The following is a 128,675-nucleotide window of genomic DNA, read 5'->3' as shown; positions in this document are numbered from 1 at the left end:
CCTCCAGGAGCCCTCTCAAGCTCAGCACTCCGGTTAGAGAAGCGGGCCTGAAAGTTAAATCACAGAGCCCCAGAAGACCTCAGTGTCAATTAGCTGGTGGTAGTAGTAGCTTAAATCCACACCAGAGACAGTACTTGTGGCTGTAGCTATTAGTGCAGTATCAGAAACAGCACAACTGGCCCCTTCTCTTACTTATATAATGAATTTTGCTACTTTAAAAGCCAAGTTGTTTCCATACATACACACATGACTAATCTGAATGTCATCCCACACATAAATATCACAACATGACCATCTGAAGGGAATGACATGCCTAAGAGATTTAGGAGCACAAGTCCCTTTGAACACCAATGGAACTCATGCTCCTAAACCTCTTAGGTACTTATGAAAATCTGTCCCTTAAGTTACGTTAACTTTTTCATTGTAGAATTATATCAAATTCCCATTAAATTCAAGGGAAGTTGTTTCAATGATTGCCGATCAGTTGCTAGGCAATTTTAAGTGAATCCACCACCTAAGATCACTATCGTGCAATAATTAATCACAGAAGTACCTCCACTGAAATTAATGAAATGAATAACATGAGTAATGACCACTTGTGTGAATGAGAATTGCAGGAGTGTTGCCAATTCTTGTGATTTCATTGTGAGTCTTGTGATATTTGGTGTTTTCGTTAATGCCCCAGCTCCTGGAGCCATGTGATTAGGAGGGCATCTCAGCTTTACTTAAAATATAATTAAATAAATTTCTGGCTCTTATGGTTGTGGAGAAAAGCTTGAAAATGCGACCTTAAAGGCTCAAACACCAGAAGGAAAATAAAAAAGACCTCAACTTATTGTATTTTTTCCAAGGCCTGACTTGCAATGTTTGAATATTTGGGGTTAGTAATACTGTGATTAACCATACATTTTGACTAAGAATGCTCAAAAATTTATTTATTTAGTTAAAAATTTATTTCAGTTTCTAGATTTGGGACTGGTGCCATTGCTTAATTCAGGGATTTCTTCTCTAATGTTTCATACAGTGTCTTATTATATTCCCATAACAACCACTCCTCCCCCCGCCCCCAAAAAAAAAGCCTGAGTCACTCATCAGGCAAAGTTTCTTAATAAACACATTTCCTAAAATGCTTTTTTGGTTTCAAAACATCACTCTTTCACAAGAAAACACTGCTAGAAAGGTCAGTTTTAACTAGTTTTCCATGAAGTGTCCTTGGTTAGGTTGCAATACAGCTATTAGAGAAATAATGTTTCCTTTCCAGGCACAACCATGGTGGACGGAATAGGGGGAGGGGAAACATGTCATTCTCTGCTTTCCCTCCTCACATACAATAATTTGCTTGCCTCGTGTCCAGGAGGGAAAGAAATTCTCTCTGTAAGCATAACGTCCTCGTACTGGAAATCTCCATTCTATGGCCCCATGCAATAAACAATTCTATTTCCCACATTCACCCTAACCTGGATGCTGCCATGCGGGGAGGGGACACAGAGCTGGAGGATCCACTGGGGGACATAGAACATGGGTCGGGGGAGGGAGAGGGAGACAACAATGGGACATAGAGCATGAGGGGGAGGGGGAAGTATCCTGGGGCCCTCTACCTACTCAACTGACATAGGCAGGAGTAGCCCCAGGGCTGGGGCTAGGGTGGAGCTGTGAAGAGAATCAGGGAGGAACCCAGTTGCCTAATAGTCCCCCTGTCTCTGCTGGGTGTAGAATAGAATTTGACACTCATTTGCTGGATAGAGTTTGTAATGAATGTGCACACCAGCTCTGGGGGCTAGACATGCAGGAAAGGAGCATGACCACTTGTGACCTGTTGCATCCCACAAGCTTTTTGACAAGCTCAGGTGCTATGTTGTTCTGGCCATGGTAGATCCCCCTTGTGATTTCAGTGGCATGTTAGATTCTGCCTCTCATTCTGTCCTACATGACTAGGAACGGTTAAAACAATTGTCACATTGCACCTTAGAGATGGCTGCATTTCAATGATTCCTTACTTCAGTGAGAGCTTCAAACACACAGCAAGGACAGAATTTGGCCCACAGTTTGTAGTCTGCTTATGGTGAGGCCAATATATGCATTGAAGGTCCCCTGAAGGAGTACATAGCCTCAATGATATGAATCTCAAAAGTGAACAGTGATTTCATTTACAGCTTCCTTCACACATGTTTTTAGTGTCAATCAGTTGTAGCTTTAACTGGATATAATAAGTTTTATAGTTTTGTTCCATTGCTCTTGATCCAGGATACGTCTAATATCTTGGTTTGAGGGCTTCTTCACTGCTAGGTATTTAGAGGTACTGGCTGATTAAATTTCCATCCATCTGCATCTCTTTCCTTTTTCCCCATGAAACATATCAAGAAATTTGGAAGAAATATATTGCCGTCATGATTTAGGGCTTGTCTACATGGGGAAATATCCTGGAACAGTTATTCAGTACTTTGGAAGTGGATTAAGCTAAGCCACGCCAGGGCACTCAGTGTGGAATAAGAGTGCCCATACAGGGAGTTAGTGCAGAATAGCTATTGCGCTTGGAAACTGACACCCTGGCTCATTTCACAATACCTTCCCCATGAAGATAAACCCTTAGAGAAATCACATCCCCCAGCTCATCCTGTTCAGAGGAGACTCTTGTGGGAAGAACGGATATAGCAATAGTCATGTCTTCTGAGATACTTGCATCAAATTTTAATTTTTGCTCAAAGTGAATTTGGTCATCATCTGCATCTTTGATCTTTAACACAGATCAACATTTTCAAAATTGGGTGCCTTAACTCTGGCAGCTAAATCCAGACTGAGTACCTAAATCAGATTACTAATTAGAAACTGTGAAAGAGATCTGCTCTCATTGTTCACAGCTTTTGTGTCTTTCTGGACTCCTGTATGTTAGTGGATATCCCAAAAGTCCCACTACTATCTTTGAATGGCCAAGAATTTCCCCCCTCCCCACCTATTGGAAACCAGATCTAGCTATAGTAATTCATATACTCACAGCCTCCAGCCTCGATCATTACAGCTCATTAGATCTAGGACAGAGGTCACACCCCCTGAAAGGACTCCATTTACTACAACTTGCAGCAGCCCCTCCAAGGTCATCGCAAACCTATCACCCTAGTGCTCAGATATATGTGCCCTGTTGAATCCAGAGTACAGTTCAAGGTCTCAGCCTTTACATTCAAAGACCACCACGGAGGATGAAATAAAACAAGATGTCCCTTACACCTTGTATGCTCCGGTTACCTGCATGTTTTCTTGAGCTGTCAGACATTACATGGATGAAATCCTGGCCCCACTGAAGTCATTGAGAGTTTTGCCATTGTCTTCGATGTGGCCAGGATTTCAACCCAGAAATTCATTTACAGATGGAGAGAAAGGGTGTCTTTTACTCAAGGGCACCCTTTTGTATAGCCTCGTCCACTGCATAAGAACAGAACCTTTTGCTACCCGTGAGACTTATTCTTGTCACGTTGTGATAGCTACTGTGCTGTTTAAGTGGCATCTGTGGTTCCTAAGACCTATATGAGTCATTCCTACATTGATGACTATTGCCAACTGGTAGGATTCCTCAGTGCTCATGCACAAAATCTCACTGATCCCATCACTGTTCACCAAAATGTCATCATAGCTGACTTGGTCCTCAGTTGCACAGTCCCTGGAAGGGCCTCTCTCAGAGGCTGGGCCGCATGCTTACAGATAACAGATGTCCAGCAAGGGACACATGAAATTTCAGTTTGACAGAAGTGGCTTATGCGCCAGAGGACATATAAATTATCAATCTGCTACTAGGAAATCCCCCTCCTGCTACATACCCACGTGCTCACCAGCTGGAGCATATTAAAAGCTGGAGGAGGAAAAACTCAACCCTGGTGTAATTCCACTGGAGTCAATGGAGTTACACCAGGGATGAATTTGGCCCAATGCTTTTTTATATGCCAAGACACTGCAAAGCTGTCACAGAAGAGGCAAATATTATGATAAATCCTCAGCCGAAGGCTTGCAGCAGGAGAATCACTTAGCAGCACAGTTTACTATGAGTTCATATTAAACTATTTTGGGAAATGAAGCCCAGCATTACTCACTCATCATGTGGCTGCTGGGACAAGGTGCTGCTGCCCTTGTCATCACAAAGAATGTGGGTTACACAGCTCCTCAAGAAGGTTCATTTTGCTTAAAGGCATTGGTATGTTTGATGGATCTTGGGGTACCTAGGACTGTGAGTCACCTTGTTACCCCCTGCCTCCAGCATGAGGGAGTTTTGCTGGTGGGAACTAGATGTTAGCTCCAGGGCCAGCTCCAGGCACCAGCGAAGGAAGCAGGTGCCGGGGGCGGCCAATAGAAAGGGGTGGCACGTCCGGGTCTGCGGCGGCAATTTGGCGGTGGGTCCTTCAGTCCCTCTCTTTCTCTTCGGTGGCATTTCGGTGGCACCTCAATCGGGTTTTTCTTTTTTCTCTCTCTTTTTTCTTTTTTCTCACCGCTTGGGATGGCAAAAAAGCTGGAGCCGGCCCTGGTTAGCTCCTTAACACCACCAGCCTGTTAGCTACAACCACTCTCCTCTGGATTAACAATATGTGCGCCTCAGTCCCTGATGCCCTTTGAAGCGTTGCTACAGAAGCGAGAAACATCTGTTAGCCCTAGTGGGTTAGTCTAGAAGTCTGCCGACCCTTACCACATTGTTCAGGAAGGACTCCTACAAAGAGAACTCTCCTTTTCAAGTAACAGCAACGCTTTCATATTTGTACTTCACTTTCTGTTATTAAGAGTGTGGTATTACTTCTCCATCTCCAAGAATAAACATAATCGAGACAAGAAAAAGCTCTTGGCTACACACTGAAAAATACTATTACACACACTAACAGCAGAGCTGTGCAGATCCTGTGGTTTCCCTTTACAGGGGTCTGTGTCCATTTTTTTTTCTGGTTTTGATCCTTGAGGAGTCACATAGCCAATGTTTTGGTTTGAGTTTGGATTAACTCAAAATCTCAAAGTGAAACTCAGTCAAAATTAGAGCATTTCACCTCAAGAAACTTGCAAATTTCATCAGATTTTGATGCACCCCCATAAATCAGCCCTGTTCTCTCAAAACTGCACAAACTACCTCCAAAGGGCCAGATTTTTAAGATACTTGGCTCATAAATATGCAGATAGATGCCTAAGGGAGTTTACAAAAAAGTGCTTAGTTGCTTAACTCTCATTGTGGGAGGTTGGCACTTTAGAAAATCCCACTACACCTATCTGCATCTTTAGGCACCAAAATACATTAAAAAAAACTAGCCGTGTGTGCGTCAGGTAACTTTTTGAAAAACCTGGTCTGGATTTACAGGTTTAGCAAACCCTGAAAGCTGTGACTTATATGAACTTTCATGCTCGGCTGTGACTATTTTGCACAGTTCTGGTTGCTTCATTCACACTATCAAGATATCACACAGGACAAACCTACAGGGCGAAACTCAGCCCATTCAAGTCAGTTGCATTTTCCTGTGCTGGAGCTAAATTTGACATGCAAAACAGTACTGTAAATACAAAAGGAGCTATGTTTTGCTTTTATTATATAGTTGACTGGGGCGAGTTGAAAATTTGCCATCAAAACTGTAATTTAAGTCAAACGAAAATGTTCATGAAAAGCGTCTGCTTTCAACAGAAAATTTAGATTTTTTTTGGTCATACCTCCCCTCCCCCACAAACACCTGAAAACGGAAATATTTCAGTTTGGACATGCAGTTGCAGTGTCTCATGGGAGTTGTAGTTCAGTTGCCTTGTGTCTCCATTGTTTTCCATGGAAAATGCACAGAAAATAATTTATTTCATTGTCAAAACTTTCCAAGAAAAAGTCTATTTTCCAATCAGCTCTGTTGGATACGTCACTTAAACATTCACAATACTTTTAATGTCACCATCCTAGTTCCTCTGCAGCACCCCCTGGAGGTGTGACAGGTTATGTACTCACTTGGTTTCTGGTCACTCAAACTGTGGCAGTTGGTCACCCAGGAACTGAATATGAGCCCCCTGGCTGAGTTCCTCTGGAGTTTACCCCTTCCAGGGTATGAGGAAAGAAAGAAAAGAGCAAAGACACTGGAAAAAAGAAAAGGAAACAAATAGCCAGTCACAGACAGACAAGCCACTGGCCTCTCTTCCTTCTGAGGGGCCTTGGGCAAGCCACAATCCAGCTCGGTGGCCACAAAGAGCCTGCCTTCATTTCAGGGAACTTCGACCATCCATAGGAAAGGAAGCAGGCTCTGCTGCCTTTCACCAGGCCTGCTCCCTAGGCACCAGGAAGATAAACACACTGTCCTGCTGTCACAGCTGCCTCCTACTGACTACTACCCTTTTGAACTCTTCATCCACTCTTGACATAATGTGCAGGGGTGGCAGTAATCCCCTTCTTGGCTACTGTGGGGTTTGTACACCAACCACACTTAAAGGTCTGAAGCATGACACGCTCACAGGAGACAATGGACCTTGCAGGACCTTGCAGGGCCAGATCCACCACTGATGTAAAGAGGCCTCGCTGCATTAAAGTGAAGTTAGTTTACAATAGCCAAGCTACAAAGGCCTTATGCAAAACCCACTGACATTAATAGAAAGGCTCCTGTTGACTTCACTGGCATTTAGACCAGGTCCTACATGCTGTACAGGTGCGTAGGAAACCTAATTGACAGCTACATGGAATGAAACTGTTGAAAATGAAGTCTCTTACCTGAGAGTGAGCATCTTAAGGAAAAAAAAACAAGTAATGAATGGAAAAGCCAGGACAAAGTTTATGAATAAGGGACAGGAGTGCATAATGTTTTATTCATAGTGCAAAATCATACATTTGGGTCAATGTATTTTCCTTTGCATGGTTATTGCTGAAAAAACATGACAAAGAGGATTCGATAAAGCCTTGATGCAGCACCAGAGACAGTAGGTTCCAAATACAGCATATCATTAAAAAAAGATCTAGCACACCTCACCCTAACTCACTGTTTTCCTGTCCTTGAGTGCCGTTCTTCTTTCACTTATGCACAGACTATCTCCGTTTTTCAATATGAAAAGTGTTATTATGCCAGGCTCCTCCAGTTGCGTGCCATTGGTGTTCAGCTGCCAGTGCTTCTGCACTCATACTGCTGCTTCCGAGGGACCGAAATTCACCCAGGATGCAGAGCCAGCCCAGGGTTCTCCTCCCCACTTACTGCTCACCAGGGACTGTGCAGACAGTGGCTACACTTAAGCGTTCCCGTGCACTCCCTCTGTGATACAGAACATGACTGCTCTAGAAATTAGAGATAGAGCTAAACCAAAACCCCAGAGCCAAGAACCCCTACACTTAAGTGAAGGTAAGAGCTGGTTCTAAACTTTACAGCACAAGCCCCTCTCTAGTGGAAATGACTGGGATGTCACAAAGGATTCTGGCTTCAAATGAGAAACAGATGAATTATTAAGGAATAAAGATCACAGGTTATATTCTGCTCTCTGTTACACTTGCACAAGACCATTGATCTGAAGGGGTTGCAAAGGGGTAACTTAGAGCATCTGTTTTAATTCAAGTCTCCTTAGCTCTGTTGACATTTTTTAAAAATGCTGCGCATAGCCCAGAAGGACTGCACTGTTGCTCCCGTGCTGGGCTGCCTCAAGGCGTGCTTACCTTCACTAGCAGAATGCATTACAGGCTGTAGCACTGTGTGGCAATTTACATCCATATTGGTGACGTGAAAACAGGAGGGGATACCCCTGATTTGGGTTTGAGATATGTCACCTGCAACCAGACAGACGTAACATGGCAAAGGTGACAGCATGATAGCACAGGGCAGCCACAGTTCAGGTGCACCATTTCTTGTTCCATTTCCATGACCCTTCACCTGCAGCCAGATAGAGCAGGAAACTGCCATATTGGTGATGAGACTTTTCAAGCTACAGAGTTTTCTCACATGATGTTAAAATGTTGCAACAGCTCCCAGGTCCCGTTTGATTCCACAGTGATATTACAATATTTCAGTGATGTCACAACTGTGTTTCTGGGTTCTCTCCTGCTGAAAGGCGAATATGTTTCTGAATACTGGCTAGCGAGGAAACTAACTGCTATTATTTTTGTGTTGCAATAGTGCCTAAGGACCACTATCATTGGCCAGGACCCTCTATGTTACGTGCTGTTCAAACACATATGAAACTGAGGCACTTATTCATTCACATAGTAAACAAAATACTGTAAACTGAGGCACTTATTTGTTCACACAGTGCCTACCACAATACAAATAAGGTTTATTAAAAATAGTAACTGAAACAGAGCAACATTTTAAACTTGATGCCTAATGTTAGACACATGAATCCATACTGAGGCACCTACGTAAGAGTGGGGGGGAATTATCAGAGGTGCTGAGAGTAAACTGTGATTCAGGAGTTCTGGGAAGAGACAATAGAAGTTTATTTCTTGACTCCTGTCTGTTGGTGCGATATTCACTCAACAACATCTACCGTCACCATCTGGTCAAGTTCAAGTTTACTTTATTTCTCAATGCTACATGCTGCATGTATTTTGGCATCACACTGGGATCTCTCTCAATATGATGTTTATCCTTAATGCATCCCAGTCCATTAAACACCTCATCATAGTCTTTATTACATTTTGAATAGATCACCCCTAAATACCATTTAAGTCTATGGAAGCTGCAAGCACTCAGAACATCCGAAAAATCAGGTCCCCTGTTTAAATAGCTAAACTAGATTTGGGTATCCAACTTGAGGCACTCAAATTTGAGAAGTCTGGCCTAAGTCACACGGGAAGTCTGTAGTGGAGCTGGGAATGGAATCTAGATGGTCTATCTTCCCATATGATGCTTTAGATACAAGAGCATTCTGCTTTACAATGACAGATTTTATGTGAATTTTCAATCTTACTTCAAGCTTTAATAAGTGATTTTCTTTTTATGCCTTGGAATCACATGCATCAGATTCCATCTTCTAGTCTAAGATTCTGTATAATAAAATGCACTCTACATCGCTTTGTAAGGGGCCACCTAACTGTGCATTTGTGTATAAAGGCCAATTTTGCCAAATGGGAATGTACTGGGAAGTTCTCTATCCCCCCCAAAAGTGAAAGGGGTACCTACCTGATTTCCATGCAGGCTCTGCTTAATGGTTCTAAATGCGTCTCTGATTTCTCACTCATTGAGCTGTTGCACCACGTGACAGAGTGAGGGTTTCATAAATCAATGGGCATCGTGGCCCAGGAGTTTACAGTCCTCTTACTACATTTAGAGTCAGAAGGTCTGAAACTAGAGAACAGTGAACACCAAGCCTTTATGCACCTGCTTGGGGTGTCACTCTGTAGAGAAATCAAAACCACCGCCAGCTGGCTCAGAAACACAGCCACAGCTCTCTTGTGGGACTGTTGCTGAGGATAACAAGGCTGTAAGATTTTCAGCAGAGTGAGGTTAAGCACTGGCAAGCTGGTACTTCACTGAGAAGAAATGTGAGGTCTCCCAGTTGAGGGAGGCCCATGTATAGTAAAGGATTAATCTGTAGTGATCTCCTAGGGAACAAAGATAGCCACATGACTACCTTAGCTATATTCTTTGTAGGAAAAGGGCACTGCTAGCAAAACTTAAATGTAATGTGTGAATCTTCTTCCCTCAGCTATCACTATGCAAACTCAATTACGTCCCGTAACTCCAGTAACCTGTGTAACAGGACGCAGTGCATGGTTCGGTGTTGGCTTGCATGTCAGTGTTACTGTAGGGGATGGAGAAAGTGTGAAAGTAAATGAAAGATGGTTCTCTCCCAAATTATACCAATTAAGTGAAAATGTTTCAGGGTAAGGGGCTCTGTGGGGACTGAACTGACTTTAGCTTTGAAGTGATTCTCTTACAGCAGAATTGTATTCTCTGAGACCAAGACTCACCATATACTTGTAAAGCCTAAGTTATTGGACTTTTGTGTAAGGAACCGTCCCCCAACCCCAGATAGCCACATGCAGGCCATAGGGCTGAAATAGCTGTTCCTTTCTCTGTACTTCCACAATAGAAGGAAAGAGATTGGGCAGTTGTAGTTTGTGTGACCGATGCCCCTATTTTCCCATATGGGCCAGTCTCTCTGGCTGGACTACAACTCCCATAATACACCCCCAATAGTGACTCCAATGAGCCACCACGTGCCACAGTCAGAGGGGAGACTGCATTGTAGCATGGGAGATGTAGTCTGGCCAGAGAGCCCAAGCGACAAGAGAGACTGGGGGCTTGAGGCACCTGAACTACAGTACCATTAAATATAATGAAATAATTCAAAGTCTGACATAATCTCAGCTCAAAATGAGAAGATTAAGAAGGACTTGACAGAATTATTCAGCATTATGAATGGCTGCCGCCTGTGGGGGGTACCTCAGGGCGGGGGCTTGGGGACAGGGGAGGGCGCAAGGTGGAAGTTTCACCTAGGGCACGAAACATCCTTGCACCGGCCCTGCTTACAAGGGGTTTGCATATTTCACTAACGTCTCAGGTAATGACCACGGTCAAACATAGGACCCGGAATTAGATAGGTCAATGACCACATCCACTATGACAGATCCTGTAACTTAAAAAACCCAGCACAATATATAGCAAGAGAGTGTTACAAGAATAATGGAAGTCTTAGATTCTATCTCTAGGCTCCCGACAAAGTTGATATTTGTCTAGCGTTATAATTTAAAAAGAGTTGAAATACTATGTTGAAATAAGAGTTTGGGCCAGGCTGCTGAGTTCAGACGCAAAGCCAATAATGTCCAGATTTGAGATATTATTTTGGTTTGGGCCCATTTTTCATTAACATATTTTAAAAAATATATGTTTTTCTTTATTGACATGTCAAGAAAAAAAAAGGCAAAATACAGACTAATGCCTCCCCCCCTACACTACAAGCTAGATGTTTCAGTAAGACAGCACTTGGTATTCCTGATAGCAGGAATAACACCTTGCAGGCAATATGCACAAAGCGCATAGGGTGAGATTTTCATTGACCCCTCTCTGCTCCCATTGAAGTCTGTGATGCATCTACTACTGACTCCAATGGGAGCAGCGTTACACTACCACTGGTTGCTTTTGAAAATCCACCCTCAACTTTTTGTTATACCTGCTGACTTTGGAGGTTAAACGGTAAGTGGGAAGCTGCATTACATAGCTCATCAGAAGAAGAAGAATGGGAAGCGTTATGACAGAGTGTTAGAAATACATCCAATTGATTATCACTATGCTTTTTCAAAAAGAAATTTTTAAATAGACTTTACCGGACATCACAGCATCTCCATAAAGCAGATTTAGCTAAGCATATTAACAGCAGAAGAGGCCGTCAACCATCAGCGACGTTTTAGGAACAATCCAGAGTTTTGGCTGAAATACTTTTAAAGACCCAAGATTTCATGTGGCACTAAATCATAATCCTGTTACTTGAAATAAGAACATAAGAATGGACAAACCTGGTCAGACCAAAGGTCCATTTAGCCCAGTATCCTGTCTTCCGACAGTGGCTAAAGGCAGGTGCCCTAGAGGGAATGAACAGAACAGGTAATCATCAAGTGATCCATCCCCTGTTGCCCATTCCCAGCTTCTAGTAAACAGAAGGTAGGGACACTATCCCTGCCCATCCTGGCTAATAGCCTATCCTTCATGAATTTATCTAGTTCTTTTTTGAACCTGTTATAGTCTTGGCCTTCACAACACCGTTTGGCAATGAGTTCCATAGGTTCACTGTGCATTGTATGAAGAAATACTTCCTTTTGTTTGTTTGAAACCTGCTGTCTATTAATTTCATTTGGTGGCCCCTACTTCTTGTGTTATGAGAAAGTGTAAATAACACTTCCTTATTTACTTTCTCTGCATCAGTCATGTTTAATGGACCTCAAACATATCCCTCCTTAGTCTTCTCTTTTCCAAGCTGAAAAGTCCAAGTCTTATTAATCTCTCCTCATATGGCAGCTGTTCCATACCCCTAATAATTTTTGTCGCCCTTTTCTGAATCTTTTCCAATTCCAATTGATCTTTTTTGAGATGGGGCGACCATATCTGCACGCAGTATTCAAGATGTGGGCGTACTATGGATTTAAATAGAGGCATTATGATATTTTCTGTCTGATTACCTATCCCTTTCTTAATGATTCCCAACATTCTGTTCACTTGTTTGACTGCTGCTGCATGTTGAGTGGATATTTCAGAGAACTATCCACTGTGACTCCAAGATCTCTTTCTTGAGTGGTAACAGCTAATTTAAACCCCACAATTTTTTATGTTTATTTGGGATTACGTTTTCCAATGTGTGTTACTTTGCATTTATCAACATTGAATTTAATCTGTCATTTTGTTGCCAGTCATCAAGTTTTGAGAGATCTTTTTGTAGCTCTTCGCAGTCTGCCTGGAACTTAACTATCTTGAGTAGTTTTGTATCATTTGCAAATTTTGCCACCTCGGTGTTTACCCATTTTTCTAGATCATTTATGAATCTGTTAAATTGGACTGGGCCCCGTATAGATCCCTGGGGGGACATCATTATTTACTTCTCTCCATTCTGAAAACTGACCATTTATTTCTACCCTTCGTTTCCTATCTTTTAACCAGTTACCTATCCATGAGAGAACCTTCCCTCTTACCCCATAACTGCTTACTTTGCTTAAGAGTCTTTGGTGAGGGACCTTGTCAAAGGCTTTCTGGAAATCTAAATCTTTGCAGACATGATCAAAGAGAGAACCAGTGAGAGGTGGAGAGACTGACAGACCTTTCAAGTATGGAAAAAATTCAGTTGTATGAGATTTAATCATTAATTTAATCACGCCTTTCAATATTTCTCTTGCTTTTACTAATTATCGATTATTTGTGTTGGAGAAAAATCATGGCTCATCTTCGTTGTGGACTTGATCCTGCACTGAAGTTTTGCATCATATTCTCAAACGGTGGAAACTGGCCTTAGGTCTATGGACTTTGATCGCCACCAGCTGAGGGTCTGGCTATGATGAAAAATAATGTTAAAAATCAGAAGGTTATTGATTGCACTGCAGGAGAAGCAAAAGGAGAAGCTAAGTCCACAATGGAGGAATCTCGTATTCAGACAGAAATATCTATACATCTATTTGATGTTTGGTATGCACCTATCACCCAATGTGGAAGCATGACCTAAAATAAAAGCAATCACCACCTCTCAGGATTTATTCCCATGAACAGATTGGTTGAAATACTTTTAAAACTCAAGATTTCACATGGTTCAGAGTTTACAATAAATACTTTAATTAATGTAAGTAGAAGAAAATAAATTATTTATCTGTTAACTTGTGTTCACCCCAGTCTATCTGTTTGTAGCAAACCTGTTGTCTTGTCATACAACTGAGATTGTAAACTGTTTGGGGCAGGGACCATTTCTTCATTATACATGTGGACAGTGCTTAGCACAATAGGACCATAATCCCTGATTGGGATCTCCTGTTGCTAAGGTAATACAAATATTAAATCATCATCATCAATATGCCTTACCCTGTGCTCTGTAGGATGGCAAGCCTATTCTAAATGAAGTCAATGACAAAACTCCCATCAACTTAAATGGTGCAAAATCAGGCCTCAAAGTCAGTAAGTTTGGGTTCTAAGGATATGTCTACACAAGGATAAAAAACCCATGGCTAGCCTGGGTCAGCTGACTTGGGCTCACGGGGCTCGGGCTGCAGGGCTGAAAGATTACGGTGTTGTCGTATCCTAACAGGCCATCAGAGGGAGTCTGCTCCACAGCTAGGGACCTTCCACTGAAAACACTCTGTACCTCCAATCCCCTAGAACATACATCTAGGGACTCTCAGGAAAACATCTTAGCAGATCTCACATGGTAGTGCATAGGGATAGAAGCACAGTGTAAAACAGCCAAGAATCAAACAACATGGCTTTAGAGATTAAAATGATCAGTCCCCTCAACAGCACCAGGAAGAGCATAAGAGAAAAGACATCTACTATAATCAATCAAAGCAGATTTAAATAAAAAATGCCCAAAGTCTTAGATGACCAATAACATCCCAAAGATAACACACAGCCTAAAAATTGTTCATCTAAACTATTCAGCAAAAACTCAAGAATACTGAATTTCTTTGCAGAAATCAAGATCGGTTTGCAAATGATTCATGAACAGAAAAAAGGGGTAAATTTTTATTGCCAATGTCTAATTCAGCATGCTCCAGTAGTGATGAAGTATCCTCGCCAACCCTTTCCCCATCTTGTCTTTATAGGCACTGATTCTGCAAAAGATCCTGCATATGCTTAACTTAGTGCACTGTAAATACTCCAACTGACTTCCAGTAAGTCTTTACTGGAACTGTAAGTTCCTCTGAACAGGGACTGTCTACTATATTTGTGTTTAATATCGAGTACAATGGGACCCCAATCTTGGCTGGGAACTCTAGGTACCATTGTAAAAAAATAATAGGAATCTGATGTGTGTGTCTGGAAAAATCTGTAAAACTAGTAGCCTTTGGTTCACATGTGCATTATTTTCTATTCAAATTTAACAAATATATTATCTCCTTTCATTTTAAGGAAATGTTAAAAGCCTTAATTAATAAAAAGGAGGGTCACATGAGAGGCTAGGAGTAATATGGTCACTCTAAAAATATAAAGGCTTTACCAAATAACACATTTCTGCAGCCTATGCCAGTGGACTTCAAGCCCCTATAAAAATCTTGGCTACAAAACCAAACTCTACTGACTGAGCAGGTCCTGAGGGTGAAATCCTGCCCTGGGTTAACATGAAGGTGCAACACTGAAGTCCTCCAACTAGAGCTGGAGTAGGATGTCAGTGATGTATATAGGGATGCTGACTCTCCGGGCATTTGTGTTTATTTTTTTGTAAATTCTGCCTTAACTCTGAATTTCTTAGTTCCCCAAGGTTTGTTTTAGTTTTTCAAATAACTTTAATATTCGGTTCACTGATATGTACTTTCAACTTTAACCCCCACTTTAAAAAGTGCTTCATCTGAAGAATTTTACTCCTAAGTAATGTTGCAAAGCCAAACAAGTGCCAAAAACATTGTTGTACTACCACACACCATCTTGTATCTCTTTCTGTCTCTCACACACACACACACACGAAGCTCTGGCTGCTTTAACTCCACTTCTCTGTCAGGGGAAATTCCACTGAATTCCATATGTTTATTGCAAGAACTACTGTCAATGCATAACTGAAGTTGAGAAACCAAGTATGCGAAAGCCTGGAAATTCCAAAAATCACCGCACAACATTAACTTAGACCCAATATTATTGCACATCCCTTGATTGCTCCCCGGCCTCCTAGTGATCTGTGAGGAAAAACTAACCAATCGTTGTGGTGCTGCTGTGACAGTCTACAGCAGAATCCTTGGTGACTGAAAACTCCTGGAGTAAAGGCAGCAGTAAGTGTGTGGTGCTGTTGCCCTATTTTACTGAATATGGACCACAAAACTGACATATAGACCAACCCCTCCCCACTGCCCTTTTTTTTTTTTAAATAAGAAAAACATAATTATTGCCTCTCCTAAGGAATGCGTGTTGGCCTGGAAAAGGAAGATTCCTCTCTTCTTCCTTTACTCATTTATCTTCTGAGGGCATCTTCCCCTTCTGAATCTAATTCTTCTGTGTCTCTGTCTCCCCCCAACACCTTTCTTCTCCTCACTAAGTTCCTGAGCCTTCCAGTTGTGCCTTTTGCTTTTTTGCAACAAAAACAATATGAAGAAACGACACAGACACATAGGGTTGCCAGTTTTGGATGGATGTATTCCTGGAAGTTTCATCACATGACATATTCTTTAATTAGAGATTCATCTTTAATTCCTGGAGATTCCAGGACAATCTTGGAGTTGACAACCCTACTAGAGGAACAGTGGCTCCTAAATAACCATGTTGTTTTTTATACACACACATACACATACACACACATACGTAACCCTTCTGCCCCTCTGAGTTGGTAGCAACAAGGGCCGGGTTCAGTATCCAGGGGTTCCGTTTCAATAACACAATGCAAAACCGGCTCGAGCCCCCACCCAGTGACCTGGGACAATTACATACCACCCCCCTGGGCACCTCTAGGAGGCAATACTTCCCCACTCACAAGCACGGAGTCTGAGTGTAGCAAAATCCTTTTAATAAAGGAGGGAAACAATGCGGCATCACATTGGAGAAACACCACAAACAGGATGATAACACAAACCATAAGCAAAAAAACCCCCATCTTCAAGTATGTTTGGCAATGTCCTTTCCCCCTTAGGGTCTTAAGTCCAATCACCTCAAAGTCCAACAACCTGAAAGTCTCTGGTCAGTGCCACCCCAGAGTTCAAAAGTTTATCTGCAGAGTTTTATCCCTCCCAGCCTGGTTGGAAATGGGAGGGGGTGCACACACAGGGTGTTAAGGGGCACCTTACGTGGGCCAGGGCCAACTGCTCCGCCTCTGTGGAGTTCTGCTGCAGCCTTCACCACAACGAGCTCCACTCCACCAGCTGTGCCGCTCCTCCAGCCGACCCGTGAGCAGCTCCAGCTGTCCCCACAAACCACTCCACTCTGCTCAGTGTTCCATGGGCTGCTCCAATATGCTGCAAACTGCTCCGCTCTGCCAGTCGCTTAGCAATAGATCTTCAGGCTCCCCCACTAGTTAACACAGCACTCAGTGATCTCAGCTCAGAAAGCTTAGCTCTTTTAGTGATTTCAGCTTGTAATAGGGGAGCCCTGGTGCTGGTGCACCATTGGCCCAACGTGAATTCAACTCAACAGCCTCTAGATGGACTCCTAATGGAATCAAAATTAGCTCTGCTCTTCAACAGTGGAGAGAGGAGGCTGTGCAATTGGTGTTCCAGGCCCTCAAAAGGGGCCCATGCAGTCAGGTCCACACACCAGTCCCCAACCTCTCTCAATTCACTGGGTTTTGGCACTCATGTCCCTTGTCTAGCAAGTGCCACTTAAGTGATGTTGAGACATCTCTGTCATAAAGCAGTCTCATAGTTCCTCATTCACATAATCACTTTATTCCTCCTGCCCCAATAACAAAGAAATTGGGGATCCCAGAGCTGTCAAAATAACCATCCCAGGCTGCCGTGGGCTATGCTAGGTCGGGTGGGTGTGCCACTGCAAATACCTGAAATTCCTTTCCACATTCCCGATAAGTCACCACCAGATGCCAGGATAGAGCTCATCCTGACTCTGCTCTCTCTCTCTCTCCCTCTCTCTCTCTTTCTCACACACACACACACGGCCGGTGCAACCATTTAGGCGACCTAGGAGGTCACCTAGGCACTAGGATTTTGGGGGGCGGCATTTTCTTCTGCAGCAACCGCGGAGGCCGGATCTTCAGCCGCCCTGGTCCCCGTCGGCATTTAGGTGGAGGGAGCTGGGGCAGGGGAGCGTGGGAAGGGCCGCCTGCAGCAAGTAAGGGGGGGAGTGGCACGTAGGGGAACTCTCAGCCCCAGCTCACCCCTGCCCCACCTTCTCCATGAGCATGCCATGGCTGCTTCACTTCTCCCACCTCCCAGGCTTGCGGCACCGAAGCTGATTGGCGCCACAAGCCTGGGAGGCGGGAGAAGTGAAGCAGCGATGGGGTGCTCAGGGAGGGGATAGAGCAGGAGTGAGCTGGGGTGGAGAGGTGCCTCAGGGTGGAGGGGGGGTGCCTCAGGGCGGGGGCTCAAGGACAGGGGAGGGCACAAGGTGTAAGTTTCGCCTAGGGTGCAAAACATCCTTGCACCAGCCCTGTGTGCGCGGGCACACACACACACTCTCTCTCTCTCTTTCTCTCTCTCTCTCTGCTCTGCTCTGCCTGGCTTCTGCTAGCTCCAAAACTAAAAAACACAGTGAGTGCCACTAGATGTCTCACAAACTATTTAAAGGGATACTACTCTATTTGTATACATTGCAACCCTGACTCCTCAAAGACCTTTCTTGTCCTTTCCTGATATCCTGCATCCTCCCCCAAATTCCCCTTGTTTCTCTCTTCCTCCCCTTTCTCTCTGCTTTCTCTTGTGCCTTAGGTTTCACCCTTACCCCCTCCTGTCTACCTTTATGGCAAACTGCTATAGAACTAACAAGAAAACAGTGACCTTTCTATAGGTGTTCAAACCACACTTAGAGTTTAAAAATATTTATTAGGATGGCTAAAAACACCTATAAAAAGGACCACATTCACTACTGAAATCTCAGAGGTGTAGCCGTGTTAGCCTGGATCTGTAAAAAGTGACAAAGAGTACTGTGGCACCTTATAGACTAACAGACGTATTGGAGCATAAGCTTTTGTGGGTGAATACCAACTTCATCAGATGCATTGAAATCTACAACTCTTAGAGCAATTTGTCTGGAACCCTAGTGCTCTGTTTTCCTCCCTTTCAGATTTTCCCATTCTTTATTCTATATTATTGATATTATTGACATAGTAGTACCAAAGGAGCCCCAGTCATGGACCAGGACCCCATTGGCCAGAGGAAGTACAATCACAACAAAAAGGCGGCCCCCTGCTTTTGCTGAGGTTTTTCCAGTATCTGTGCTCTGAATCCAAACCTCACGTATTCCCCTACTCCTCCATCTAGCCCCTTTGAGCTCTTCACTCTATAAGATGCTTCAGGACTGCTACTGCCCCTGCTAGTTCTCCGTGGATAGGTAGTACTTTCCTTCCTTCCCTGACCAGCGCTTTAGCACGTTCACGACAAGTGACTCCTGGTCTACAGTAGGCACACAAGGTGGGGGATGTGGGAAGAGCCCAGATATTCGGTAGTTGCAGTTCAAATAGTTCTTTAGGCCTATACTTTCAAAATTTTTCACTAATCTTGGGGTCCTCAATTTTTCAGGGCCCATCTTCAGGAAGTGAAGATACAATGAAGTAAATTAAAAAAAATGAGGCACCTAAAATTAGCGGCCATTTTTGAAAATTTTGAGACTAAACTTTCTAATCCGTACTGCTGGCATGGTTGGGACACACGCAAATGCTGGGCATCTGCACACACAAATAAATATTCAATAAATAAAAATTGGGTGCATATGTAGGTGTTGTATTGAGGTCTCTTGAAAATGTGCTTTGTTTTTCAATATAGATTTGGCTAATAAGAAGAAATCACTGAGATAGTCATGCCTAGATTTAACATGTATATTTCATAAAATGAATACATCAGCTGTTGCCTGAATTGACCATGCTGTTGCTGAGATTATAATGAAATACACTTGGTCCTCTAGAGCACAAATTGAGAAACTTCCCCTGATAGCTGTTAATCTTTCACTTTCCCAAAGCTTGTACGGGTTCAAGAGTCTATTTGCAGGATATGACACTGCTTTCTCAGTTTGCTGCAACCAATCTGGAGAACTGACAGTCTCCTTGATAAACAAGACCAGCTTTCAGTTCACAGGTTCAAACATCTCGTGCTCTAGCAGATGTACATACTAAGCAAAAGAAAAGTGCTCTCTGAACAGGTGGCATATTTCAGCTACTCACCAGGGATTATGACAAGAGAGAGAGAAGGAGAAAAAGAGAGGACCAAGTTGAAAGAAAATCCAGTGTCAATGACAAACATATGTATTACTAGTGTATTTACCTTGGGCTGGGGTAAAGGCTGGCAATTCGTGCTGTACGGGGTCAGGTTATTGTTTTGGAAAGGCATTCGACCATTGTAGTCCACTCTCTTTGCTCAAAAGGAATTCTAAAGGGATTTGCTTTCTCTTGTTTCATGAGCCCCACATTTTCGTACTGACCTAAGTGGACGCACACCAGCTGGCCATGTCCATCACTGCAGCCACGTCTGAGAATTCCTGATTATAGTTAGATCCCATACACTCCTCAGCAGAGACAGTCATTAACTGAGGCACTTTGTAACAAACTATGGTTTAAAATGAAACCGGCCGGGAAATCAGTGCACTTTGCCTAAAGGAGCCTTGTATGATTCTGGATTAACCATGAAAGACTTAATGAACATTCCACTCGTACATATCTTCACCCTGGCGGCCTTCAGCTTAGCTGAAAAACTTCCAAAAGGTTTGTTTAAACAGCCTTCATCTTCTCTTAGCTTTTGTGACTGGTTAAGGAGTTTTTATAAGGAGAGGTGAGACTTGTAAATCGGGACCCTAGTGTCATTTCTGAAAACTGTATAAATGCACTGCTTTCAGTTTCACTAGTCTTGTCATTTCTTTATTGTCTTTAGAGGATAATGATGAAATAATCCTGCATTTCTACCTAAGGCTGAAGGGGGTTTATTTACAGATAGCACTTAGTGTCACTGTAAAGAGCAAGGATGTTCTTTGGGTCCAGTTTGCATAGGATGGGTGTTTGTCATGTCAAAGGAAGCTACTAAGACTTAGCTACTGATGGGTATACTATGTGTTAGGATTGAAAGATATATGATATTCTGGTGCATCTATGTATGTATATGTATAAATCATATTTGTATATATAATTCATATATGTGTATATATAAAATGCCTACATAATGCGTATATACACACACCACAATAAGTAGCCAATCTGAGATTCTAAAAATCAGTTCAGAAAATTCCGTGAGATGCAAATGCAACTTTTGTAATGGGACCTGAAGATTTACCATATGGGAACCCAACTGTCAGCTAGGCTAATGTGACTTTATTTTTTCATATTGATTATTTGGACCGGATCAAAATATACCATAAACTACACTGTCTCTGGAAAAAGAAATTTAACCCAAGAGGAAGCGGCTAGTCACCTATTATGCCAATAGCTCTGCCCAAGTCAAGATGAATACCTATAACCAGTGATGAGACTGTTTTGCTTGCTTTCCAAATGTGTTGACACAGAAATTGGCACCAAGGTTTTGTATTAAGGCAGCAATACTAGATAAGTCTTGGGAAGAGCATGGTAGATAGTAGCAAGACTGTGGAGACAAGAAAATAAAACAAGATAGAAATTATTTTTCTGATACCATCATGCGATGGAGACATCTGCCCTTTCATGAAACATTTGCATTGGATTTTCTTTTTAAGAAAGATAAACATCATGTTCATGTCAATTGTCATGTTTCACGAGTGAGTCTGAACATGTGAATGCAACCAAGTGTGCTGAAAAGACCACAAAATAATATCTTTGATAGGTTTTGCAGCAAAGCTGGACCAGCAATGGTCAGAAATGCACACAAGTGCGGTTCATAGTTAGAGAAATTTCACTATTTCCAAGAGTCTACAGTGCTGGAATGGGGGTAAATTTTATTTTTCTGTTTCATTCGTTCACTTAAAAAAGTTTAATTTAAAAATAAACAACCCAGTACTCACAGATGGACTGAACTTAGAACAGGGTCCACTATCTTCTCACTGTAAGTAATGAACACTAGAAACTTTTAATATTGACTGTGAATCCTTTTACTACTTCCTAAACTCACCTTGATGCCCAGGAAAATGGCACCTGAATGGCCTTAAGGATGGAGAAGTTATATGTCTGATGAGGCTATCTAAAGTTATAATGTTATCTAAAAATGTCAGAAGCATAGTCTTGACTGACCTGTGTGCTGCAGCACACAAAAGTGTTGGCTGGTTTCTCAAACCTAGGCATGAGGTACTGTGCATTTTTCTCAATTAATTTAAACATTGGCAATGTGGACACCATTTGATTTCATGTGATTTTCTGGCTGGGAAAGCACTGGTTCTCATCAACACCAGGAGTTTTTTTTATGTTAATCTCTAAATAAGCACCCGTCACTGCCATTTTGGGGATCTCTCTCTGGACAGAAACAAAATGGTGGCACGGCCTACAAATTAGTGTGTCACAAAAACACACCAAGTACTTCTTGGACCTGTGTCCTCCTTTTCTCTCATTCTAGCAAAATAAAGCTCTCTCAATCTTCTCTATTATCCCAACATTAAATTTTAATATGGGAAAATAAAAAGATAGGAAGGTAAGTGCAGGATACCCCCAGTTATTAACATTATTGTTATAAAGGCTTAGAAAGCAACAGAGGGCACTGTTAACAAGTTTTCTTTTAACTCTTTTTCTGATAGTCGTTTGGAGGCTATTCCCTATACATTTAGGGGTTAATTCTGCCCTGAGAGTTATGCCATTAATCTGAATGGGAGCTGGATTAGGCCCATAAAGCAGAATAGTGCTAGTGCCAATGGTAATTTATCCACTTGTAAAAAGGTAAAATAAAGCTCTTTAATTGTGCCTACTGTATCTGTTTACTACCTAATTCTTAGGGGATCTTGTTTTGCCTGATGAGCAAAGTACTATCAATAAAACATCCAGTAGATCAGCTGTTACTCCATTCTCCCTTAACATAGCTACATTTATCTCATGAATACAGTCCGTATGCAGTATACAGGATGCATTTTAGTTAATTCATTAATTAAAGTAGCTTGAGATCAAAATGCATCATTCCCCAGGTCTAGGCACGCCAATATCATTTAAAATATCGCATACAAGAAAGCCATTGCAACCAACCCATCCCATAATAGGACCCAGCCATAAAATCTGATTCACAAAATAACGAAGTCCTCTTTAACATGAACAGACTTAGGGCAGAAAACGGACTAGCAACAGTAAATGACTTCAAAAAGTGCCTCTAGTGTGTGTTTTCTAACATTTCAATACAATCATTTTCTTAACGCCTTTTTCAATAGGACCTGGAGTGAAATCCTGGCTTCACTGAAATCAGTGATAAAACTCACATTGACCTCAACAGGGCCAGGATTTTACCCCAGCTGTAACCCTTGTGAACAATGAGGAAAAGACTTCTTAGGCAGTAATAAGCAAACATCCTGCATCCTTTAAAGCAGTGATAACCTGATGCAACTATCTTGTTTCTTTTAGCTGCAGAATTATGATTTGTTTTTCACATATATGTAATTACTGATCACTAGGAGCAGTTTGCAGTCATATTGAAAAGAAATTTTACCAGCGTAAACATGTTTTAGGAGCAATTTTCAAAAATACTGTACAATAATATGAACTTGAAAGGTATAGTTAGCATGAAGGGCCTGATTCTCCTCAATTTTACTCCAGTTGGACTCCATAACGCCAATGGAGTCCTAAGTTACACCCAGGTAAGTGAGAAAAGAATCAGGCACAAATTCAATACTATACCATCTAAATGTCTCATTTGGGCCTCACATTGCCATACATTTTCGGTACATTTTAGTGCTCAGGAATATTTCAGATTGATTGTATTGGCTAGAGAGGAAGCAGACATAGTGCAGGCAAGATTTTTTCCACCAAGAGACATCAAAATGTACCAGACATCTCTGCAGTAAACACAGTATGTCTATTTAGTAATTTATGTATGGGCACGGTAATTTTCTTTGTACTGTTTAAAGGTCACTGGGATTTCTCTTGTTGCTCCTTCACGTTCACTGCAGTATTTCACAGAGAAGCAGATGGCTAGTTCAAATATATGCACAGCTGTCAATGAAATCCAGTGTACCAAGTACTGGATGTGTGTCTCTACCAGTCATACGTTAAGAGTTACTGGTTGTGTATCTTTGGTTGCTGGGATCACCGCAGGGATGGAAAATAGTTATGAGAGGTGCCTTTTGTTCTCTACCAATTATGCTTCAGCTTTTACCATGCGGCTTGGAAAATACCTTTCTAAAGATAAAGCAGCATTTCAGTTGATGATGGGTGCCCGATAATAAATGTAAGATAAAGTTATTTATTATCTGCATCACACTGGGCACTAGCTGATTAAGGAAAAAGAAACAAGAAGTTGTGTATCAGTCAGGCTGTGGTATTGCTGTATCTCAGGGGCATTTATAAATTATCCCTATGTCAGTAATAGTATTACACATTTTTTTAAAAATAAAGAAATACAATAGAACTGAAACAGTCTGCATTAATGACAAGGATCATTTTTGGCATCAGTGGCCCATCGCCTTATACACTCACACAGGGGTGTCAAGGAGCCCCCTTATTCCCATGTAGATCCAGCATTGCTGGTCCATGCACAGATGAGCATCTGCTGCTGGGGGGCACTAGGTCCCCTTGTGCAGGCAGGTAGTGGGCAAAGCCTAGGATCTGCCCCCGACCCTGCAACATGCCAACCACTGCTGCTGAGGGGGCGTGGAGAGGGAAGCAGGAACTGAACTGTGACTCTTTGAATCACACCAGATTTGGGGTAACTTCATGGTCTATCCCTTAGAGAGTTTAAGAAAAAAACATGACAAAGAAACCAGGAAATAAATGCCTATGGGAACCTCTGTTCAACTGTGCTAGTGCAGGAGGCCCAGTGTGTATTGGAAGAGTGTGCAGACTTGCGAGTGCTGGGGGTGCAGAGAATTGCCAGCTCCACTGTCAGGCTATGGGTGGCCTAGTTCCATGTCAGAGAATTGCTGAATTCCAGGGAAGGGGTCAGGAGGTGACCCCACTTACATTGGCCCTACACAGAAGCAGAGTCCCATTGGTTTGTGCCTGTGAAGTCAACAGGTGTTTGATGAATTAGCAGTCATTGCTCAGAAGAAACCCAGGATTGAAATTGCATGTTATCACCCCTTCTTTCTGTAGCTCCCCTTATCAACACTCCTCTGGAAACCGTGGACGCACTAGTAGAAGAGGTCACTAAATTCATGTGTGTAGTGGACTCCTACCCCGAGCCAGAGATTACCTGGACACGTAACAACATTCCCATCAGGTAAGTATGAAATACTACGACAGCTCAAGGGGATGCAGATTAGTCTAGAATCAAACCCATTTACAGAACAGGGATGACATTTCTCTGATGAAAGTGACTGTTGCAAGGCTTTATTCATTTGCATTTTGCAAAGTACTTTGTGAACCTTGCATGGAAAATGTCCTGTAATACAAAGTATTATTATTCTTGCCTTGTGAACAAAGTAATAGATTAAAACAAGGTTTCTTTGTATTGTACACTGTCACACATTACTCACTACCTGCCAAAGCATCATCTAAAGAAGTACTGATGTGCTGTGCTTTGGAAACTGTTCATTTCAGGTTGGTAGGGAATATTACTGTTGTTGCTAGGGTTACATTTTGCAGACAATCTCTTGCAAAGGTAAAAGATAGTTCATCCACTTTTAACCTTGGATCAGGCAAATTCCTTTACATTCTCTGTTTCACATTCTTGATCCTCTCTTGCTTCTCTTTCAGCAATGGGAAATTTCATTTTGTTGTGTATAACAAGTGAGATCTGTTTTAATTGTGTGATTTGTACATTACTCAGGGTCTGCTCCAGGATGACTTCTGAGAAACACTCAGGAGACTCCAGACAGGTCATTACTGCAGGCAAATTTAACTACTAGTGCAACCATTTTAGAATATTAAATAAAAGCCCTATCAATTTGTATAAAACTTCATATGTATATCCACACAGAAGATTTTAGAATTCATGCTTCAGTGACTGTAGGAGAACTAACCTCTTTAGCTTAAATCTCAATCCTGCAAGAACTATACTAAAGCCCCAAACTCTGTGCTAAGCAGCTTGCAGAACAGGGGTCTAAACCCTCATGGATGGAATCTCCAGAGCAAGATCTCCACCTGTCTTCTAGTTCCTTCTCCATCAGTAAAACTAGCATTGAAGGGAGAAACAGCTTGTGGGATGCCATTTATCCATTAGGACTGGGGTCACATCACCCCCAACCCTTACAGGTCCACATACCTTCTCTGAGAGTACGCAGAAAAGCAGACCCATTTCAAGCCCACTAAGTGGTACACTATCTCCTCCTCCAATAACCCAAATCACCTTCCCAAAAGGTGTATCACTTTGATATTAAATATTAGCTCCCCATTAGACAGAGCATGCCTGTTTTACACCACTGCCAAAAAAACCTCTAAAAGTCTATTTTTATGGAACCAAGTACATCGGTTGCTTTGTTTTTCTCATGGTGTTTCTGCAGGATAAAAAAAAATAACTTTCCCCAGAGCAGTCCTGACATTCATGGTCTGGGCTTGTGGATACAAAGTTTTGGCATGAAGACAGCATTATATAAACTGAAACTATTTCAACTAGACTCCAAACACAGGGAGGGAGAAATATTTGCTAAATGGAAAAGAACTAAATAAATGGATTTAAAAAAAAATAAAATGTCACAGAGTCTAATTGTTAAAAGCAATAAATATTAATTATTTTATTTTTGAAATCTTCTTCCCTTGCCAGGGTTCAAGGACACTAGAGAGACAGATAACTTCGAAACAAAACAATATGTAAACAATTGAATACAACAGGAACAATGCCAGAATAAGGACTGATGAGATTAGATTGCATGCAGCTCCTTATATATTCCTTGTTTTCCAGGGTCACTGAACGTATGACACACATAGTGGAGTTTTCAACCTTTAATTAGCTGCTGGCCGATTAACTCTAGGTAGCTAATACATTTGTAAAGTACAATATAAAGCCACAAATGTTTGCTTTAGGACCTGCAGTATCAACTTCAACTATGCAGACATTACTTGGGGTATCATCTCCAACAGAAAACTCTACAGACTAGGTCGTAGGTTGGAATACTGAATAACAGGAATCCACTGCTTCGCACCCTGTGTGGTTGTTTACACCTGTGTGAGTGCAGAATGCCCCCATTCTGATTTTGTAATATTTTCCCACTCCCATTGCTCATGTGTAAACGATGATACAAGGTGCAAAGCAGTGGAGAGCTATGCCCCGTGCTTCTAGAGCACTTTCACTCCAAGAATCAGGATGGGCTTTACAAACTGCACTGAATTAAGTCTCACAGCAATCCTGTGTGGTAAGGAAGTGTCATTATTTCCTTTCTATACGTAAGGAAGGTGAAGCACTGAGCAGATAAGGTTAAGTTTTTGAAAGACATTGCCTTAATTATCAGAGGCTAACTCTGCAACAACTGGGGCCTGATTATCAGACATACTGTTGAGTATCCAGTGGCGTTGTGGCTACTCAGGACCTCTGAAAATCATGTCCTTGAAAATTAGGGCCTAATGCCCACATCCTCCAAGGCATTTAGGTGCCTTCAGTTGATTTCAAATGGGAGTTAGGTGCCTAAAAATCTTTGAGGATCTAGGCCTATGTGACATAGGAAGTCAATAACAGGCATATATAACCAGATCTCCTGACTCTTATTCCTGTGCTTTAGCCATAAAAACCATCCTTCCTGAGGACCACTTTGGGTTTGTATCTTTCACCCTACTTTGTGAACTCCTACATTTTCCTAGGGAGAACTAGGAAAGGCAACTAATCGACATCCTGAGACCATGTACTGGCAGCTATGACACATCAGTGTGTGCTAGATGGGTTTATTTAAAATGCGGTTACACAGAACAGCTGAGCATAAAAACTTTCCATTTGCTCACCTTCTGTTTCATTGTCCAACCTAAGCAGTAGTGTGGAAGATCTCCTATTACTCAGACAGCCAAGATAGTTTTATAACACTGCCAGAGCAGTTCTGGTAACATGTCTAGTTCTCAGTAAATCCACTGAAGTGTAGCTACTCACAACATGAGTCTGGCCAGCACACAGATCATACTGCAAAGCTTAGTTTGATGAAATTGCTATCCTTGAAAAACACTGCTTTAGCCTAACAACATCTTCCACTATGGCTGGCACAGTCTCCAAAACATATACACTAAATCACACACCTATTCTACAATGCATCTGTATTGACTGCATCAGACTCTGTTCTTTTTCTGCTTTGTACTGTACCATCCCATACGGAGGCAGCTTGGGCCCACTGATTTTAAGCCCTCATGATAAGGTTTTGATTTACTTGCTCAACACAGCTCTCCGGGTGTACTGCATCACGTGAACTAATGGCACTCTGTGAGTGATTAATAAAAATAAGTACAAAAATCTGTGATGTACCATTGTTCTGTGACAGCCAGAAGAGATGCAGTAAAAGGAAAAATTATCAAAAATAAATGATTCATATATTATTTATTCATATGATTATATTATATTTAGGGCTGTCGATTATTGCAGTTAACTCATGCAATTAACTCGAAAAAATTAACTGTGATTAAAAAAATTAATCGCGATTAATCGCACTATTAAACAACAGAACACCAACTGACATTTATTAAATAGTTTTGGATGTTTTTCTACATTTTCAAATATATTGATTTCCATTACAACACAGACAACAAAGTGTACAGTGCTCACTTTATATTATTATTTTTATTATAAATATTTGCACTGTAAAAATGATAAAAGAAAGAGTATTTTTCAATTCACCTCATACAAGTACTGTAGTGCCATCTCTTTATCGTGGAAGTGTAACTTACAAATGTAGATTTTTGTGTTACATAACTGCACTTGAAAACAAAACCATGTAAAACTTTAGAGCCTACAAGTCCACTTAGGTCTACTTCTTGTTCAGCCAGTTGCTAAGACAAACAAATTTGTTTACATTTATGGGAGATACTGCTGACTGCTTATTTACAATGTCACCTGAAAGTGAGAACAGTCATTTGCATGGCACTTTTGTAGCCGGCGTTGCAAGGTATTTACGTGCCAGATAAGCTAAACATTCATTTGCCCCTTCATGCTTCAGCCACCATCCCAGAGAACATGCTTCTATGTTGATGATGCTCATTAAAAAAATGTGTTAATTCAATTTGTGACTGAACTCCTTGGGGGAGGATTGTATGTCTCCTGTTCAGTTTTACCCAAATTCTGCCATATATTGCATGTTATAGCAGTCTCAGATGATGACCCAGCACATTCATTTTAAGAACACTTTCACTGCAGATTTGATAAAACACAAAGAAGGTACTGTGAGGTACTGCAAGGCCAGATGGCTACAGTAAAGGAGTGAGGAACAGGTATGTTAATCTCAGGCTAAACAAATCCCTGGTACCATGGTAGTCAAATGGCAGTTGCTCCAGGTTAATCAAGATACCTGGGGCCAATTAAGATCCTTCTAGAAGGCAATGGAGATAGCTAGATTGACTTGGACACCTGAAGCCAATTAAAGGCTGGCTTGAACTAGTTAAAAGCCTCTCAGTCAGGTGTGGGTATCAGGAGTTATAGGAGGGAGCTGTGCTGTTGGAGGAATGAAGCAGTAAGAAATCCATATCAAGTGCAAGGAAGGAGGCCTTGAGGTAATGGTGAAGGAGATATTGAGTGGGGGCTGCTGTGGGGAAGTGGCCCAGGGAATTATACATGTCCTATTTCCAAAAAGTCAGCTACCATAGCTGCTAATTTTAGGGTCCCTGGGCTGGAGCCTGGAGTAGAGGGTGGGCCTGGGCTCCCCCCTCCCCTCCCTGATTAATCACTGAGATTAGAAGACAATGGAGACTGTGTGAGGGAGGGTTGCTTCTCCTCACCTCCCTTGTTGGCTTATGATGCAAATGGCTCAGTAAGCCGTGACCCTTGCCTTTAGAGAGAGAAGGGCTACATGGAGGGTCACAGTGAGCCTCTGATGCTAGCAAAATCCGCCAGGAAACGCAGGACCCACGGAGTCAAGGACAGTACTTTGTCACAGTACCAATGTGAGATTTCTAAAGATAGCTATAACACTCGACTCAAGGTTTAAGAATCTGAAGTGCCTTCCAAAATCTGAGAGGGACAAGGTGTGGAGAATGCTTTCAAATGTCTTAAAAGAGCAACACTCTGAGGCAGAAACTGCAGAATATGAACCACCAAAAAAGAAAATCAACCTTCTGCTGGTGGCATCATCTGACTCAGATGATGAAAATGAATATGTGTTGGTCTGCTCTGCTTTGGATCATTATTGAGTAGAACCTAACATCAGCAAGGACGCATATATTTTGGAATGGTGGTTGAAGCATAAAGTGACATGAATCTTTAGCACATCTGGCACATAAATATCTTCTGACGCCGGCTACAAGAGTGCCATGCGAATGCCTGTTATCACTTTCAGGTGACATTGTAAACAAGACGTGGGCAGCATTATCTCCTGCAAATTGAAACCAACTTGTTTGTCTGAGCGATTGGCTGAAGTAGGACAGAGTGGACTTGTAGGTTCTAAAGTTTTACATTGTCTTATTTTAAATGCAGGGTTTTTTGTACATAATTCTACATTTGTAAGTTCAACTTTCATGACAAAGAGATTGCACTACAGCACTTGTATTAAGCGAATTGAAATTCCATTTCTTTTGTTTTTTACAGTGCAAATATTTTTAATAAAAATATAAAGTGATCACTGTACACTGTATTGTGTTGTAATTGAAATCAATATATTTGAAAATGTAGAAAACATTCAAAAATATTTAAATAAAGGATATTCTATTCTTGTTTAACAGTGCGATTAATGATGATTAATTTGTGTAATCGCATGACTAATAGTTTAATTTTTTTAGTCGCTTGACAGCCCTAATTAATTATATTATATATGCAGTGACAACCATCCCAATTGTGTCTTCTGCATGCTACTGGTAATTTTGGTTTATATTTTGCTTCCATTTAGATTCTTATCCTGAACCTATTGAAATAAATGGCAAAGCTTACAATGCCAACAGTAAGATCAGGCTCTTACACAGCTACAAACTGAGGATCAAATCTTGATCCCTTTGAAATCTATAGTAAAACTCCCATTGCCTTCAGTGGGGTCCAAAGTTCACTCCTGGACTTCACTCACTTCAACAGAGTTAGTCTGGATTTACACAGGTGCAACTGAGAGCAGATATGGCTCCTTATGCTTAAAGGTGGTTTAGAGCAGGGGTGGGCAAACTTTTTGAGCCAAGGGCCACATCTGGGTGGGGAAATTGTATGCAGGGCTGGGGCAGGGCGTTGAGGTGTGGGAGGGGGTGCGGTGTGCAGGAAGGGGCTCAGGGCAAGGAATTGGGGCAGAGGAGGGGTGCGGCGGGGGCTCAAGGAAGGGGGTTGGGGTGTAGGAGGGGTGCGGGCTGTACGAGGGGGCTCAGGGTGCAGGAGCGGTACGAGGTGTATGAGGGGGCTCAGGGCAGGGGGTTGGGGTGCAGGAGGGGTGCAGGGAATCCTGCAGGCAAGATCCAAAGCCCTGAGGGGCTGCATCTGGTCTGCAGGCTGTAGTTTGCCCACCCCTGGTTTAGGGTATCTAACTTCACTTTGGAAAGCTGAGCCTATAGAATCTTAAATGGTGAATTTAGACATGATGCAGAATGTTTTACCACTAAAAGAAAACAGGGCAAATAAGGCTTTGGGGGATTGAACCTGCTTGGCAGAAGAACCCCTGATTTCAGTAACATTTGTCAGGAGCAAAAGGCTATTTTCATGAACACAGTTGTAAAAGGTCACAGATGTAAAAGTCATAAACTGATGGAAATAGGATATTGGATGCAAGCCGGAGAAATCTTGCACCATTAAAATGATTGCAAAGTTTGTTATATTTTTCCAGTTTTGCAAGGAAAACCACAAAACAGCCCCTTCCTCTCCCCTAGGAATTTTTCATTGCTACACAGTACTTAATCTAGCAGGCCACTTTGTCCTTCCAAAACATAGAAATCTTCACAGCTGTGTGGTGGCCTTAGGAATTTTCTTTCTTTCTCTTAGGTCGGTGGGCCAGATCGTGCTGTCATTTAAGTTATAACCACATTCAGATATTATAGTCCTTATTAGAGATGGACGGTAAAAAAAATTTCCCATGAAAAATTACTGTATTTTTTTCCTCTGGTTCAAAACAAAAGAAAAACTCTTTTGGATGCCAGAAACCGTTTGGTTGCTTGGCTTTTTCTTGCTCAAAACCTGAACGTTTTTGACAAAACAAACATTGTTTCACAAAAATTTCCATTTAGTTGAAAAGACATTGTCCAAAAAAAGTTGTGATGAAAATTTTTCAACGAGGTGTGGGTCGTATACAGACAAATCCTCATCGAAGTCAAATGCACCTCAACTGCACTCAAAATATGTCTCCGTCTGGTGAAGACTACTGGAGATTCAGGTGGATGCAAGGTTCTGTGCTTGTATATCCCTTTTCAGGATACTAGTCCTAGATACACAACGCCTATATTTCACAGTGATTGACATTATATAAATACCACAGATTAGACAGAAGAGTGTTCAGAACTGCCACTAAATCGGTACTGTATCATTACACTCAGATGTTTCACCATTTTAGGAACCGTGAGGCAAAGCTAAACTTGAAGTGGCTTAGATGACTTAGAATGAGTTCAGATTTATACTGCACACCTTGCACTCTTACCAGCATGTCACTGTATCCTGCAGGCTGTTTGATACACGATACAGCATACAAGAGAAGGGGCAGCTTCTGACCATTCGCAGCGTAGAGGACAGCGATGATGGCGTATACTGCTGCTCAGCGGACAATGGAGTTGGAGTGCCTGCAAGAAGCTGTGGGGCTTTACAGGTGAAAATGAGTAAGTGAGAGGAGCCCTTTCAAAGCAATTAAACTGAGTGGATGATAAAGGCTGATCTCTCCATTTGAATTAGCCGACACTTAAGACTCCATTCTGCTGCTTGTTGAAAAAAAAACACTTTTCTTTGCACTATACAGACAATTTACACAAGATGCCCTTTCTATTTCTGCATATCTGTACGCACACCTCTGGTTTTACATGGGGTTTCTACATCTGGCAAATGTAGCCAGTGTTTCTTGTATACAAGTGGGTCTTTACTTATGCATATGTGTTGACCATGTTTTTTGTTCTGACCAGCCAATCCCTAATGAGTTCCCCAGCTATTTTTTGACAGAAAATAAAAGAAATCCTTAGAGTACTTGGACAGGAAATGTGAGAGAAAAACAATTAGCTGCTCAAGCTTCAAGCACCAAAGGAAATTTCCATGCTATGTTCCCTGTGACTCTCAGAACCGTGAGGTAGGGTAGGTTTATCTTTCCTGACTGACAACCATGGAAGACTGTTCTAATGTTTCACAGATCAAAAAGGCTATCCCCCTAAGCTGACATTTTCACTGTGGAGCTCATCTAGGAACTTGCAGAAGACTATTAGTCTTAAAATCCACCCCCAGTGGAGGGAATGATGCCCCTACCACTGTGGTGCATCTCCCCAACACAACAGCAATGTGATGACAGTCCTTCCACGCACTACAGATGGGGACAGGAGTGCCCCTATTCCCCACTGAATGGCGTAACCCAACATTCCCCAGGCCCCATGACGGCAGGTTAGATTTTTTTTAAAAACTGACTTCAAAGAAATCCAAGCAGCTGCCCCCATTTCAGCAACTTTTGTGTTATTCAGTAGGCTGGTCCTTGTTTATCATTTCCCTTCATACTGGCATGTGCATTCACATTCCGCCACATCCCACTGACAAAAAAATCTGAAGCAACTTATTACAGTAAATACCTGAAATATATTGTACTCATGGAACAATTGTGCCTGCAATGTTCTAGTCTGAAGAAACAATATCAGATAAAAAAAAGTCATGGACCAAAGCTTTAGCTAGTGTAAAGGGGGAGTAGAGAGGAAGAGTCTCTTTGAGAGTTGGGGTGAGAAACTGGCAACTTAGAGGAGAAAAGAGATTGGAAGGAAGAGTCTGTACGCACGAGGCAGTGTTTGCTGTGAGATCATAGAGTCTTGCTACAGTTAGTCATGTCTACCACCAGGAACTACTCCAGTCCCCAAGTTAGATGAATTTGGTGACTTTTCTAAGCAGAATACAGCCAAACCGACCAAATGGTTTGGAGGCCTTGAAATATGTATCGAATAGTGCCCAAAGGAGTTTCAGTCAAAGTCACTATCTTTTATTTTTGAAAAAAGTATGTTGGTTAGATGCAAACCGGGCACCGAGAGGTGAAATCCCAACTGGTTAATCACTTTGTAGGAAACCCATCCACTGCTATTAAAAATAATCACATAAATGTGAGAATGAGACCCAGACATGCCAACTAGTGAAGCCTCAGGAGAGGCTACACAACATACAGTCATATTCTTCAATTTCCTGTTCTTCTTTTATGTATAGGATCAGACACACTCTCACACCTAATAGGCCAAGAGTCCTTCCACTAAGTGTCTGCTACCGGATGCTTTAGAAGAGGAAGGTATAAAGCTTCAGAATAAACCTAACTGTGCAGTGCTGTGAAAATGTCTTCCTGACCCTATTGGGAGATCAGTTTATGCCCTGAAGCACAAGGATTGCTAGCCCTTGCAACAGACAGTGCGTCTAACTATTGTAACTGCGATGCTATTCTTATTCATACAGGGCCGCATTTTGGCTCTTGCAGTGAGAAGCACACTGTGGGAGGACTGGGAGGGAGGTGTGATGCCAAAGTGGCAGTGCCTTAAAGCATTTTGCCCAAGCGCAGCAGTACACAGAGAGGGAGAACTGTGAAGAAGCCCACTGAACAGTGGTACTTACGGTGAAAGGCACAGCATGCGTTCTCCCTGTCACTGCCTCTGTGTGCCACAGGGCCTCAGAGCCCTTTAAGATGACAAACCTTAACTAGCCAAACACTCCATCACTCAAGGGCAGGCTGGGGATATAGTTTGGCTACCTCTGGTGTCGGCATGCTTGGAGGGAAGACAAAGTACTCCCGTCTTTGCTGTCCCTCACAAGGACATCCATGCAGGGGCAGCCAGCCACACTTCCATAAGCACATCCTCCTTTCTGAATTTACTATGGTCTCATTTGTCTTATTATTTAATGTTAGCATTAGCTTATTAATGCCATTGGTATACATGGGGCCAAATATCCTTCAGCCCTGAGTTCCACAAGATAATTATATGGCACTCCCAAGTATGTTCTGTTTGAGTACTATATGCTGTTTGAGCACAGCATATCCCAGAATCTCACAGGGACTTTTCACTTGATTTCAATGGAATTTCGGAGATTAACTAAATAACTTAAGGATCTGGCTCTGATTTATTCAGTGTGGCCTTATTCTCCCACCCTTGTTCACCTTGAGTGGCACTATGCCCATGTTCCAGTCTAAGTGGCTATTTGTGTAGTGAGATACTACTCCACATGAGTAAGAGGAGCAGAATCTGCCTTTATGTGAGGGATGAAAAAAACCCTTTGTAAAGCAATAAAGTAGCCCCTCTTAGCAATGCCGTGCATCAGTCCTTCAAGTGCTGATCCTTTAAACACAATCTTCCCTTGTATTTTAGTAACCAGATTTATTTCAGAGCGTCGTACTATGTGAGGACAGACTTTCTTATCCACCATCTCAAAAAGTCTTGAGCATTGCTCTATATGTGTAGCTGTCCCTTCTTCATAACCGGGGCCTGGTTCCTGTGAATACTTATACACTTGAAAAACCATGTTGAACTTAGGGGGAATACTCAGATGCTTACAGTGATTTACGTGTTTGCAAAATCAAAAGCTAGATTCATAACTGCTAGTACATATACAAGTCTGAATGGGCATGTGAGAGTTAATGGGCTGGATCCTGAAGACTCTCTGCATGCAAACAACACATTAACATTAACAGGAGTTTTAGGTGTGGGATAGTTGCAAAATTGGGCTCCAGGTTTGCTAACTGTTGGTCTAATCCAGGGCCTATTGACATCAATGGGAGAGTTTCCTTTGACATCCATCGGCACTGGATTATAGCCAGTATGAGGAAAATAAATATCTTTGAAACCATTTTATTATTTAGAATTAAATAAAAATCCCCCCAGAGAACGTGGAAGACAAATCTTTAAATGTTTTAGAAAAACTGACACTAAGATTTTTTTTCAAAACTTAACATTTCCAAGGTTGAATTTACCTTCCAGGAACACAAATCTAAATTTACCCAAGTTCATCTTTCAGTTGCTCTGGGTTTTATCAGGCCCGCCGACAGCAATTCCGGGCCCCAGGGGAGAACAGTCAATGGGCCCCCACGCACACACAAGCCACTGCCTCACAGATGCAGTCCGCCTGACATTTGGGCAGTGCTGCGCCTGTGCTGGCTGGTGCTCAGCAAGCTGCCGGCTGCGCTGCTGGGTGCACTCTTCTGGCACAGCCAGGGCTTCCACATGCTCGCCTGGTAGGGTTGCCAACTGTCTCACTGCGAAAACCCTTGCCCCACCCCTGCCCTGCCCCATCCTGCCCCTTCTCTGAGGCCCCGCACCCTGCTCACTCCATCCCCCCTCCCTCTGTTGCTCGCTGTCCCCCACCCTCACTTACTTTCACCAGGCTGTGGCAGGGGGTTGGAGTGTGGGCTCTGGGAGGGAGTTTGGGTGTGGGAGGGGGTGCGGGCTCTGGGAGGGAGTTTGGGTGCATGTGGGGTGAGGGGTCAGGCTCTGGGAGGTAATTTGAGTGTGGGAGGGGGTGCAGGGTATAGGATCTGTGAAGGAGTTTGGGTATGGGAGTGGGTCAGGGTGCTTACCTCAGGCGGCTCCCGAAAGTGACCGGTACACCCCTCTGACAGCGGCTCCTAGGCGGGGGGCCCAGGAGGTCTCCACCCACTGCGTCCGCAAGCACTGCCCCCGCAGCTCCCATTAGCCGCAGTTCCTGGCCAATGTGAGCAGCGGAGTTGGCGCTTGGGGCTGGGCAGTGCAACAGAGACCCCCTGCCCACTCTAGGGGCTGTAGGGCCGTTCTGGCTGCTTCCTGGATCAGCGCGGAGTGAGGGCAGGCAATTGCCCCCTTTGCCCCCCTCATCAGCGGGCCTGCTCAGATTATTCCAATGTTAATACTTCTGTCATACACCCTTCTTCTTGGATTATAGATGGACCTGATCTAAAATTGCATTTGGACTCACTGAGGAAGTCTGAATCTAGATCCAAACTTCCACAGTAAATGCTCTCTTTACAACGGACAAAGCAAAAACCCTAAAGATAAATATTCTTGAGCACGGGAGAGAGTGCTGTCTGGATCTCTGCCCAAGATGACTAATTCAGATCAGTGTCCAATTTCACTCTTTCTGAAAATGAATAATTTATATTAGGGTATCTGATTTGGTGTCATTTACCTGAATTTAACATTTTAGGGTGTAGGTATAGTTTATAATTATTTCTTTCAATGGAATTATATGGCCTATTAAGAACTCTCTTGGTTCTTCTGTCATTTAGGCCCAGATCTTCCAAGACTTTAAACACCTAAATATCTTTGAGAGCTGGGCTGTGGTGACAGCAGTACAGACTTTGTACAGAGATGCAAACAGAAGTTTTTTGATCATAAAGAATAGTATTGAGTGTATCTGAACAATGTCTTGTCCGCTGTTCAGATTTAATTTTGGTCTTTTTTGTTTTAGAACCTAAAATAACTCGTCCTCCTGTAAATGTAAAAATAATAGAAGGATTAAAGGCTGTTCTTCCTTGTGCTACCATGGGGAATCCCAAACCTTCTGTCTCTTGGATCAAGGGAGAAACCGTTCTAAAGGTGAGTAGGGAATGAAATGAAAATATCACCTGTATGTAAAAATATGATGACACAATCAGTCCAAGTATTTGTAAATTCTATTAGAGAAGCATTTAAAGAGACACAGATGTCATGTAGAAAATGTCAAAACAAGATTTTTGTTCAGGGGTAATTCTACCTGTATAGAATTTTTTTTTCTGAATTTCTCTCTCTCATTTTTAATTAATAGTAGATCTGAACTAATATAGCCCCAAAAGAGTTTGTGAATATAATTGTGAATAAAACATACCACTCTGCTTTGCAGATATTCATTCACAAGGCTTTTGACGTTATTATTCACTTATTTGTAAAAAATTGGGTGCGTGAATGGTTTGAACAGTACGAACTGAACTTACTGGACTGGAAGCTCCAGCTCTAAATTCCTTAATTCATAGGACTTTACAACTAAGTCTTGTTCAAAGGTGAACATTCACTTCTAGCACGGTTAAAAGGAGTTTTGGAATTCACTTAACAAATCCTGTAGGAGACGCTAGGTTTGTAAATAAAAGTTTCTAATTGTTTGACGCAACAAGTCAAAGTATATTCATTTTTCCATTTCCCAACTCCCACCCTCCCATTTCTGGCAGGAAAATGCTCGGATTGCTGTTCTGGAATCAGGGAGTCTAAGGATCCATAATGTTCAAAGAGAAGATGCAGGACATTATCGCTGTGTAGCAAAGAACAGCCTGGGCACAGCCTATTCGAAACCTGTCACAATGGATGTGGAAGGTGAGTGACCCCCAGACCCAGACTATCAGCATTTAAAGATCTTTCAAGATATACACGATCCAATTTCCAGTTAAATAAATGGGACCTACATTTTGTTATTCAAAAGGATATGTTAAAGGGAGTGCAAAAGCCTAGAGAAGGGTAAGCAAAAAAAAAACGCAGGTTGAGAGCATTGGCTCTGTGTCCATGAGTGAAGGAAAAGCAAAGGAAACACAAACCAGCAAGTATGTTTTTCCATTGCTTGCTGATGGTAAAAGTGATGGTTTATGAGGGCCAACTCCTGCAGACCTTTTGATTTCAGTGGGAATTTTGGCTATGTAAAGACTACAGGATTTGCCTTACAGAGAAATAGGTAATTGATTTATCTCCCTTTTCTTTGTTTAGCCATTCCCATGTGTTGGTTTGTAAAGTCTCACGGTGGTTTTACCCTATATCTTTCAAGCTTGGCCATTGGTCGGTAATGTTGGGGCTCCAGATTGATTCCAGAAAGCAGGCTGCTGGAAAGTGCTCACTCAGAGCTGTCATCAGTTCAAAATGTTGCAGCATTGCTTCTGAACTTACTATAGAGGATTGCAGCATGATTATTACTGCCATTTCCATCCTTTTCCCCTGTTTTTTATTGAATTGGTCAAGTCTTCAGGAATACAGAACAGTTCTCTTCAAGGAACAGTTCTTCGTATATTTTCCTCCTGCTCAGTTGGACACTGGATTGATTTTGTTTGTGGTGTTTAGTTACTCATATACAGGGTGTTTTCCCTCTGGTATAAATTATCACCAATTTCAGCGTGCTGAGAGCAAACATTCTGATTTCTTGGATATTATAACGAAAGTTAGGTCGAGCAGTGCTTTATGGTAGTCAGTGGTGGAAGAAGGATTAATCCAATGGATGTGCCAATCTGCATTTCCCATTCTGAATGGAACCCCCGTGCTGCAAAGGGGCCGTCCATTTTCCCAGTAACTCTAGTTTTGGTGCTGCATGGTTTTGATCAGTGCAGGGTATATCATGGTTTTCATCAGGGCAGGCTATATTTAGCCTTATGATGACATTTTCCCATATATAGGGTGCAATCCTACTCCCAAACTCCCACTGACTTCATTGGGAGCAGGATGTGGTCCATTGCACTGAATTACAAGTTAATGTAGGTTTGTTGTTTGCTTAGCAAACACATTTGTAATATCGTGATTTTTCAATCCCTTTAATATTTCACCGGACCAGTTGCTTGTATATCAGAAGATCTTGCAGAACACTGAATCAGAGATAAAAGTGTTATGTTATAACTAGAGATCCAGACTGCTGCAGGGTTCATATCTGGAGGTTTGGTCTGAAACCATTACAGACATGTGGCCTCCCAACACATTTGGATCTAGGTCTAAATTGCTCTAGTGTTTGGGTCTGTTTGGTTTGGGCCCATTGTAGAGATGAAGTCCGTGAGGTCCTATGAAGAGTTAATTGATTCCAGGAACACAGTGAACTTCCCTTACAGAGCAGGACCAGACTGCTTTAAATTTTAAAGCTCCAGGACCATAGGATCCAACTGCAGAGTCTGAATCTGGGCTGGAACTGCATCAAAATTTGAGGTGCTTGGATTAGTATTTTGTTTTGTGCCTGTTAATTCAACCAGTGGAGAATTAATCAACAAAATCACATTGCAAAGAACTCTGCATGCATGCATCCATTCTCTAAAACAAGAAAAATGAGTGCTTATTTAATTAATGAAATCTCAGTGCACATGCACAAACTATTCCTTCCTATTCCATGAATGTACGTTATACTAAACAAAGCAATGCAGTTCACTATTCTTGCTTTGGTTCTTCTGACTAGGTACCCATATAATATACCTCATTTCAGGTTGCCAGCATACTACTTGGATAAAACCAAACACCCTGCCCCACACCTCCTCTGAGGTCCTGCCCCTGCCCCGCCTCTTCTCCTAGACCACGCCCTTGCTCATTCCACCCCCCCCCAGTCACTCTCTCTCCCCACCCTCATTCACTCACTCATTTTCACCTGGCTGTGGCAGGGATTTGGGGTGTGTGTGTGTGTGTGGGGGGGGTGAGGGCTCTGGTTGGGGGTGTGTGGCCTCTGGAGTGGGGCTGGGAATGAGGGATTTGGGGCATAGGAGGGGCTGGGGCTGAGGGGTTCAGAATGCAGGAGGGGGCTCCGGGCTGGGGCAGGGGGTTGGGGTGTGAGCACTCTGGCTGGGGGTGTGGGCTCCAGTGTGGGGCTGAGAAAGAGGGATTTGAGGTGCAGGAGGGGCTCCAGGCTGGGACCAAGGGGTTTGGAGGGTGAGAGGGGAATCAGGGCTGGAGTAGGGGGCTGGGGTGCAGATGGAGTGGAGGCTCCGGCTGGGGGTGTGGGCTCTAGGGTAGAGCTGGGGATGAGAGCTTCGGAGTGCACAAGAGTGCTCTGGGCTGGGACTGAGAGGTTCAGGGTGTGGGAGGGGGATCAGTGCTGGGGAAAGGGGTTGGGGCACGGGAGGGGCTCAGAGGTGTAGGCTTCAGGCGACACTTACCTCAAGCAGCTCCCGGAAGCAGCAGCATGTCCCTACTCTGGCTCCTAGGCAGAGGTGTGGTCCAGGCAGCTCTGTGCGCTGCCCTGTCTGTGGGTGCTGCCCTCAAAGCTCCCAGTGGCCATGTTTCCCACCCAATGGGAGCTGCAGAGCTGGCGCTTGGGGCGGGGGAAGTGCGCGTAGCCCCCTGACTGCCTCTACACATAGGAGCCAGAGGGCAGACATGCCGCTGCTTCCGGGAGCTGTGTGGAGCCAAGGTAGGCAGGGAGCCTGCCTTAGCCCTGCTGCGCTGCCGACCAGACTTTTACTGGCCCAGTCAGCACCGGCCGCCAGGGTCCCTTTTCGACTAGGCATTCCGGTCAAAAACCGAACACCTGGCAACCCTATTTCAGGCAAAATCTGAAAGTAAAAATTCTGCAGTGCATAAGAATCTGTTTCTCCTTCCAGTGTTTGGGTGTAACTCCAGCAAACTTAAACAAGAGTTGCGTGTGCATAGACCACACCCCTCAAGCATTCAGTTGACTGATTTATAGCCTGGTATAGACACTAGTTGTCACTATTTTTAGTATTTTCCTCAGATGTCACAATTTTAAAATAGCTCTAGGTGAATAATAATCTAAAATGGCATGGTGCGGGCAATCAGTCCTCAACTAGGTCATTTGGGTGTATTCACTGCAGTCCATTGGAGCTTATGTAAGAAAACTGATGAAAATACTTCTTCTAAATTACCTTTCCTTAACAGAAATAAAATAGTTTTTCTTAGCTGATATCTTGATATAACCATTCACTGAAATTACTGGACTGTATATTATTCATTAATATTAAAATGTAGTTACTGAGAATGATTGGAATACTATTAACAGTTAATCCCAGAGCAAATGCACATTCCGAAAGTAATACAAATATGTTTAATACCATGCTAAATATAGATCATGTAGGTCCTGATTTTGAAAAGAGGCTCCCTTGAACTTCTAATTTTATGGGTTCAGTCTTGGGCTTGCAATTAGTTTCAGGCACAGCTCGCAAAATATAAATTTCTAATTGCTTGAGGGATTAATCTCATGCCCACTGAATTCAATGGGAATATTCATTGCTTAAAAGTTAGGCACATCCTTAAGTACCCCACGGAATCAGCACCAAGGAACAATATTAGGTTCTCAAAGTTGCAGAAAACTTTTAGTGCGCGATGGCTGAAGAATTAAAGCTTACTTAAAACACTATGTTCTTTGCACTTTGGAGGCTTGAGCTGATGTGAATTTAGAGCCTGATTCTGCCCCCATTGGAATGAATGACAATGACAAAGTCTCATTGACTGCAATAGTCCAGGATAGAATTGGTCAAAAAAATGCCAATCATTTTTTGCAAGAAATGTAAAAATAAAACCCCCTCTCTTTTTTAAAATAACCTATGGACGTTTTTCTGTTTCTTGACAAAAACCTGAACCTCAACCCCCCACCCAATTTTGGTTTCTAGTTTTTTGTCAGCCTCCCTCCCCCAAAATAATGATTCTCCCCATGTTAATTTTTTTGCCTATTTTCATCAAAAATATTTCAGTGAAAAAAATCAATCAGCTCTAGAGTAGGATAAGGGCCTGGATGAAGTAGAGTTCCTCTGAAGCCCTTCCTCGTTCCGTCTGTGCCTTACTGCGTAGCCTGTGCATAGTCAGTGCAACCAACTTTTATTTTGCAGGTGAAATATTCCCTCTTGAAGTCAATAGGAGTTTTGCCATTCATTTCAATGGGGCCAGCATTTCACCCATATTTTTTATAAAAAGGATTAAAAAACGCAGATCATTTGCACTGTGCTTGCAAGAACTCCCCACCCCAAAAGCAAAGGCAAGTCAAAACCAGTTTTCACTAGAACACATGAAGGTATTTTTACTTTCTAAGGACTTGCTTGCTGTCAAATATCAGCTTTCTTCCCCCAGACATTTCAGCACTAGACAGATTCAAGAAATGTTTGAAGATAAAAAGTCTGTGTTTTTTTAAATTTATTTTTCTTATTTTCAAAACTGGATGTACAGTTTTCACTCAAACTTTTGAAAAAAATTTACCTGCTTTCTGAATCCAGCCCCCCCAGGATCAAGCTCCCATTAAGTTATTGAACCACTAAATACAGAGCCTTAGAATGGAAATGCTTATGGAACCTTAACAATAGCTTTTGATACTTCTCCAACTACAGTATAAATATATTTAGATATATAATGAATGTATTGTTTTCAGCAGCAGAATAAAGTAATGTATATATAATAAAATATAACATGTTACATTTCCTGCACATAGCTTGAAAACCATGATTCAAGCACTAACTGCAATTTATTTCATTGGGCCAGATTCTGCAGTCATTTACACTAGCATAAATCCAAACTAGTTCCATTGAAATAAATGGAGATATTCCAGCTTTAAATTAATGCAAGTGAAAGCAGAATTTGGCTCACTGACTTGAGATTAAATTAATTGCGCTAATTTTATTTGAAGAATTTCACAAATTTTGAAATTAATCCTAGTTTATAGAACAGGGTGAATAATAGGGAAGAATGTTAACTGAATAGAACATGAGGTTTTGGATCCACGCGCGGTCCTGCATTACCATGCATTCCAATGAAGGTAATTAAATTTGGGATCCATGGGTGGTTCTCGGCTATAAGCGAATTCGCGCTATACAGGCACACGTTCTAGCAAGAGTCCACTGTAATTTTTTTGAAAAATACCATGAAATTTGACAAATAAGTAATTCCACAAACATTATTCTACTGGCTCTGATATTCCTGGGGATGTTGTGCCATCAATATTAGTGTACAGCCATACAGCCGGTTCATCATAATACAATTCAGCAGCTTTCATAATAGTTGGAGATTGATTAATGATAAACAATGATGGAATTCCCATGGAACTGCATGGTACATCCACAAGAACACGCAGGATTGTAATTGTGAATCATGCTGATACAATGAATGATCACATTCAGATCTAAAGGCTACAGCTGGAACACTGAGTACAGGAATGCAAATCAGTTCACTAAAGTAGGGCTTGCAAATTCAAATGCCCTCCAACTTGAAGGAAAACATCTAAATGCGACAAAAACTGCATGGATGGGTTTGAACAAAGGAGATACAGGAATTGATCTTCATCGGGCGGAGAAGGAACACAAGTACAAGCATTTGTTAGGAGAGTGTTGGAAGTAACAATGCTAGATAAGCTGAAATAGTAACTAGACGGCCTTAAACTATTTTTACAATTCGAGCATGGCCAGTAGTAATAAAATAACACTGCAAGGGGACTGGAATATGGTTGTCTCTCTCTTTAGAGACATCATGGCAGGGACAGTAGAGGTGGTCCTAAAGAAGAATCTCAGTTTTAAACAGCCCAAAACTTTGAGGGCCTCTACATGCATACGCAGGCATTGTGTCCTTGCGTGCATGGCTTTCTCATTTATATCAGTGCAGATCAAGGGCAGGGCATGGCCCTCGGTTGTGTCAAGAACGCAATCCTTCACCCTATTCTGAGAATTACATAAATGTGGAGCTTGCATAGGCAAAAAATAAATAAATACCAAAAATGCAACATTCATCTGCCTTTTCCTTTATTTGTTGTGCAGCCTGGATGTGACAAATGCAATAGAAGTATTTGCAGACTGTGTGTGCTGTATTCTCAATGACTGCACTGTTAATATTTGCAGTGATACTTTTCCAGGCATCAGTCCTACTTTGCTGATGAAGCTCATAGTGTTGGTCCAGAAAAAAACATGATGGTGGAGCACAGTGCTGGCCAATATTGTTGCAGACAGTTGAAAACATCTGCACACACCTTCTGTGTCCTAAAGGCCGATCTTGTGAGCATGCATTTTGTATTGTTTAATAGGGTGCATGTTCTTAAGAAGGTGATTGTAACAATGATATTCACTACAGCTGGGATATACCAGATGTATTAGATAGGCAGGATCAGCTAAAAGTCATGGGCCAAATTCATGCCTGGTGAAAGTCCATTGAAATCACTGGAGATCCACCAAGGATGAATGTAACCCTTTCTATGAAAAGCATGCATTGAAGTTTGCCAGCAAAAATATTTTTATGAAGACTTTCCACCTTATGTTCTGTTTATGTTTTAAAACAAGATACTGATAGTTGATATTCATAGAATACATGGCATCTGCAGTAAATAATAGCAGATGTGGCAACACCAAAATGGAGTAGTGCAGTTACTTCGGTGGATTCAGGCTAGGGCCCCATGTTGTGACAGAGCCTCCTGCTCCTAAATTGTTGCCATCTTCTGCTTTCAGTAGACGATAGTATCTGTTGCCACTCAGCACCATGCTCCCTGCTCTTTCTGATCTGTGTGTGTCTCAGAGACTTTTCATCATTGGTTCTCAGCCCAAAAGACCCAGGGACAGACTGTGGCCTCTGATGAGATTGTTTTGCTCTGCCCTGGTGCCACAAAGAAACCTTAAAGCTGCCAATACACCGCAGCACAGAAGATCTCCAGCTGGTGCAGAGTGGCATAGTCATCCTACGTATGTCAGAGTATGCTACATTTCAACAGTTCCCATCTGATCTAATGGTCCCCAGAGATTGCAGCAAGCCAGAATACAATTGGGTAGCCCAAAGGCTGCTTTAATTTACACCACAAACCAAACTAGCTCCATCTGCCCTGGGTATCAGGGGGCGCTATGGTGGCAAATATCCTCCTTTCCTTCCCTCACCCTGGGACCCATGCCGCATGGACCAAAGGATCAGGATCACAGAGTTGTAGGGGCTGTTGGACTTTTTTTCTTTCCCAGGCCATGGATGGAGAGGAAGGATTCTCTTGGTCCCACACAATGTAGGGAGAGGTAAACAGAAAGAGCCACAGGAACCTTCTTTATATTTTTGCAAGGATGTTATAGGCCAGGCTATTTGAGTTGATCCAAGCCTCATTTGGGTTTAATCCATTCCTGGCTGCAAAATCATTTTAATCCCATATTTCTGGAATTAACGGTGCAGCCACATGTTCAAATAAATTCAACAAATTAAAAAAACCAAACCTCTTGGTCATTTTAATCTTTAAAAATGATGAGTCATCCACAGAGCTGCAGGATTTGAACCTAATGCATTATCTAGAATGATAGAGATAGCCATTTAGCTAGTGCGTCTGCTAAATACACATTCAGAACAGCCATACTTGAATTTGACGTGGCTGCAGTTACATTGTTTGAGTATCACTTCCTGTACAGATTCAAAATCCTCTAGGGAAAAGGAAGTACCTCTTTAGACACCCGGAGAAGGTATAAAGAGGAGATGGTGCAAGTACTCTGCCCTTGTGCTCTATATCTTTCACTCTAAAAATAAATTCCCAACATAAAAAAAACAAAAGCCTAAGGTCTCAATACCGTGTTGAAGTAGCTGTTTACAGAAGTATCTATCGATCTATCTATCAAGCCTGCTGTTGTATTTTTATATTGGGCCAATTTATTTTTACAGTATATAATGAGCACTGCCTGTGAAGAGAGTATTTCCTTGAAAACAGATTAATGTGTAAAATCCCTGAAAGACATATCCGTGCTCATCCAAACTGCCTCCCATAGTTTCTCGGGTGCCAAAAGCCCTACCTGTCTCCCATCTATCTGCCAAAACCTCCGGCGTTCGCCCTTCACATACAGCGCAGCTGTGCGGTTTCAGTACAACACACTGGGTATTAAAATTATAGGGAAAGTTCCAGTAAACAGAATTTAATATCACATGAAATAGAACAAGGAACACTGTGCCAATTCTGTTATTCACATTTGTATTTAATTCAATAAAAGCCTCCATTTTTTTCATTTATCAGATAGAATCTCCCACCCGTGGGACCACAGTGCTGCAGAATCCAGGGGCCTTGCCACAGAATTATTTCAGGGTTACCATAGAGCACGTGGGGCTGTGGTTACTGTTCTAGAACCATTGTTCATAGGGTGGCATGACATGCAGGGCTTGTCTACGCTTATAAAATGCTGCAGTGGCACCACGGTAGTGCTTCAGTGAAGACGCTACTTACGCTGATGTGACGGCTTCTGCCATCGGTGTAGGTATTCCACCTCCCTGAAAGGCAGTAGCTGGGTTGACAGGAGAATTCTCCATTGACCTACACCAAGGGTTAGGTTGGTTCAACTGAGTTGCTATGCGATGTGGATTTTTCACACCCCTGAGCAACGTAGTTATGCTGACCTAATTTCCTAGTATAGACCAGGCTTTGGTGATGAGCAGAACTCGCTAGGATCAGAGGTGTAGTTCAGCTGGAACAAGTACTCAAAAGGTCCAGGGGCCAGACTGAAAACCCAATGGAGACTTCAGGAGGACTTTGTGTCTTAGATTGCAAAGTTCTTCGGGGCAGGGGCTGTGATTGTACAGCATCTAGCACAATGGGGTCCTGAGTTTGTAGGTGCTACGATAATACAAATAATTAATACTATTAATAGGAATCAGGCTCTAGCTGTGTTCCTGAATTTCTTTGATCTTGAAGGATTGGGCTGAAAATCTCATGAGAACAGGCTATTTCCGGTCAGGCTGAAAATGTTTCATTCTGCAGGATGGGCGAAGTTCAGGTCCACTCAGACATGATCCAAGCAGATTCATTCATCCCTAATTCAGAATGGTCCAAATCCTGCTGCTATTTGATATGACAAAAGGCAAACCAATCAATGCACCAGGAGGAGCCGTATGCCTCACATCCAGTTACTTGGAGGATATTTGTTTTAAAGTTCCATCCCTTGCAGACAGAAGCCCTTTGCTGCCTGCAATTTATTGCTTATTTATAGCTACTAAAATAGTGCTCTGCCACAGCCCACAGAAATGTTCCCCCACAAGCCACTTGTGAGACCTGCATTGCCCTTAAAAATAGGAAGGGCTTACTATGCGAATCATTCCTTCAGGGAGGATGATCAGCAAGAAGCTTAAATGTAGATTTAAAAAAAATTACTCTATTTCTATATCTGCAGAGAATTTTCCCCCTTCATTAACCAAGAGAGTTGAGAACTTGCAGATACAACAGAAAGTCACCTTTCAATTTGACAAGCAGGTTGAGGACACATGTTGTAACAATGTTAGTTTGTCTCCTTTCCTTTCTGGTCTCAGAAAAGCTGAGAGTCTGGTGTATTTTACAAATTTGCATTATAGATAAGTTGGCTGACAAGAAATTACAGTCACAAATAAGCGTGAAAAAGATGCATGTTGGGAGTGCAGATAATTGTGTGTGTACAATATGGTTGCAGGAGCAGAATGCATGACAGGATTTTCAGATGAGAGTGGTTCAGAGGGCCACCTGCAAGTCTGTATTGAGGACATAAAGTGCAGCCCATGACACTCTTCCTTTGCCCAATTTCTGTGTGATCACTGCACTCTGTTCTCTTCTGTGCCACACAGCAGTGGGGACCATAGTGACTAGGAAGAGGAATTTTCTACTAGAGGCAGTATGGATGTGGCTTCTATTGGGGGTTCTCATTCAAGGTTCTTAGCCTAGCGATCTGTCTTTCTTTACATATTAATACGGGCCCCATCACTGTAGTAACTGAGCACCTCACAATCTTTAATGTGTTTATCCTCACAACACCCGTGGGAGGCAGGGAACTGCTATTATCCTCGTTTTACAGATGGGGAACTGAGGCACAGAGAGGCTAAGTGACCTGCCCAAAGTCACACAGGAAACCAGTGGCAGAGCAAGGAAGTGAACATAGGTCTCCCACATCCCAGGCTAGTGCCCTAATCTCTAGGTCATCCTTTTCTGGCTGTTTAGAAGCTTTGTCCTGATAATATTTGTCTGGGCCAAAAGGTACATTCTTCACCCAGTGCTCTTAACCCCTGCTGACCTGAGACACAAAACTGTGAATCAAGCATCATCATAATGAATGACCAATCGTCACCAGTCATTAAAAGGTAACAACTGAAATAAATTCTAGTTGAGAAAGCTGTCCGTCCCTAGAGCACAGCTACTCCCTAGGCCCCTTGGCAAGCCCTATGTATGAAGTATAAACATGGCAATAAAAAGGATAGAAGCATCCCTTCACTCCTGGACCCACTCCAGGCCCTCCCTCAGAGTTGTATGACAGTGATATTTATTAATATAGGAAACAAGCGAGTATCAGGATGGGTCAGGTATGGCATGTTCAGCTACATACATGGTGCACTTCTTATAAACATGCCACAGCCGTTAACTGGAGAAACCATCACCATTGTAGCCCAAGCTACTTTCTAAAGGATAATGTCTAGCTTAGAAAGGTCCAGCTGCAGCCCTGGATCTTATTTCAGGCTATTAACACCAGGCCTTTATGAATCCCCCACACACTGCAGTGAGCCAAGCTAAGAATTGCTCTTATAGTTTCTTCAAAGAAATACTAAGCTCACAGGGTTATACATTGGCTCTGAATGTGCACATATGGCTCCCACTAAAGCCAATACAGGGCTGCATGTTCACTTCCAAAGCTAGACTATGGATCTCAATGTGTTTCTCATGTTGCTGTTATTTTTTCCAGTGTGCCACTGGGATTGCACTTGAATGGTATTTCTGCTGATCTGGGCCTTTACAGCTCATTTAGTACCCAAGCAATGAATTAATAGCATCCCATCAACAGAACCCACTACAAGCATATGTTCATTTCTTTGTACCTTTTATTTTCCCATACTCTGCAAAGTGCTTCCAGCTAGAAAAAAAGTCAGTGTTCAGGAATTATCCACTTCTCAAAGGGGAGATGGTGGCAAGAGGAAGAACTAATTTTTAATCAGAAGGACAGATAAAGTTGACGGGAGTGTATCGTGCTAAATAAACTGATCATGCCAGCACAAATACCACCTGTATCTTGCACAGGTTCACTTTTTGTCTGTTGCCAAAAAGAAAAAGAACGACCTATGTTCCAAAGGGACATTCAATAAGAGATCAGACCCCAAGAGTAATGCAAAAAGCGCTTTCTCATGAAATAATGATCTTATTTTACTTCCTTTATCCTCTTTCTTTGATCAAATGCACTGGAGATGATAGAAAAGACTTAAAGTGTTGGAAAAACATTTATCATCTTTGGAGGAGGATTATAAAGGCACAATTCACCTTCTCTTATGACATTTGATTATTATTATTATGATTTGCATTGCATAGTGGCTATAGGCCCTGCCCCGTTGTACTAGAAATTGTATGTCTCAGTTTCAGGGTAATTGCACTTGTATTTCCCCCCTGTGGTTCCTGAAGGGCATCCACTTATGGTTTCTGGCTCCTCAGCCATCATCTCTCTTGAATGGAGACCCACGTCTTTCTCCCTCCTGGCAGGTTTTAAGGCTGCCTAACACTGGGGCCTGGTCTACACTGTGAGGAGAGGGGGGTCCATCTTAGATATGCAACTTCAGCTATGAGAATAGTGTAGCTGAAGTAGACGTATCTTAGATCGACTTAGATTGACTTACTTTGCGTCCTCGCGGCGCGGGATCGATGGCCGCCACTCCCCCATCGACTCTGCTTCCATCTCTCACCCTGGTGGAGTTCCGGAATCGACGGGGAGCGCGTTTGGGGATCAATGTATCGTGTCTAGATGAGATGCGATACATCGATCCCCAATAGATTGATCACTACCCACTGATTCAGCGGGTAGTGTAGATATACCCTGTGATATCCCCAGCAAGCCAGTCCAACTGAAGGTCAACACTGTGCTTTGCTTTCTGTCTGAGGGCTCTGACCAGTGTATTGCAACAGTTGAAAGTTACCACACAGCTCGTTCCGTAGCAAGCACATTGATTCTTAAGGTAAAAGCATTACAGAGAAAACGTATTAAGAACAATAAAAGAGCCTACATGCATGCTAGAAGCTTACCAGAGCCCACCTCAGCTTCAACTGAGGGGTAGTAGGTGTCACTCTTTCCACTTCCACAGCTGGGTTTGCCCACTTGGTTACAAGTTCATGTCAGTTTTTAGATCAGGAAACAACCCTGACTGGACAGTTCAGCTGTTTCTTAATACAGTTTGGGCCTTTAATCTCCAGTTTATAGGACCAGATAATTAATCACTCCAGTTGATGGCGCTCTCCTCAGGCCCTAGATACAAAAAAGGCTGTGCTTTTGTATAATCAGAGTTATGGAATTTGAATTAACTGTTCCTCAGGGATTCCTCCCACTTAACACTTATTGTCCCAAAACTCCATGCCTCTCTGACACATTTCAGTATAGTCTTGTGAGTCCTGAGAAGTGTAAGGAGTTCAGATCTGTCACACTGTACAAACAGATAGTAAGACGCAATCTATGCCCTAAAGCCCTCACAATGTAAATAGACAAGATTCATAGATTTTAAGGCCAAAAGGAACCATTAAGATCAAGTCTGACATCCTGTATGACACAGATCAGAGAACGACAGAGCCTTGGGGCACCTTACAGACTATCAGAAGTATTGGAGCATAAGCTTTTGTGGGTGAATACATATGTTTGACGAAGTGGGTATTCACCCACAAAAGCTTATGCTCCAATACTTCTGATAGTCTGTAAGGTGCCACAGGACTCTTTGTCGCTTTTTACAGATCCAGACTAAACACGGCTACCCCTCTGATACTTTAGATCAGAGAACCTTACCCAATAATTTCAGCATCAAACCCATACATTATTTTTGAGCAAGGGAATGTTTTTAAAAAAAAGACATCCAAGACAGAGAAAGGAAAGGAGAAAGTATTATTATCTCCATTGTACAGATGAGGAACGGAGGCAGGGAGAGAGTAAGTGATTTAAGATCACGTGTGAAGTCCATGGGAACTTAACCCAGATCTCCTGATTCCCACTCTATACCCTCACCAAAGCACTAGCTCTGCCAAAACTTCCACTGTCTTTAGTAACAGTTTTGACTGTGTATGGAATGGCAGGGAAGCAGGCCCTTAAAGACAAGCTACCAAAATGGAGAGAGCTTTAAAAATATACCACAAACAAACACATTTCATAGCCAGTTACATATCTTTCATACTATCCTTATTACTGTTAGAACAAATCAGATATATTCCTATGTAAAGAAGGACTTTCCGTTTCTCCTCTTAGTGTTCCTTCAGCAAAGTTTTTTTTTTCTGCCTCCAGTTTTGTGCATGCAAAAACTTGCAAGTACATTTTCTAGTTATGGGCAAGTTTTCAAAAGAAGGTGCCTGAAGTTAGGCCACTAAATCCATACCTAGGCATCTGAATAAGTAGCCTGATCTCCAGAAGTGCTGTGCACCCAGCTCACACTAATTTCAAGGGCTGTACTGGGTGGGAGCGCAATACCTTTGAAAATTAGGCCACTTATTTTTCGAACGATGTGTGGATTTAGGTGCCAGGTTTGAAAATTTTGCCCTAGACATCTCCAGGCCAAAGAATGCACCTGCAATTATTTATAACCATAAAATGTTTCCTTTAATTACGTACAGGCACAAAACTGGGAGCACGAAACCTGAGGTGTAGTTCAAAATAAGGCCCACAGTGGTGAGAGCAAAACTGTTTCCATGGCAATAAACTAGGGAGTTAGAATAGAATATAACCAGAAGAATATGACTCCATTCCAGGGCAAAGCAGCAGATGGATTGATGGAGAAAATCTTTATATTTCTTAACCTGTAAGTGCCTTGGGGCAGGGGCTCTGTCTATATTTCTTCAGCGCAGATTCGATCCTGACTGGGGTCTCTGAGCATGACTGAAATACACAGACGAGGACAGATTTTCAAAAGGGCTCAGCACGGAGCAGCTTCACTTGGGTGCCTAAGTGGGAGCTGTTGTGAAAATCTAGCGTAATCAATAATGAACACTATTCGATATACCTCAGTCCAGATCACAGGGGACACATCACTGCTATTGGAAGTAACCGGCACCCCCGTTGGCAGCAGGGATGAATTTTTCCTATTGTATTGGTGGAGAATCTGGCACTGCCTGTCCCCATGCTGTACTAGGACTGTCGTTAAATAGAGGGGAATTCAATCTCCAAGCCTGTTAATCCTCTTGCTCGCTCGCTCACGCGCACACACACACACACACCCCTACCTCCCTCTACCAAAAAGCTCTTCATTAATAAGAAAGAAAATGTTTGCCCCCACCACTGAAGACATAACCTCCAGTTGGGACCCCATGTTCTAAAAAATGGGATCTACATTAACAGATTTGCCAAGCTGGGGGTGCTAATTTGAGGACCTTTCATATTTATTTAAAAAATGGAAAATACTGAATTCCTTCCTTGTATTAACTAGAAATGAAATCTGGCCAGTCATAAACCAGGCCAGCACACCAAGCTTCATCCCAAGCCCCTAATAAATGTCCGCATTTATTCCACTGCTAAATGAAGTACTGTATCACTGCAGGCTTACTAGGAGACATCTGTTCGTAGGCCAGTTGCTCTCATTTCTGAGACTGAAGTAACATCATCTAGTCTGAACAGTAGGATTTTAATTCAGCCACAAAACTTTTTATGTCACGAAAAAATTAAAACACATTCTCCCAAATCTGAATGACTAAACTCCTTGTGGGTGACTTTCCTTATCCTTTTGATTAGTTCAGTTTGTTTTCAAGTGGGACACCTGATCCCTCAATCCTTTAAAACAGAACACTCCTATTGTCACAAATTGGAGTTTTGCATGAGCAAGGGCTACCGGATCCATCCCTTTGCTAATCTAGGGCTTGATTGGTTTCAGGTTTCAGTCTGCAACCATGAGGGCTAAAAACTTTCACTTATTGTAAAAAAAAAAAAAAAAAAAAAAAAAAAAAAGTAAGCTGGGAGTCTTATGTAATCACTTGATTCCAGCAGCTGGGGCTTTAAGAAAAACATCAACAATCATGAGACTCAGGATAAAATCACAAGAGGTGGCAACATGGTGGCTTTTAATTTGGATGACTAACTAAAGATTTAGGAGCCTAACTTTAGGCACTGATTTTTTTAAAATCTTGGCCTATGTCCACATATTTTCCACCAGTCTTTTCATACCCAAAGTGCAATAAATAGATTGAAATCACCTCCTTTCCACTGAGGACTTTTCCAGATTTTGGTTTTGTTTGTGCTTGCCACACAAGATGCTTCATAAAAGCATACAAATATTGTGCAAAGTCAGTCGCTCTTCTTGACTATAAGAAGTACAGTCATCTAGATCCCGATCATATTCATTAATTCTTTCTAAGGAATTTAAACTGAGATGGGTCAGAGACAATGAGACCTGGGGTTAGATTTTTCTTGAAAGGTCAGCTATGTAAACTATGACATTTTTACCCTCTGACATTTCCAATTAATCTGCATGAAATCCCAATAATTCTCCAAATACCATGTCTGAATAAACATTATACATTATGCTGCATCGGCATGCATCACCACGCCTGCAGAACTGCATGTAATCATTAATCTCATGCCAATCCCCAGAACTGGTCAAGTGAAGCACAATCACTACAGCTGACACTAGGGGAGTAGATCCCACTCAGTCCAAATGGATTTTTCAGTAAAGTGTGATCAGAGGTGGACTCTGATTTAACATGAATCATATGGATTCCATATGGAATTTGCTTGCTCTCTTTCTCTCTTACACACACCCTACCACCAATAATGTCATGCAGCCAGTCAGAGTATAGGGTTTCATTAATTAGTGTTGCCAGCTCTCACGATTTTATCATGCGTCTTGTGATATTTGGTGTTTTTCCTACAGTCTCAGCTCCTGGAGGCAAGCGACTATGTGAGAATATATGAGACTCTCAGCTTTCATTTATTTAAAAAGTAAGTTTCTTACTTTTTAAAGTAAGCCTTCCCGGTTGTGAAACAAAGCTTGAAAAATGTGACACAAGCACACCTGAAATAGACAGGAAATAAAAAGAATCCAAATGTATTATTTTTATTAAAAATCTCACACTTTTAAAGATTGATCTCATGATTTTGTGGCTCCTGACCTCATAGTTTATGAATATTTAGGGTTGGCGGTAGTGTAGACTGTACTGTCATTATGCAAATTGGACCCCCCTGAGTCAATCAGGATGTGTGGCGTTGTGTATGGATACAGTCTGGCGTCAGTAGCGGTACAACATCCCTTGGAGATGAATAGTAGACAATTCCATTTCTGTGCAGGAAGAAGGGATAAAACCACAGCATACTCATCCAGAGGAATAAGCCTTCAGCTTCTAAGCTAGTATCTAATATCAAAGCATGTTTTTTCTTAGCAAGGTAATAGCTTTTCAAAATAACCGTATTCTAGGGAGAATGCCAAGATTTATGGATAGTAGGACAAACTGCATCACTTTAATATCTGATTGCATGTTAAATGCGCCAGCGTGCAAAGGAATTTCTCCACTGTGAAGAGACTTTTGCATCTGATGAAGTGGATATTCACCCATGAAAGCTCATGCTCCATTATGTTAGTTAGTCTATAAGGTGTCACAGAACTCTTTGCCGCTTTTACAGATCCAGACTAACATGGCTACCCCTCTGATATTTGTATCACACACAGATTGCCATGGAATCCTAAAAACACCTGATGATATATAAAGCTGCAATTACCATAGCCTTGGGAGGATTTGATTTTTAATAGGTCAATGTCGATAAATGCCAATTTCATACTATACACACACAAACTGACAAAAAATATTTCCATAAATGATAATCTACTCTTACAGATAGGCAAAGTAAGAAAAACGCTGCTTGAGAACTTATTCAAGTTTGACTTAAAGATATTTACACTGTATATTTTGACGTGATGTTTTAACAATTATTAGATCTATAAAGCGATTTAATTAATCAGGATTAATCACACAATTGTGTGTTAAACAATAATAGAATACTGTTTATTTAAGTATTTTGGATGTTTTCTAAATTGAAATCAATATATTTCAAAATGTAATCACAGAATACACAGTGTACAGTGCTCACTTTGAATTCATTTTTAATTAAAAATATTTGCATTGTAAAAAACAAAAGAAATAGTATTTTTCAATTCACCTAATACAAATACTGTAGTGCAATCTCTTTATCATGAAAGTTGAACTTACAAATGGAGAATTATGTGCAAAAATAACTGCATTCACAAATAAAGCAATGTAAAACTTTAGACTCTACAAGTCCATTCAGTTCTACTTCTTGCTCAACCAATCAATCAGACAAACAAGTTTGGTTACATTTTCAGGAGATAATGCTACTTGCTTCTTGTTTACAATGTCACCTGAAAGTGAGAACAGATATTCACATGGCACTGTTGTAGCCAGAGTCACAAGATATTTACGCACCAGATGCGCTAAAGATTCTTATGTCCCTTCATGCTTCAACCACCATTCCAAAGGACATGCGTCCATGCTGATGATGGGTTCTGCTCAATAACAATCCAAAGCAGTGTGGACCAGCACATGTTCATTTTCATCATCTGAGTCAGATGTCACCAGCAGATTTTCTTTTTTCGTGGTTTGGGTTCTGCAGTTTCTGCATCAGAGTGTTGCTCTTTTAAGACTTCTGAAAGCATGATCCACACCTTGTCCCTCTCAGATTTTGGATGGCACTTCATTTTCTTAAACCTTCGGTTGAGTGATGTAGCTATCTTTAGAAATCTTTATGTTTTGTCAAATCTGCAGTGAAAGTGTTCTTAAATCAAACAACATATGCGGGGTCATCATCCTAGACTACCATAACACAAAATATATGGTAGAATGCTGGTAAAACCATGGAGGAGGAGACATACAATTCTCCTCCAAAGAGTTTATCACAATTTATTTAATGCATTTTTTTAAACGAGCATCATCAGCATGGAAGCATGTCCTCTGGAATGGTGGTCAAAGCATGAAGAGGCATATACATGTTTGGCATATCTGGCACATAAATACCTTGCAATGCTGGCTACAAAAGAGCCATGCAAATGTCTTTTCTCACTTTCAAGTGACATTGTAAATAAGAAGTGGGCCGCATTATCTCCCGTAAACAAACTTATTTGTCTTAGCAATTCACTGAACAAGAAGTAGGACTGAGTGGACTTGTAGGCTCTAAAGTTTTACATTGTTTTGGTTTTGAGTGCAGTCATGTAACAAAACAAAAAAAATCTACATTTGTAAGTTACTGTAGAGCAATCTTTTTTATCATGAAAGTGTATCTGTATGAGGTGAATTGAAAATACTATTTCTTTTGTTTGTCATTTTTAAAATGCAAATATTTGTAATCAAAGTAATATAAAGTGAGCACTATACACTTTGTATTGTGCGTTGTAACTGAAATCAATATGTTTGAAAATGTAGAAAAACATCCACAAATATTTAATACATTTCAATTGGTATTCTAGTGTTTAATAGTGTGATTAAAACTGCGATTAATCGCAATTAATTTTTTTGAGTTAATCACGTGAGTTAACTGAAATTAATCGACAGCCCAAAAAATTATAAAGCTTTAACTTTTTTAATCTCTGTGGATACACTGTCATTAAATAATTGTCTGACACCCCCCTCATAATTTCCCACAACTGTAAAAATTTAAATCTATAAAAATGTTAAAAAGTGCTTAAAAACTATTTTGCACAACTGTGAAAATTTAAATCAATAGAAATCTTAACAAATCATTAAAAATAAACATCAATATTATCCATCAAAATTATATATAAAAACCTGAATTCTGCCAAGCCTCCATAACCAGAGCAAAATGTAAATAGCTAACTTAGGTCCTGTGAAACTAGGTGAAACCCGTGTAGAACAAGTGCTCATTTCTATATACAGCGCAAACACCAGGTTCAAGGCTATAGGAAGATAATGTGTTAAAATTACCTTCCCAAGACAATGAATAAGGAAATCCTTTTCACGCCAATGCTAGTCTTGTAAGTATGTGGTCTTTCAGAAGAAAAGACCCCTACATCACTCACTGAACAGAGTTTGTAGAAGATGGAGACACACCAGCGACTCTATAGTAAAGGCCCAGACCGTTGGGGTATGTCTACATGACAGCTGGGAGCAAGTCTCCTTGCCCAGGTAGTAAGACTTGTACAAGCCAGGCTTAAGCTAGTGTGCTAAAAATAGCAATCTGGCCATTCTAGCTCAAGAGGAAGCTCAGGCTCTCAATCCCACTCAGGTACGTAGGCTTGAGAGCCCAAGCTCCAGCCTGAGTCAGAATATCCACATTGCTATTTTTAGCACGCCAGCTTGAACCCAACTAGCACTAGCTCAAGCCCCGCTAGCAAGAGTCTGTCTACCTGGGCTGGGAGATTCACTCACCATTACAGTGTAGACATACCCTTGTTGGCCCACGACCACATGCATAAGACTAGGAGAGTGTCCAAGTCTCCTGTGTATAGTGACAACTTCTTGCTAGTGGAAGAGAAAGAGCAAGGAAGAGATGAAGCCTTGGCCTCATCTTCCCACGTCCATGAAGATTAGCAGAGCTGGCTCACAGTCCTCCTGTCTGACTACGCCATTGGGAGGGCTGGCTCCAAGCTTTCCTGAGCTCTGCCTAGGGCAGGGGGTTTTTCCTCCAGCCCCTAATGCAACCCAGAGCATACTTGCTATTATCAAGACCTTAGATCATTTTCAAAACACTACGAATTCAGAGTTATGTGTCCATCAACCCCATCTCAACAGTAGCAGAGTTTGCAAGGGCGGCAAGCACAGGCTGAATGCACTGGAATCTCCACAAATTCCATGCCGGTCTCTTTCTCTGCTGAGCTCAGGGGGGTTCACATAAGGAGCAGACATTTCAGGGAATAACTGGAATATCCAGAGCTATTATAGTAAATAATGTTTAAAAATAAACAAGAAGGGCTGTAAACCTCATGCTTCAGGGCATAAGCCAGACTCTTACTATGGGGGACTAGGAGAAAACTTTCCCTGAGGGCATGTTATCCCATAATTGACTTATGTGGGGATTCTGGCACCTTACTGCTGGCCACTGTCAGTGGCAGGATACTGAGCTAGATGGTCTGATCCAGTCTGTAATCTTGTGTGCCAGTGCTCCCAGAGTCTGAAATGTCTGCAGGCTCGATCCATGTGTGACATTCCTTCATGGTGAGAGAGTGTGTCACTGATTTCCCTCTCTGGGTCCTTCAGTCAGTGGCAGCAGCGTGGGGAGGAAGCAGGAACCTATTCCAGCTCACCTCAAAGCAAAGGGATCTGGGAGGAACTAGGGGCCTCATAACAACTCCCCCCATAACAAGTATTCAGGAAACCAGTAGGGACCAGGGTATTGGAAGGAGCCAGGAGATGCTGGGATGGGTGTGTGGGCAGAGTCTGGCAGAGGGATTGTTGGGGAAGAGGGAGGAGAAAATTGGCTCTCTTAGGGGTAGGAGGAGGAAGGACTTGCAGAAGGCGGGAGTAGGGAGTCTGCACAGTTGGTGGGGAACATTCTCTCATTTTGTCCTTTTCCCCTTTGGCCTCCCCCATTGCCCCTTCCCATTAGCTGTGTCCTACACAGTCTGTTTCTCTCTGCCTCAGGAATACCCAGGGTTGTGAGGCTACTCACCACCCCCTGCCCTTATCCAACAAACACTCACAGAATTACCAGGCCTGCTGTTCCCAAAAGAACAGAACATACCAGCTTGTCAGATTCAATTCAGGACCAGCACTTTGCTTAACACCACAGCACTGGGATATGTTTATAGTGAATATACAATGAAGTTTATGTCAAAGATTAGAGATTCAGGAGATGGTGAGTGAGGATAATGGAAACAAATGGTTAAATATAAAACAAAATCATAACACGCTTTCTAGAGACTAAACTTAACTAGCAGGTTAACCTTCTGTCTAAAAAAGTTTGTCTCACCCAAAGTCCTTTGCAGCATTTTCAATCAAGGCGGGCTGAGACTCCACTTTCATGAATGCAAGCATACTGTCTGGTTACTTCCGTGGTGCTGGATGACAGAGTCTTCTTTGCCTTCTAGTAACACCACCAAAGTTCATTGTCTGTACTATTAGACAGGATAACCCCCATGGCTTGTTTTTTCCTGTGAGCGCCTCTCTCAGTGAGGTCACATCTCTCCGTTAACATCTGACTTTGTACGTAAATGTGCCTTTGCTGTGCTAGCTTACAATTCTTCACTTACATCCTGATGGAGAGACACATATTTACTACCTCTTTTCTGGAGGAACCAGACTCAGGCATGTCACCTTTTGATGACCTGTTCTTAACTTATATGCTTAAGAACATAATTTTCTGGTACAGACAGGTAACTCCTTGAAGAGTGCATGTACATACATTTCACAATGAGACTGGTGACCAGTGTGACACTGGCTTTCATTGGAGACCTCATGTGGCATTCTCTGGTGAACTGGAATGTACGTACCAGAACCGGGAGATATCTGTACCCCTCTGCACCCCCTTGTCAGTTGACATTAAGAGTTTTTTGGATCATAATGGCAGGAGAGAACTTGGTGTTATTAGGGGTAGAAGGTGGACATAGGGCAGGCTTCTGGGAGAGGGATGGGAGTCTGGGGTGTGTAAGGTTGTTGGGGAACTTTATCTCATACTGTGAATCCTACTCTACTAAAAGCACCCTAAGTTAATGATTTCATGCCATCAGTTTTTAAGCAGAAGTCCCTGATGATTTCAGTGGAGATTTTTGTTTAAAACCTGATAGTATGACATGGCTTCCTATGAGCAGTTCTTTACCCATGGGTTCCTTGATGCCTATTGGAGTGATCTTCAAAATGTTCTAAATTTTGGGCCCAAACTCAAAATATTTCAACTGGGAAACATCTCAGGAGCCCATTCTCCTCTCTGGGCCGGGCTCCCCAGACAAACTACCTCTCCCATTATGCACCAGGCTCAGGGACCCCCATGATGCACTGCCTCCCCTCGCCAAGAGAGGTGCCCGTGGTGCATCAGGAGAGACTCGTCTGATGAGGGAGCCTGGCCAATCAAGGAGAATGGGATCATGAGGCAATGAGGTGGTATTTCAGCATCTAAATATTTCAGTTTTTATTTTTTGCCAAAAAAGGTAAAAAAAATTACTGCAGAAAAATTCCCATTTTGTGACCACTAGCTGACTGGGTGTGGACAGGGTATGGAGCAGTTTGGGGCCAGAGACACAGCTCATGACTGCCCTTGGATCCATCTGGTCTGACCCTGCTTTCCCATAGAACCTTGACCTCCACAAGTTCTGCCTCTCAGTGCAATGCTAGCCACTCCTCCCTTGGGGGATGATATGATGGGAGTGGAGGATTTCAGGAGCTGGGGATCTTCTGTGGTAAAACCTTATCTCTGAGGTTCCCAGTACAATTCTGTCTGAACTTTAATGAAAGGCACCTCCCCCACGCCTTGTTAATGGTGTGCATGACTGATTTCTCCTGGTCCCTTGGGCAATAGCTTAAAATAGTTTTCACTATTGGTAGATGAGCGATCAGATTACGCCATGCAGAAACATAGCTTGTTGTGCATTTATTGCAAATTGCCCCACATCAATGCACTGTACCCTGTATTCCACTACATCAAACTCTGCCCTCCAAATTCTTGCGCATGCACTCGCCTCTGCAGTTTGTTGGAGTTGCCCACAAAAATCTGAAAGCAAAATTTGGCTAGTATTGTGTAGTGTGTATAAAGATGAGAGTCTTGTGGGAAAAAAAGGTATCTCATTTACTAGTGAATCTATGCAATGTTTTTATTCACTGCAGGGCTTGGACTGCCACCTCTTTCAAGATTTACTGAAGAGGGAGAGTATCTGAGCTTCATCTTTAAATAGTCACTTAACTAGTACCTCTGTCTTCTTAACAGTTTTTGCCAGAATCCTGAAGGCTCCTGAATCCCACAATGTCACCTTTGGGTCTGTGGTGACTCTGCGGTGCACGGCAACAGGCATTCCCATTCCCACTGTCACATGGCTTGAAAATGGAAAAGCTGTAAGTGCCCCTTTTATACCTCTGACTAATGAGGGCTGGCATCAGGAAGAAGTATGATCTAATGCAGGGGTCGGCAACCTTTCAGCAGTGGTGTGCCGAGTCTTCATGTATGCACTCTAATTTAAGGCTTCGCTTGCCGGTAATACATTTTAACATATTTTAGAAGTCTCTCTCTAAGTCTATAATATATAACCAAACTACTGTTATATGTAAAGTAAACAAGGTTTTCAAAATGTTTCAGAAGCTTTATTTAAAATTAAATTAAAATTCACATCTTACTAGTTTAGTGTGATCCTTGCCCTTGCTTTTCCTTGCTGAGTTTTCCAATGTCTGGTGGCATGTATTTGGATACTTCAAGCTGCACACAGGCTTCTGAGTTATAAGCTGATAACCGGCTGGCAGGAGGTCAGCGGCTGGAACCCCAGATTGGCAGCTGAGATGAGTGGAACTGGAGGCTGGTAGGGCTGAGCAGGGCCGGAAGCCTGGACCCTGTCTGGCAGGGGGCCTGCATTGGAAGCAAGGTGAGTGGGGCTGTGGCGGGGACTCCAGCTGGTAAGGGGCCAGCAGTTGGAACCCCAGAGAGGCAGCAGGCTGAGCAGGTCAGCTGACCCAGTTCTGGGGTTTCAGTGGTGGGCTGAGCATCTCTGCCAGCCCACCTCTGGGGTTTCAGCCACCGGCTCCTGCCAGCCAGGGTCTCAGACCACTGCTAGCCTGGGGTTCCTTCACCCACGCCAGCAGCGGGTGCTGAGTGGGACCCCGGCTGGCAAGGGGCCCACAGTGGGAACCCCAGAGCAGTGGCGGGCTGAGCAGTTCAGCCTGCCACCACTCTGGGGTTTCGGCCGCCAGCTCCTGCCAGCTGGGGTCTCAGCCCACTGCTGGCCTGAGCAAAGGAACCCAGGCCGGCAGCAGGCACTGAGTGGGACCGGCGGTGGGAGTGGGTAAGGAACCATCTGCTCTCCATTACCCCACTGCTTAGAGATGCAAGGGCAGAATATTGCCTTAACTGCTTTTGTCAGTTGGCTACTTGTATATCATCTTACCACTAGTCAAATGGCCTTTTCTATACATCCTCAATTCCTTTAATTATCTCTAGTAGCCCTGGAGGAAGACCTTTAGGGACACTTTACTTTTCACCCTCACATTCTTTTCTGTTGATACCCTCTATCCATTGGGTTCGGTATGTGCAGATTTCGTTATCTGCAGGGGCACATGTTAGAGTACCCAAAGTGGATGAGCATAGCACACAAGGAAGCTTGCTTGAGGTCCTAATGAAAATCAGACTCCTTCCACATTCAGTTTTTGGACCATATAGCACAACTGTTTTTTATAGCTGGCTTTAACATCATTTTGCAAGGACAAATGTTATTAGAATCTATTTCCAACAGTATATCTTTCTGGTGGCGTAAGCTCTGTGTTATGACCTAGAGAGGTAGGCAGCATCTTCGCCTGTCTGTGGAATGTTAGCAGATGCTGGACCTTGCTGATCAGTTTTCTGTTGGAGGAGAAATCAATAAGTGGAGTCTGGGTATTTCTTAGTGCAACTTGTTAATTTTACACTATATATAACAGCCCTTGAAAGCAGGTGGTCACAAACACCAGGCAAAGCAATCTTCTCTTTCAGGAATCGCAGCTCAAATGCCAAGCCCTGGTTCCTATGAAAGAAATTTGTCCTAAGGATTAACAAGAGTTACAGAGATTAAGACAGAGAGTAAACTCTCCTGCTGCTTGCAACCCTCCACCAAAAGCTACTAATATCACAAAACTAGCAACAATGCGTCCAAGACTGACAGGGACCACATGCTAAGAAAAAGATCTTGTAAGACCATGTGGAACAGCACTAACTGATGACTCCTACATTATCTTTCTAGTTGTGGCATTTTCGGGGCATTATACTCCCATGGGCTTGCCTTGTGGTTCATGCATTCAGTGCGAATCACATGCTGTCCTCATCAGTCACATACACTCTCCAGATTTCTGTGTTGTGTTCTCCTGGGTGCTGGGCAATGTGTGTTCTTATCTTCTTTCATAGCCACTCTCTGCTGCTCTTATGTCTGAGATCATGCTGTTATGGAGGAGCAGTAGAACCGCTGAGAAAACAACCACAGAATTCTCTGCCTTCTTTGAAGGAGCCTTCTGAAAAGCAAGATCTCCTTCCCCTTATCACTAAATAGGCCTCAATATATCAACGGAGCTCTCAGCACAGGATCCTAAATGCTTGTTGTTGGTAGTATCAGTATCTTCTCCCACCTCAACTTCCAGTTCCTTTGCTTGACCTGGTGATTTACTAGTGCCTTTGTTCGGTGTAGATCCAGTCACTACAAACTTATCCCAGAAAAAGGAGGGCCTGACCAACACACCTGGCCTCCAGCCAAGGACTGAACTTTGTATACTCAATCCATTTCTTAATTGGGCATTGTTTGGGCTGGGGTCAGATTCGCTTCAGCCTCTGTCTCCAAGGCAAAATCAGTCCCAAGAGGAATGCCTTCCCGACCACATAGCTTTAAATATGGTAAGGAGACCTTTCTTTAATGAGTGCTTGCCTCTAGTAAAGTTAAATCAGGAAACAGGTGGAATCGAGCACATGTATTTAAAGACTGACTTGCAAGCAAGCAACAGCGAGTAATTTGAGGATGTGATCCCTGCAGTGTCTGTGTTGTTATAGTCTCTGAATGCTGACCTGTAATTGTCCTGAAGTTTAAAGAGGATGAAAGCAGTGTACTGTAGTCATTAAACTGCCATGGAACAGAAAGATGAAAGTTTCTCTAAACAGCAGCTGTCTTGACTTCCCAACGAACAAACAAAAATACTGTTCCAATTCTGTTTCCCCTCGTTAGTCATTGCAAGACATCACGGGACTGAACTTTAGTTTTCTGTTGTACGGCAAGGGAGAATTAAGATAAACACAAAGATATGGTAAAAGCCTCTTCTTTCTTAGATTCCAAAATGGAATTTTAAAAAGTTAAAGAAAATCCTGGGGGGTAGGGGGAAAGTAAGCAATTTCTTTAACAAGTAAAGGGAATCAATACATTTAATGAAGACCATCTGAGGTTCCAAGTAGAAAAATTAACAGCCAATTTCTAAGGTCCAAAAATACAATTACCTGAAATTTTCAAGAGCTACATCAGAAAGACAATGTGGGCGAGGAAATATATTTTTTGGACCAACTTTTGTTGGCAAGAGAGTCAAGCGTTCAAGCTTACACAGAGCACTTCAGATCTGGCCCACAGACTTTGGTCCAATAAAAGCTATTACCTCACCCACCTGGTCTCTCTACTGTCCTGGGACCAACATGACTACAACAAACACAGCAGAAGCTACCTCAGGCTCACTCAGGCTGTTTTACATAATGCAAATGACAGTTTGTTATGCTCTTGCTGTTTGCAAGCAAAGTTAAAGAGGGATCGTTATCACACAAAGAGGCCTTGAGCTGAAATTGGCCATTGGATTATTTTCCCCTGTTCCTGAAAGTTCTATCAACTGACCTGGCAAGCAAAGCATTTTGCACTGTGTGATCCAGGCTGAGAAGGAACAGTCCTGACTCACTGCTCTCAGATTTCCTTTCTGAGGCCTATTACGCTGAGTAAAACTCCACAGAAGATCCCAGACTTGCCTCAGACCCTTTAATGTTTTGGCACTCATTGGATACACAGGAAGAAGAGTGTAGAGGAAGGGAGGGAGGCTTATATCAAGACATATGAGACTGTGATGCATGGATCAGAAGTTTCAGTGAAAAATAAAGTGACCGACAGGCTCCATGCTTGCAGAGAAGCTAACAGAACGGTCTAACAAAGAAGTCTGAAATGTAAGAGAAGAATTTCAAGGAAGAAATCTTATCAAAGCCCAGTCAGTCTGGTGTACTAGCTCGACTATTATTGAACCTGGTTGAAATCCTGAAGAAATTCCTTTTTCATACCAGCAATAATGATTGTAGTTTTGTATCCAAAGAAGTGGAGGCAGGACAAAAACTCTCTGTACTCAATTATCTAATCATGAACAAAGGTAAAAGTTTAAGAATGAATGCATTCCTTTCCTCCGAAGCTGATGTCATGGACGTAAGGGACAGGGATGTCTTTTGGTTCTGTGTTTGTTCATCTCCTAGCACAATGGGGTCCTGGTCCAGAATTTGGGCCCCTAGCCGCTACCGCAGTAAAAATAGATAATGATAATGATAATGATGATAATAGTATGCATCTGTGTGATAGGGCTTAACCCCCATCATCTGCAAGGCTAGCAATGCACCTTATTAGTCATGCTTTGCTCCTGGGAAGGTGAGTAGCTAACTGGCTCATGGCCAAAGGGGACAGAGCTAAGCCCTAATAAATAAACCGAAGGAGTTTGGTTCAGGGAGGAGGAAGAGATGGCAGATGAGACAGGTCTCTCGGAGTGAGAGAAGCCATGGGCTAGGGTGCACAGACAGACAACAGGGCAGCACAGGTTCCTGCAAAGGGAGCCCTGAGATGGTGTCTGTAAGCACAGAAGACTTGAGTAGCCCAAGAGGGCAGAAAGAACTATTCACTTTCGTTTGGGCTTGTTTATAACACCCCAGAAGGGGTCGGAACTTAGGTGACTTGGACGAAGGGCTGAGACACACAAGACCAGGATCAGAGGCAGGTGACCAGCAGGAGGCACTAGAGCTGAAGATAGCAGCTACATCCTGCACCAATGCAAGGGGGTGCTCTGGGGGTGGGTAAGCTTTGCTGCAGTCCTCCTTTCTGCCGATTTCAAACACTGGTACAACACGCAACCAAACTGAATGTGTGTGACCCAACTGAGTTTCAATAGTATTGTGCTATTTGGAAGACACACATTTAGATAAAGCTGTTGCCAGGTATTTTCTACAGGCAAGACTTCCGACTGGGATGACAGGAATTCTTGAACCAGAACTGATTCCTGTTAATAGAAATCTCACTCCTAACATCACACTGGATAACTGATACTAAAAATTATTCCTGCCGTGTGGCAGTAGCCATTCTAAATATGGCCCAACATCTTCCCTGGCCCCGTTGCCTCTCTCCAGTTTGATTCTGGCTCCAGAGACCTCCTCACTTGCTCCTTCCTGCTTCCTGACTCCCTCCCCATAGCAGCTTTCAGTAACCTGTGCATATATGGGTATACACCAGAAACAGAGCCACTAGCCATTAGCCAATGGATCCTAAAAACATGGATGCCGCACACCCTGAATCAAAATGGATCCAAACTTGGTTTGAAGTTTGTCATTTTTCACTTGATTTAAAAACAATATGGTACAAAATCTGACAGACTAGATCTACAAGCAATAAAAAGAAGCCATAAGCCTGTCTTAACCACCCAGCTAAATGAGTTTACAGCTGCTTTTTGTCACTGGAGTATCCCAAAGTATCCGGATCCTGATAGTGAATCTGCCTCAAAATGCCAGCTGTAAAGAAGAGATTTTCCTGATGATCCAGTGCTGATCTACGGACCTCAGAAATCAGCACAGATTAGGGAGGCTGGGCAGATTCTGATAAAATAAGAACCAACTCAAAATCTGAACCCAAACACCTCAACCTTTAAAGAGTCATTTAATTCTTCAGGCCAACTCTAGAAATGCAAGTGCTAACAATGCACAAGGATGGGAGAAATCCTGGCGTCATTGATGTTGATGGCAAATTTCCCAATGGTTTCAATGGGACCAGGATTTCACCCACAGTGTTTCCATCCTGACTGCAGTCGAGAGCTATTAGGAATTTCCCAAGTAAGTCTTTTCTCATGGGATATCCAATTGAAGAGTAAAGTTCAATGGGAGTTGAGGGTAATGGATCATAATTTTGCACATGGAAGTGTTCAGATAGCATAACTTAGCTTTGAATAAGCATTTACACTAGAATACACAACCTCCTGAGATTCAGGAATTAGCAGCATATATTCTACCGTGTGGTACTTGTTACTCTAAGCATGGGCATTGTCCCATTGTCTTCAGTAGGACTACTCCTGTCTTTCATGTTAGACGTGTGCCTAAGTACCTTGCTGAATTGGGGCCCGTGAAAAGATATTCCAGATCACTAGCCCTAATCCCCATTGTCAGGTAGCTAGACTAGGATCCAGAAATGACCCTCACTTGAATTATTTCTGATGGTTTGACGCTGTCTCTGGCTCTCAGTGGTGGAACAAGCTAACTGCTCAGCATTAACTTTGTGATGTGACTCTGCAGACGCTATAATGGACCGTCATCTATAATTGCAGTGAGCGTCAGTGCTGTACCAACAAGAAAAGACTGAGCATAAAATTATCGCCGCCTAAAATCACATTGTTCCCAGCTCACTCATGGATTTCGGAAATGGGCAAAGAAAAGCACCAAATCTGAACTCTTTCACATTACTGGGCGGTGCAAAGAAAAAAGTCTATCAGACCTTTTATAACTTTGGAGCCAGAGCACTTGTTCTATTCAAACACTGCCTTAAAGCCTGGGACTACCTTGAAAAGTGTAAAAATGGTTTGTGAAAATTTGAGATCTTGACTTCTTGTCCTAATTTGGGACAGGAAAATTTTCAAAATCTGTAAAATTTGAACCATTTTCCATCCAGCCCTAATCCTTGGCTGTCACATTTGAAGAAATGCAGTGAATTCAAATTTGCTCAGTTTACCAGTAACAAGTTTTTTTCCCCCTACCAGTGAGCCCTGCAATCTCAAAGCCATGCAATGTTCTTTGTGGCTCATGTATCATCATCAATAAAGACAGATCCTGGACCAGATGCTCAACTCAATTACAAAACTCAATATTACCCTGTGAAGTTGTAGTTTAGTTAATAGTTATTGATGTAGCATGAAACAGAAAGGAATCAGACTTCCCACTGCGTTGGCTTTGCACCGCTAACAGGGATAAAATATGCTAGGCTCTGTTTTTAGAAAGTGTGGAAAACCCACCTTCTGAAAAAGAGACTCATTAAAGATGTCTCACATTGAGCATCCCAAAATAGAAGCACCCAAAATCGCCAGTGATTTGAAAATCCAGACTATTAAAACTTGCTTTTGTTCGTAAAGTCAGCTGTTATGAAGGTGCCATTTTTATGCAGTCCCTTTTCTGACCGTGCCATAGTTTAACTCACTGCCATTTTAATCCACCTGGTTCAGCTTTGTTTGTTATTTTAAAAATTGTCTTAAAAAAAAAACAGCAAAAAACCCTCAACCAACCCCCAATCCATTCTTCTATTCTTTGATCTTTTAGGTTTCTGCAGGATCTATAGTCGAAAGCGTGAAAGACAGAGTGATCGACTCCCGACTGCAAGCGTACATCACCAGGCCAGGCTTGTTCACTTGCATTGCCACCAACAAACACAGCAAAACCTTTGGCACTGCAAAAGCTGCAGCAACTATCAGTGTGTCAGGTATGCTGAAAAGAAGAAGCATTTACTGAGCATCTTGCAACCCAGCATTAACTTTCTCCTGTCAGGAGGACGGAGTAGGGGAAGCAGCTTTGGAGGATGTGAGGGGCTCTACCTTAGTAATAATTTACAGTGGGTTAAATTTGACCACAAGTGCATCTCCCTGCTGGGTTATTTCCTTATATATCGTTATGCGTCAGCAATTGGCACAGCTGTCATTTCCTGCTTACTTGCCGTTGTCTTGCATGCTGGGTCCCAGAAGTGCTATGTAAGCTCATCCTTGTGGAGGAAGCCACAGTATTAATATCACCTATTTCTGTTTGTTAACTGAACTGTGTTCTGGTAGGGAGACCTCCTGTGCTGGGAGCTGGTATGATAAAGCAAGGAGGAACTGTTGATTATTGCAGGATAAACGGAGGGCCCAATTCATTCCTGCACTAGCACAGTTAGTGACCAAAAGAAGATAGTTTGCCCCTCCTCTAGTCAGGAGTTGGTTTGTTTTCCCATCATCCCCAAAAGACCTAGAGCTTCTTACCGGAGAACGCTTGATGGAGGAATTACCGTAAGTCCTGAGTAAAGGGCAGTTTGTAGCTGTACTGCCCAAGGAAAAAGGCAGTTCCAATTCACTCCATGGTTTCCCCTGGCTCCAGGAGGGAAGTGATCTGTGTCAGTCCCTTATTAGGAGCAAATTATGTCTTCCTCTGCCAGTTCAGCTGCGCTTGCTGGCATATTGAGGGGGGTAAAGATAGTGCTCCAGTCATTCCTGAGCCCCGCTCGTTAACTCTGCCCAGCTGTGGATGCTCTTCCCCACATGCTGTGCTGGTATCCTGCATGGGCACGTAGGGTGAGCACAATTTAATTTTTAAGACCACAGGTGCTGACTCCGTGGGTGCTCCAGGGCTGCAGCACCCATGGGAAAAAATAGTGAGTGCTTAGCATCCACTGGCAGCTGTGCCAATCAGCTCCTCCCCCTCCCTCCCAGCACCTACGGCAGATGCTGTTCAGCGATGTGCAGGAGGAGCTGGGGGGAGGGGATGGAGTGAGGGTATGGTGCACTTGGGGGATGGGGAAGAACGGGGCGGGAGGACGTGGGACGAGGATGGAGTGGGGAGAAGGAAGGGGGTGGGAAGAGGTGGGGCAGAGCCTTGGGGGAAGGGGTGGAGTAGGGGGTGAGACCTGGGACGGAGCAGAGGTCAAGCATCCCCCAGGAAATTAGAAAGTCGATACCTCTGTTCAAGGTGCTACATTATGTGGCCACCAACTGCTGATCTGCTGGCCTTTCTAGAACAAGCGTCGTTGGCAGTTGGATCACCATGATCCATTCCAGCAAGAATTTCACAGAAAACACCTTCCTGTTCCTAATTCATTCTCCTTCCTCTTTTCCCAAAACACACCCAGGAAGGAAAGTCTTGGCCTCCCTCTCCCTTAGAAAATACAAATCAATGACAAAAGAGAATGGCAGGACATTTCCTGTATGAACCTTTAAGTTTTGCATTCAAGAAGAATGGGAAAAAGGTCACTGACAAACTTTTCTCTTTCTCTCCCAAACCTGGCTCCTGTTGCGGCTGGCTCATGTGCCTTTCCAACAGAATGGAGGTAAGTATGTCTGTTGAGGTGTTTGTTTGGGCCAGGGAGGCTGTGAGAGGAGATGAATTATGAACAAAGAGAGTTTTGTTCTATATTACCTAAACTAATGGATAAAGTGTATTGACAGCAAGAAGTAAGACCAGCATCTTGAGGTCCTCGTATGTGTTACACTGTTCTTACTATATAGGTAGTTACTGGGAACTGGCTTCTAAACAAATTCAACTGTTTCTAATAGAGCAAATATACTCTGAACCAAATTCTGTTCTTAGTTACACACTGTGGCTCATGAAATTTGGATACTGGCAGTGGCTTGCCACTGTTTCACTTGTAGGGTGACCAGACAGCAAGTGTGAAAAATCAGGATAGGGGGTGGAGGAGTAATAGGAACCTATAAGAAAAAGACCCCCAAATTAGGACTGTCCCTATAAAATCAGGACATCTGGTCACCCTACTTACTTAGGGTATGTTTACACTGCACACTCCTTATGGCAGCATGTAGAGTACATACATTTCATGCCCCCTCTAGCATGGGTATAAATAGTAGTGTGGATGATGAGGAATGCATAAGTGAATAGAGTAAAGACACACCTGATGACTCTCTAGATGTCCAAGCAGTGCCTCCTCTGTCTACACTGCTATTTCAGTGTCCTGCTGATGGAGTCTTTCCTGGATACAGGGAAAGGCTCCAGCAGGGAACAGTGGGGAAGGCTTCAGTAGCTTTCTCACTGCAGGGAAAGACTCTAGCAGTGGGGAAAGGCCTTGGCAGGGGGAGGCCTTGGAAAAGACTCTGGCAGTTCTCTCACTGCCGGAGCCTTTCCCCGCTGCTTGCTCACCTGCCACTGTCTTTCACTGCAATATGCATGCAGCTTGCTTTACATGGTGACTTGCAGCTACGTGCATCCTACATGTTGCCGCCATCAGTGGTGTGAAGCGTAGGCAGAGCCTTAGTAATCTTGAGCAAGACGCTTAACATGTCTATGCTGTCTCAGTTGCCCCATCTGTAAAATGGGAATGACAAGCTATAGCTATGAGCAAACTATTGACCTCTATCACAATTAATTTACCATTTATTAAAATATCTAGTTATTAAACCATCTATTAAACCATTCAGTAAATCTTTAAATGGAACCTTAATATAAAGTGACTGAAATTGCTGTGGTATACTCATCCCAGTTAAAACCAAGGAGTATAGAAAGTAATAGGAGAACCTCATTTGAGATTTCCCCTCTGATTTCCAGAATGAAAATTTTTTGAACCTATTTGGTTCAGCCTTTTTAAATTCCTTCATCACATCTGACTGAAACCTATTTAGGTTCCTCTGCCACTGACCACAGACTTGGACAAGTTATTCATAACTGATCATTTATTCTGTGAATTCAGCCCTCGTATTCTTTTCACTAGTCATCTATGAGCAGAGTTCAGTTTTTAGAATTTGTCATTCAGTGCCATTTGATGCAGATTTTAGGTGTGCATCTTTTAGTCCGTGTCTCCACAAAAATTCTTTGCAGCAAGTGCTCCTTTCAGCATTTGCTGTTCAGAATTCACTTGAGTTTTAAGATGACTGCACATACACATTCTTCTGAGGTCTCTGAACACAAGGAAAACATGACAGTGGCACTGATTGTTGCTATCAAGCTATTCCTGTGGGCCGCCTGCCATAACAGTAGCTGGTTTCACAGCTGACCAGTGCAATCCTATGCATGCATTTATTGCTTCCAACTTTCTCTGGCTAAGGGTGTGGAGGACATCCCTCACCCATGGAACAGTAAAATAATAACATTTTATAAAAATTAATACAAGTGTTCCAAGAAGGAGCTGACTCTGCCATGTTTCTCATTATGACAAGCATTGCTTCAGTGTAGTTGCTGACATCACAGCACTGATTAGGAAACTACCCTCCGTAACATCTTTCTTGGAGGGGCAACAGCTTACCAGCAGGTGGCGTATTCATAGGCTGAGGCTGACTGACACAAGCAGAAGTCTTCTGGTCAGTCCATGGGGCGTGCATAGGAATGGAGTGGTGGCAACATTCAGTGCTTCCATCGTGTCACTGCCATAACTCATTACTTACTTTTCTTTTAGCAATTTTTTTTAAAAAGCTTGATATTGACCCCATAGCCATGCAGTTAGAAATGTAACAGAGCCAGAAAATGTCATTATATTGCTATGAGAATATCATCTGAAAATCATTGAAATTAGGGTCGTAAAAGGCTTATGCATTTGTCTTGTTTATTCCCTTGTCAGCTGTACTGACAATGGGTAATTTGTGGAGTGGAAAGAAATAAAAGGAAAATATACAAATAGCTCCACTGGCTTTTCCAAATGGTTAGCATGTTGCAAATTGAAGCGCACTGACCTCTGTTAAACTGACTGAATGAGCAACTGGGACAGCTGCAGCCAGGCCCCATCCCTCTGCATTTTGAATGCTGTCTGGTTAAAGTCAAGGCAGATGCTCCCAGATGCGTGCTCGTACACTCCTCCTGCGGTGTAACCACTCTTCACTGGATGACTCATGGGGGTGTGGATGTCTTCATGTGAAAACAGAACTCCACATGCTTGCAGTCCCTGACAGCAATCCCAGCCTAGCTGGCAGCTGCTCAATTAGTTCCCTTTAAATAAAGCTGTTTGTAATAATAATTATAAACCCCATAAATTGTCATGCTTTCTTACTATACTTATTCTGCACTAGGCCAGCCCTTTCTGCTGCTTGTAATCCACACTGGAACGCAGGACTGCATCAGAGAGAGAAAACACATTTTTCCTGACCTGAGAAAATATTGGACCAGGGTTTGGTTTGAATGTTGGGCTATGGTTGAGATTGGTTCTTACCATACCCAAATCACTTTGCCTAGGCCTAATTGGAACTTCTGTACTAGGGCTTTTATGTGTAACCCATATGCCTAATAGGGAGATAGCTCTTTAAGAGACTCACTAGGGGGGAGGTAGGAGTGAGTTGTGTCTGGGTCATTGTTGCTAGGCAGATTAAGCACCCCGCATCCACAAGCTTCTGGAATTGGATGTGGCAGTTTTGGGTCTGCTCCAATAGGTCCCCTAGCAACAATGACCCAGACACAACTCACTCCTACCCCGCCCCCAGTGAGTCTCTTAAAGAGCTATCTCCCTATTAGGCATATGGGTTACGCATGCACAGATGTCTCCTGCAGTACACTGCACTCATGCTCCAGACAGAGTGGAAATCTTATGTAAGTTGCACCTGGGTCCAAGTTTGGATAGCACCTGATTGTTTTAATGGTCATATTTGTGCTACATGAAATTGCAAGCCCATAAGCAAGAATTTTTAATGAATCAGTAAACTCAGGGTTGTACCGTACGCACTGGAGAATTGCTAACATAGTTCCTGTTTTTAAGAAAGGGAGAAAAAGTGATCCGAGTAACTATAGGCCTGTTAGTTTGACATCAGTAGTATGCAAGGTCTTGGAAAAACTTCTGAAGGAGAAAGTAGTTAAGGACATTGAGGTCAATGGTAATTGGGACAAAATACAACATGGTTTACAAAAGGTAGATTGTGCCAAACCAATCTGATCTCCTTCTTTGAGAAGGTAACAGATTTTTTAGACAAAGCAAATGCAGTGGATCTAATTTACCTCGATTTCAGTAAGGCATTTGATACGGTTCCACATGGGGAATTATTAGCTACATTGGAAAAGATGGGGATCAATATGAAAATTGAAAGGTGGATATGGAATTGGTTAAAGGGGAGACAACAACAGGTCATACTGAAAGGTGAACTGTCAGGCTGGAGGGAGGTTACTAGTGAAGTTCCTCAGGGATCGGTTTTGGGACCAATCTTATTTAATCTTTTTATTACTGACCTTGGCACAAAAAGTGGGAATGTGCTAATAAAGTTTGTGGATGACACAAAGCTGGGAGGTATTGCCAATACAGAGAAGTACTGGGATAGCCTACAAGAAGATCTGGATGACCTTGTAAACTGAAAGAATAGTAATAGTATAAAATTTAATAGTGAAAAGTGCAAGGTCATGCATTTAGGGATTAACAACAAGAATTCTGGTTATAAATTTGGGACATATCAGTTGGAAGTAACAGAGGAGGAGAAGGACCTCAGAGTATTGGTTGATCACAGGATGACTACGAGCCACCAGTGTGATATGGCCGTTAAAAAAGCTAATGTGGTTTTGGGATGCATCAGGCGAGGTATTTCCAGTAAAGATAAGGAGGTGTTAGTACTGTTATACAAGGCACTGGTGAGACCTCATCTGGAATATATACAGTTCTGGTCTCCCATGTTTAAGAAGTACGAATTCAAACTTGAACAGGTTCAGAGACAGGCTACTAGGATGATCCAAGGAATGGAAAACCTGCCTTATGAAAGGAGAGTCAAAGAGCTTGGCTTGTTTAGCCTAACCAAAAGAAGGCTGAGGGGAGATATGATTGCTCTGTATAAATGTATCAGAGGGATAAATATCAGGGAGGGAGAGGAATTATTTAAGCTTAGTACCAACGAGGACACAAAGATAAACAGATATAAACTGGACACAAGGATATTTAGACTTGAAATTAGATGAATTTTTCTAACCATCAGAGGAGTGAAGTTCTGGAACAGTCTTCCAAGAGGAGTAGTGGGGGCAAAAGACATATCTGGCTTCAAGACTAAGCTCGATAAGTTTATGGAGGGGATGGTATGATGGGATAGCCTAATTTTGGCAATTAATTGATCTTTGATTATTAGCAGGTAAATATGCCCAATGGTCTGTGATGAGATGTTAGATGGGGTGGGATCTGAGTTACTACGGATAATTCTTTCCTGGGTGCTGGCTGGTGAGTCTTGCTTACATGCTCAGGGTTTAACTGATCGCCAGATTTGGAGTCAGAGAGGAATTTTCCTCCAGGGCAGATTGGCAGAGGCCCTGGAGGTTTTTCATCTTTCTTTGCAGCATGGGGCATGGGTCACTTGCTGGAGGATTCTCTGCACCTTGAGGTCTTTAAACCGTGATTTGAGGACTTCAATGATTCAGACATAGGTTAGAGGTTTGTTACAGTAGTAGCTGGGTGAGATTCTGTGGCCTGCATTGTGCAGGTCAGACTAGATGATCATAATGATCCCTTCTGACCTTAAAGTCTATGAGTCTATGCAGTCTTCACTGTCTAATTAGTCTTATAAATACTGTCTTACTGATGAAACTATGCACTTCAGCACAGATTACCGCTGTACACTTACTCCTGTGTACATTCCCCCCACCAGCAAACTGTACAAGGGTGATACAGGCTACTGCAGCACATACAGAGGTGAGGTGTGTAGTGCTATCTTGGTGAAGGATGCTCTTGTTTTCTTCAACTCCTCCTATGCTGACCCAGAGGAGACCCAAGAGCTGCTTGTTCATACTGCCTGGACTGAACTGAAAACGGTGAGTTCATTCTGCCACCCAGCTGCTGAGTCTCTGCTGTGTAACTACATCTTCCAGGAGTGCAATCCCTCCGGAGTTGGACCGGCTCCAAAGCCTGTGTGCAGGTAAAAAACATTGACCATCTGGGTGGATTTCAGAGAGGGCGGGGGGAATTTGTCCAGACAAGAAGTGGGGATTGTAAGGAAGAACAAGAAAATTACCTTTTTAATGTTTAAAATGGTAAACGTGTATGGCATTTTTCTTTGCCCCAGTTTCAGCTTTGTTCATCTGCTCATGGAGGTTCTGAACCCACCCCACTGAACAGAATCACAAAGCTTACTTAGACTGCAGTGAGGATAGGTGCACAAGAGGTTTAATGAATGAATGAGTTAATGTCTGTAAAGTGATCTGAAGAGGAATCGTGCTATATTATGTAAATGCTAGGTATTTTATTAGCATTGGGTCACATCATGAAGTCATTGTTCAAAGTAAGGACAGAGTGTGGGCTGCAGGATTTGGCTAACCCAGTAACAAACATAAATAATTATTTTAACCATGTAAAGAAAAACATCAAAACACAGTACAACAGGTATGACAGCACAAATGCCAACATATGTATTTGCATGGTCTGATGGATAACTGTGCATAAGTGCCCATTGGTGCATCCATGCTAATGCAGGTGTACTTGTTTGTTCATATAGCACATTGGTTGTTTGGGGTAAAGTGATAATGACTCCCACTTCAAAATGAACATTTATCAGAGCAGTGTGCCAATCCTGAAGTCTTGCCTCAACCAAATCTCTGATTGGCAGAAATGGCAAATAGAGGGGTCAGGACTGGATCCACTGAACTCAAACCAAAACAGAGTCAAGTGGTCTCTCTAATCACTGTTACCTCTATAGTTATATAGGGGTCCACTATCCCACTCAATGAGACAGCCTACCAAAATCATTCACCTCTTTCAGTGCAACTCCATCAGCATCTCTAAAAACAAGTCGTTTAGGGGGAGTCCCAGTATGAATTATGATGATGTAGTATGCATTAAATTTGGTGAATATACTGTATACTAGATTTGCCAATCCACACAGCAGTCTCAGCCTATTTTCAGTTTATGTGACAGTATTTATATCCAAGCCAATCACAATGTATTTGTCAAGCAAGGCTTTCCAAGGTGCTGTATTAAATATTACACCTACTGCATCCCTTGCCCCACCATCCACAAGTGGCCCTCTATGGACGGAGTTCCTAGTGACTCAGTGGAAGTTCTGTGCCTAGAGGGCTTGAAAAATTATGGGCCATAGCCTAAGCTGCATAAGCCAACCTAGTTCCTGCACCAACTGAGGCTCTGGCCCCGTGGGCCTAAGGGTTTGTACAAGAATTCAAGATTAATAGATTTGTCTGGAATGATCTATTTAAAAATCCCAGCTGCTTATTGCCAATGGTTTCATTATCACTCTGTAGATACATGCACAATTTATATATATGTTCCATTATTTCAATATGGATTGAAGTCAGACAATGACAATTTCTGCGACTACTCCCTCTTCCTCTTTTAAAGATCAAAGAGCAGTACCACAATGATTTTCTCCATAACTTCAACACTAGTACTACTTCTGCGGTTTTTGATTTCTGAAATGTAATTGTCAATGGTTCCGAGCCCTTGGATGCATTTCAGGTGGTCTTGTTGATTTGTATATATTAATTTTTCCAGTTATATTGTCTGCTCTTTATCAGCAGCTTCTTATCTTTCTATAGCAATTGGCCAGACCTCACCACTTTTCAAATCTCATTAAATTCCATTTTTAAATAAGAAATTCGGTAGCTCAGACATTTTAAAACAAATTTCACCAGCCTACTCTTTTATTAAGAGACCACTTTCTCTCTAGTATTTTTTTTACCATATTTTTTTTCAAATACCTTTCTTATTCCCTTGACTTTTTTTGGTGAGCATTAGCTGACTTGTTTAGACTGCTTGGAAAATCTCACCCTTACTATTCTGATCATTCTCTTTGTCATGAATGTTAGCAGTTGTCATGCTTCTGTGCTGACTCATAGGTCATTCTAAAACCATAAACCCCAAATCCAATACACAATATATTTTCATAGGATTAGGTTCCCTTGGGACTATATGATCATCACTGATACCCGTTCAGAACAAGTAGGTAGTCTTGGTTTAATGTTTGTTTACCAGGTACAGGTACTTACCTTGTAGTTTACAAAAGGGATGACTTGTTTAAAAAAACAAAGAAAAACAGTGAACACCATGAATCACAAGGAATCTCACATTCTTTCCAATTGACTCTGGAGTCCCTGGATAAGAAGCACTGGGAGAAATGGTGAATTGCCATATTTTGAGGGAAAGTAACTTCTCATCTTATGTAGTTATTGATTGGCTCCATCCTTCTCCTTGTATTGCTGGCTGGGTATGACAACAGCTCAGGCAGGAGAAGAATGAGTTAATTCCTTTTGAGATACTGCTGCTCTTAGTACTTAGTGGATCAGGCAGCAAGTAACATTTGTATGTTAAAAAATAATCTGGAATGACCAGGTGGCATCTCTTCTTCTTCTCTTAAATAAGGTTCTGTTTTTCCTAGTCCGAATGGTCAGTAAGAGGTTACTGGCCCACCTGTTCTCCTGCTGATTTTGTGTATCTTTCATTTACATTACACAAGGATTCTACTAATGGTCTGAAGTCATCTCTTTTTATATATGACCTCATCAAGCTCATGCTCCTCAGAATTAGGTTTTGTACAAAGGACTGCTTACATGGCCCCATCACCATAGCATCAGAGAACTTCAGAAACCTGAATGATTTTAGCCTCACAATACCCCTCAACAGGGATGTTCATCCCCATTTCACAGGCACAAATAGCTTAATCAACTTGCTCAGGGACACGCGAGATGTTTGTGGTAGAAGCAGGTCTTGAACCTGCATCTCCCAAATCTCTGCCCAGTTCCCCAAGATCATCAATATTCCCCAGTTTAGGATGCGTATCTCACTCCTGTGGAATGTGCTGTTCAGTTAAAATTGATATGCCTGGCTGAACTTGCTGCTTATGGGAGTTAGCAAGGAGACAGCGCTGGCTAAAGGCAAGCACAATGTAGGCAGGCTCGGTGCATTCTTCTTACACAGCTCTGCTCCTAAATAGAGCCTTGACAGCACACTCATTGCAGCTGCAGAAGAGCAGCTGCCCCATCCCTTGGTAAAATATACTCCACCTCAGCCGTGCTATCACTGAACGGTTGTGACTCCACAGGGGCAGAACGTTTTATAAAGATTCGCAATGATCCCAGCTATTATTAACATTAATTCTCACTGAGTAGTGGGGAAACTGGTAGCAATAAAATTGTGTCAAATTGCAATGTGGTGCTTTAGGTTACATATTTCCAGGGGTGACTGATTCAGTTACTATCATCATCTGCCAACTGCTCAACTCCTAATGATGCCAAAGCCTGTGCTGGTTTTGAATAGTAGGCAAGCCTGTCCCACAGACTTGGCCACGTCTGCCAAAATCATCTCCACTTGTAACCGCAAAGATTGTATTCCGGCCCAGGTTTCCAAAAAAAATAAAATAAAAAAATGAATGGCTGATAATTAACTAATTACCAACCCCAAAATCTTTCCCAATATTCTGGGTATGACAGGAAAAAACTGTCTGCTTTATAAGAAAACCAAAACTGACAGCACGCTATTCCTGAAACAACTGAAAATGTTAATGAATTTCAATAATTTATTTATCAAATCACTTTCAAAGAAACACCTGGGATGAAAAACATCAGGCAGTCCCCTTTTTATCTATTATTTAACATTTCTATTGACTTAGCACCTAGAGATCTCATCCATGTTGGTGTTTCATTGGACTAGGTGCTATAGAAAGGTCTCCGCCCCCAAGAGATTACAGTGAAAAAGACAAGACATAGCAGGTGGAGGAGACAATCAAGGAGACCAGAGTGGGGAGATAAGATTAAAAAAAAATAGGATGTGCACAATTCTCAGCCAATCAGGAGTAGCAATGGCAGGTGAACATCTAGTATCAGATTGCAGCTTTTGTCTGCATTACGGCAGAGAGGTGAGTTTTGAGGAGGGGCAGAAGAGGTTAAGGTGACCCACAGGCATGACATGTTGTCATTAGTTGGTGTGAACCCATGATATAGAACAATATGCTTTGAACAGAGTGCTGCTTCACAAAAAAAATGCAGCTTCAAGGATTTCCCTCAAGCAAATTGTTATATTTCATGCAATGTTTCCGTTACAGTTTATGAGCTGGATTCACAGCTCATATAAATCAGCGTGGCCTCACGGAAATCAGTGGAGCCACGCCGATTTCCATGAGCTAAGGATCTGTCTGCATAACTTTTGCACACCATTGTTAATGCAGTGTTTATCAGCAAGCCATTGACTGTGTATTTCACTGTTCTTTGTAAAATAATGTAGAGAGCATTGCCTTGCGGTAAAGGATCTCTACTGCTTTAAGGAATGGCTCTCACTGGAGGAGAATTCCCAGAAAGGGATTTACAAACCAGGATTAATGCTGCTCGCTCTACCTGAATGCAACAGACTTCCCAGCCTGCACCAGGACCCCAAGGCCTGCACCAGGATTCCATATTTCGGTAACTGAGAATTCTGCTTGCTGCTGTGCTAAATGTAGTCAAGGCTTAGCAAGAGTTTGGGGAAGAGGGGAAGGCCTGAGGCCAGTGAGTGATCAGGACCAAAGTGTGGACCAGATTATGCCCTAAGAATGTAGCTCTATTCTTTGCCAGGGAAAGGGGGATTATCAGACAACATGTCAATCCTGCCCCCTTTCTTTGGGCTCCATGGTGGATTCTCCAGAGTTTGGGGGATCTGTGGATTGGATGAGGGAGAATGAATCCCCCTTGCACCCAGCAGTCAACCCAAATACACCCAGGGGCTTTAATAGCTTTCCTAAGAAAACCCTCTCTGCAGGGGAGCCCCTTTAAAGAGGGATAACAGGGGCAGGAGGAGGCTGGGAAGTCCTTGGCAGTGTGACTCCAAGGGAGAGTGACCAGCTAAAAGAATCCCCTCAAAACACTGGAGACACATAGGGTACACTGGATTTGGCCCGTGGTACCTTTAAGCATTTATTAGACTGTAGCATGTCAAAGCCCTCTGACAAGGAAGAAGACGATTGTAAAATATAAAATTTACAAATAAAATAGCAAAGAATCCTGTGGCACCTTATAGACTAACAGACGTTTTGGAGCATGAGCTTTCGTGGGTGAATACCCACTTCCTCAGATGCATGTGACATGCATCTGAGGAAGTGGGTATTCACCCACGAAAGCTCATGCTCCAAAACGTCTGTTAGTCTATAAGGTGCCACAGGATTCTTTGCTGCTTTTACAGATCCAGACTAACACGGCTACCCTCTGATACTTGACACAAATAAAATAAGAACTGGTAGGAAATCAGCTTCCCAGGTATCAGTCTATGTAGTTGGAAGAGGCTCTTGAAGTAAATTGCAGCCTTGTAACATCTTTAGTTCTATTTTACCCTGCGCTTGAAATGCCATATTCCGTGCATTAAAGAATGAAAGGAACAACAGTTTGTTTATTTGGTCTGATTCCAACGTACAACCCACCCAAAAAACAACCACCCTATTTTAGAACCACCGGTCTCAAAACCAATCCAGTTGCTAAAACCAGTTTCGTTAATGATAGTGTTGCCACTTTGAAGAACTGGTGTATTCACAGAAAAATTCCCCGGAGCGCTTCTGGGAAAGAATGTTTTCCCACAACATGTGAGAGGACTGATAGTAGCTGCACCATTGAACAAAGATTTCAGTTAGAACATCTGTTGCTTACTTGTTGTTTGTCTTTTTTTCCCCTCCAGATTTTGAGACAGAAAATACAACCAGTAAGTAGATTTCCTTGGAGTTTAGAACTAGAGTCCTTGACTTGGTCTAGTTGTTTAAGATGCCATGTTGCCAACTCTCATGGTATTTGGGAGGAGAGCGGGGTTCTTTCAGCTCCAACTACCTACTGGAATCAGGTTATTACCTGAAAATCTCAGTTTTCATAAAAAAAAAAGCTCTCAGGCTTGGGGAGAAAATGTGATCCCCAAAACTTTTCAACTTCAAGAGGCAAATAAAAAGAACCAACAAAATTCATTTTTAGAATCTTGTGATTTTTTTAAAGCCAATCTCATGATTTTGGGGGGCCTTGACTCATGCTTTTTTAACACTTGAGGGGGTTGGTAAATCCAAAGATGTTTCATGTTTCAAATATGTGCAATATACTTTTTCTTTATGATGAGGCAAGATTTTGCAGCATGACGACTCTGACTGTTCATTCCTTCTGTGGAGCTTTTGATTTGATAAATTGTAATGGTCTGGCCTTTGCATAGGCTGAAATGTGTGTATGCAACTCCTCAGTATGATGCCAAGAGCTCTTCATAAAGACTGTGAGTTAAACTCACTGCTTTGACTGTTTGCCATTCCCATAGACAGCTAAACTGAGCCAGGAGGAAGAATGAATGTGGAAGGGCAAAGGAGAGGAAGGGAGAAAAAAGGAGCTGTAGAAGAGTGGAGGGAGAGAGAAAGAGAGAGAGAATAAAAGAAAACAAAACCAAACCCAGAGGCATAATCTCTTGTACTTTTGCTTCCACCCTTGGGAGGTGCTCAGATACTACAGTGCTGGGCACCCAATGCAAACAGAAGAAAAATTTGGGAGGCAAAAATTGGCTTTTCCAGATAATATTCTCTCTCCCCCCACCCTTCTTTTGGCTTTCAAAAGCAGCCATCCAAATCCCCAGAGCCCTTCCCTATCATAGTGTTCTGTGAGACACAGCTTAATTCATTACAGCTGCTCCAGTTGTGCTGCCTTGACACAAATCTTGCATTTAAGGCATTCAGCTGTAGTCCTTCCCCTGATCAGAGAAGAAGGGGTGCATTCTCTGTATATATATATATCTATATCTATCTATCTATCTATATATGAGAGCATTAACCCTTTCTTAATCATTTTTGGGTCAGAGGTTTTAAATGCTGTGGCAGCTCAGAAGAGAGACTGTGTAAAAATGCTGCCTGTATCAATGGCATTTTACCAAAGGACACCTTATTCAGCTGATATCCTGCCCCCCTTCCCATGTCCATTCAGTCATATCTGCTGGCTTTAGGGACAAAAGGAAGATTTTAGTACATTTTTATTACAATATGATTGCCAATCCATACAGCTATGGGAGAGTGAGCTGGAGTGTGTTCCAACTCATGCATAATCAACAGAGCTACTATTAACTAAATCCCAAATACAGAACCTCTGTTACTCCTTGCTCCTTCCTATGGGAGGCCTGTCATGTGAGTGGCACCTTTGTTTCCCAGTTTCTCATCACCCTTAGACAGAAAGCAGGGGCTACTTTTTTGGTAATTGTTTCCAACTCCAAAAGGTCACTAGAAAGTGTCTCACAGCCATTATATGGCTGTTTATTTCAGACATGTGGTGTGAGTACCAAATCAGAGAGCATGGGTCACTGTGCACGGCTTTTATTTTTGTCAAGAAACAGGCTAATGCTTTACTGGCATCTGGATGCCAGATCTGTCATTAGACAAGTTTCAGATATTATTTACCTTGCCTTTGAAAGGAAAACTCCTAAAATATTCATTCTGTGCTGCCAGGACATTGTCGTTGTAGGGTCTGATGTGTGTTTTCTTTCCTCTGCCAAGTGTGTAATGCAGGGAGCCCTGTATGAAGTGTTCAGAGACTATAGAAAAGAAATTATAGTAATTGAGGCGTGGAATGCAAGCGATTAAGGGATACATGATCATCTACAATGTGTTTGATTTACTCTAGTAGCACTACTTCCATTGGTTCTTTTGAACTTGTACTGTAAATGTCCACTCTAAATATTTACACCTGCAACCTAGATCTGCATGAAGTACATTTATCCTACAGATGAGGAATGGGTAAAATCTGTTCAGACAAACTAAAAGGCCAAACCTTTTGCCTCAAACTCAAACTGAAGCCCAAACAAATCTTTCCTGAAGTTCAAAACTGTTAGTGTAACTTGTCACCCTGTTTCCTAATGTTGTCCCTTCTTGGCACTCCTGGTGTCTGGCCAGCAATGGAAGAAATGATGCTGAAATAGTGTGTGAGGGGTAATCCTTGTGGCACTTCCAGCCATCCCAGAAGCAGCTAGTTTAGGAAACCTTGCACTTAAGCCTATTCTCACAAGATTTCCTGCTCAGTTTTTCTCCAGCGTGAATAAGCTTTGGATGTCTATCTGAATTGTATTCATTCTTTATTCTTAGTATCACTGTGTGCAGGCACCACCTACAGTGTCTAGGCACTGCACACACACACTATGCCCCGAAGAGCTTACACTCTCATAAGACAAGCACCACATGTTGGTTAGAGAAGATGGACACAGTCACAGAGCCTGATTCTCCCCTCTGAAACCAGTGTAGACACTCTGCTGCCACCCTGCCTCTCCAGGGACTTGTGGGGACCTCTATTCCTAGTCCCAAAGGGAAAGACTGCCCTAGGTCACTGCCAGTCTAAGAGGGTGTGAGGCTGATCCACAGGGGTCCTGTGTTATGGTCTCCGATTGGCATGATCTGGCCCTGGAATTTAGAATAGTTTCAGTGACTATTAGGGGGGCTTGTGCACCTTAATCCCTTACGTATTTTTGAAAATTTTCCCCTTCATTCCTTAGAACCAACTCATTCTAATCAGATCGGCAAACCTTTTGATGTACAGGATGGTATTTAATTGTACAGTTCTAAAAGCTGTCCCTCCTTTTAACCTCAATTTTACAGGAAACAAGGAATAACTAATTTTACATTTCATGCAGCTTTGCTGACTAGATCTGCATATGAAACAACTAGAAAGATACTCCTAAGATGTTTAGAGGGGTTCTGTGCTGCATTTTCTGTAACAGGAGGAGTAAATTGGATGGATGAGATGGACAGAATGCCTAGACTGAAATCTGAACTCATGTCACAATGGTGTAAACCTGGAATAACTCCACTAGCTCCTTTGGAGTTACATTAGATTTATCTTTGTGAAACTGAGTTCAAAATCTATTCAATGGTGTGAACAGAAGTCTAGATAGTCTCTTGATGGCAGACTAGCTGTCTGGACACCTTAATGTTCTCAAGGATGTTTTTTTGCATCTGATCTGCTGGTGTGGTCATTTATTCCTATTTTATGAAAGTTTTTCCATTTTTGATTCACTGTGCCGCAGTCCATTGTCTCACTTCACTTGTTTAAATGGCCTTTTCCCACAGCAACTTGCTACAAAGGGAATGGCAGGTTCTACCAGGGTTCTGTCAATGTCACAACCTCAGGCATTCCTTGCCAGAAGTGGAGTGAACAGGTGAGCATCAGTTTATTCAGATCTACAGTCGGGGTTGGATCTATAGTCTAATGCTGGGATATCCAGAGGAGTCTTACAGAAACTCAGTGGAAGTTGAGCCGCTGCTCTGGAAAATCCTCTGAAAATCCCAGCCTAAGTATACTACCCTGTGTGTACAAGTCCACAGAGGAGTGGGGGCAAAGATGGCATCTGAGGAGCCAGCTATGTGCTAGGCATCTCCCTTGTATTAGAGCAACCTGAAAACTGGCTTAAACAGTGCCAAATGCCAATGACCCCAAAGGGGTATTATGGCAGTTGCAGATCAACTGGGTAGATCTTCCTCGGTCCCTCGACCAGCATCAAAAAAAGGAGGATGGTGGCACAGAAGCCGCAAGCTGGCTTCACACTGCTGAAGAATCTGTCTTCACTGGGGCAATCATTCCCTGCCTGGCACCTCAGGCCTAGTGAAGGAATCCCCCAGAAGCACAGTAGACACATGATAAAGGAGCCCATCTATTTAAGCAATTGTATTTTCCTGTAATATGTACTGGTAAGTAGAATAAAATCCCACCTATTGAAAACGATACCGAGATGGCCAGCAAATTACTCAGGCCCTGTTTAGATGCTTAATTCTCATTGAAATCCATGGAAGCTAAGTGCCTAAATAGCTTGGGAGATCGGGGCGTCAGAGGCAGAAAGCTAGGGAAAGCATGGTTAAAAGGTCAGGTGTGTTAGCATTTCACCCTCATGGCTGCTCCCTCGCAAGATGCAGATGTCACATGTTTCTTGGGAAGCTGTTGCAGACTTGCAACCATCAGCTGTTTCTAAAAACAGGAAGAAGTGCACTCTAAAAACACTAAAGCTAACGAATTCCTTCCCACCAGGTACCCCATTTGCACAGAAGGACCCCTCAGGTTTTCCCAGAGCTGTCAAATGCAGAGAACTCTTGTCGTAATCCAGGAGGGGAAAATGAACGTCCCTGGTGTTACACAAAGGACCATTCTGTAAACTGGGAATACTGCAGTGTGCCTCTTTGTGGAGAGGGTAAGGGACAGCAGCTGACAACCTCTCACAGCAGCTGTTAGTTTTAGAACATTAAACGTTGATCCACAAAACTGTTCAGGACCATCATATCCCAATAGTTACCCTGATAGTTCTGACAGTCGTGCCAGTTTCTTTGGACTTCAGTGGAAACAGGATTTGGCCTTAATGTTCAGAGTGCTTTACAAACTAGCACGTTCTCATAACATCCTGATTGGTAGAGAAGGGGAGATGAAGATAGAAAAGAAGTAAAGTGACTTCTTGCCCAAGGCCGTGGGAAGTCCAGGTCAGAGGCAGGATTCGAATTTAGAAGTTCCTGCCTCCCAGCTTGGCGCCCAGGCATGCATTTCTCTTATTCATGGATGTCTGGATTTTAAGTGGCCATCACAGAAATAAGTGCTGAGGTATATTTTGATCAATACAAAGGCCCTTTTCACTACTTCCATTTTCACTATGCAGAATCAGAAGCATTGTAAGGCTCTAGTGAACCAAAGCTATGTCACTATAGCTGCACTTGAAAAGGAATGAAGGGAACAGCCTGACTTAGCTTTACTTTTAGTCTCGGCCATTACACGTACAAACCAACAGATTGCTAGCATAGCCCTGAAAGAGCTAAACCAATGCTTATATTTCTATTCATGATGCTTTTTGAAAGAGATACTTAAACTAAAAAGAAATTTAAAGACATTTGTACCTATCATATTTTTTCCACCACTTCTATTACTTTGATTCTTACCAAAGTTATTGGCATAAAAAGGGGGTTTCTTCCTTCCAAATGGCCTTCTCCTGTATGATCCAGCTGTGAAGTCATACTGCTGAATTTGTAGACATCACAATAATTACCATGACAACTGGGTGACATCAGAAGTATCCTTTAACAAAAAGTTCTGTAGAATTTAAGAGGGATGGAATCATTGTTTTTGTTTTCATTGCAGTATCCATATCACCAGGAACAAAAAAACCAAGTGTAGAGACTCCCAATCTCCCTTCCTCTTTCTCCCCTACCTACTCCATGACTGTCATCATTTCCATCATCTCCAGCTTTGCATTGATAGTGATTCTCATTATCATTGCTCTTGTTTGCTGCCGAAGACGAAGACAATGGAAAAACAAAAAGAGGTAAGCCCTAGAGATCTATAAATAAAGCCATGTAGGATTTGTTCCAGAAAATACGGGGCTTGGAATGGACATTCCAGTACTCACTAAGTTCAAATGTCTGTTTCAACATTTAAGGACAATAGGGCAAAGGGAAATATTAGATTGGAAACTCTTTGGGACAGTGATGTGTCTTTATATGTCTGTTCATTATTTAGCACCCTGGGGCTCCAATCCTAACTGGACCCTCTGGGCACTATTAATACATTAACAACAACAAATAATGCAGGCCAAAAATTCTCATGTTCTTCCTCGAGACCTAGAAATCAGGACAAAATGTTAGTGCTTGTCTAGTGCTTCAGCTTTCCATCACATTTCCAGTTGAGGATAGCAATGTTTCATTTTGAATTCTTATCACACTAAACCAAGGAACTGGTGACTTATATCCCATACGACTAAGAGAATCATATGAACAGTAGCAAAGTTCACGATTACATAGGATCTCCTATAACCTGAGAGATCACTTGACAAAGACATCTGGAAACGTGTGTGCAATTAACATTCTGAACAACAAACAATTGTTCTCAGGCAATTAATAGATTCGAGAATAAGTTCAAGTTTAGTTTAGAATGTAAGGATCTACTATCCAAGGCCATTACTAGACAATCTAGATGTAGGAAACTTTCCTCCTTGGGGAGATATTTAGACATTGTTAAAAATTGAATGGTCAAAGGGAATTAAAAAGGAGCAACTCCAGCCCCATCCACTTCCAATAAAACAAAAACAAAACAAAAGGAGACTCAATGACATTTCTTCTGTCCCCAGGCATTATGCTACAAATTCTTAATGGTGAGAAATTAGTCAATATATAAGAAGTTATCTGGACATGAATGTGGTTGAAAATAATATTTGTGGGTTTTCTCCCTCCTCAAACCCCTCATGCCCTTAAAGCAAATTCCTTAGCCCCAACCCGACTGTTTGTGGTTAACAGCCTGCACTGTTTGTGGAACAGGCCAGAAAAGAATTTTTCCAGCCACTAGATTCCTTCAATTGTCAAAAACTGAAAGAACGCTGGGTTTTGAAAAGTGTAACTTTGCAGAGTGCTCTGCTGAGGGGTGAGACTAATGGTTGCAGGGTATCATTACTTTTTGCTGTAGGTTGTCCTGTGGTAGATCTCCTTTCTCCATATTGTTGCCCCAGATTACTGACTGAGGCCCTGCAAACTCTTAATCACATGACTAATCCTGGTTCACATGTGTAGTTCCATTGCAGCTGCTCACGGAAGGACTACTCCTGTACCCAATGGCCTGCTGGATTGGCCCCTGACCTGACAGACCAACCTACTTAGCCTAGATCCCTGGAAATAACAGGCAAAATGGAAATGTTCCAGAAACAACAATACAATGTCATGAGACACACAGTAGTGCACAACTGTTAAGAAGGGGGCAGGTAGCAAAATGCCCAGGCAGGCGCATTGTACACTTGGCAGGCACATATCCCCATGTTAAGGGGCACCACATTCACCCATTTGAGACTTCCCACATGGTGGGAGCAAAGAGGCAGAACATGTATTCAGGGCATGCTATGGCCTGGCAGCCATTTTCGTAGAGGATCACTGCTCCAGCAGCAGGGCAGGTGGGCTGTCTGTGTATAGTGTGAAGAGGCCCTGTGGATAGTCTTTCTGCACCTCCCTTTTCCAGCCTTGCAGAGCCAAATCTCAAAATGTTCACTTCTGACATAGTACCCTACATGCGCTAACCCACTGATTATGTCCTTATCCATCATTTCAGGGAGTCACAAGCACCAGCGCTAACCACTCTTCCATCAGAGCTCCTATTGGACAGACTTCATCCTAACCCCATGTATCAGCGCATACCCCTTCTCCTGAATCCTAAATTACTGAGCCTGGAATACCCAAGAAACAATATTGAATACGTGAGAGATATTGGAGAAGGAGCATTTGGAAGGGTCTTTCAAGCAAGGTAAGTGTCCTGCTAGCAAGTGCTCCTTAATATTGATACCCGGAAGACATTAACATCTGGCTAGAGTTCTGGTAGCAGGAAAATGTTTGTTCATTTATTCCAGCTGACATGGAGAAATTAATTGTTCTAACCAGAATGAAATATGCGTGAAAGCATGACAAAACTAATTATAAAAACTAGGCTAATTTACTCCTGTTTCCCATTTTCAATTGGTAAATTTGGTAAAACATTGTCACAAACATTCATAGTCATCTTCTATATATTAGACAGTGTCTCACTTAATCCTGTTAATCCAGCTGAATGTGGCAGCTAAATTTATGGTGCATTCAGGAAAATAAGGATGTTGCTTGTTTTTACTGAGACTAGTTCATTGCGAATTTTTCAGATTTTCCCAGGATTTCATGTTTGTTTAAGATGTTGGTACATGGTAGCCAGCATTTAAAAATAAAAATAAATAAATAAATAAATAAATAATAATCAAAAAACCCCCAAACAACAACATTTGCTGGTGGTTACGCCACTTCTGCTATCTGTGATCCTGCAGTGAGCCCCTGATCCTGCAAAAAATACACTTATTTGCTTAGAGGGTCCTTATTCCTGAAATTGACAAACAGTTTTTCCTATTTGCCAGCCAACTGGGTCATGGGCCATCCGGCCTAGTGGTCAGAGGAGGAGTCAGGCCTAGTGGTCAGAGTCCAAATGCCCAAGAGAGTCAGAGTCAGGAATCGGAGCAGAGGGTCAGAACCAGAATCAGAGTCTAAATGCCAGAGCCAAGGATCAAGACAGAACTGGAGTCAGGAATCAGAGCCAAGGCTCAGAAATGGGTTACCAGGAATCAGCGAAAGCAGGAGCAGGGCTGGTTCTGAGGCAGGGACAGGGTGGAAACAAGGCTGGGTGCAGGGCAGGATGTAGACTGGAGCCGTGGAAGAGTAGAGCAAGAGCAGGGCTTGGTGAGACACAAGCAGAGGGAAGCAGAGTCCCTGAGCATGTGCATTGAGCTGCCAGCAAGCTACTGCTGCTGCTTGGCTTAAGAACTGGCCTGCTGGCTTCCTCAGCCAGTCAGGCAGGGCGGTCTGTCAGGCATTCTAGCGGGTCATCAGGGTGTCAGGAACACGAGCAGGCACAGTTGCGGGGCCTTACTCCTGGCACTAGTCTGAATTCAAGGAATTAAGAATAAATCCTGTTCCTCTTGATTCCTGTGGGAGCAGAGGGGAGTCACTACTTCGCAGGTGAAAGACCATAAATCACAAGCAGTGAGGTAAATGCTCACATAAGTTAAGAGTGAAGCAGGGAAGATAAAAGGAGAGAAATAGTATCCTGGTGCTAGTTCTCATGGATATTAATTACTCGGAAGTGTTTTCCAGTATTGGTTTCTCTAAATGTTTTCAACAATTTACAGGCAGGATTTGCGAAAGAATTCCAAATGTGCTCAATTAAACCTCCATTGGCTGCAGTGGAGCTTGTGGTACACCTGCTTTGCCGTCAGTGGAGTAAGATTAGGCCAGTGATGAGCTGTTTGGAAAATCCCACCCCAGAATTGCTGAAGGGAAGTGGAAAGGCTGCAGTGTGTATTTATTTTGGCTCCCTTTCCTCTTTTCACGGTTAATTTCAGTGATGTGCTTGTGACTTGAGACACTTCTGCAGGATAGAACATGACTGGTTAACGAGGTTATATGTGGAATTGTATGAGAGAGAGAGAGAGAGAGAGAAACAAAATCAACAATGTACATGCTCCTCGGCGTGGACACGCACCCACAAATCTTACTTGTGGGACTAGTCTCATTGATTGCTAAGTCAAGGGACTCCTCTTGCAAGTCGTGGTTGCAAGAGCAGGTGTTTTAAAGGTAATAGTAGGATAATACTTTGCACTGACAGTCAGTGATACCACTGATAACTTTATTCGGAAATGAATTATGTAGTAGGTTAAATTTGTTAGAGCAAGGAAATACTTCTACTGGATGTGAGACTTTTTTTGTCCCCCGCGAAGGGACGTGGAGGAAGTGCACATTTATTTATACAGACAGTGTTAAAAATAACAGTTTAAAGGGCACACAGCAGCAAAATCACAGATGCTTAGCTTATGATTGACTGTTAGCTTTGATGGCTAAACTAGATAGTTGGGTTTGAAACAACAAAGCACATGGGACTAGATTAAAAACTGTGCGCCGGATGCCAAGTGCCATTCTGATGAGGCAAAGCAGCCCTACACGCAGTGTACCTGCCTAGCTAAACCAAGCATCTGGAACACACTCTTGAATACAGCCCATCATTTTAGTTCATACTGAGTAAAATTCACATCTATGCAGACAGGCAGCACAAGGTCTATGCCCCACTTAAGACCACTTGAGCTCTATTTTGAGGGTATAGGCCAGGGATTGGCAACCTTTGGCCCGTGGCCCGCCAGGGTAAGCACCCTGGTGGGCTGGGCCGGTTTCTTTACCTGCTGCGTCTGCAGGTTCAGCCGATCGTGGCTCCCACTGGCCGGAGTTCTCCGCTCCCAGGCCAATGGGGGTGGTGGGAAGTGGTGGCTAGTACATCCCTTGGCCTGCGCTGCTTCCCATAGCCTCCATTGGCCTGGGATGGTGAACCGCGGCCAGTGGGAGCCACAATCAGCCAAACTTGAGGATGCAGCTGGTAAACAAACTGGCCTGGCCTGCCAGGTGCTTACCCTGGCGGGCGGCATGCCAAAGGTTGCCGATCCCTGGTATAGGCTATCCCTCTGCACAGGGCTGAAGTTGACCCAGAAAGAATGGCACCTATACAAGGCAATTCAAACCCTACTTAAGCTGTGTGTTAAGTGAGCCTTAAATGGTATATAGATCTTTACGCAGGCCCTGTTGACTTGGGTGAATTCTATCCATGGTGAATTTCCTCAGAATAATCTGCATCCCGCCAGATTCCAACATGTAATTTTCACTGGATTTTGCAATTCCTTTTAATAGAAAGTTTTTAAGGGATACTTAAAGAGAACCAGAAAAGAGCGTGAAAGGTACTGTGCTTTGGGAACTACTTTTGGCCTTGGCTTGATGGAGAAGCTCCAGCCATCCTAATTTCTGAATGAGTTTCCTCCATATTGTTGGAGTTATCTGCTCACCTCACAGCTTTATGAAGAATGCCTCAGAAGCCAAGCATTTCCTGGGCAAAGGCTCACAGTTGGCATTGCTGCACAGGGCTGGTGGATAAAAAATGATGGTTCTGTTAGCTTCCAGTACTGCCAGGATGGAGCACTCAAGCTACCACATGAGAAATAATCTTTCCGTTCTCAGAAAGAAAGTTAGATTCACTGGCCTATATATGTTAATGGATGCCTCAGAGTAAATTTAGTAAGCCTCTTATTTCTCCTTGTATAATATTTTATCCCTGTAAACATAATTCTACACACTGTGCCAATAATCTCTTTGCCAATTGGCTTCCTTAAAATTCTGATTCACTGTTTACTTATTCTTGGGTGAAGCAGCATGTCAGGACAGGAAGTGACTGACTTATTTACTTGCTCCCTCTGAAAGTTCTTAATACAAATGGCAGCCTGTCTCCTGCAGTTGGAATGGAGAATGTAACAAGTTACCGTCACATCTGTCTTAAGAACAAGATCAGTAGCCAGGCTCACATAAGCAAAGTTGGGGCCAGCTCAAGACCTCCTAATAAAAGTAGTTTTGAGTATTATCTTATGCATCGCTGATACTCCTCTTATAGCTCTCAAGCCACATGATTCTACATAGATCAGCATGCAGCTGCCTTCTTCAGTTTGAGCTCAGTGGCCATGGCCCAGCATATCTAACAATCACCTAAAATTCTGGGATTAAGACCATGGTCAACAACTACACTCCTCAGGCACAAAAGACCTTTCTACCATAAGGGCAGACATAGCTCCTGAGTCCACTACTGGTCAGTTCTTTGTGCTGGTTACCAACTATGAGCCCAATTCTTCAGCTAAGAACCATATCCTATCCTGTGCTGCTCAGATGCATAGTGGGCAGAAGGCATAGACAGCTTCCTCCACCCCATACACTATCGTGCACTGGCAGGATAACATTTAATCTGAGCACTGGAGAGACATGTACTAGCAAAAACATCAGTTGGTGCAACCTGGTCCTAGGAGGAAATAATCTATTGGTTAGGAGGCCCCCAATTTTCAGCCCTGGAAACTGAACTTCTCTGTTTAATATCAAAATAAAGTCATTTCCGAATACTGCCCTGGAAAGAGCACTCTGTGGATTAAAGGGCTCTTTTGCTATACCTGTCTGCTAAAACTGTTAACAAAGACACCAGTTAGTTCCAAATCGTGGTGATTTTTGCAATATAGATACTTGTCTGCTAAGAACTCGCTCAGCATGAAATTCATCCTCGTACAAAGCTCATGCACTGCTTAGGTCCCTAATTTACACTTTCAGAATTTAAGAGGTACCTAGGCTTATTGCCAGCCTCTGCTCAGGGATGAATTTCTCACTCAAAAGAACACCATGTGGAACCTGTGTTGCCTCTTATTTCCATTCCGTGTAAACCCTTCTAGGCTTTTGATCAGGTGTAATGAACTCTTGATGTTAATCAGAAGAGGTGAGTCCCCTGATCTTTCTTACACTCGCATTATCTATCAATAACTACAGATCACTCTCTCAAGCACCAAAACACGTGCCACCGACTGGTACATGAAAAGAGTATTGGCCCTAAATGCATAGTAGAAGTTCCGATGCCCACCAGAAGGCACAAATGGCATTTTGCTTTAAAGAAGGCAATTGTAGAGAAAAAGAAGAATCAGTTTTATTAGGTTCTGGATTTCAACAGACAAACTTTTCAGCTGTAATACTGGTTTGCCTTGGGAGATTTCTTTTTAGATGGGCATTTTGCCATTCTCTGACAGTTGACAATGATGTGACATTTACAGTAGCCAAGTGCATCTGCTGCAATGCCATCAGTCTGCAGTAGGTGACAAGGAAACAGGAAGTTTGCTTTGGGAACTAGAACCTCTCATGGCTACTGAACGGCAAAATAACCTGACACTTAAGCAATGGAGGATCAGCAGGTCAGGCGTAGTAACAGAATTCACAAATGGATGCTACCTTTTATAGGCATTAGATGGCTACATCCAGGAACTGTGTTATAATGCTGAAGGCATGGCTTCCATATCTCCATGGGTAGGAATTACCTACAGTGACAAAATGTACACCATTCCCATAGGTTTAACATCCCTAAGTCTTTGGCAAGCTCAGGACCCAGCATCTGTAATTAAAAGTGTTAAGGGAAGAGTGCCCCATGGATAACAACAATATTTATACTATAGCAGTGGCTAGAGGCTCCGACTCAGAAAAAGGCCTCCATGAGAGGCACTGTAGCCTAGTGGATTGGGCACTGGACTGGGACTCAGGGATCCCAGATTCTGCCATTAGTCTGCCAGGCAAGTTACAGCACCACCACATGCCTCAGTTTCCTCTATCTGTGATATGGGGATAATGATACTGGCCTCCTTTGTAAGGTGCTTTGAGATCTGAAGATGAAAAGAGCTATGTATCAATATTGTTATGGATGCTGCACTAAGTCAACAACACAGAGATTTTCCCTAAGTGCCAAAGCAGATCAGTGACAGAACTGGAAATGGAGCCCCACTCTCCTGACTCCCAGCCTTATGATCTTTCTCCTAGGCCACACAGCCTCCCAAGCTGTAGAAATCTTCCATTTATAGCATGTTACTACAGCTGTTCTTGGGCAGGCTTGTAAACAAGCAAAGCTCAGCAAATGTTACTGTCTTCTCAAAAAGGTAGAGCTGACAAAATGTGCAGGACTGACTAAAGGGGGTTTAAAGTCCTCAGACACCCACAGAACAGACACAACAAAGGCAGCAATAGTGCCATCTTTCCCACACACTGACCATAGGTCTTACACTCCTGCCAAGTTTGATTTGCATGCTCCTTCAGTCTTTGCCCTCTCCTGAGATTGCCCAACAAGGCTGCAAAATAATTCCACTTACAGGTCACTGCTTTGACACCCCTTCCCGGCTTTTTTTTGTCTGTGATTTCTAACCAGAAATGGGGCTAACATTTTGTGTGTGTGCGTGCATGCATGTGTTTGTGCACACGCGTGCAAGTGCAATATCTCTAGTCCTATTTAGAAATTTTCTCTTTCTCCTAGGGCTCCTGGATTGCTTCCTTCTGAGCCATTCACAATGGTGGCAGTGAAAATGCTAAAGGAAGAAGCTTCGGCAGACATGCAGGCTGATTTCCAGAGGGAGGCGGCTCTCATGGCAGAATTTGATAACCCAAATATCGTCAAACTGTTAGGTACAAAAACAAAATGATCAGCTCTTGGGGTATGATTTTTCCAATAATCCATGTGTCATCATTTTGGGTCTAAATTTTCAAAAACATAATGCACTAAAGGTTGCAGACACAGGATTTGCAGTTTTATGGAGATTGCAAATTAAGCAGTGGGCAACTGAAGTTTGCTTTTGGCAAGGCCCTAGATTTTTTTTTTTTTTTTGAGTACATGCCATTGCATGTTTTTTTGCATTCTCTATTGGCACACGTTTGAATATTTAGCTCTAATGCCATTTTCGTTACACTGAGGCAGACTAGTTATATGGCCATCTAAATAAGATCCAAATCCTGCAGTGGGGTTCAAGCATCATCACTTACATTAGTCTCTGTATCTCTTTACTAAGACTCTTAACACGGACACCAGTTAGTTCCCAACTATGGTGATTTTTGCAATGTGGATATGATGCTAAGAACTGGACTCAAACCACTGAATCAATTCACTCAGGGTGAAACTCACTGTTGGGCACAGGGCGACTGCAAGGCAGTACATACACATTTTTCTGCCTGCAGTTGAAAGATGTGGGTGAAAATCTGATTGCTTACACCTTGGCTGTATGAACTGGCTAGAGATGCATTTACTCAGAACTGCTATTCATTTTGCGGGCACAAAACAGTGGGTGCAAATTTTGAGCGCACAGATTGTCTGTTACTCATATGGCTCCCATGATTGTGTTGCCTGAATACCTCGTTGAGTCTTTAAAAACAGAAACAAGAATAGTGTCTCTCTCCTCCTCTCCCTTGGCAGACTGTCTGAAAATAGCTTGATAAATTTATTAGGTTTCTTAGAGGGAACCACCTCTAGGGTAGGCTAGTGGGGGCTCCTGTGTCATTCTTCCATGAAGAAATCTGACCACAAGAATTTTATCCCTGCAAACATCATCTTTCAGCAGTGGTAGAGATCAGTAACCAATGCCATCAGATAGTTCTTCTGTAAACTACCTGTAGATAGATTTGGCCTTTGTCATCTAGTAATCAAATCTCTATTCGTATCAATAGGAACATTTTCAGGGAAAGTTATCCATAGTGCAGGAATTCTGTAGGCAATCTGGTTTCATGAAAACTGACCTGGCGTATGTACTTGAACAACAAAAGAGAAACAGGAAGTGCCCTAAATTAGAATCCACTTTTTGTTTATTGTTAACACATTGGATAAATTTGGAAAGGCCAAAGATACAAGAAGTAACCAGTTTTGTATTGCAAGAGTGTGAGGAAATGAACACTATTTGACCTATAAACCTTTCACATTGCTTGTTCTCGCTAGAACCAGATGTTATCACATTGGGAAATGTCTGTTCTTTCTCTGAGAGACAAGTGTTAGGTCATTGGCAAGAATTTCATATTTCACAATAAGCCATATCATTGACTGTGCTGAATGGCAGTCATAGGAAAGCAAATTGTGTATGATCTGCACGTTGGCTGGTTGCACTGGTTATCAATGACTGGCAAGCAGTAGAATACTGGTAATGGTCTTGTCTTTTTGGCCAGCTCTAAAATTGGTTTAATATTGTTATTTATTTAGTAAAGTGGTGTGAATAATTTGGAAATCTATTAATTGAATAATTTGTTCATTCATTGAATGTTGGAAAAAAACCAGAAACACAGAATAAAGAATCTAGAGACAGATCTTCCAAAATGCCCAGCATCCGGTAGTTGCCCATTCAGAATAATAGCTGTTTAGGAAACCTTGCCCTCCATAAATAATAATTCACTTTCAAATTCAGAGGAATATTTGCTGATCATTTCTTGCAGCTGACACCTAACTCTTCTCATAATCACAGTGCTTTTTTCTTTAAGACACAAAAGATACCCAGTACATTGTGGTAGTATACTTGTCTCCATTTCACTCAGCTGGTTATGAATTTGTTTGAAAGAATAGTTATAACTCCCAAGGGAAAAGACAAAATTAAGATATTAAATGTTTCACAGATATTTGTCTTAATGTGGGAAACTTGCTTTTATTGCAGGATACACATCATAAGATATTTGGGGAAACAGTGGAAATTGGTTGCGTGAATCTGAGTTGGGCAAAAATATAGTCTTTTATAAAGAAATGTCAAGGAAAACTTGCAGAATTTTTGGAAGGAGCACAGAAGCTTGGTTTAGGAGACTTCCACTATATTAGATTGTGAGCTCTTGGGGTGGGGTGGGGGAGGACTGTGTTTATTTTTGCCTTTGTACAGTGCCTATAGCACAATGGGGTCCATGGTGAAACTCCTATTAACATGACTTTGACCAAGATTTGGTTCTTAATCAAATGAAGGCATCCAATTTTTTTATTTTGGGGTATCAGAGTAAATCAGCCAAGCACACTACATTTTTTCCCCCTCCCCTTGGAGTTCAACGTTAGAAGATTGACTTTCTTCGTGCCTTTGTTAATCAAAGCCAGGGGGATTTGAGGGCCTAATTTGTATCTGTGCTTTTTAGAAATTTCCCTCCTCAGTTTTATTTGTGTTTGGTCATACCAAAAAAAAGGGACAAGACTGACATGGTGCATTTTCTTGCTTTCAGGGGTGTGTGCTGTTGGGAAACCCATGTGTCTGCTGTTTGAATACATGGCTTACGGGGATCTCAATGAGTACCTACGCACTCGCTCACCGCATAACCTCTGCAGCCTGAGCCACAGTAACCTTGATGCCAGGATCAGGCTCTCCAATCCCAACCCCCTCGCTTTGTGCTGCACTGATCAGCTTGGCATTGCCAAGCAAGTGGCTGCGGGCATGGCGTACCTCTCAGAGCGCAAGTTTGTGCATCGGGATTTGGCCACCAGGAATTGTTTGGTGGGTGAGAATAGGGTGGTAAAAATCGCCGATTTTGGCCTCTCGAGGAATATCTATTCAGCAGACTATTACAAAGCCAATGAAAACGATGCCATTCCCATACGTTGGATGCCCCCTGAATCAATATTCTACAACCGCTACACCACCGAGTCCGATGTGTGGGCCTATGGTGTGGTCCTGTGGGAGATTTTCTCCTATGGCATGCAACCCTATTATGGGATGGCTCACGAGGAGGTGATTTACTACGTAAGAGATGGCAACGTCCTCTCTTGCCCCGACAACTGTCCTTTGGAGCTCTACAACCTGATGCGCCTTTGCTGGAGCAAGCTGCCTTCTGACAGGCCCAGTTTCGCCAGCATCCATCGCATCCTGGAGCGTATATATGAGAGGGCAATGGCTGCTATCCATGTCTGAGGCACGTACCGCAGCATGACATTTCATCCTCATCCCATGCCACTGGCCCACTCCTCAGTCACAACTCCCAAGCTGAACTCAAGGGGAGTTTTCTGAGTGAGGGCTGCAGGGTCGAGACCAGTAGGTTTAATCTGCTAAACCAAAAAGGTAAAGGGGAGAGAGACTGTACGTGCCAGATGGGACTTTGGGAGTGGTGGCTACATTAGAGGATGAGAGTTTTGCTGAGAGCAGAAGCATCTTGTTCATCAATCAAGGCAGAGGTTCTCATTTTGTCTTTAAAAACAGGATTTAGCTTCTGAACTTAGTGAACTAATTTGCAGTAGAGTCAAGGCCTAGACTCCCTCAAAAACCAGTGAGTCCAGTCCTTATTACTACAAATTAGTTCAATAGTTACCGTTTATGATTTCTAAGGAACAAAACAAAAACACTCCCCTCAAAGCAAAACTTTCTGTTGACTTTAATTTCCCTGCCTTCCCAGTCTCTCATGTTTAGCTTTTCCCTCATCCCTTTCTGCTTTCAAAATCTCATTTTTTAAAATCTTTTTTCTTTTTGGTTTCCTCTAAGTTTTTTTGTACATATTCACCTCCTTTAAAAAAAAAATCATATTCTTTATCCCATTTGTTTTTTCTCTTTAATTTCCTTCTTCCCTCTCACACACTCTAGGATTTGCCACACAAGATCAGACCATTAGCCTGTCACATCCTGCACTGAGCAATGGCCAATGCACGATGCTACAGAGGAAGGAAAACTCCCATAATGGGCACTGACAGCTGCCACTGAAGTCAATGAAAGTTTGCCTGAGTAAAACTGACCATAAAAAGTGAGGGCCAGATTGAGCCTGCTGCTCGATAGGTGTGTGGGGATGAGAGAGGCAGGGTGAGGAACGGTTTAAATCTCTGCCCCTGCACAGCACAACACCACTGCAGTTCCTGGAGCACAGGGACTGCTTCCCCCACTGTACCTCCTAGATGAGAACCCCCTCAAGACGAGGTAGGGTCCCTTCCCTACTACTATGCGCTGGCTGTGGGCGCAGGCCAGACACACAGGCGAGAGTAGGCTGCCTCCCCTGAAGGGATCCAACAGTGGGAGCACTCCTCCTGCATGTGGGTTGCCTTGGGAGGAGTGCTGCATTTCCAAGGTGGAATTCCTCTTTGTGCTCCAGGTAGGGTAAAATGGGTCCATGTAGCCTCCAACAAAGGACTCAAAGGACTCACAGGCTCAAGTGAGCCCTCAGTAAGGACTTTAGTATTTGGCCCTTCAAAATTTTGCCTAACATAAAATTTATCCAGTGATGAACCCTTGGACGGAGGAACAAAATGAACGCTTTAGCAGACTGGGCTATCTCAGCAAAGGAAAGTTTAAAAATGAACTTGCAAGTTGTTTCATCATATTGTCTGCCAAGGGCAATTTGAATGATGGCTCAAACAGAACAATAGTCAGACTCAGGAGTGGAGGATGGAAATTTTCTCCTCACTCTTTGTCCCAGTGGGCTCTGTTAAGCCCTTATGAAATACTCTGTTTATCTGAGAAGTCACAAAGAAATTGAATACTTTTTTAAAAACCCTGCTCCGTTACTTTCACAACACGTCAGTTTTGTGATGTGCACAAGTAATGCTGAAATATTTTTCTGATGATGTTACAATCTTTGTCAATGCATACTGGATGGTTGTATAATTAGTGTTAACCTTTGAGTTATATAAACTCATCCTGAGTCTCACTTTTATACACCTCAGTAGGAGCTCATGAGTTCTACATGCAGAAAAAGGGCAGGATTAGGTTCTAAATCTGTTCCCAGTAAGATATTTCCTAGTTTTACACTCCAAATAAAAACTGTACTTATACACATGCGGTGCTCACCATACATTTTTAAATGCCGTGGATAAAAAATTATAGTGTTCAAATCTAATCTCCAAGAACAGGGGGTGCGGAGGGGGGGAGGAGGAGGATTTTTACAAGCACTCAGATTTTTGCCTGATTCTGCTCCTGTTGATGTCCGTGGTGCAATTCTCAGATCACAATGACAGCAGTTAGGCAAATACTGAGCGCTTGTGAAAAAAAAGTAACACCCCAGATTCATAGGCCTTGTGCATAGAGGTGAATTTCACTCTTAGTGGAAGAAGCCATAGAGCAAGAGTGTCGTCCTGTGGAAAGGGATAAATACAATTTTAAATTATGGTTCATGGGCTGGGGTGTAAGTTTAGGCCTAGATACTCCCCTCCATCCACAACACATCTCCACCCAACTTCTTAGATTGCCACGTATTACCCTTGATCTTGGTGCAATGTAGTAACTAAACTCTTACCTATTATCATTCATTACTGGTTCAGAGTCTTCTCATCCAGCATCACTCTGTAAGAAAACACCCTCTCCTTTAGCAATGCCACTGTTTCCTCTTGTTTTCTCATCCCCATCTGTTTTCTCTCCCTCTTCTTAGTCTGTGTATCGTCTCTATTTTTCCTTCTCTGCTGCAGATCTCAGTTCCTATGTGTAGGCTTCACTCCCAACCCTTTTTACGTTTCTTGTGCTAAAATTATCAGCAAGGAAATAGTTGGTGCTGATGTGTAGAGTGTCACTAGGAGACAACAGATGAATTGGAGTGCCAGGGAGTTCACACCTTTGGCAGTTATTGTTTCAGGCTGTCTGCACACTCAGGAAGACAGCACTGCATCAGTTATTTGTGGTTCAGATCTGGCTTGCAGACATCTTTGACCTAGGCTAGAGAGTTTATAGCAGCGGAGCTGCACCAAGGCAGCTGTGCCATTGTAAGCTCTCTAATGTAACTGCCCTAAGCCAGTGGGAGAGCTCTCCCCTGTTAGCTTAATGACTCCAGCCCTGCGAGCAGCGATAGCTATGTTGGCAGGAGAAGCTCTCTCACAGACATAAGTGCCGGTGTGGGCAGCGTTTGGTCAGGCTCACTTACGTCACTCATGGGGGTGGCTTTTTCACACCCCTGAGTGACATAAGGGGTAGCACAGTAAGTGCTAGCATAGACAAAGCCCTAGCGCTTCTTCTCTGGTAAAAGCTACTCAGGATCCCTGCAGGTGTTGTTTTTCCTGAGGAAAATTTAAATATTTTCTGAACCAGTTTCTCTCTCTTGGTTCCCAGAGATGAGAGAAAGGGAAAATTATCCAGCTTAGACTCTGGGATCCCATAGTTATATCTAATATGTAATCAGAAAGTGACACATTAGAGCATCGATTTTGCTGGGATGAACAGAGTAGTAATTAATGGGCCAGCGTGACTTCTGTGTTTGGTCAAGCTGTTTGCTTTCATCTAGGAATCACCATAGAAGTCAGGCCATTCAGCGGTCTCAAAAGTGGGATTTATTAGTTGGAAAATAACCAGAAATAAAGCCAGCAATAAGGAAAGTAATCCTGAAAAGCAATGCAGTGCGCTGTTTTTATTAACTGCAGTTTCAGCTCTGCTTCGTGATGTAGTTACATGTTTTTTTATATAACCATCACTCAGAACATTTTGGTGACAGCCACAAGAGCATGGCTTAGTGTTTATAAAGCACCAGGGCCGCCCAGAGGATTCAGGGGGCTTGGGGCAAAGCAATTTCAGGGGCCCCTTCCATAAAAAAAGTTGAAATACTATAGAATACTATATTCTTGTGGGGGCCCCTGCAGGACCCAGGGCCTGGGGCAAATTGCCCCCCGCTCTGGGCAGCCCTGTAAACCACTGCTGCTTATTTTACCCAACCCAGGAGCTCGCCATTACCAGAAACAGTGCAAAGAAATAAGCTGCTTCCTCTGGCCATAGTAGGGAGCTGCAGTCCCTGCTATGGGGTGTTGTGATAAGAATGCGAGGGCTCATGTTAATTGTACACAGTTACCAACACTGCAGTGTGTATGCCCAGTAATCTCCCAGCCATTCTGTTGACCGAGAACTGCTTACATAGGTCGGGACTCTGATATATCAAGAGCCACTGCTCCAGTAGAAGAACGATCTCTGCTACTTACATGGTCTTCATTACCACAGTATATGAGGCTAGAGAAATGTTATAATCCTATTTTACAGTAGAGTACTGAGGCACAGACTCCACAAAGAGACTAAGTGACTTGCTCCAAGTGACACAGGATGTCTGCTGCAGAGCAGGAACTAGTGCCTGGGACTGGTGAGTCCCAGGCTGGTACCCGTGAGTCCCAGGCTGGTACCCGTGAGTCCCAGGCTGGTACCCAACCCGCTGGCCCATCCTTCCTGCTCTAAAAAGAAAGGACAGTCTTGTGATGATGGCACTGGACAGAGATTCAGGCCCTGGCTCTGTCATACACTTCCTGTATAACAGTCAGTATCCTCTTTTTCAAGTAAACACTTCTGTAAAACAAGCACCTCTATCTACCCCAGGTACCACTCCTCCCTAAAGGTAGCAAGAGCGGATTTAGATTTACAGAGCAGCTGTACTCTAAACAAACACACACATACATTTAAAGCTTGAGAGATTGAACCTGCATTTTCTCTTTCTATGATTCCAGTGCTGGCTTCAGCTGATCACTCCTCCTCCTTTCCCTTCACCTGGCGTAGGAAGTCCTGAAACCCTGACTGCTGTTTCCATGCTGCTTTAATGATGTGTGCAGCCCGCCCAGTTAAAAGCTCATAATCTCACATGCTATAATCTTTCCTCATCCCGGACCTGAAAAAGCGGATTCTCATTGGAATAATATCCCTTTTCGTTGCACTTTCCTGACCAAGTCCTTCACTCAGTGACACCGCTTCAGCCCCATTAAGGTCAATAGGGATGTACCGGTGCAAACGAGGAGAATTTCGTTGTCCTTGTCCAGCATTCCAGCCTTTGCAATATAAGAGTGAACCTGAAATGTATGGTAGTTAGCCATTGTTCTTTTAAATGCAACAAAGAAAGTTTCCACCCTTTTGCTAGGAAAAGATCTTTTTTTCCCCCCTCCCATGCAAAAACTTCCCATGATATGGGTAGAACTCACCCTTGTGTAGAGGACCACGAGCACATTAGGGAACCATTTAAATGATTCCTTATTTTGAGGGTGTAAGTGGTGCACAGACCTAGTGCTGGTGCTGTGCACATGGGTGAATTTTATCCTGAGGATTCCTGCCTGCTGTATTTTTCAGCTTGCTGTACAGAAATTGCATTATTTCCATTTTTTCCCCTTTATTTGAGATTTCAGCTTTGTTACTGTATGTTTGCTACTAAGAGGGATATACAGTTTTCTGTTAACAATTTACTTATTAAACTCCAATTGTTTTCAATGTTGGTTGAAGGGGGAGTGGTCTCTGTTTAAAACAAATTGAAGGGAATTTTGTTTTGTTTTGTTTTGCTGTCTCTTGTTTAGATTTAAGTGTTCATGAAGAGGATAGTACAATTTCAAGTAGATGTGATTTCACATCATGTTTGACAAAAACATTCATAGCATATATGAAGATTTGCCACTGAGGACATATAGTGTGAAGTGACAAACCAGAAAATCCAAGGGTTACAGAAATCCACCTATTCATATTTTTATAAAAATTTTTTAAACAAAATCTAAATACATTTTGCATGCTTGGTTTCGTTCTTTTTAATGGTCTTTTGTCAGCAACATGATGCAAGCTTGGCCAAGAGGAAGTGCCTCAAACATATCATGGACTAAACCTGATTCGTTAATCTAAATCAGACTTTTTCTAATAGGCTATCTACACATGTTCTGGTTTTATAATCTCCTGTAATTATCTGATGTGCATTTCATGAATGATGCTTTGGAATGACATCCCAAGCAGCTATGTATATTTCACAGCAAATTTTGCACACTGGCACAGTCTGTGTAATTCTGGTGTGTGGCATTTTATAAAATAAAGCTATATCATGGGGAAAAAAGCAAGCGGGGAACTCTTTTAATCCACCCCGCCTCCTAAATTCATGGCTTTGGAGTTTTGATACTGAGTAAGTTATTGAAACAGGATCTATTTAATGTCAGAACAGAGGGTTTATTACAGCTTTATTTTCATTATATTAAACTATAGTTCAATGTTAATGGAGGGCATTAATGATGGAGCTAACGACCTATCCAGAGCACATAGGTACTACCTGAAATAAAGATCGCACTTTATATTGAGGGTACATTTTTGTTTCTAATACCTTATCGTGTAACCCTTTCCAAACTGTAGGACTAAGTAAGCAAACATTGTATCAGCATCCGACAGCCAGAATAAATTCTAAAAACCACCAGAGAGCCATTTGTTTAAAAAAAAAATTACAAACATTTGAAAACCATGTCTTTTTACTGATGTGTTGTAAATCAAATACTGTTTATAGCCCAATAAATTTATCCTGCAGCATGAGTGCAAGCACTGAATGTGTGTAAGTGAGCACACATGCAACTTTGTATGTTTATCTGTTGTCCCCCAGGACTCATGTAAATGTGATGCAATAGTGCATGAATTTATCTAGGGGGGGAAAAAACTTACCTAAACAAACTCCTCCATGGAAAAGTGGGACTGCATTGAACTGAGAATCGCTTGATGAATGAAAGAGGGTTATTCACTCTCTGAGATGGTGAGCTCACTCAGCGCTAAATTTATCTTCTTATGTAAAGGCATTTTAAACTTCACAGCAATGATACTAGAGAACAGGCAGGCTTTAGTTACAGCAAAGACTGGGGAGCGTCTAGGGTCCTGCTGAAAAGCAGGAGGATGACAGTATCCCTGTGAGAAAGGAACATCAGGGAACTGGAAGTTCTGCACGTGAGGTACATGACATTTTCTTCATGGATGAAATGCCAAACAAACATACTCAGCCCCGGCCTAAAAGCAGCCAGAACTCTACGTTTATTTGGATTCTAGTAACTTCTGCTTACAGTTCCTCATTGTTTTTGTTCTGATGAATTATTTGTATTGCAGTGGAGCCGAGAGACCCCAGTCCCATTGTGCAAGGTCAGTATGCACACACAACAGAAAGATAGTCCCTCCCCTGAATGAGTTTACATTCTAAATGGCAGGTTTCTGCTCAGGTCTTATTCAGTTATGGGTTGTGAAGCAGGAATTCCCATCTCACTGTGGTGCATATCACATAACAGAGTTACAGCTCTCAGTGGGTGTGCATGGCTCCTCTTCATTTGGAAAAGACTCCTGGCTAGAACCGTACAAACTGTTCGGAACAAAACCTGAAATCACAATAAGTAGCCTGCTTGTGGGTGTCATTACTAGCTCAGAGCAGGTTCATGAAAAGGTTTGTGGGAGCCTTTCAGCTGAACCTAAGTTCCACTTCAAGTGAAACTGGGCTGATTTGCAAATCAGTGAGCAAACACCTAGAAGATAAAGGGATAAATAACAGTCAGCATGGATTTGTCAAGAACAAATCATATCAAACCAACCTGTTAGCTTTCTTTGACAGGGTAACAAGCCTTGTGGATGGGGGAGAGGAAGCGGTAGATGTGGTATATCTTGACTTTAATAAGGCTTTTGATACTATCTTGCATGACCATCTCATAAACAAACTAGGGAAATACAACCTAGATGGAGCTACTATAAAAGTGGGTACAAAACTGGTTGGAAAATCGTTCCCAGAGAGTAGTTATCAGTGATTCACAATCATGCTGGAAGGGCATAACGAGTGGGGTCCTGGAGGGATCAGTTCTGGGTCTGGTTCTGTTCAATATCTTCATCAGTGATTTAGATAATGGCATAGAGAGTACACTTAAAGTTTGCAGATGATACCAAGCTAGGAGGGGTTGCAAGTGCTTTGGAGGATAGGATTAAAATTCAAAATGATCTGACAAACTGGAGAAATGGGCTGAAGTAAATAGGATGAAATTCAATAAGGACAAATGCAAAGTACTTCACTTAGGAGGGAACAATCAGTTGCACACGTACAAAATGGAAAATGACTGCCTAAGAAGGAGTACTATGGAAAAGGATCTGGGGGTCACAGTGGATCACAAGCTAAATATGAGTCAACAATGTAACACTGTTGCCAAAAAAAAGGGGCAACATTATTCTGGGATGTATTAGCAGGAGTATTGTAAGCAAGACACGAGAAGTAATTCTTCTACTCTACTTCATGCTGATTAGGCCTCACCTGGAGTGTTGTGTCCAGTTCTGGGTGCCACGTTTCAGGAAAAATGTGGACAAATTGGAGAAAGTCCAGAGAACAACAACAAAAATGATTAAAGGTCTAGAAAACATGACCTATGAGGGAAGATTGAAAAACTGGGTTTGTTTAGTCTGGAGAAGAGAAAACTGAGGGGGGACCTAACAGTTTTCAAGTACATAAAAGGTTGTTACAAGGAGGAAGGAGAAAATTTGTTTTTCTTAATCTTGGAGGATAGTACAAGAAGCAATGGACTTAAATTGCAGCAAGGCAGTTCAGGTTGGACATTAGGAAAAACTTCCTAACTGTCGGGTGGTTAAGCACTGGAATAAATTGCCTAGGAGGTTGTGGAATCTCCATCATTGGAAAGACTTTTAAGAGCAGGTTGGACAAACACCTGTCAGGGATGGTCTAGATAATACTTAGTCCTGCCTTGAGTGCAGGGGACTGGACTAGATGACCTCTCAAGGTCCCTTCCAGTTCTATGATTCATGGATTTGCCACAGTAACACACCAGGCGACAAACAGTCTGGGATAGGCAGGGAACAGATTAGATCAGTGTTTCCCAAGTGGTGGATTGGGACCCACTAGTGTATTGCAGAAAGGTCCCAGATGGGTCCCCATGTCCCCGATGGATTAAACCATCAGTGGGTTCTGGCCTAGGAAGACATGCATTCCTGGCCTGGTGCAGAGGGAGGGGTTTTAGAGAGCAAGCCTACCCCATCATCACCCTGCAGCCACAGCTCCTGTCCTGAGGGGCTTGGCCTGGCTCCTCACTTTGGGCATCGTGACATGGCGTAATGCCACTCACTTCAATTGGGCCCATCATGACAAAGGAGTGGCTGGGCCAAACCTGAGCGGGGCTGCGACCCTGTGTGCGAGGTCACAAAGCCCAGAGTCGGGAGTCATCGCTGTGGGGTGAGTGTGAGGTGGACTCACTTTGCAACATCTCCCCTCCCCTCTGCACCGGTCCGGAATCAGGGCTGAGGTGCTAGGGCTTAGGGTGCATTTTATGAAACGGTGGGTGGCAAAAAAAGGCAACAAAATGCAGTTGGTGGGTTGCCGTAGTGAGCAGTTTGGGAGCCACTGGACTAGATGATCTAATATCCATAGGTTTTCCTGGTGAAATGCTGGCCCCAGTGAAGTCAATGGCAAATTTCTAATGATTATCTCTCTCAGGTTTTGAGGATAAAGGTAAAATCTGCTGTCACTAGGTGGCACCATTCTAGATACAACAGTAACTTCTCTTTCCATTTATTTTCACAGTATAAAGCCCCCTATGCGTACATGGCACTCTCAAACTGGTAAATTGTGCTAAACAACCAACAGGATCCCTGTCCATTTTGCAAGCCTGGTGCTGGAAACTCTCCCCAAGTCTGCAGGGCAACAGCGTTTTGGATTTGATCACAAGCGTTTTTTTCCCCCTCCCTGACTTGCATGACATAAATCATGTCAACGAAAAGAGCACGCTCTTTATTCTGAAACGTACATTGACTCACATGACTTTGTACAAATATTTTTTTTGGACTGCCACCAACAATTAAGTAGTTGCTAGTAAACAATTTGCCTTTTTAAGCCTTCCTAGACTTTAAATGAGCACAAAAGCTTTATCTGTTTGACAGGTTTAAAAATATTTTTTGATAACACATTAGGGATAAGATAACTATATGCTGACTATGAGAAAAATTTACACATAGTTCATTCTCAGGTAGGTTAATGTAGTTCTCTAGACCTGAGTCACCACAACATTACTCTAATTTTACTCAACTGACTTTGGGGAATAGGTCCTTAGATGTTCACTGGCTTGTGCTATTGAGACACACATACAGGGAAGGTGCTATTTAAGTCCAAGTTGGCCTAACGTACAAAATTTGGATCTGGATCAGAACTCCCTCATTGTTGGTTTATTTGAATAACCTTTGTCTACTATGGAAGGCTATGGTATTCTATTAACATTACAGTGAATACAGACATACATTTTGTCAGGTGAGGGAATAACGAGTCTATTGTGCTGTGTTGGTCTGGAGGGTTAATTGGATGGTTTGGTGAAGAACCTAAATTCAACTGATGAGGCAACTGGTTCTTCTTGTCTGCCTGGTTCTCTGATTTTTCTCCTTTCTTGGATTATGAAAAGATAGAGCTGGGATTTTCCCAGTAGGAAACCAATACTATTGAGTTGCTGTGAACACAGCATCATTTACTAGTGACTCAAAGTTGTTAGCATCTAAAGCAGTGGCTCTCAGATTTTTTTTTACTGGTGACCCCCTTCACATTGCAAGCCTCTGAATGCGACCCCCTCTTATAAATTAAAAACACTTAAAATATATTTAACACCATTATAAATGCTGGAGGCAAAGTGGGGTTTGGGGTGGAGGTAGGCAGCTTGCAACCCCCCCATATAATAACCTCATAACCTCCTGAGGGGTCCCAACTCTCAATTGAGAACCCCTGATCTAATGACTGCAGTGGCTTATGTGAAATGAGTTTTGCTGGCTCAGTCCAGTGTCCAGATGACAAATTTCCACCTCACACCCAGCAGCAGCACTGCTGGAATGCTGGCTGGTGGTCTCAGAAAGGAAATCAAGGACAAAAGGAGCATGGAGGGTGTGCTGCTTGCTCATCCCTAGAAGTATGTCTTCTAGGCCAGTTGCCTTTACTGCATCTGTTCTGTGGATGCAAGACACAGATCTCCAGGGCTGTCAATCCAGCACTGTCCACCAGCAGTAATTGCACATAGGACAAACATTTACATTCCTAGCCTTTGACCCAGAAAAAGTTACATGCTTGTGCATGTTTAAGTGGCCCCACTGTCTTCAATGAGTCTGCTCATTTGCTTAAAGTTAAGCTTGGCTGTTACTGCTTTGCTGGATCGGGGCTTTAGGGTGAAACATTCTGTTTTCTCTTACTGAATCTTGACAAATATCACCAAAACATCCAGGTCAAAGCAAAAGAAAAGGGAACAATGTAGCATTTATCCAAAGTTTTTTTTTCCATTTGGTCACTGGATGTTAGCTCTCAGTCCTGTGGAGAAGGAGGCTAGTTTCATGGCCTGACATGATTCCTATAGTTCCCAGCACTGAAACTGTCAATCTAAATAGCTGGCTTTCTAACCTCCCTCAGGCTAGTATTGCTGCAGAACTTCATGATTCATCCACAGATGGTTGTTTGGATAGAAACACAGCTCAGTTTCCAACTCCCAAAGTAGGTAATCCCAATGCACTCAGTAGAACCAGGCCCAGAATGAATGCACACTCCAACACTTACATTAACATAGTGCTGACACAATCTCCTGATCTGTGCAGAACTTTCCCAGTTACTACTTTTTCTAAACACTTCTCCAATTTATTCTAAACTCAACATTTCAATTATTATTATTTTTAGTAGTAAAGTGTGTGTCTAGCAGTTAGAGTGGGGACTTAGGAATCAGGACTCATGGGTTTTGTTCCTGACCACCATGGACTCACCAGGGTACTTTAGGGTTACAAAGGACTTGACCATGAATCACTGAAGTCAACAGGAGTTTTTACAATAACAGGAATGGGAGCAGGACTGAACCCTTAAGCCTCTTGCTGCACTCAATTTCTCCAGCTGTGAAATTGTTATAATAACCCACTTCACAAGGATGTGTTGGAAAATTGTAATTGCAAAATTGTAACAATTGCAATTTTCCATTTTTGGATGAGAGGAAGGTGATCAGGAACAATCAACATGGATTCACCATGGGCAAGTCATGCCTGACGAACCTGATTGCCTTTTATGATGAGCTAACTGGCTCTGTGGATGTGGAGAAAGCTGTGAACATGATATACCTTGAGTTTAGCAAAGCTTTTGATACGATCTGCCTCAGTATTCTTGCCAGCAAGTTAAAAAACTATGGATTGAATGAATGGACTATAAGGTGGATAGAAAGCTGGCTAGATCATTGGGCTCAACAGGGTAGTTGGCAGCCGGTATTAAGTGGAGTACCCCAGGAATCAGTCTTGGGGCCAGTTTTGTTCAACATCTTCATTAATGATCTGCAAAGCCCAAATCGTCCATCCGGAAGTTGATCATCAGTTGATCTTCACACTCCAAACTGACTGATACGCAGTTACATGCCGCTATGCTTATCAGCTCCGGCACCCTGCGTCCAACTGCACTCCCATGGGTTCCAGTTCTGAGCAATATTGCTCCTCCTCATATCAGACGAGAGGTTGCCACTAGCAAGTTATTGGAGAAAGTATGTGCCAACTCAAGCCTGCTGCTGCACAATGACCTTTTTAAGCCACCAGCTGCATGTTTACCATCACGTCGCCCATTATGGTCTCATCTGCCATGCCAGGAGGTTAGGGCAGAAACACTCTAGCGAGTGGAATGGGTATCTGTTATAATCCCCAAGCAGTCCCTCATCGCTAACTTCACAATCTGCTCACTTGGGTTTGACCTGCCCCATCACCAGTGGTCCCTGTTGAACAGGTTCTGGACAGGCAAGGTCTCTGTGCAGCCAACCAATATCACTGGAGTCTTCGTGACAGCCCTTTGTGCAGCTTTGGCACAACACAGACAATGATGCACATTATCGAGGAATGCCTGTTGACTAGGTTCAACAGTGGCCTAGAAGAACTGCATCACGCTACTGAAGATGCCATTGCTTGGCTAGATGACAATGGACACACTAAATAATAAATTAATGATCTGGATGATGGGATGGATTGCACCCTAAGCAAGTTCGTGGATGACACTACATTGGGGGGGGAGAGGTAGATATACTGGAGGGTAGGGATAGGGTCCAGAGTGACCTAGACAAACTGGAGGATTGGGCCAAAAGAAATCTGATGAGGTTCAACAAGGACGAGTGCAGAGTCCTGCACTCAGGATGGAAGAATCCTATGCACTGCTACAGGCTGGGGACCGACTAGCTAAGCAGCAGTTCTGCAGAAAAGGACCTGGGAATTACAGTGGATGAGAAGCTGGATATGAGCCAACAGTGTGCCCTTGTTGCCAAGAAGGCTAATGGCATATTGGGCTGCATTAGTAGGATCATTGCCAACAGATCGAGGACCGTGATTATTTCCCTCCATTCGGCACTGCTGAGGCCACATCTGGAGTATGGCGTCCAGTTTTGGGGCCCCTACTACAGAAGGGATGTGGACAAATTAGAGAGAATCCAGCGGAGGGCAATGAAAATGATCAGGGGGCTAGGGCACATGACTTATGTGGAGAGGCTGAGGGAACTGGGCTTATTTAGTCTACAGAAAAGATGAGTGAGGGGGGAATTCAACTACCTGAAGAGGGTTCCAAAGAGAATGGAGCTAGGCTGTTCATAATGGTGGCAGATGACAGAGCAAGAAGCAATGGTCTTAAGTTGCAGTGGGGAAGGTCTAGGTTGGATATTAGGAAACACTATTTCACTAGGATGGTGGTGAAGCACTGGAATGCGTTACCTAAGGAGACGGTGGAATCTCCATTCTTAGAGGTTTTTAAGGCCTGGCTTGACAAAGCCCTGGCTGGGACGATTTAGTTGGGGTTGGTCCTGCTTTGAGCAGGTGGTTGGACTAGATGACCTCCTGAGGTCACTTCCAATCCTAATCATCTATGATTCATCACCAGAAATTTTTAAATATATTTGGACAGCGAATTCACCTTTCTGGGGACCCAGGCAGATTGTGTTACTTAGTCAGGAGCAAGTGAGAATATCAGTACATCATTCATCTCTGCTGTGTGCTACATTTCCCGGGGAGGGAGAAGGAAGGCAATATTTTGTGGTCATCTTCCCCCCCCGCATCACCTTCTCTCCCTATATATGGGATAGAGTAAGGATGGATTCAAAAAAAATTGCTCAGGATTTGGCCTAACTCTGCTGCCATTGCAGCCAATGATAAAACTTCCATTAGCTTCAGTGGGAGCAGAATTAATTACCACTAACTGCACTGGGAACAGAGGAGTTAGGCCAACACTGAGTGCTTTAGAAAATCCCATCCTAAATCTCAGTTTTAGAATGTCTGTAGTTATGCAAGATAAAGCTTTACAGCTAAGGTGAGAGGAGGCAGGAATGTTTTAATCAGTGAATGCAAGTTTATGAATTGCTGCATGTTATTAGTAAAGTTATATAAATGTGACCTGTGACTGACCTTCCTTGGCAGCTTCTTGACCTGCCATTAGAGATCTGCTGGCTACATGTTTGTTCAGGGGCCCAGACAGTTTGTCTAATTCCAGATACAGTACTCATTTTTGGCAAGCTGGATATCCAAACACCCTGAAACTGTCTCCTGGAATGGCTTCCCTTGAGAGTCATATACTTTCCATTCATCTGCCAGTTTTCGTTGGCAGATGAATGGAAGGTTTTTCAGTTATTTTCCCCAGCTATAGTACGTTTGTAAGGAACAACACTGGCATCCAGTGACTGGCTAGGATAACAACAGGTGATCTCAGTGGATGCCTCCAGCACAAACACAACATGCTCACACGTATCCTCTTTAAAACATCTCTGAAATATAGTCAAGTGGGACCCTGTTTCCTGGAGTCTTCCACACGTATCTGTATAAAAGCACTCATATGCTACAGAGTCAAAGCAACGCAGTTACATTGTACTGTCCTCTCCCTGCTGTCTATGGTACAGAGTTTATCACTGTCTTGGAATGGGCTGGTGTGTGTGGGATGGGAAAGAATGAACACTGTTCACAGGCTGAACACTTCCTTCCTGGCTAGGCTGTTGTCAGCCCAGCCTGTGCTGGTAGAAACTGAAAGCTGCCGCCATTTGGTAGCTCTGGGGTTGGCTTTCATGAAATGAGCTGGTGGTCTCAATCCAGTCCTAGAGAACAAGTCTATACCATCAATGGCATTATGTGGTAGCCTGTTGGAGGGCTCCACAGAGAGGCCAAGGCTTGAAGAGGCACCTTCTTCCTAGCTCTAGCAGTGCCCTGCCAAGAGTATGGGTAAAGCACATTGACAGGGTGCTATGGAAAAGCTGTTGCACCCCATGCTGTACCTGTTCTGTTGGCTTCAGCCTCTAATGCCGTCAAGCAGGCAACTTTCATCATCAGTCATTTCACCTCCACCCAGCTGTTAAACTCCAGGGTCATTCATTTGGGTGACGAGAAGGCCTTTCCTGGACTGAGCCAGCCAAGAGGAGCCAAATGGGCCCAGTGGTGCAGAGTCTCTGATACCTATCTACAGTAGGTTAGCAAAGTGTTGAAATGTGACTGGGATGGTTTTTGGAAGAATCAAGAGTGATGGACTCTCAGTCTGCGGTTGAGAATTTACACATACGACTACTCTGGCATATTGATGGAGTTGGGGTTCAACTAAATCACCCAGCAGCCTTTTCCTAGCACAGCTTTATTTAAAAGCCATTTACCCAACTGGTTGTCCAAATGAGGCATAAAAACACACAGTAGCATAATGGAAATTTCACTAGACCTACCACAGTCAATTGGTTGTTTGGCTTTACCTCATGGAATAAGGCATACCCCTGTAAATGCTGGATAGCTCTGAGAAATGTTGTTGTACCCTCACTATTGATGGATCGAGTTCCGACTAGTAATTAATCCCATTTGAGTAGTTTATATGAGATGTTGACCATCAGTCACAGATGTCAGCGCTTAACTGAGCACTGAAATGAAAGCATCTGGAGCTTAACCCATCTCAAGCACAAAAGGTTAGTATTTGACCATGGAACAATTCGAACCTGACATCCACAGATGCCTGGAAACGACACACCTACAAAATAAATGTTCAAACAAATGGGATGTATCTTAGAAATGTTCAGCCATGTTCTTCGTTCCCTCCCAACACTGTGGCCTAACCTGGACTAAAATGAAAACAGAAATGTGGTAATCATCAGAATTATCTGTACAGTCAGAGAATTAGTGCCTGATCCAAATCCCTTTCATGTCAATGAAAAGATTCCCATTGGCCTCAATGGGAGATGGATACAGTCACTAAAGTTATGTAAACATAAAATAAAGTGGTATTAAGGAAACAAGATTAACGTAATTCTCTTAAATGTGATGTGTGTGGCTGCTTGGAATGTCTGCTGCCATCCTCTTCCCACCCCTGATTATCTGTGCTTGTTACTTTTGTCTTTGGGTGAACAACTTCACTTCTCTCAGTAGTGAATTTTCTTCATTTCTCTCAGATACTTCAGTGCGGAGTGTAGCATAAACTGTCACTAGAGAAACCTTCTGAAAACCCTAAAAGAGTTCGAGGGCTGGGGTACACTTAGTGGAAGACATCACTGCTCGAAGACTAACAACATTTTGACTACAGCAGCTCATGGATCACCTGGAAATGCTCTGGACCACACAGTTTGGAGGGCCACTTGCTAGCTACTGTTCCTTTAATGAATCTGGCCCTTTCTCTGACCTTCTCCACAAAGGAAACTGCAGAAATATGAAATGATTCATTGGCTTTCATGCTGAATGCCTGCAATTTTCACAATCCTGTCAGATTTGGGATCTTTTCTCCTCTTGATGGGCCTGATCCTGAGAGGTGCTAAAAAACACACATTTACTCTAATGGACATAGGATCAGGCCATATGTGCATACTCCCTCCCAGTCATATTACAAGGAGCTCCCTGTTTAGATTCAGAGGAGAATGAGTTGACACCTTTGGACTTTGAGGATAGGGGGAGGTGAAGAAAAACTATCACATTCAGTAGTGGCAAGATCCACTGCAGAAAATCCTTGTGTGTCATCACTGTCCCACCATTCATTAGCTCCCACTTGTCTATAGCACCATCAATCACATCTCCAAGTGGCAGATGTAAGGGACAAAGGAGGCAAAATATTGTATGTTGGAGGGGAAGGGGGAAACAGAAGTACTCTCTTTCCCTCCAAAGAAGAACCAAGAAATGATTGGGGGTGGAGGGTAAAATGTTCTCCAGAACAAAACAAAAAAAAAAACAAAATTTGTAGCTGCTGAAACCAAAACCAGTTAAATGGAAAGCGCTGAGGTCCAGTGAAAAAAAGATGCAGATGCACCAAGCAAAGGGCTGATTAAGTGCTAACGTCTTTATGGAAGTCTTGGAATTAGCATGCATTTATTCTCTTGTGTTCAACACCGTGGAGCTTTGGATTGGAAAAGCATTGATGCCAAAATACAATGCATGCTCCAACCACAGCAATATACTGTACTGTTATAAAAAGACAGCACAGCATATTTTGGGGGAGGAGAATGAAACAAGAATGGCAGGAAAGCAGCAGTCATGAGGTGGGATCTCAATGACCATTGTTTACTGGTCCTCCAGTACCATTCTGTCAGAACATTTTGTGAAAGAGAGGGGAATTGCCACCCAGCAATCAACTAGCTCCCACCACTTTAACCCAAGGAGCAGTTGAGATGGAGGGCTTTCATTTCCTCCTTTGTTCTTGGATCAGAGCAATTTTGGCCAATGACAATATTTGCCAGGTTGGGAAGACTTAGGCACCTCCAAGCATCTATGGGCTCATATATATCACATAGGATTACTCTTTTTGATGAGCTAATATGCTCTCTCCAAATGTGTGATATTGCAAGATACCAGGATGCAGAATTACTGGCAACACCATTTCGGTTGGGAAGTGGAAGGAAAGAGCCACAGGAACAAGGCATTCAATATTCCTTGTCAAATCGTCGGCTCTTTGACTCAGGCACCTTGCTAAGTGCTTAGCGTTTCCGGAGAAGGCAGCCCCCAGCCTAAAGAAAGCACATAGATAACTGTGCGGTTTGGAGCGGAATTAATACACCCCAGTTTGGTCACATTTTTCAAACCGTGGTCCCTAAAATTAGGCTCCTAAATCCATATTGAGGCATCTAAATAGCCTAGTTTTCAGAGAGGCTGATCACCCACAGCTAGTTTTAGACACCTACATTAGAAAATGGTGGCCTACACACCTAGTCATAAGAGCCCAGCATGGAACCCTGATCACTTGACTCACAGCCCTGTGCCTCAACTACAGGTCCATCCTGCCTCCCTCATTATTACACCCTAAATACATAAAAGGTGTCAAATAGTGACCCTTGCGGAGATTACAGCCCTGCTCAGTCAGGCTCAAATTCCTGGTGAGTGGGATGATGCAGGACTGGAGGCTGTAATACTATGGTGATGCTTGTGTCGGAGAATGAGGGATTGCTTTTAATCTCATTTTGGAACACTCCGGCTGGGACATGTCTGTATGCATTACATTAAATCTCTAAAGGCTCCTCTGGCCTTCGCAGAATCAGAGATTTGTTCCTGGAAGTTGGATGCAGGCCTCGTCTGAAGGAGCTGACTTTTGAGCCTGCACAATAAATCGTTGGCAAGAGCCTCCAACTTTAAAATAGGCTCATTCTCTAAAAACAAAGCCAGAAGGTCTTTTTTCACATAACGTTCTTATAAACCACTTCAGGCGGAGAAGCTTTAAAACAAAGATATTTTAAACAATGCAGGGGAAAAACATGAAGGACCGAGACTAAGTTTTAACCATGGGATGCTCACTCTGGCAGTTGAAGGAATGAACAGAGGGCAAGAGACAGTTTGCTGTGATTGAGCTGAGGGATTCCAGAATCCTAGGAAGATAAGAACAAGCACAATGGGGCTCTGATCCTGTTTGAGGCCCCAGAGCGTTAGAATAATACAAATACCAATAATAGATTAGAGGTCTCCTGGTATTTTATCCATCCACTTTGAACAGTAACTACAAGATGTTAAAATAATAGTTTGCATTCAAGAAATGCCTCAATTTAAGCATTCCCCCCCACGTGTTTTTTGGCCAATCTAGAAATATGCTGAAATGCCATTCCTTTTTCCCGCTGTTTTGACTCTCAACTGGTGGTTATGTTTGAAAGTGGGAAGAGGAAAAGCTTTCTGAATGGTTTCTGGAGATTGTGGTAAGTGACTGAAATTTTAGATGCTGGAGGACTCATAAAATGGTCTAGGAATTAAGGAGTCCTTGCCAGTGAACAGGGGAAAAACCAAGTTCTGCTTAATTTAATATACTGTACTCTTCTCAACTGTTGTATACATGACAGGGAAGCCAACGCTGCAAAAAAATGTGCCATTTCAACTGTTCCATAATGCTCAGGTCAGGACTTTGCTTCAGCAATTCCTCTACAGCAGAGCAGTTAGTCCCTGTGGAATAGGTTAGGTTAAAAACTACATTAGAGAGATGCCTTTTAGGAAAATAAGTTAACTTAATAGGACAAATGCATCTTTGGTGTAATTCCAACTGAATGAGTTATATCACCGATGACTTTGGTCTTAGCGGGTCATGGGGAAGGGTAGTCCAATGGTTAGGGCAGTAGCCTGGGACGTGGAAAACTAGAGTTCAAGTCCCTGCTGTACCACATGCTTCCTCTGTGACTATGGGTATGTCATGCCATTTCTTTGTGCCTCAGTTTACCATCTGTCATACGGGGATAACAGCACTTCTCTATTGCACTGGGGTGTTGGGAGGTTAAAGGTGCTCAGATACAGCAGTCACGAGTATCTTAGATAGATAGAATTTTAAGCATAAACAAAGTAGGGTTTAACACAGGAGCTCCCCAGGAATACTGATCCTGCAAACACTTACTGCCAGGCATAGTGATCATAATCATGATTGCTTCTACTGAGAACAGGACTGCTCATGGCAGTAAGCACTATGCCTGGTGAGTGTTTGTAGGATTGAGTCAATACATCTAGTACGAAGAGCAGGGCGATCCTTACCCATATGCAAAGTACACAGCTGCATAGGGCACCAGAAAATTTGGGGCTGCGTGTTGCTCCAGCCCTTCCCCAGGACCCCCACCCAGGGCCAGCTTTAGGGCAATTCCCCCCACCCCCGATTCCCAGGAATTGGGCCCCGCGCCTAAGAGGGCCCCACAACTTCCGGAAGAGGGGCCCCGCACCCTCCGCCGAAAACAGCGGCAACCAATTGAGCTGTCGCCAAATTGCCGTCGCTATCTTTGGCGGCAGTTCTTTCAAATCAGGCCTCGCACATCCTAAAGCCAGCCCTGCCCCTGCCCCTGCCCCGCCTTGCCTCTTCCCTGCCTCTGCCCCATCCCCACCCCTAATCTCCTGAGCTCTGCAGCAGGGCCTGGGCTGCACTCACCAGCAGCGGGAGTGCAGTGACCTGGCCCCAGCCGTGCCGCTCGGGGGTGGTTTCCCCCTATCCCCCAAGCCAGCCCATCTCCCCACGGAGACCTGGGGCCAACCCACCTGCTCCCCCCTCAGGGAGGGCTGCGCAGGGCCCCAGAATAGCTAGGGATGACCCTGAGCATGAAGTCACCTATCTTCCACCATGTTCATACAAGAAGTGCCTTTAACTGCTGAAGTGGATTCTTACATCAAATAACCACTCCCTCCATCAACAAATCTTTCCCTCCAATGCTACACATGTTCTAATAAGTCCTTATGAAAAGATGTCAAGTAATATAGCCTTCACATACAGCACACAGAAGAACCACCTTCATTTGTATTTACAGTATTGTGAATTACTGAATTTTATGATTTAGTGAGTGAATAACACAATAAGGAAAACCAAGGATGCTGCATAACAGCAGACTTAGTTAAATTATTTTGACAACTATTTTTATGATACTATTGAAAAATTAGTCAATGAACTATAAAGCTGTAGGAAACAAACCACAGACTATTTTACAAAAACAATGACATTTTGGTAATACAAGGCCCAGCTGGAATGTTGTTTTATTCAATCTTTGTTGGAATATGGGGAGAAGCCACCATTTCTGATGTGAATTGTACATGCAAATTAACAACATGAAGATTAGCAGGGTTCTACTGTACTTTCTTATGTGCACACAACATTCTTTGCAGCGATAGAGGATTTTGAAAGATAAGAATAGACGTAAGCCAAAAATTCCAAAAAGATACAGAACAAATTTTAAAGATATTCTGCAGTAACTCAACAACGTATAAGCAAGATATATATAGTCTACTGAAGAGACTTTAACCAACTGGGATCTGCATTTGACATTACAAAAGAATGAAATGGGCAAACAGAACATATCAGAGGCATCTGAAATTAATGTGGGTTGCAGCAGATGCCATATTCATGTCACGCATGGAAAAGTTTGCCTTAGGTCTGCTATCTTAGGCTATACTAGGATACTAAAGCAGGATTGTAGCATCATTATAAGCACTCTGAATATAAAATGAAGAAAGAACAGTAATTTAGAATAACTTCACAATCATACTGTAACATAGCACAGACTCACCACCGCAGCACCTCCTTCCAGTCGCTCTGGGAATTAGCTGTGTTCCAGCCGTGGAGTGCCTTCTGTGAGTGGTGTCCCGCCCGTTGCCTGCTCTGCTCCCTGGCTTGCAGCATCCTCTTCTGGACACAGCCCTCCAGCTGTGCCCCTGCTCTACTCTCCCCACTTCCGAGGGTATCAGCAGTCCTCAGTCTGCGCCTGCCTTCATGGCCACCCCAAAGTCTAGTCCCTTGCCTCAGGGACAAGACACAGCCCATTGGCCATGCTCCTCCATGGTAAGGCATGGTGTATTGGGTCAGGACCCAGAGTAGCAGGCAGGCCTGGGTCCTCCCAGGGACCCTCTAGCAGCACCCTCCCACTACTCTCTTTCAATTCCCTCTTCTCCCTGTGTACTCTGGACCACTTCCTCTTGGCCCATGCACCTTTTTGGCTCTTTTTGTCAGGGGCCACTGCCTGGCAGGTAACAGGCCATAGCTCTCTCTCTGCTCCCCTGAGCCTGCTCAGCACTGATCTAGCCTAGGTGCTCTGTCTACAGGGAACCTGTCCTTCTCCTTTGCTTGTTAGGAAGAGACTGCTCTCACCTCTGCTTTGCAGCCTTTATATAGGACCCAGTGTTGCCCTGATTGGCAGCCTTTCTGCCCTGCTCTGATTAGCCAGGTTCTGCACAGCCGCTCCAAGGGCTGCTATTAACCCTTTGCCAGCCAGTGAGGGGCAGCTGCCCCATCACACACCCTCCCCCTTAAGACTATCTCCCCAGCTTCCCTCACAGCTGGGCACACGGGAAATCCCTCTCCATTCTCTGGAGCAGCTTGCTTCCCTATTCCAGTGTTTGGGTCCCCACCATAGCCTGCTCAGGTCCCGCATGGGTTTCCTTCTCCATTTGGGTCCCTATTGTAGCTTCCCCAGATCCCATATGGGTTCCCTAGTTTAGCTGGAGCCTCTTAGCCCCAGTCCCTCTCTCTTTTTGGGCCTCATCCTTTCCTGACCCTCCAGCCTGGGCAGGCTCAGACTTGGCCCGCTGCTCTGGCCTTCCCCTCCATCTCTGGGGGCAGTGCCTTTTTAAAATGGCCCTTGTTGTGGCAGTGGAAGCACCTCCCGTGCCTTCCCTTTGCCATGGCCCTCCCTACAGGCCCAATAAGCCTGGGACCCCCGTTTCCCTCACAGGGGGCACGCTCCCAATTCTTTCCTTGTCCGGGTGTGGCCTCTGTGCCCCAACCCGATAGGGGCACTCCCTTTTACAGTGTCCCAGTTGCTTACAGGCAAAACAGCTCTTCTGCCTTGTCATTGGCCTCCCGCCCTTGGTGCCTGGCCTCTCATGAGGTCCATGTGCCCACTCTGAAGCAGCCAGAACAGTCCCCATTGCTGCTCGGCAAGCTGGCCCACACAGGCCCTCTGGTAAAGTCCATCTTCTCCACCCTTGGTCTCTCAAGTCTCTAACACGGCACAGTTTACCCAGTCCTTACTCTACTCCTCTTGTATTAGGGGGGGAACCACGGAGGCCTGCATTTTCCACCATGTGTAACGCAGCACAGACTCACCACCACGGCGCATCCTGCCGGTCGCTCTGCTAATTAGCTCCATTTTAGCCATGGAGCACCTTCTGCGGGTGATGTCCCACCCGTCGCCTGCTCTGCTGTGCTGCCTGGGACCCGCATTTCTCCCAGGCTTGCAGCATCCTTTTCTGGACACAGCCCTCCAGCTGTGCCCCTGCTCTATTCTCCCCCTTTCCAGGGTTATCAGCAGTCCTCAGTCTGCACCTGCCTTCATGGTCACCTGCCACCCCAAAGTCTAGTGACTCTAGTCCCTTGCCTCAGGAACAAGGCACAGTCCATTGGTCAATCTCCTCCATGGTAAGGTGAGGTGTAAGGGGGGAGGGGAAGACACAGACCTGCCCACTCTTCTGGGTCCTGACCCAGGGACTCTCTAGCAGCAGCCTCCCACTGCCCTCCTTCAACCCTCTCTTCTCCCTGGTTGCTCTGGGCCACTTCCCCTCGGCCCATGCACCTTCTTGGCCCCTTTTCATCAGGGGCCACTGGCAGGTAACAGGCCGGAGTTCTCTCTTTGCTCCCCTGAGCCTGCCCAGTGCTGCTCTAGCCTAGGTGCTCTGTCTACTGGGAACCTGTCCTTCTTTACTCATCAGGAAGAGACTGGTATCTCTTCTGCTTTGCAGCCTTTATATAGGGCCCAGTGTGGCCCTGATTGGCTGCCTTTCTGCTCTTCTCTGATTGGCCAGGTTCTGCACAGCCGCTCCAAGGGCTGCTATTAACCCTTTGCCAGCCAGTGAGGGGCAGCTGCCCCATCACACATACTTTTCAAAAATGAGTTTGTTACGGTTCAGAGGTGAAGCTGTACCTTTGTGTGTGCATGTGCACTCTCTCTCTCTCGGCACCCTTTCCACGTGACAGGTCTATACCTGTACTTCTCTTAAGGTAGAATCTTGCAATTCACACCATTTTTAGACTGTACTGGCCAAGCTAAAGAATGCCAGGTTTACCAACCATGTCACCTGCAGTTTGGGCCCCTGCTATTAGGAGCTGCAAACGTCATTTAAAGTGGGTGTGTATAGAGCATAGATTTGCATACCCCTGCTTGACCCTCCTCTTCCCCTCTCAGCTCCCTCCCCACAACAGCCTGACTCTCATGGCCCAACAGTCCCTACACTCTCCCCCTCCAAATCTGAGTGTGGGGGTCATGGCCTAGTGCATGAGGTAGCAGCATCAATCAAATCTGGGCCAAACCTGAGTTGGACTATGACCCTGCATCCCATGTTGCAAAACAACCCACCCACCCAGATTTGACCTGGCCACCCATCTGGCCAAAAGTGACTGAGTGGTATTGAGACCTGGCACAGGGGGTTACAGGACCACTCAGGTTTGGCCCAGAGAAAAGTGGCTGGGCCAATGCCTGCTTTAGACTGCTGTCCTGGACCTCATGAACGGTATGAAATTACAGTGACTCAGGACAGCTTCTTTAAAACAAGTATTATTTATCTGTCCACTCAGCATGTGGCCAGATAGACTAGAATATGGAAGTAGAGTTGTGACCTCCTGGGTATTTCAGGTTCATGGGCCTCCAGACAGAGACTTCTTGCGAGTACTCAGGTGAGTACTTCTACTGACTCCAGTTAGAATACGCACCCGAGTAAGGGTGACAGAGCTGGATGCTGGAAGCCTCCAAACACACGCCTTTAAGAAACAATGCAATTCTAAAAATGGCCAGTACGAAGGATGTGCACTCTATTTTAATGTTGCCTCAGACCAGGTGAGTGCTCTTACAGGTATTTGGAGGAAAACAAAAACAACATGCCATTACAGTAAATAGGAGTTTTGCCATTGACTTCAGTGGGACCCTTCATATTTTCACAGGCTATGCTTTTACTTCCCACACCCAGCAAGTTGTCCCAAAGTCCCAAACCAGAACAAAATAGAGTCTCCAATCACATTTTCTCCCCACGGTAAATCAAGGGTGTATAGGAATAGGATAGTATTCCTTTAAATAGTTTGTGATGCTCTTGTGGTGCTCCTGATGTTCAATGTTTCAGAAAACAGCCAGAGCAGGCATGTGTATATGTAGCTAGGCCTTGCATGTTGTGAGTATGTAATAAACATGTTTGATCCCCTCTGTACCCAGATGGTTCCTGTATATTACACTTGTTGTGTAAAAAGCAAAAGATACACACAATTACTTCCATAACTCTAGCCCATGTGAAAGACAGATCAAAACCAATCAATAGATTTAAATGCAAAAGGCCTCTTTACTACGTTCTTTGCTCTTTTCAGGGATGGGGTTAATGAAGATAAGTAAATAATCCTTTCAAAAGCCCTGTCATAGTATTTGTGCTCTACATTCACTTCATATTATTAATTAAGACTATGCCTCATTCAAAATTGCACATGCAATTTCATACCTAATTGTTGCCAGCAATTATCATGACTGTAACCAGGTACTGCCATCATGCATGCAAATCTCGTTAGATGACTGTGTGTGCAAAATAGATAAACAATTGCATACACATTTTTTACATTTGTACACATACAGTTAAGCCCTCTGTTTTTGCTGGAGAAGGGAAAGGACATGATTTGCCGTTCTTTTTGTTTGTTAAACTATATGAACAAAAATCAGGAGATTGGAATTTAAAATGTTCTAAGAGTTTCAAGACAACATCTAGTCCAGGCTCCATATAATTAATGACTGTCTCTCTCTGACTTGTTCTAATAATCAGATCCTCTTAAGCAATAGTGGCATCATGGAAAAAAAAGAGCACTGTTAATGTTATCATCAGCTGAAAACAAAATCGGTCCCGATCCTTGGCAAGAGATGCTCAGCAAGAGAATTGAGCCCTTGCTGATCCAAAACAAATCTCAAAAAAAAAAGCAATAATTCCACATCCTCCATATTAAACAAACATTCCACACAGTTTATCGACTTATATTGTTTTGTTGCTTTGGTGTCCAGATTCTAAATTAAGTCCTACATTTTATAGGAAACCAGAGGTCAAAAGTGATCCTGCAAAAGCAATAGACATCTCTTGGCCTCTGCACGGCCTTTTGGACCACCCACAATCTTCTTTATTACATGTTGTGGGCATGCTTCCAAAAAGAGCAGAACATCAACCTCAATAACAATGTTAAACACAAATTTAAAAAATCTTTGTTCTTAAAACGGACTTCCAAAAATAAAAATATACCATAATGTTGAAAGGCAGCAAGGTGAAACCTCCATAAACTGGTGTTTTATGAGGGACTTCTCTGCTGCTTTCACCAACATATTGCTACACGTAGAACCAAATTCTGACTATCCTTCTCTGGCTGTGTAACTGGCTCAGAGAAGCTTCTTCCTCCAAACAGGAGTTAGTTGCAAAACTAGTTGTAGCCAGCTCTCCAGGCTCCCACCTGAAAGCCAGTGACAGAAAATTGGGTGCTGAACCATTCTTGAAGGAGTAGGTTGGGATTTTCAAAGCAGCATAAGGGATTTAAGCACCTGACTTCCACTGGAATTCAGTGAGATTTGAGGAAGTGGGAAGTAAAGTAACACAGCTCTCCCTCCTATCTAAAAGCAGAGAGAAAACTCTCCCCTTCTTTTCTTGGCTTGTGTAAGTACACTCTTCCACAGCTCCCTCTCCTGCTAGACTGAAGATTGCCTATCCTGTTTCAATCTGACAGTGTTGCCAACTCTCATAATTTGATCCCAAGTCTTGTCATATTTAGTGTTTTTCTTAAAGCCCCAGCTCCAGGAGTCATGTGATTAGGTGAGAATCTTAGCTTTCATTTGTAATAAAAGGTTCTCTTCAAGTACAATACAGCCAAAGCATGCAGAGAGTAAGAATTGGTAATAAGAAGTACTGTCACCTAATGGTTAAACTTTTATCTTATATTCTAACAGGCAATCTACAACTAAAAGTTCAAATACACCACAAATATTCATCATTCTCTGATTTTATACTGATTGTCCTAGTGTCCACTCAACAATGAGGCACAACTTCTAAGGAGAGACATTCCAATCCACACTTGCAACTGACTAATTTTTTGTCATTTCCCTTTGATCTCCTCATTTTTTAATTATTTTGTCTAACCACTGTTCCTCAAATGTATGTAACTCCTGTTGCAAAAAGGGGAGTTGAATAGATCACTTAAATTACTCTGTAAGTGCTGCACTGCTGCGGAGAAGAGGTTCCAGATCTATGTGCGGTTGATAACTCTAATATCAAACATCTTCAGTTTAGAAGTCAAGAGATGATTATTTTCTTATTGCTATGCCTCAAAATTAGCTGGACTCTAGTAATCAAGCTGCTCTTTCTGTGTTTTACCTTGTCACCAGTAACATAGATTCTGCAGTCAGATCATAGCTGGAAATTTGGTGGGTGATTCAAGAGCCAACAGAGCCTCCTGCTCATTCTCTCATAGCTGTAGGAGGCTTGCTGTGCTAACAGGAGTCAATAAAGGAAGCAGATATGACTTCAAGCCATTCAGGGAATAGATGAGCAGAGTAAAATAAAGGATATTTTTTCCCATGGCCATTTTTCTAATCATAACCACTCTTCAATTCTGATCATCATGAGCTGCCGAGAGGAAAGTACATCCCACAAAAGGGTAGAAGAGGTCTGTCATAACCTATTCCCAGATTTGGACCTTAGCGTCCAAAATATGGAGGTTAGCATGAAAACCTCCAAGCTTATTTACCAGCTTGGACCTGGTAAAGCTGCCACCACCCAAAAAATTAGAGTGTTTTGGGTCACTCTGGTCCCCCCAAAAACCTTCCCTGGGGACCCCAAGACCCAAATCCCTTGAGTCTCACAACAAAGGGAAATAAACCTTTTCCCTTCCCCCCTCCAGGTGTTTCTGGAGAGATACACAGAAGCAAGCTCCGTGAATTTAAACAGAGGGATTCCACCCTCTCTGTTTCCAGTCCTGGAAACAGAAGTACTTCCCTCTTCACCCAGAGGGTATACAAAGTCAGGCTAGTAAATCTAACACACACAGATTTCCCCCTGACTTCTTCCTCCCACCAATTCCCTGGTGAGCACAGACTTAATTCCCTGGAGTTCCCCACTAAAGAAAAACTCCAACAGGTCTTAAAAAGAAAGCTTTATGTAAAAAGAAAGAAAAATACATAAAAATGGTCTCTCTGAATTAAGGTGACAAATACAGAGTCAATTGCTTAAAAGAAATATGAATAAACAGCCTTATTCAAAAAGAATACAATTTAAAACATTCCAGCAACTACACACATGTAAATACAAAAAAAACCCCATATAAATCACTATCTGATCTTTTGTACTTACAACTGGGAAACAGGAGATTAGAAAGGCAGGAAACAGAAATCCTCTCATAGCCGAGAGAGAGAGAGAGACAGGCAGAAGACCAGAACAAAGGACTCACACACAAACTTCCCTCCACTCAGATTTGAAAAAGTCTTGTTTCCTGATTGGTCCTCTGGTCAGGTGTTTCAGGTTACTTCTTTGCAGGTGAAAGAGACATTAACCCTTAGCTATCTGTTTATGACAAGGCCATCCTAATACCATGTGTTTCTATGTTACTAAGACTGAACCAATATCCTACCAGTTTGTCTTCTGTTCATTGCCCTGCTTTCGTATAAATTGATTAAGAAATTATGCATCTTAAAGGCCTTTCTACTTTGATTTAATTAATCCAAATAGGAGGGGTTACTTACTCCTTTGTGGGTTATGAGTTTGTTGAGCAGGCTAACCTGATCACCTGTTTCAAATAACCAGACACTCCAAGGAGGTTGTACAAGATGCAAACAAAGAACATAAGTACCCTGCAGTTAACGAGCAGAAGTCTAGAGACAGGCCTTGTTATCCTTACCACAGGATTTTGTGCACAAGATATAATAATAAAAACTCTGAGGTGCACTTTTAAACCATTTTAAATGACTTTACAGGATGTAGCAGATACAAAGCCAAGTGGCTGGAGCCAACTTGAAAGACTTGGGCTTATGCTGAATGTGTATAAAAAATCAGTGGCTCTATGAAATATTGATGATAGGGGAACCCCAAAAAATTTGACGAGTTGGACCAGATGCTTTCCTGAAGTTTAGTTAAATCACCATGTCTGGATCAGGGTTTTGTATGAGATTTCTGCTTTCAGATGAGCTAGAAATATCACAAGTGCCAAAATATTTTGGTTTCAAAAGCATAGGCACTAGAAAATGACTGAAAAAAGGGAAACCAAATATTTTCAACACATAGAGACATTGGGGTCAGGACAGATGAAGACTTGGGTGAAGCATCAGTTCTTATTTTATCTAATGTGGTTGGCTCAGATCTATTTTAAGTGTGTTTTCAGTGGGAATGTAGCGAGGAGGCCTCACTCCCTGCCGTGCCTGAGAGGGACAAGCCAGAACAGTGTGGCAGTGGGTGGAGCCACCATCACCTGTCCCCGCCGCCCGGAGGTCAAGGGGCGGGATAGGAAGTATAAAAGCCCGGCCCTGGTGCTCAGTTAGGAGGAGGCTGCTGGAGAGGACAGATGCTGCTGCCCAAGCTCCTGCCGGGCCCAGCCTGCCCCACGCCCGGTACCCGGAGGAGCGCTGGCCCGACCTGCCCCACGCCCGGTACCCGGAGGAGCGCTGGCCCGACCTGCCCCACGCCCGGTACCCGGAGGAGCTGCCCGAGTTTCCCCACGCCAGGTACCCAGACGAGCTGCCCGAGTTTCCCCACGCCCGGTACCCAGAGGAGTGGCCTGGACCTTCCGATGCCTGGTATCCTGAGGAACCCATGGTCTAGGACCCACTGAACGGCGCCGGTGGATGGCAGGTACCCGATGAGAGGGAGTTTGGAAGTGGCCCGGGGGTAGCCAACCCCAATCAGGCTGTAGATATACCTGAGCCTATGTCAGTGTGTTGCGGCCAGGATTCCCCACTGACTGCAGCGAATCCTTGCCGCTGCTAGGGCCTCGGGCTGGGACGCAGTGGAGTGGGAGGGCCTGCATCCCCCCTGCCACCCTTCCAAGGGTGGCAGACTCCCCCTCCCTCCTGGGCTGAGGAGACCTTTTGTATTGGCTACCTTGCTGTTCACCCCTGCTGAAAGGCCTGAGCCTGAACTGCTTACTGCCCCGCCCTGCCCAAGGGCCTGGGCTTATAGACTGTGGTTAGGCCTGAGCTTGAACTGCTTGGGGCCCCGCCACGCTCCAGGGCCTGGCCTATAAACTCACTGATTGCTGCTCAGCCCTGCCTGAGGGCCTGAGCCTATTAACTCTGGGAAGCCAGACTATTGCTGCTCAGCCTTACAGAGGAAGGCCTGAGCTCCCAAGGGACTCAGCGTTGTCGCCTCAACCCTGAAGCCAAGGGACCGGGCCGACAGCATGTGGCGAGCTGGTGTGGCTCCCCTCCACCCCTCAGGGAGGGTTGAGCCCCGGTCCCCCCCTTCTACAGGGAACAAGATTGGGACTAACAATGACATGACACCTATCAACTTCAATGGAAGCAGAATCAAACCCATGGTGGTAACGTTGAGACGTGCAACAATATTAGGATACATTCTTGATGAGGGCATGTGAAAAGATTGGGGGTGCACACAAACATGCCCATTCTTGTATGGCTGACCTCCCTTCCGCACCCCAACCCGCTGCCCCAGCCCGCAGTCCCCTCCCGCACTCAAACTCCCTCCCAGAGCCTGCCCCCCACAACACCTTGCCCCAGCCACATCCTTCACCCCAAACTGCTCATCTGCAGCCCCACTCCAAAGCC

The 128,675-nt window shown here is 43.1% G+C and overlaps 1 protein-coding gene across 1 annotated transcript; it reads left to right on the top strand.

Annotated features, from left to right (window-relative positions):
• Positions 1-19,763: 19,763 nt before the first annotated feature.
• On the top strand, positions 19,764-104,057 carry MUSK (muscle associated receptor tyrosine kinase). Its single transcript, XM_050943259.1, has 18 exons — positions 19,764-19,938; positions 24,418-24,544; positions 32,006-32,157; positions 36,935-37,062; positions 37,668-37,809; positions 60,936-61,060; positions 68,244-68,403; positions 69,990-69,996; positions 75,212-75,478; positions 79,789-79,964; positions 81,205-81,228; positions 84,596-84,684; positions 85,548-85,707; positions 86,640-86,823; positions 88,590-88,781; positions 94,905-95,053; positions 97,598-98,281; positions 102,756-104,057. Exons 1-17 carry the CDS (start codon positions 19,860-19,862, stop codon positions 98,278-98,280), a joined length of 2,844 nt encoding a protein of 947 aa, XP_050799216.1. The 5' UTR covers positions 19,764-19,859; the 3' UTR covers position 98,281; positions 102,756-104,057.
• The last annotated feature ends 24,618 nt before the right edge of the window (positions 104,058-128,675 follow it).

This window comes from Gopherus flavomarginatus, chromosome 3 (assembly GCF_025201925.1).
Source record: "Gopherus flavomarginatus isolate rGopFla2 chromosome 3, rGopFla2.mat.asm, whole genome shotgun sequence".
Classification (NCBI taxonomy): domain Eukaryota; kingdom Metazoa; phylum Chordata; order Testudines; family Testudinidae; genus Gopherus; species Gopherus flavomarginatus.
The sequence above is the reverse complement of the archived record's forward strand: the minus strand, read 5'-3'. Positions and strand labels throughout refer to the sequence as shown.

What these genes read in the sequence shown, in the direction of transcription:
- MUSK (XM_050943259.1), top strand. Translation starts at nt 19,860, where the DNA reads ATGAAAGACTTAATGAACATTCCACTCGTACATATCTTCACCCTGGCG. An exon ending in AGCTGAAAAACTTCCAAAAG is followed by an intron (nt 19,939 to 24,417) that starts GTTTGTTTAAAC and finishes TTCTTTCTGTAG; the next exon opens with CTCCCCTTATCAACACTCCT. An exon ending in AAATATCGTCAAACTGTTAG is followed by an intron (nt 95,054 to 97,597) that starts GTACAAAAACAA and finishes TCTTGCTTTCAG; the next exon opens with GGGTGTGTGCTGTTGGGAAA.